Below are 144,179 nucleotides of genomic sequence, written 5' to 3'. Positions count from 1 at the left end.
CAGCCCCCATCATCATCATTCCCCCTCCTCACAGCCCCCATCATCATCATTCCCCCTCCTCACAGCCCCCATCATCATCATCATTCCCCCTCCACACAGCCCCATCATCATCATTCCCCCTCCTCACAGCCCCCATCATCATCATCATTCCTACTCCTCACAGCCTCCATCATCATAATTCTCCCTCCTCACAGCCCCATCATCATCATCACCATTCCCCCTCCTCAAAACCCCCATCATCATCATCATCATTCCCCCTCCTCACAGCCCCATCATCATCATCATTCCCCCTTCTCACTGCCCCCATCTTCATCATCTTCATTCCCCCCCTCACAGCCCCCCTCCTCACAGCCCCCATCATCATCATCATTCCCCCTCCTCACAGCCCCATCATCATCATTCCCGCTCCTCACAGCCCCCATTATCATCATCATTCCCCCTCCTCACAGCCCCCATCATCATCAACATTCCCCCTCCTCACAGCCCCATCATCATCATCATTCCCCCTCCTCACAGCCCCCATCATCATCATTCCCCCTCCTCACAGGCCCCATCATCATCATTCTCCCTCCTCACAGCCCCCATCATCATCATTCCCCCTCCTCACAGCCCCATCATCATCATCATTCCCCCTCCTCACAGCCCCCATCGTCATCATTTCACCTCCTCACAGCCCCCATCATCATCATCATTCCCCCTCCTCACAGCCCCCATCATCATTCCCCCTCGTCACAGCCCCCATCATCGTCATCATTCCCCCACCTCACAGCCCCCATCATCATCATCATCATTCCCCCTCCTCAAAGCCCGCATCATCATCATTCCCGTTCCTCACAGCCCCCATCATCATCATTCCCCCTCCTCACAGCCCCCATCATCATTCTCCCTCCACACAGCCCCCATCATCATCATCATTCTCCCTCCTCACAGCCCCATCATCATCCCCCCTCCTCACAGCCCCCATCATCATCATTCCCCCTCCTCACAGCCCCCATCTTCATCATTCCCCCTCCTCACAGCCCCCATCATCATCATTTCCCCTCCTCACAGCCCCCATTATCATCATCATTCCCCCTCCTCACAGCCCCTAACATCATCATTCCCCCTCCTCACAGCCCCAACATCATTCCCCCTCCTCACAGCCCACATCATCATCATCATTCCCCCTCCTCACAGCCCCATCATCATTCCCCCTCCTCACAGCCCCCATCATCATCATCATTCCCCCTCCTCACAGCCCCCATCATCATCATTCCCCCTCCTCACAGCCCCCATCATCATCATCATTCCCCCTCCTCACAGCCCCATCATCATTCCCCCTCCTCACAGCCCCCATCATCATCATCATCATTCCCCCTCCTCACAGCCCCATCATCATTCCCCCTTCTCACTGCCCCCATCTTCATCATCTTCATTCCCCCCTCACAGCCCCCCTCCTCACAGCCCCCATCTTCATCATCATTCCCGCTCCTCACAGCCCCCATCATCATCATTCCCGCTCCTCACAGCCCCCATTATCATCATCATTCCCCCTCCTCACAGCCCCCATCATCATCATCATTCCCCCTCCTCACAGCCCCATCATCATCATTCCCCCTCCTCACAGCCCCCATCATCATCATTCCCCCTCCTCACAGCCCCCATCATCATCATTCTCCCTCCTCACAGCCCCCATCATCATCATTCCCCCTCCTCACAGCCCCCATCATCATCATCATTCCCCCTCCTCACAGCCCCATCGTCATCATCATTTCCCCTCCTCACAGCCCCCATCATCATCATCATTCCCCCTCCTCACAGCCCCCATCATCATCATTCTCCCTCCTCACAGCCCCCATCATCATCATCATTCTCCCTCCTCACAGCCCCCATCATCATCATCATTCCCCTCCTCACAGCCCCCATCATCATCATTCCCCCTCCTCACAGCCCACATCATCATCATCATTCCCCCTCATCACAGCCCCCATCGTCATCATCATTTCCCCTCCTCACAGCCCCCATCGTCATCATCATTTCCCCTCCTCAAAGCCCCCATCATCATCATCATTCTCCCTCCTCACAGCCCCCATCATCATCATTCTCCCTCCTCACAGCCCCCATCATCATCATCATTCCCCCTCCTCACAGCCCCCATCATCATCATCATTCCCCCTCCTCACAGCCCCCATCTTCATCATCATTCCCCCTCCTCACAGCCCCCATCATCATCATCATTCCCCCTCATCACAGCCCCCATCATCATCATTCTCCCTCCTCACAGCTCCCATCATCATCATCATTCCCCCTCCTCAAAGCCCCCATCATCATCATCATCATTCCCATTCCTCACAGCCCCCATCATCATCATCATTCCCCCTCCTCACAGACCCCATCATCATTCTCCTTCCTCACAGCATCATCATCATCATTCTCCCTCCTCACAGCCCCCATCATCATCATCATTCCCCCTCCTCAAAGCCCCCATCATCATCATCATTCCCGTTCCTCACAGTCCCCATCATCATTCCCCCTCCTCACAGCCCCCATCATCATCATCATTCCCCCTCCTCACAGACCCCATCATCGTCATCATTCCCCCACCTCACAGCCCCCATCATCATCATCATCATTGCCCCGCCTCACAGCCCGCATCATCATCATCATTCCCGTTCCTCACAGCCACCATCATCATCATTCCCCCTCCTCACAGCCCCCTCATCATCATCATTCTCCCTCCTCACATCCCCCATCGTCATCATTCTCCCTCCTCACAGCTCCCATCATCATCATCATTCCCCCTCCTCAAAGCCCCCATCATCATCATCATCATTCCCGTTCCTCACAGCCCCCATCATCATCATCATTCCCCCTCCTCACAGACCCCATCATCATTCTCCCTCCTCACAGCATCATCATCATCATCATTCTCCCTCCTCACAGCCCCCATCATCATCATCATTCCCCCTCCTCAAAGCCCCCATCATCATCATCATTCCCGTTCCTCACAGCCCCCATCATCATCATTCCCCCTCCTCACAGCCCCCATCATAATCATCATCATTCCCCTCCTCACAGCCCCCATCATCATCATCATTCCCCCTTCTCAAAGCCCCCATCATCATCATCATCATTCCCGTTCCTCACAGCCCCCATCATCATCATCATTCCCCCTCCTCACAGACCCCATCATCATTCTCCCTCCTCACAGCATCATCATCATCATCATTCTCCCTCCTCACAGCCCCCATCATCATCATCATTCCCCCTCCTCAAAGCCCCCATCATCATCATCATTCCCGTTCCTCACAGCCCCCATCATCATCATTCCCCCTCCTCACAGCCCCCATCATAATCATCATCATTCCCCTCCTCACAGCCCCCATCATCATCATCATTCCCCCTTCTCACAGCCCCATCATCATCATCATTCCCCCTCCTCACAGCCCCCATCATCATCATCATTCCCCCTCCTCACAGCCCCCATCATCATCATCATTCCCCCTCCTCACAGCCCTCATCATCATCATCATCATTCCCCCTCCTCACAGTCCCCATCATCATCATTGCCCCTCTTCACAGCCCCCATCATCATTGTAATCATTCCCCCTCCTCACAGCCCCCATCATCATCATCATTCCCCCTCCTCATAGCCCCCATCATCGTCATCATTCCCCCACCTCACAGCCCCCATCATCATCATCATCATTTCCCCTCCTCAAAGCCCGCATCATAATCATTCCCGTTCCTCACAGCCCCCATCATCATCATTCCCCCTCCTCACAGCCCCCATCATCATTATTCTCCCTCCACACAGCCCCCATCATCATCATCATTCTCCCTCCTCACAGCCCCCATCATCATCATTCCCCCTCCTCACAGCCCCCATCTTCATCATTCCCTCTCCTCACAGCCCCCATCATCATCATTCCCCCTACTCACATCCCCCATTATCATCATCATTCCCCCTCCTCACAGCCCCTATCATCATCATTTCCCCTCCTCACAGCCCACATCATCATCATCATTCCCCCTCCTCACAGCCCCATCAACATTCCCCCTCCTCACAGGCCCCATCATCATCATCATCATTCCCCCTCCTCACAGCCCCCATCATCATCATTCCCCCTCACAGCCCCCATCATCATCATCATTCCCCCTCCTCACAGCCCCCATCATCATTCCCCCTCCTCACAGCCCCCATCATCATCATCATCATTCCCCCTCCTCACAGCCTCCATCATCATCATTCTCCCTCCTCACAGCCCCAATCATCATCATTCTCCCTCCTCACAGCCCCATCATCATCATCTTTCCCCCTTCTCACAGCCCCCATCATCATCATTCCACCTCCTCACAGCCCCCATCATCATTCCCCCTCCTCACAGCCCCCATCATCATCATTCCCCCTCCTCACAGCCCCCATCATCATCATCATTTACCCTCCACACAGCCCCATCATCATCATTCCCCCTCCTCACAGCCCCCATCATCATCATCATTCCTACTCCTCACAGCCTCCATCATCATAATTCTCCCTCCTCACAGCCCCATCATCATCATCACCATTCCCCCTCCTCACAGCCCCCATCATGATCATCATCATTCCCCCTCCTCACAGTCCCATCATCATCATCATTCCCCCTTCTCACTGCCCCATCTTCATCATCTTCATTCCCCCCCTCACAGCCCCCCTCCTCACAGCCCCCATCATCATCATCATTCCCCCTCCTCACAGCCCCCATCATCATCATTCCCGCTCCTCACAGCCCCCATTATCATCATCATTCCCCCTCCTCACAGCCCCCATCATCAACATTCCCCCTCCTCACAGCCCCATCATCATTCCCCCTCCTCACAGCCCCCATCATCATCATTCCCCCTCCTCACAGCCCCCATCATCATCATTCTCCCTTCTCACAGCCCCCATCATCATCATTCCCCCTCCTCACAGCCCCCATCATCATCATCATTCCCCCTCCTCACAGCCCCCATCGTCATCATCATTTCCCCTCCTCACAGCCCCCATCATCATCATCATTCCCCCTCCTCACAGCCCCCATCATCATCATCATTCCCCCTCCACACAGCCCCCATCATCATCATCATTCTCCCTCCTCACAGCCCCCATCATCATCATCATTCCCCCTCCTCACAGCCCCCATCATCATCATCATTCCCCCTCCTCACAGCCCCCATCATCATCATCATTCCTCCTCATCACAGCCCCCATCGTCATCATCATTTCCCCTCCTCACAGCCCCCATCGTCATCATCATTTCCCCTCCTCACAGCCCCCATCATCATCATCATTCCCCCTCCACACAGCCCCCATCATCATCATCATTCTCCCTCCTCACAGCCCCCATCATCATCATCATTCCCCCTCCTCACAGCCCCCATCATCATCATTCCCCCTCCTCACAGCCCCCATCATCATCATCATTCCCCCTCATCACAGCCCCCATCATCATCATTCTCCCTCCTCACAGCTCCCATCATCATCATCATTCCCCCTCATCAAAGCCCCCATCATCATCATCATCATTCCCGTTCCTCACAGCCCCATCATCATCATCATTCCCCCTCCTCACAGACCCCATCATCATTCTCCTTCCTCACAGCATCATCATCATCATTCTCCCTCCTCACAGGCCCCATCATCATCATCATTCCCGTTCCTCACCTCCCCATCATCATTCCCCCTCCTCACAGCCCCCATCATCATCATTCTCCCTCCTCACAGCCCCCATCATCATCCCCCCTCCTCACAGCCCCCATCATCATTATTCCCCCTCCTCACAGCCCCCATCTTCATCATTCCCCCTCCTCACAGCCCCCATCATCATCATTCCCCCTCCTCACAGCCCCCATTATCATCATCATTCCCCCTCCTCACAGCCCCTATCATCATCATTCCCCCTCCTCACAGCCCCATCATCATTCCCCCTCCTCACAGCCCCCATCATCATCATTCCCCCTCCTCACAGCCCCCATTATCATCATCATTCCCCCTCCTCACAGCCCCCATCATCATCATTCCCCCTCCTCACAGCCCCCATCTTCATCATCATTCCCCCTCCTCACAGCCCCCATCGTCATCATCATTTCCCCTCCTCACAGCCCCCATAATCATCATCATTCCCCCTCCTCACAGCCCCCATCATCATCATCATTCCCCCTCCTCACAGCCCCCATCATCATCATCATTCTCCCTCCTCACAGCCCCCATCATCATCATCATTCCCCCTCCTCACAGCCCCCATCATCATCATCATTCCCCCTCCTCACAGCCCCCATCATCATCATCATTCCCCCTATCACAGCCCCCATCGTCATCATCATTTCCCCTCCTCACAGCCCCCATCGTCATCATCATTTCCCCTCCTCACAGCCCCCATCATCATCATTCCCTCTCCTCACAGCCCCCATCATCATTCTCCCTCCTCACAGCCCCCATCATCATCATCATTCCCCCTCCTCACAGCCCCCATCATCATCATCATTCCCCCTCCTCACAGCCCCCATCATCATCATTCCCCCTCCACACAGCCCCCATCATCATCATCATTCCCCCTCATCACAGCCCCCATCATCATCATTCTCCCTCCTCACAGCTCCCATCATCATCATCATTCCCCCTCCTCAAAGCCCCCATCATCATCATCATCATTCCCATTCCTCACAGCCCTATCATCATCATCATTCCCCCTCCTCACAGACCCCATCATCATTCTCCTTCCTCACAGCATCATCATCATCATTCTCCCTCCTCACAGCCCCCATCATCATTCTCCCTCCTCACAGCCCCCATCATCATCTCCCCTCCTCACAGCCCCCATCATCATCATTCCCCCTCCTCACAGCCCCCATCTTCATCATTCCCCCTCCTCACAGCCCCCATCATCATCATTCCCCCTCCTCACAGCCCCCATCTTCATCATTCCCCCTCCTCACAGCCCCCATCATCATTCTCCCTCCTCACAGCCCCCATCATCATCATCATTCCCCCTCCTCACAGCCCCCATCATCATCATCATTCCCCCTCCTCACAGCCCCCATCATCATCATTCCCCCTCCTCACAGCCCCCATCATCATCATCATTCCCCCTCATCACAGCCCCCATCATCATCATTCTCCCTCCTCACAGCTCCCATCATCATCATCATTCCCCCTCCTCAAAGCCCCCATCTTCATCATCATCATTCCCATTCCTCACAGCCCTATCATCATCATCATTCCCCCTCCTCACAGACCCCATCATCATTCTCCTTCCTCACAGCATCATCATCATTCTCCCTCCTCACAGCCCCCATCATCATCATCATTCTCCCTCCTCACAGCCCCCATCATCATCCCCCCTCCTCACAGCCCCCATCATCATCATTCCCCCTCCTCACAGCCCCCATCTTCATCATTCCCCCTCCTCACAGCCCCCCTCATCATCATTCCCCCTCCTCACAGCCCCCATTATCATCATCATTCCCCCTCCTCACAGCCCCTATCATCATCATTCCCCCTCCTCACAGCCCCATCATCATTCCCCCTCCTCACAGCCTCCATCATCATTCCCCCTCCTCACAGCCCCCATCATCATCATCATTCTCCCTCCTCACAGCCCCCATCATCATCCCCCCTCCTCACAGCCCCCATCATCATCATTCCCCCTCCTCACAGCCCCCATCTTCATCATTCCCCCTCCTCACAGCCCCCATCATCATCATTCCCCCTCCTCACAGCCCCCATTATCATCATCATTCCCCCTCCTCACAGCCCCTATCATCATCATTCCCCCTCCTCACAGCCCCATCATCATTCGCCCTCCTCACAGCCTCCATCATCATCATCATTCCCCCTCCTCACAGCCCCATCATCATTCCCCCTCCTCACAGCCCCCATCATCATCATCATTCCCCCTCCTCACAGCCCCCATCATCATCATTCCCCCTCCTCACAGCCCCATCATCATCATCATTCCCCCTCCTCACAGCCCCATCATCATTCCCCCTCCTCACAGCCCCCATCATCATCATCATTCCCCCTCCTCACAGCCCCCATCATCATCATTCCCCCTCCTCACAGCCCCAATCATCATCATTCTCCCTCCTCACAGCCATATTATCATCATCTTTCCCCCTCCTCACAGCCCCCATCATCATCATTCCCCCTCCTCACAGCCCCCATCATCATCATTCCCCCTCCTCACAGCACCCATCATCATCATTTCCCCTCCTCACAGCCCCCATCATCATCATCATTCCCCCTCCACACAGCCCCATCATCATCATTCCCCCTCCTCACAGCCCCCATCATCATCATCATTCCTACTCCTCACAGCCTCCATCATCACCATTCCCCCTCCTCACAGCCCCATCATCATCATCACCATTCCCCCTCCTCACAGCCCCCATCATCATCATCATCATTCCCCCTCCTCACAGCCCCATCATCATCATTCCCCCTTCTCACTGCCCCCATCTTCATCATCTTCATTCCCCCCTCACAGCCCCCATCATCATCATCATTCCCCCTCCTCACAGCCCCCATCATCATCATTCCCGCTCCTCACAGCCCCCATTATCATCATCATTCCCCCTCCTCACAGCCCCCATCATCATCATCATTCCCCCTCCTCACAGCCCCATCATCATCATCATTCCCCCTCCTCACAGCCCCCATCATCATCATTCCCCCTCCTCACAGCCCCCATCATCATCATTCTCCCTCCTCACAGCCCCCATCATCATCATTCCCCCTCCTCACAGCCCCCATCATCATCATCATTCCCCCTCCTCACAGCCCCCATCGTCATCATCATTTCCCCTCCTCACAGCCCCCATCATCATCATCATTCCCCCTCCTCACAGCCCCCATCATCATCATCATTCTCCCTCCTCACAGCCCCCATCATCATCATCATTCCCCCTCCTCACAGCCCCCATCATCATCATCATTCCCCCTCCTCACAGCCCCCATCATCATCATCATTCCCCCTCATCACAGCCCCCATCATCATCATTCTCCCTCCTCACAGCTCCCATCATCATCATAATTCCCCCTCCTCAAAGCCCCCATCATCATCATCATCATTCCCGTTCCTCACAGCCCCATCATCATCATCATTCCCCCTCCTCACGCCCCCATCATCATCATTCTCCCTCCTCACAGCCCCCATCATCATCATTCTCCCTTCTCACAGCCCCCATCATCATCATTCCCACTCCTCACAGCCCCCATCATCATCATCATTCCCCCTCCTCACAGCCCCCATCGTCATCATCATTTCCCTTCCTCACAGCCCCCATCGTCATCATCATTTCCCCTCCTCACAGTCCCCATCATCATTCCTCCTCCTCACAGCCCCCATCATTATCATTCCCCCTCCTCACAGCCCTAATCATCATCATCATTCCCCCTCCTCACAGCCCCCATCATCATCATCATTCCCCCTCTTCACAGCCCCATCACCATTATAATCATTCCCCCTCCTCACAGCCCCCATCATCATCATCATCTTTCCCCCTCCTCACAGCCCCCATCATCGTCATCATTCCCCCACCTCACAGCCCCCATCATCATCATCATCATTCCCCCTCCTCAATGCCCGCATCATCATTCCCGTTACTCACAGCCCCCATCATCATCATTCCCTCTCCTCACAGCCCCCATCATCATCATTCTCCCTCCTCACAGCCCCCATCATCATCATCATTCTCCCTCCTCACAGCCGCTATCATCATCATCATCCCCTCTCCTCACAGCCCCCATCATCATCATCATCATTCCCCCTCCTCACAGCCCCCATCATAATCATTCCCCCTCCTCACAGCCCCCATCATCATCATCATCCCTCCTCACAGCCCCCATCATCATCATTCCCCCTCCTCACAGCCCCCATTATCATTATCATTTCTCTTCCTCACAGCCCCCATCATCATCCTTCCCCCTCCTCACAGCCCCATCATCATTCCCCCTCCTCACAGCCCCATCATCATCATTCCCCCTCCTCACAGCCCCATCATCATCATAATTCCCCCTCCTCACAGCCCCATCATCATCATAATTCCCCCTCCTCACAGCCCCCATCATCATCATCATTCCCTCTCCTCACAGCCCCCATCATCATCATCATCATCATTCCCCCTCCTCACAGCCCCCATCATAATCATCACCCCCCTCCTCACAGCCCCATCATCATCATCATTCCCCCTCCTCACAGCCCCCATCGTCATCATCATTTCCCCTCCTCACAGCCCCCATCATCATCATCATTCCCCCTCCTCACAGCCCCCATCATCATCATTCTCCCTCCTCACAGCCCCCATCATCATCATCATTCTCCCTCCTCACAGCCCCCATCATCATCATCATTCCCCTCCTCACAGCCCCCATCATCATCATTCCCCCTCCTCACAGCCCCCATCATCATCATTCCCCCTCATCACAGCCCCCATCGTCATCATCATTTCCCCTCCTCACAGCCCACATCGTCATCATCATTTCCCCTCCTCAAAGCCCCCATCATCATCATCATTCCCCCTCCTCACAGCCCCCATCATCATCATTCTCCCTCCTCACAGCCCCCATCATCATCATCATTCCCCCTCCTCACAGCCCCCATCATCATCATCATTCCCCCTCCTCACAGCCCCCATCTTCATCATCATTCCCCCTCCTCACAGCCCCCATCATCATCATCATTCCCCCTCATCACAGCCCCCATCATCATCATTCTCCCTCCTCACAGCTCCCATCATCATCATCATTCCCCCTCCTCAAAGCCCCAATCATCATCATCATCATTCCCATTCCTCACAGCCCCCATCATCATCATCATTCCCCCTCCTCACAGACCCCATCATCATTCTCCTTCCTCACAGCATCATCATCATCATTCTCCCTCCTCACAGCCCCCATCATCATCATCATCATTCCCCCTCCTCAAAGCCCCCATCATCATCATCATTCCCGTTCCTCACAGTCCCCATCATCATTCCCCCTCCTCACAGCCCCCATCATCATCATCATTCCCCCTCCTCACAGACCCCATCATCGTCATCATTCCCCCACCTCACAGCCCCCATCATCATCATCATCATTCCCCCTCCTCACAGCCCCCATCATCGTCATCATTCCCCCACCTCACAGCCCCCATCATCATCATCATCATTCCCCCTCCTCAATGCCTGCATCATCATTCCCGTTCCTCACAGCCCCCATCATCATCATTCCCTCTCCTCACAGCCCCCATCATCATCATTCTCCCTCCTCACAGCCCCCATCATCATCATCATTCTCCCTCCTCACAGCCGCCATCATCATCATCATCCCCTCTCCTCACAGCCCCCATCATCATCATCATCATTCCCCCTCCTCACAGCCCCCATCATCATCATTCCCCCTCCTCACAGCCCCCATCATCATCATCATTCCCCCTCTTCACAGCCCCATCATCATTACAATCATTCCCCCTCCTCACAGCCCCCATCATCATCATCATCATTCCCCCTCCTCACAGCCCCCATCATCGTCATCATTCCCCCACCTCACAGCCCCCATCATCATCATCATCATTCCCCCTCCTCAATGCCCGCATCATCATTCCCGTTCCTCACAGCCCCCATCATCATCATTCCCTCTCCTCACAGCCCCCATCATCATCATTCTCCCTCCTCACAGCCCCCATCATCATCATCATTCTCCCTCCTCACAGCCGCCATCATCATCATCATCCCCTCTCCTCACAGCCCCCATCATCATCATCATCATTCCCCCTCCTCACAGCCCCCATCATAATCATTCCCCCTCCTCACAGCCCCCATCATCATCATCATCCCTCCTCACAGCCCCCATCATCATCATTCCCCCTCCTCACAGCCCCCATTATCATTATCATTTCTCTTCCTCACAGCCCCCATCATCATCCTTCCCCCTCCTCACAGCCCCATCATCATTCCCCCTCCTCACAGCCCCATCATCATCATTCCCCCTCCTCACAGCCCCATCATCATCATAATTCCCCCTCCTCACAGCCCCATCATCATCATAATTCCCCCTCCTCACAGCCCCCATCATCATCATCATTCCCTCTCCTCACAGCCCCCATCATCATCATCATCCCCTCTCCTCACAGCCCCCATCATCATCATCATCATCATTCCCCCTCCTCACAGCCCCCATCATAATCATCACCCTCCTCCTCACAGCCCCATCATCATCATCATTCCCCCTCCTCACAGCCCCCATCGTCATCATCATTTCCCCTCCTCACAGCCCCCATCATCATCATCATTCCCCCTCCTCACAGCCCCCATCATCATCATTCTCCCTCCTCACAGCCCCCATCATCATCATCATTCTCCCTCCTCACAGCCCCCATCATCATCATCATTCCCCTCCTCACAGCCCCCATCATCATCATTCCCCCTCCTCACAGCCCCCATCATCATCATTCCCCCTCATCACAGCCCCCATCGTCATCATCATTTCCCCTCCTCACAGCCCCCATCGTCATCATCATTTCCCCTCCTCAAAGCCCCCATCATCATCATCATTCCCCCTCCTCACAGCCCCCATCATCATCATTCTCCCTTCTCACAGCCCCCATCATCATCATCATTCCCCCTCCTCACAGCCCCCATCATCATCATCATTCCCCCTCCTCACAGCCCCCATCTTCATCATCATTCCCCCTCCTCACAGCCCCCATCATCATCATCATTCCCCCTCATCACAGCCCCCATCATCATCATTCTACCTCCTCACAGCTCCCATCATCATCATCATTCCCCCTCCTCAAAGCCCCCATCATCATCATCATCATTCCCATTCCTCACAGCCCCCATCATCATCATCATTCCCCCACCTCACAGACCCCATCATCATCATCATCATTCCCCCTCCTCAAAGCCCCCATCATCATCATCATTCCCGTTCCTCACAGTCCCCATCATCATTCCCCCTCCTCACAGCCCCCATCATCATCATCATTCCCCCTCCTCACAGACCCCATCATGTCATCATTCCCCCACCTCACAGCCCCCATCATCATCATCATCATTGCCCCGCCTCACAGCCCGCATCATCATCATCATTCCCGTTCCTCACAGCCACCATCATCATCATTCCCCCTCCTCACAGCCCCCTCATCATCATCATTCTCCCTCCTCACGTCCCCCATCGTCATCATTCTCCCTCCTCACAGCTCCCATCATCATCATCATTCCCCCTCCTCAAAGCCCCCATCATCATCATCATCATTCCCGTTCCTCACAGCCCCCATCATCATCATCATTCCCCCTCCTCACAGACCCCATCATCATTCTCCCTCCTCACAGCATCATCATCATCATTATTCTCCCTCCTCACAGCCCCCATCATCATCATCATTCCCCCTCCTCAAAGCCCCCATCATCATCATCATTCCCGTTCCTCACAGCCCCCATCATCATCATTCCCCCTCCTCACAGCCCCCATCATAATCATCATCATTCCCCTCCTCACAGCCCCCATCATCATCATCATTCCCCCTTCTCACAGCCCCATCATCATCATCATTCCCCCTCCTCACAGCCCCCATCATCATCATCATTCCCCCTCCTCACAGCCCCCATCATCATCATCATTCCCCCTCCTCACAGCCCCCATCATCATTCCTCCTCCTCACAGCCACCATCATCCTCATTCCCCCTCCACACAGCCCTCATCATCATCATCATCATTCCCCCTCCTCACAGTCCCCATCATCATCATTGCCCCTCTTCACAGCCCCCATCATCATTGTAATCATTCCCCCTCCTCACAGCCCCCATCATCATCATCATTCCCCCACCTCATAGCCCCCATCATCGTCATCATTCCCCCACCTCACAGCCCCCATCATCATCATCATCATTTCCCCTCCTCAAAGCCCGCATCATCATCATTCCCGTTCCTCACAGCCCCCATCATCATCATTCCCCCTCCTCACAGCCCCCATCATCATCATTCTCCCTCCACACAGCCCCCATCATCATCATCATTCTCCCTCCTCACAGCCCCCATCATCATCCCCCCTCCTCACAGCCCCCATTATCATCATTCCCCCTCCTCACAGCCCCCATCTTCATCATTCCCTCTCCTCACAGCCCCCATCATCATCATTCCCCCTCCTCACATCCCCCATTATCATCATCATTCCCCCTCCTCACAGCCCCTATCATCATCATTCCCCCTCCTCACAGCCCACATCATCATCATCATTCCCCCTCCTCACAGCCCCATCAACATTCCCCCTCCTCACAGGCCCCATCATCATCATCATCAATCCCCCTCCTCACAGCCCCCATCATCATCATTCCCCCTCACAGCCCCCATCATCATCATCATTCCCCCTCCTCACAGCCCCCATCATCATTCCCCCTCCTCACAGCCCCCATCATCATCATCATCATTCCCCCTCCTCACAGCCTCCATCATCATCATTCTCCCTCCTCACAGCCCCAATCATCATCATTCTCCCTCCTCACAGCCCCATCATCATCATCATTCCCCCTCCTCACAGCCCCCATCATCATCATTCCCCCTCCTCACAGCCCCCATCATCATTCACCCTCCTCACAGCCCCCATCATCATCATTCCCCCTCCTCACAGCCCCCATCATCATCATCATTCCCCCTCCTCACAGCCCCCATCATCATCATCATCATTCCTACTCCTCACAGCCTCCATCATCATAATTCTCCCTCCTCACAGCCCCATCATCATCATCACCATTCCCCCTCCTCACAGCCCCCATCATGATCATCATCATTCCCCCTCCTCACAGCCCCATCATCATCATCATTCCCCCTTCTCACTGCCCCCATCTTCATCATCTTCATTCCCCACCTCACAGCCCCCCTCCTCACAGCCCCCATCATCATCATCATTCCCCCTCCTCACAGCCCCCATCATCATCATCATTCCCCCTCCTCACAGCCCCCATCGTCATCATCATTTCCCCTCCTCACAGCCCCCATCATCATCATCATTCCCCCTCCTCACAGCCCCCATCATCATCATCATTCCCCCTCCTCACAGCCCCCATCATCATCATCATTCCCCCTCCTCACAGCCCCCATCATCATCATCATTCCTCCTCCTCACAGCCCCCATCGTCATCATTATTTCCCCTCCTCACAGCCCCCATCATCATCATTCCCCCTCCTCACAGCCCCCATCATCATTCTCCCTCCTCACAGCCCCCATCATCGTCATCATTCCCCCTCCTCACAGCCCCCATCATCATCATCATTCCCCCTCCTCACAGCCCCCATCATCATCATTCCCCCTCCTCACAGCCCCCATCATCATCATCATTCCCCCTCATCACAGCCCCCATCATCATCATTCTCCCTCCTCACAGCTCCCATCATCATCATCATTCCCCCTCCTCAAAGCCCCCATCATCATCATCATCATTCCCATTCCTCACAGCCCTATCATCATCATCATTCCCCCTCCTCACAGACCCCATCATCATTCTCCTTCCTCACAGCATCATCATCATCATTCTCCCTCCTCACAGCCCCCATCATCATCATCATTCTCCCTCCTCACAGCCCCCATCATCATCCCCCCTCCTCACAGCCCCCATCATCATCATTCCCCCTCCTCACAGCCCCCATCTTCATCATTCCCCCTCCTCACAGCCCCCATCATCATCATTCCCCCTCCTCACAGCCCCCATCTTCATCATTCCCCCTCCTCACAACCCACATCATCATTCTCCCTCCTCACAGCCCCCATCATCATCATCATTCCCCCTCCTCACAGCCCCCATCATCATCATCATTCCCCCTCCTCACAGCCCCCATCATCATCATTCCCCCTCCTCACAGCCCCCATCATCATCATCATTCCCCCTCATCACAGCCCCCATCATCATCATTCTCCCTCCTCACAGCTCCCATCATCATCATCATTCCCCCTCCTCAAAGCCCCCATCATCATCATCATCATTCCCATTCCTCACAGCCCTATCATCATCATCATTCCCCCTCCTCACAGACCCCATCATCATTCTCCTTCCTCACAGCATCATCATCATCATTCTCCCTCCTCACAGCCCCCATCATCATCATCATTCTCCCTCCTCACAGCCCCCATCATCATCCCCCCTCCTCACAGCCCCCATCATCATCATTCCCCCTCCTCACAGCCCCCATCTTCATCATTCCCCCTCCTCACAGCCCCCATCATCATCATTCCCCCTCCTCACAGCCCCCATTATCATCATCATTCCCCCTCCTCACAGCCCCTATCATCATCATTCCCCCTCCTCACAGCCCCATCATCATTCCCCCTCCTCACAGCCTCCATCATCATTCCCCCTCCTCACAGCCCCCATCATCATCATCATTCTCCCTCCTCACAGCCCCCATCATCATCCCCCCTCCTCACAGCCCCCATCATCATCATTCCCCCTCCTCACAGCCCCCATCTTCATCATTCCCCCTCCTCACAGCCCCCATCATCATCATTCCCCCTCCTCACAGCCCCCATTATCATCATCATTCCCCCTCCTCACAGCCCCTATCATCATCATTCCCCCTCCTCACAGCCCCATCATCATTCCCCCTCCTCACAGCCTCCATCATCATCATCATTCCCCCTCCTCACAGCCCCATCATCATTCCCCCTCCTCACAGCCCCCATCATCATCATCATTCCCCCTCCTCACAGCCCCCATCATCATCATTCCCCCTCCTCACAGCCCCCATCATCATCATCATTCCCCCTCCTCACAGCCCCATCATCATTCCCCCTCCTCACAGCCCCCATCATCATCATCATTCCCCCTCCTCACAGCCCCCATCATCATTCCCCCTCCTCACAGCCCCAATCATCATCATTCTCCCTCCTCACAGCCCCATTATCATCATCTTTCCCCCTCCTCACAGCCCCCATCATCATCATTCCCCCTCCTCACAGCCCCCATCATCATCATTCCCCCTCCTCACAGCACCCATCATCATCATTCCCCCTCCTCACAGCCCCCATCATCATCATCATTCCCCCTCCACACAGCCCCATCATCATCATTCCCCCTCCTCACAGCCCCCATCATCATCATCATTCCTACTCCTCACAGCCTCCATCATCACCATTCCCCCTCCTCACAGCCCCATCATCATCATCACCATTCCCCCTCCTCACAGCCCCCATCATCATCATCATCATTCCCCCTCCTCACAGCCCCATCATCATCATTCCCCCTTCTCACTGCCCCCATCTTCATCATCTTCATTCCCCCCTCACAGCCCCCATCATCATCATCATTCCCCCTCCTCACAGCCCCCATCATCATCATTCCCGCTCCTCACAGCCCCCATTATCATCATCATTCCCCCTCCTCACAGCCCCCATCATCATCATCATTCCCCCTCCTCACAGCCCCATCATCATCATCATTCCCCCTCCTCACAGCCCCCATCATCATCATTCCCCCTCCTCACAGCCCCCATCATCATCATTCTCCCTCCTCACAGCCCCCATCATCATCATTCCCCCTCCTCACAGCCCCCATCATCATCATCATTCCCCCTCCTCACAGCCCCCATCGTCATCATCATTTCCCCTCCTCACAGCCCCCATCATCATCATCATTCCCCCTCCTCACAGCCCCCATCATCATCATCATTCTCCCTCCTCACAGCCCCCATCATCATCATCATTCCCCCTCCTCACAGCCCCCATCATCATCATCATTCCCCCTCCTCACAGCCCCCATCATCATCATCATTCCCCCTCATCACAGCCCCCATCATCATCATTCTCCCTCCTCACAGCTCCCATCATCATCATAATTCCCCCTCCTCAAAGCCCCCATCATCATCATCATTCCCGTTCCTCACAGCCCCATCATCATCATCATTCCCCCTCCTCACGCCCCCATCATCATCATTCTCCCTCCTCACAGCCCCCATCATCATCATTCTCCCTTCTCACAGCCCCCATCATCATCATTCCCCCTCCTCACAGCCCCCATCATCATCATCATTCCCCCTCCTCACAGCCCCCATCGTCATCATCATTTCCCCTCCTCACAGCCCCCATCGTCATCATCATTTCCCCTCCTCACAGCCCCCATCATCATTCCTCCTCCTCACAGCCCCCATCATTATCATTCCCCCTCCTCACAGCCCTAATCATCATCATCATTCCCCCTCCTCACAGCCCCCATCATCATCATCATTCCCCCTCTTCACAGCCCCATCATCATTATAATCATTCCCCCTCCTCACAGCCCCCATCATCATCATCATTCCCCCTCCTCACAGCCCCCATCATCGTCATCATTCCCCCACCTCACAGCCCCCATCATCCTCATCATCATTCCCCCTCCTCAATGCCCGCATCATCATTCCCGTTCCTCACAGCCCCCATCATCATCATTCCCTCTCCTCACAGCCCCCATCATCATCATTCTCCCTCCTCACAGCCCCCATCATCATCATCATTCTCCCTCCTCACAGCCGCCATCATCATCATCATCCCCTCTCCTCACAGCCCCCATCATCATCATCATCATTCCCCCTCCTCACAGCCCCCATCATAATCATTCCCCCTCCTCACATCCCCCATCATCATCATCATCCCTCCTCACAGCCCCCATCATCATCATTCCCCCTCCTCACAGCCCCCATTATCATTATCATTTCTCTTCCTCACAGCCCCCATCATCATCCTTCCCCCTCCTCACAGCCCCATCATCATTCCCCCTCCTCACAGCCCCATCATCATCATTCCCCCTCCTCACAGCCCCATCATCATCATAATTCCCCCTCCTCACAGCCCCATCATCATCATAATTCCCCCTCCTCACAGCCCCCATCATCATCATCATTCCCTCTCCTCACAGCCCCCATCATCATCATCATCATCATTCCCCCTCCTCACAGCCCCCATCATAATCATCACCCCCCTCCTCACAGCCCCATTATCTTCATCATTCCCCCTCATCACAGCCCCATCATCATCATTCCCCCTCCTCACAGCCCCCATCATCATCATTCCCCCTCCTCACAGCCCCCATCATCATCATCATTCCCTCTCCTCACAGCCCCCATCATCATCACCCCCTCCTCACAGCCCCATTATCATCATCATTCCCCCTCCTCACTGTCCCATCATCATTCCCCCTCCTTACAGCCCCCATCATCATCATTCCCCCTTCTCACAGCGCCCATCATCATCATCATCATTCGCCCTCCTCACAGCCCCCATCATCATCATCCTCATTCCCCCTCCTCACAGCCCTCATCATCTTCATCATTCCCCCTCCTCACAGCCCCATCATCATCATTCTCCCTCCCTTTCCCTGTGAAAGCCCCCCCCTCATAAGCTGCCTTATACAAGTTGAAGTGGCCATTTCCCTATACAACCCTCCATCATGCAGCCCCCATACAATACCATCATCCACACTTCTTTGCACCCAAAATTCATCCTCAGTCCACTCACACTGAGCCCTGTGTCCTCATTCCAACCTGCACACAGCTCCATCATGCAGCCTCTCTGTCCACTTCAGCAGCCACAGCTCCATGCTGCTTCCTGCTATCGGGTATTCACTGGATTGAAGGAAGCCCCGCCCCTTTCAGTGACATCATCCCCTCAAAAAATCAACTCCTTTCTAGACGCTACCGAGCAGCAGATGTCGGTGCACAAAGGATTATATGAGGGCAGTCTGGCTATGGGACCCCTGGAGCCCTGGGGCCCCGGGCGGTAGCCCAGATTGCCCTCATTATAATCCGCCTATGATTCCATTTGCACAACAGCATGTGAAATTGATTGTCAATCAGTGTTGCTTCCTAAGTGGACAGTTTGATTTCACAGAAGTTTGATTTACTTGGAGTTATATTCTGTTGTTTAAGTGTTCCCTTTATTTTTTTGAGCAGTGTATTTTATTTCAGTTAGTGCGAAGAATAAAAAATAAAGAAATAAAATACAGAAATATAATGAAAACAAAATACTAACTATATTTCCAGCGACTACTTAAATACCATATACTACAACATACAGTGTAGAAATATTAAAGTAAATCAACTGCATACACACATTTTAAAACAATTAATTTTAATTATTTTATTTTTTAATTATGAATTGTCATTTTGTGTGTTTCAAAATGTAAAACAGTAAAATGTTAATGTGTCATTTAATATTTCTATAGATATACATTTTTTTTTTAAAAAAAAGTAAAAAATTGTATGAATAAAACATCATGTTTTATTACCTAGTTATACAACAGGTCATAAAACATTAAATGATTGGGGCCCTTCCCTTGGGATCTCCATAAATTGAGGTTATTTTTAGACCTGTTGGCTGGAGTGAGATTATCAAGTAATTGGGTGTTTTTGTAGCTGTTTTTCACTTTGACTCATTGTCTTCTACAACGTCCATTCATTTCCATAGGGAGATACTTTGTATGCTCATATCTTTTTTTTCAGAAATGGGATCTTAGTTTAGACTATCCTTGGAACTGTAAGAATCCAATCAGTCGCACCCCATCATTGAAATCCATGTTTTGTGACTTAGCCTACTGATTCTTTGTAAAACATAAAAGTGCAACTTTTATTCCAAAAATATATGTGAAATAACAAAGCAGGTCTAGTTCTGATACAGTTTATAGTAAAATATGAGACTTTGGAAAATACAAATGCGTTTACACATGCATATAGGCTGCAGCAAACTACTTCCTTTCTACAAAAATAAATCCTAAAGCTCAACTCATAGCAAAAACTACATTAGAGGGTATCGTGGCTTGCCATGGCTGAGTGAGGACACACACTCCTAAGCTCCTCTGTTATCTAAACTAATAACACCAACAATCAGAAAGGTAAGGGCACATTCCTCATCTTACACTCCATCCTCCTGTGTGGACATCGAGACCTTCCTGCGCCCACAGAAGCTGTATCAGGGCCTGCCACGACAAGGGCATGCGAATCCCAGCACGATACAGAATTTGCCTCCTCCTGTACAGCCAGAAGACCCCTTTCAACATCTGCCGTAGCCTCCGATGGGACAAGAGGTAACCCACCTGACCTCAGATGCCCCATCCAATATGCAGGATCCTCCTGCACTGATCCCGGAGCCCGCCACAGCTCTGCTACTAGAGGTCCAACACCTCCTCTGTGATGGTGCATGTCTGCGCCACCAACAGTCTCTGTCTGATCCGGGAGGCTCTCTCTCCTCTGTTCTCACTACCTGCAGGGCTCATCGATCTCCTCCTGACCAGGGAGCTGCAGCTTCTTCTTTTTTATGTGAGGCCCTATAAAGCCCTCCATCATCGGCTCTGATGCATCTCCTGAGACAGGTTCATCAAACCTGATCTTTCCTGGACTAGTGTACTGACTCCCCCGTCTCAACTCCTTAAAGGGGACCGCACTCATGGTTTGTTCACCACTGGAACTATCAATAAGTCCTAGAGATGGAGGTACTCCTGGACCTCACACCTCAGCAGAAGCTAATTCAAATGTCAGATCAGAGTCCCACAGGCCCCAACTTCTCTCCAACATGGTACACTGTTTCTTCCTGGTTCATCTCTTCTCTGCATTACACCTCAAGGGGCCTGCCATTTACCGATCGACCTCATCTAGTCCATGCACAAGATAATCTGGGCACATCTATTTCTCCGCCTAGGCCTGTGTCCACAACCTCATCGGCCCTGGCCCCATCCATGGGAGATAAGTGTCGCTGCTCAAACTATTCATCAGCTGCTATATGGCCCCATACGGCAAAATCAACAGTCACTAGAGGCTTTCAGCCCTCAAGTCCATGGTTCCACACCATCTGCAGACGATAGTAGACCAACTTCCGTGGCTGACCTTCGTATGCTCCTGAAGTCTATTCCTACCAGAAATAACATTTTAGCACTTGCAAATCAAGTGGTCTCAGAATGTAAACAACAATTTGCCCTCTTTCGCTCCGAACTTTCCTCAGTTTCAGCCAGAGTTGACACTCTATCTCAATCTCAAGCCGTTGATGCTGCTACCATCCAAACTCTACAGGACACAGTTCGAATGCACTCAGCTCAACTCTTCTCGCTCTAGCAAAATGTAAATGACCTGTAAACAGGAGCAGACGCAATAATTTGAGTATCCGAGGGCTCCCAGAATCCATCTTCCCCCACCGACATCCCCTCTGCTCTCATGACCATCTTTAATGACCTGCTTGGTCGTTTCCCAGGACGCACAATCGAGCATTACAGAGCCCACAGAGCACTGCACCCGGTCGACCCAGATGACCCTTACCCCAGGGACATTATATGCCGAATGCACTTTGTCCTTAACACAGATGCAAGACATATGTCTTGTTCATAACAACTTGTTATTATCTTCCTCTAGTATGAAGCTATGCATAGCTATCCATCAGTCATGTTTATATGATTGTCGGTGTTAATTCATCTTCTCTTTTAACCTCTGGAGCTGTTCTCCTGCCATGAGTCCTACTCTCTTCCCCAAATACTTGGGAGCCTTTGTTGCATTCTTCAGCGACACCCAAGCTCCTAGGTTACAAGTATTTCTTTTTAGTTTATGATGCAGTGGCTATCCTTTTGTTTTTGTTTTATTGCTTTATCTGTTCTCTCTATTTGTTAACCTTTTTATTCTGTCCTTCATGTGATTATGGGGATCATTCGGATTTGACTCATCTTATTAAGGTGCACTCAGAAGAATTTCCTGCAACATTTTCATGACGGACCTAAACATTGCCTCCTTCAATGCGAAGCCCAGATCCTCCACTTGCTTTCAGGAAAATCACTTTGAAACCAACTATTCCCCAACAAATAAAAATAAACACTACACAAATTGTCACTTTGCCAATAATCCCACTTCACAAGCAAAAGAGGTTGCAACTGCGATTCACATATAACTGGCTCACCAAGCAATCGATTGTACTATCGACCCAATTGCCAGATATATAATTCTTACCCTCTCTATTGAGGGCCAAATCCTTACTATCATTAATGCCTACCCCTCGAACCAAGATCAAGCCTCCTTCTTATCCAACTTAATTGACTCTTCCATCTCTCTGGTGAAAGGCACCCAAGGTAGTGTTTTTGCGGTGACCTTAACACTACCTTGGGCCCGACTGTGACAACTACAAAGGCAAAATCCCACCTCTCTTACGCAGTTATTAAACGTATCAAAAAAGCCTTTTTGCATTTACAACTATATGACACTTGAGATTACAGCATCCCTAAGACAGAGACTACAGTTTTAACTCTACCCCTCCTGACTCATATGGTTGCCTAGCCTATATTTTACTTTACCATAGTGCTCTACCCTGGCTGGTATCCACCAGTATAAGAAACATTCTCTGGTCCGACCATGCACCAGTGTTTTGCTCACTTAAAATTCCCTCACTTACAAACACTGTGTGGCCCTGGCACCTTAACCCTAGAACGCATGACCATAAAAATCTACATTTTCACATACCAGGGTCCTTTTAGGCCCATGTGCAAATAACATGGAATAACTCAAACAAAAATGACAAACAACTATATACCTGAGGATTACCTAGAGTTTCAAAATTCTAACTAAAGTAATCTTGCAGAAAATAGAAAACAATTAACAAGTCGGGCCTGCGAGGCCCCAGGTATGCGTTCTAGGGTTAATGAATCTCTACTCTTGGATTCTCTCTGCAATGCAGACATCCAATCGACCATAGAAAACTTTATACTGGATCACTCCTCAGATGATACTCCCTATTAAATGGGAAATCTTAAAATGCATCCTGAGGGGGATTTTTATTAAATACGTTACTAGAATCAAAAAGGAAAGAGACCAAACCCTCAAAGATGCTCTCCAAAAGGTCACTAAAATTGAGCAGTTGTATAAGCATGCTTTGTCTACATCAACTCTCAGAGATCTCTTCAGAGCTAGAATGGAGGTCAAATATTTACTGGAGACCTCATATAACCGATTTTTACAAATAGGACATAGTAGGTTTTAAGAATATGCCAATAAGCCTGGGAGAATGCTTGCACGAGCCCTGAGAGCTAAAATAGCACAAAATCATATTCTCTGCATCAAGAACTCACATGGATCTCAGGTTAATACCACCTCAGAGATTGCTGGTGTTTTTAAGGCCTATTACTCCAAAGTATACAACCTCTATTCGACGAACTCAAACCCAATTTGCCCAATCCTCTCTTCCCCTTTTAAAAAATTGCCTGAAGAGGTTATAAAAGACTTAGAAGCACCGTTCAACCCCCAGGAACATTCACAAATAATAAAAGAACTCCCAGGGAATAAAAGCTCAGGTACCGATGGCCTTTACCTCCAAATTCTACAAATCCTTTACCACGATTGAAAAACTAGGAAGACTGGGAGTTATGATGGTATAAAAAGAATTTTATTACATATAAATACAAATAAAGTCAAAAAGATACGGTACAATACAGAAAGTAGGTAAAAATACAACGCCAGCAAACAATGAAAGGGCCCGCAGTCGAAAAAACACACATCCTACATCATTCCAACCACCAAAAGTGCACATTTGGTAGTTTGAATGATGTAGGATGTGTTTTTTTGACTGCGGGCCCTGTCACTGTATACTGACGTATTTTTATCTACTTTCTCTATTGTACCGTATCTTTTTGACTTTATTTCGATTTCGATTTCATAAAATTCTTTTTATACCAGCTTAACTCCCGGTCCTCCTAGTTTTTCAATCACTGTTAGAAGCTGGTAATATTCTGTGCACTACGGCACTATTTAGTACCAGGTCCACTTTTCTATGATCATGCTACTGGCCTATAATGTCTTGAAAATCCCTTACCACCCAGCTAGTTCCACTAATGCTTCAAGCAGTCAACCATATTTCTGATTTATCTCCTTTCCCTACCCAATCCATTTCTGCACGTTACTGTCATTCCCAAAGAGGGAAAGGACCCTCATTGATGCGCCAGTTATCGCCCAATCTGACTTTTAAATGTTGATATAAAATTGTACGCTAAAATAATCGCAAATAGATTGAATCCGTTCCTCCCAGATCAAGTAGGTTTTGTTCCAGGTAGGGAAGCCTGAGACAACACTATTAAAACTCAAGACATTGTTAACTTGGCCACCACCCATAAAATTCCACTTACAATCTTATCTCTTGACTCCAAAAAGGCTTTTAACAGGGTCTCGTGGAACTCCATTAGCCAAACTCTAGACTTCATTGGTTTGGGTCCAACCCTAAAATCCAAAATAGGAGCTCCTTATCAGTCCCCTTCTGCAAGACTTAAAATTAATTGCTCTCTCTCTGACTAGTTTTCAATTAATAACGGCAAGGGCCAGGGTTGTCTATTGTCACCACTTCTATATGTGTTGGTTATGGAGAGCCTTATGGACGCTATTGGGAAGAACCCTAACAACTGTGGTACAGTGGATACGGAAAGTATTCAGACTCCTTTAAATTTTTCACTCTTTGTTTCATTGCAGCCATTTGGTAAATTCTAAAAAGTTCATTTTTTTCTCATTAAAGTACACTCTGCACCCCATCTTGACTGGAGAAAAACAGAAATGTAGAAATTTTTGCAAATTTATTGAAAAATAAAAACTGAAATATCACATGGTCATAAGTATTCAGATTCTTTGCTCAGACACTCATATTTAAGTCACATGCTGTCCATTTCCATTTGATCCTCCTTCAGATGGTTCTACTCCTTCATTGGAGTCCAGCTGTGTTTAATTAAACTGATAGGACTTGATTTGGAAAGGCACACACCTGTCTATATAAGACCTCACACCTGTCTATATAAGACCTCACAGCTCACAGTGATTGTCAGACCAAATGAGAATCATGAGCTCAAAGGAACTGCCCAAGGAGCTCAGAGACAGAATTGTGGCAAGGCACAGATCTGGCCAAGGTTACAAAAGAATTTCTGCATTACTCAAGGTTCCTAAGAGCACAGTGGCCTCCATAATCTTTAAATGGAAGACGTTTGGGACCACCAGAAGTCTTCCTAGACCTGTCCTTCCAGCCAAACTGAGCAATCGTGGGAGAAGAGCCTTGGTGAGAGAGGTAAAGAAGAACCCCAAGATCACTGTGGCTGAGCTCCAGAGATGCAGTAGGGAGATGAGAGAAAGTTCCACAAAGTCAACTATCACTGCAGCCCTCCACCAGTTGGGCCTTTATGGCAGAGTGGCCCGATGGAAGCCTCTCCTCAGTGCAAGACATATGAAAGCCTGCATAGAGTTTGCTCAAAAACACATGAAGGACTCCCAGACTATGAGAAATAAGATTCTCTGGTCTGATGAGACGAAGATAGAATTTTTTGGTGATAATTCTAAGCAGTATGTGTGGAGAAAACTAGGCACTGCTCATCACCTGCCCAATACAATCCCAACAGTGAAACATGGTGGTGGCAGCATCATGCTATGGGGGTGTTTTTCAGCTGCAGGGACAGGACAACTGGTTGCAATTGAAGGAAACATGAATGCGGCAAGTACAGAGATATCCTGGATGAAAAAATCTTCCAGAGTGCTCTGGACCTCAGACTTGGCCGAAGGTTCACCTTCCAACAAGACAATGACCCTAAGCACACAGCTAAAATAACAAAGGAGTGGCTTCAGAACAACTCTGTGACCATTCTTGACTGGCCCAGACAGAACCCTGACCTAAACCCAATTGAGCATCTCTGGAGAGACCTGAAAATGGCTGTCCACCAATGTTCCCCATCCAACCTGACTGAACTGGAGAGGATCTGCAAGGAAGAATGGCAGAGCATCCCCAAATCCAGGTGTGAAAAACTTGTTGCATCATTCCCAAGAAGACTCATGGCTGTACTAGCTCAAAAGGGTGCTTCTACTCAATACTGAGCAAAGGGTCTGAATGCTTATGACCATGTGATTTTTCAGTTTTTCTTTTTTTAATAAATTTGCAAAAATTTCTACATTTCTGTTTTTTTTTCAGTCAAGATGGGGTGCAGAGTGTACTTTAATGAGAAAAAAATGAACTTTTTCGAATTTATCAAATGGAAGCAATGAAAAAAAGTTAAAAATTTAAAGGGGTCTGAATACTTTCCGTACCCACTGTATGGTGATTAAGGGTCAGGAATATGTGTTCTGCATTTGCAGATGATCTTTTGATATATCTCTCTAACCCACATATATCTCTCCCTTTGTTAATGATAGAATTGAGTAAATTTGGGAAATGGTCAAATTTTACAATAAATGCAGACAAATCCGAAGCCCTTAACATATCACAAGGAATTAAAACCCTGAAACGCAATTTCCCCTTTACATAGCCAGCAGACGATACCATCAGCTATTTAGGCATCTGCATTCCTTTGGATCTTTCTAGGTTATTTCCTATGAACTTTCAATCATTTTTGTCCAGATTAGAAGGGGAACTTACTTCATGGAACCGTTCTGAGTTCTCTCGGTTTGGTAGGATGAACATCATTAAAATGACAATCTTACCTAAGTTGCTCTACCTTTTCCAGTCCATCCCAATACATATTCCCTCACCTTTTTGGAACAAAATTCAACGCATTCTCAATTGTTTTGTGCGGTCCTCGGGTCATCCTAGGATCAGAACCAGCATATTAAATAGGCCTAAAGATGCTGGTGGTACAGGAATGCCTGACTGCCATAAATACTATCTGGCAGCTGCCCATTCTCGAATCTGGACTTAGTTGATGGTTTTCCCTGTAAGTTCTGGGTTAATATTGGACAGAACGTTTGCTCCTTCTCCATCTCCTCTCTACCATGGATCTGGCCCTCTATCCCTCAACATAAGAATGTCTCGTTGGCATTTAGTGTGTGCCACACTTTTAAAACCCTATACTCGACTAACCTCAAGGGTCCACTAATTAATCCTCAAGGTCCCCTATTCCATATCACAGATAATCCATGATTCCCTCCAGGCTCCTCCTCCACCTCATTCTTAAGTAGTTTAAAAAAATCTACCCTTCACTTATATCACATTGCCCCTCAGGGAATTCTTCTCCCCCTCGCAACCATCTTGCAATGTAAAACTCCCACGTTGAGTCAAAATTTTGAATATATCCAATTCAAACACTTTTATCGCTCATTTGTAAAGAGAGTTGAACTTGCACGTGCCCTATCAGCATTCAAAAAATAATGCTTGTCCCCATTGAATGTACAGCACACAATTTCGGTTTTATACAAATTACTTTCAATTCCTGAGCAGGAATCTCTTCCCCACTTTTGCAAACCCTGGGAAACTGAATTACATTTAAAATTCTCAGTCGACCAATGGAGTAGATTCTTCCATCTCTCCCAAAGAAACCTCATCGCAACTAAAGCCCAGGAGACAAGCAATAAAATTGTCTTCAGGTGGTACCGAATTGCCTGGGTTTTGCTCAAATGGTTCCAGATACCTCTAACTTATGCTGGCACTGTGGAGCTAAAGAAAGCACACTAGTCCACATCTGGTGGGCTTGTCCGGCCCTTGCGGCGTTTTGGGAGAGAGTTCTTAAAGTGATTTTGGAAGTCACTGGAATAGCAATCCCCAATAAATCTAAAGCAGCCTTATTATTCATGTTGGGATCTAGCTTTCAAATATCGCTTCTGAGACTCCTGCTCCATGCAACTAAAACAATCATTCCCCGTCACTGAAAATCCTCAGATGTTCCATACCTAGGTTTATGGAAGTTGCTATGATCCAACGTATGGAAATGCTGGTTACTCACTCACCTGGAGGAGAGGATCAACATTGCCAATAAATGGTTTCACTGGGACTCATTTTTATCTTCCCCTCTCTTCAGGTCCATCCGTAGGTAAAACATTTCCAGCCTAAGTCGCCTGAACCTTGCATCTCTCTTATCATTGGATCCCGTATCTGCCCGTTGATCTCTCCCACTCGTCTCATGTCTACTTTTGTCTCTTCCTCTATATGTATTCCCATTAATCTTATCTCCCCATCATCCTCTACTCTCTGCTTTCAACCTTCGCTCTCTATCTCGTGATCTTGCCCCCCCAGTCCTGTTGTGACCTTGTTGGGGTGGTATAATAATTGCTGGACTGTAAGAAGCGGATTTGTACATATGGTTTAGGTGGGGAGGATAGACAATTTCTGGTTTTAATCTGTTCTTTTGGCCTTGACCTTGTCTGTTGAATATTTCTTTGACTTTCCTTCCTGTATGTTAAATTTCCAATAAAAATTTAAAGTTGAAAAACTACATTAGAGGTTTAACACATTAGTTAAACCAGAACCCCTATAAATTGATAGCTGCCCTTTAAGAAGCCACAAAGAACATCATTAGTTTGTCTTCTATTCAAAGACTCAGCTATACGCCTCTTTCAGAAATCATTTCTTTTTCATATACGAGAAAAACGGACCGAGTTTCATCAGTGATTTTCATTAGTCTTTCATCAGTGATTTTCAAGAGTATCATCAGAGGTTCATCAGTTTTTTTCACTGATGAGAAAAAAAGTTTTTCCACCTCCTCTTATCAGTCTGTGAAAAAAGTACAGCACATCGATGGCATCTGATTTTTGTCCGATTTTTTAACGAACCCATAGACTTTCATTGCCGAATTTGACCAAACACTCGCATCAATATCGGAAAATGTCTTTGCAATTTTGCAACAACCACTCAGTCTGCAAAAAAATCACTGACATGTAAACAGCCCCATAGACTGTCATATGTACGAGTACTATCCGTGAAAAACACAGATAGCAGTCATATGTGAAAAACTAATGTGTGAATGAGCCTTTAGATTAAGAATCTACTCCTCAGTGCATACACTTTTTGCTTATTTATAATATGATCTTTCTGTCCATTTCTACATTTTGTTAGTTAATCCTTCAGTGTAGAGAACACCTACAACATATCAAAACAAAGTCTGGGCTCTCTTCTATGGCAGCTCCAGTCCGTAAGTCGTGCAGTAGTATATCTGGTTTTCCAGTTTCAGCATTGTAGTTCTCTGTCCTTGCTCTTTTTCTGAGGAGGCTTGACTGAGCTCTTCACTTTCATACAGCAGGTGATTGTAATAAAGTGACATGCCTATTACTCAACTCTCAGGAATCCTGCTAATTCAATTCTGATGTTTTAGCACTTTATATATTGTCACATGTGTCAGCCTCCAGTAATGTTAATTTCTCTTTTGACATTTTAATGTGTGTTACATTGGGTAGAGGTTACTTCAAAGACAAATCTAATCATAGAGCAGCAATTTCCTTCGTGGAAGCCTAGTTTTACATGGGCCTTGGCCCATGTATGGTGAAATAAGTTCAGAAGACACAGCCAATAAAGAAACTAAGCTGTTTCCAACCTCACCAAAGCTGTTTAGGTTGACAAAGCAGTCCATAAATCTCATACAGAACATACAGTTGACCCACAACAAGCTTGCTTGGAGTAGGTAATGAGCAGAGCAACTTTCGAAAGTTTAGCTAGTAGGATGGATAAAAGCAAACTAATGAAAACCACTACATTAGGACTGTATGATACAGTAATTTAATAATGTACCATAAAATGAATGACTAATAACCAATACCCCATACAGTCATTGAATAATATTGACTTGCAATAATAATTAGTGTTACACACTAGATCTAGACTAGATCACTGAGATGGTGAATACCAACAACCCTTGTAGCGTAGTGCAGTGAAGAAGTTATTGCAATCATGTTTGGTGGCTTAGGGTAGTGAAGATGTTAAAACTACCTTTTCTGGTAGTGTAGGACTGGGAAGATATTAAAGATAGTTTTCCTGGTGGTATAGGTTACTGGAGGGATTATTCTCATCTTCCCAGATGGTATATGCTAGTGAAGGAATTAATTCTCACTTTTTTGGTGGTCTAGGGTTGTAATACAGCTAATGACAACCTTCTTGGTTGTGAAGAGAAAGAGTAAGGCTATGTTCACACGCAGCGTTTTATTTCTGCAACCAAAACCTGCTCTCTTGACAGTAATAAAAACACGTTTTTCTGCATTTTTGTTGTTTTAGCTGCTTTTTTGTGTAGAATACTTGTGTGAATTGTCTACAGTACATGTTTAATAAAGTTATTTCACCAACAAAGTAGAAAAATGCTGCAAAACCTGCTTTTGCACTTTCACTTTCTATGGGTGAAGAAATGATGCGTGTGTACATAGCCTTAATGGTGGCAGAGGGTAAAGAGTAAATGTCATCTTTCTTGGTGGTCAAGGGCAGTGGAGGAGTCAAAAGGTTTCCCATCCTAGATATTTCAGGTTTAGAAGCCAGAAATGTACCACCACTGGGACTTGGACTTCTCTTCTGAATGGGGTTCCTGTCCCAAGAAGACCAATGTAAATGAAGAGGTGGCAGCACATGTGCACCCCTTTGCAATCACTTCCATGGGAGTTGCAAAACCAGCTGAGTGCCTCTATTCACAGTGGTGGGGTACCCCCATTCTGAATTTAGGTTCAGGTTTTAGAAACACTCCTTTCTTAACATATCTTGTTGAATACCCCTTTAATGGCTCCTTCCCTGGTAACCTGGGATTAATATCTGCTTCCTAGGTGGTCTGAGGTAACGAAAAGCTTAATATCTATTGTCCTGTTGTAAGATAATGGAGGTGTCATTTCTAGCTTTCATGGTGACTTCTGGAATTGGAAGATTTAAGGCTAGCTACCCGAGTGGTATATGGAGAGGTTTCTAGATTCATTGCGCAATGATATATTTTCCTCCTGGGCTCCATCACTGTCTCATCTGTCCTATGGTTGTTGATGGTGTAAGATTTGTTAAACAACCTCGTCTTTGCATTTGTGCCCTGGTCATACAAGCCTACAAATAATTCAAGCAGGGACTTCTCTGCCACACAGTTCTCTGATAAGAGAGAAAAAAATATAAATTTATGGCAGATCTACAAGAAAAGTCAGAGATTTTTTTATAGGGACACTTACTTTTTTGGGAATATAATCATTTAACAGGAGTATCCTGTGCATACTTTTCATAAACGCCAAACATGGGAATATCCCTTTTAGTGCTATTACTAAATGAATTCTGCTTCTGCGGTTGTATATACAGTATTTGAAAACAAATATAATGAGGATCACATAAAATTATTCCAAAAAAAGATTTAACATTACAGAGTGGCAAAAGTTAAACAATCAATTGCTAGCCTAGTTTTTCTGGCTTTGATTTGCACATAGCAGGTGTAACGTATCAGTACCAAGGTTACTAATAACGTTACTTATTAGAGCACTCAACGTGTAATTAGATTGCAGTAGTTTCTTTTTTTAAATATGAGTTTTCTTTCATTAAGGGCTTCCTATTCCTGGGCTCAGTGAAAAACAATCCCCACTTTAATGATAGATTGTAGATTGCAAATGTTACGTTCAACATCCAAGCAGTGTTTTCCAGTTTAGGAGTGTTATTTTTACATTTGATGAATAGACAATATTGGGTCCTGGTGCACAATTAAGGCAATATCAAGGTCCACTCAATTAGTAGGGAGTGCAGAGTTTGCAAAAGGCTGCAATATATAAGCTTACTCAATAGCCTATATCCATCTTTTTTTCTCTCTGGTCTTCGTAAGTATTGTCTGTTTGTTCATGTTGCATGTGAAGTAGTATGAATGCTTAAATATCTTTTTAATCTATAGGTTTGTAACAAGAATTGTGTAAATGTTTATAATGGGTAAAAAGAGACAGAAAACAGTGACAATTAATGTCTAAAGTTCTATCAGAAAGCATGAATTACGGAATTCAGAACCTTTCTAATGACTACAATGACTATTGATACTGTATATAGTTGGCCTAGACTAGAAATAAAGAAATAATAATCAGATGGGGCCAAATAAGGAAAATATGGAGAATGATCGACAATTTCAAAGCCGATTTTATTGAGTCGATTCTTCACCTTGACATGGTTAACTTTTCTTACAATTTCAAAATTACATAACCTTTTTGCTAAAACTTAGCACATGCATTTGTCAAGTTAACACTTGTTTCCAAAGCACTGGGATTTATTTTTGTCTGCTAGAAAAATTCAAGGACAACTATTTACCAATACTTCCTCGAATATGCAGTGTGCCCCTGGGTATGAGCAAGTCCCATATATTATATAAACATATCTGTATTTAATGAATTATCCAAAGTGTATTTGTAACTCCCTCAGAAGGTAATAAAGGTAATCGAGTGCGTTCTCGACCAGCTCTACTTCTGCTAGCCACCACTAGCCAAATTCAACTTCAGAACAGTAGTTCAGGGAAAATATATATCTTTGTACCGTGTTAGCCAGTAGATAGAAAAATATTTAGATTTGAGAGTCCTCACTGGTAGATACCTTTTAATGGCTAACTGAAAAGATGGTAACAAATTGCAAGCTTTTGAAACTACTCAGGTTTCTTCATCAGGCATAGTATAACACAAAATCTGAAGATTCACATATTTATACACAGCAAGACACAGAAATAATGCAATAGATGAGACAAGTGACGTAAAGCAGAAGTATTACTATAGGAGAAGGATAAACATTTGTGGCTGTAAATATTGGAATAGTTCATATATAAGGAGTGTGAAAGTTTTATTATCCTGTGATTGTGGTCTGGTCCAGGGTTGTGATGACCCCAAAAGTCTGAGGAGCACATTCCTTAGTTGATGTAGAATGACATAAATCCATGCGACACATTCATTCCTGCTCTGAAGGTTTCAAAAGTCGTCATGGGTTTATATTCCCAAACTTTTCTGTCTCTCTGAGATTTGAAATTACCTGAGTAGTCTCGAAAGTTTGCAATTTGTTACCATCTTTTCAGTTAGCCATTAAAAGGTATCAACCAATGAAGACACTCAAATCTAAATACTTTTAATACCAGTAATTTCATATCCGTGATTCTGTGATCAGGGAAACAAAAATGTTTGGCCACAGTTAGATCTATTCTTTTTTATTTTATTATGTGGCGATGAGAATTCATCCTTGTTCAAAGTTTTTGCCCTGTCTCCCCTACATACAGACCCCCAGCTGGACATTTGGAAGATATAATTAAGTACAAATTAAGTACACCACATTAGATGTGATGCAGCTGAAAGTACCTGGGATCTTGTAGTCCTGATGTGAGTTGGGTATCTTCATCTTGTCTGTGGTCATTATAAATGGGCAGGTTTTACATTTTTTCTGGTTGCAGGGAAAGGTTCCTGTAGCTGGTGGAGATGACAGGGAGCTTCTGACAATGATGCTTCTTAGATTTGAGGGCTGCTTGAAACACAAAAGTGGGCGATCTGGAAATATGGGTTGTAGTCGGGCATCTTTTTGTAGTAAAGGTGTCGTTTCCATGCAGTTCCCCTTAGCGCCTCCAGATTTGGATTGTAGGTAACTTGTAGAGGTACCCGGTTGCTTTCTTGTTTGGTTTTGTAATGTAGGAGGTGATTCCTTGATATTGTGGTGGCTCTTGTAATCTGGTTCTCAACTGTTCTTGGATGGTAGCCTAATTCAAAAAGGTCTTTCTGAGGCCATCAAGGTGTTTGTCTCTATCCATAGGGTTGGAACATATCTGATTATATCTGATGGCTTGGCTGTAGACAATAGAATTTTTTATGTGTTTTGGATGGAAACTGTCCCATTTAAGATATGTTGGACGGTCAATTGGCTTCTGGTACAGGGATGTCTCTATTTCATTTTTCTGTAGCTTAATGATGGTGTCCAAAAAGTTAATTTCAGTACAGGAGTAGTTGAGTGTAAGGTTGATGGTGGGATGAAATTGATTAAAGTGTTCATGGAACATCTTCAGCTCTTGCTCAGACTCTGTCCAGATGATTAAAATATCGTCAATGTAACGATAGTAGGCCAGAGGCCTGATGGGACATGAGGACAGAAAGTCACTTTCAAGCTTGGCCATGAACACATTTGCGTACTGTGGAGCCATTTTAATTCCCATCGCTGTACCAGTCTCCTGTAGAAATATGTTGTTATCAAATTCTAAGTAATTGTGGGTGAGGGTGAATTTTGTAAGTTTCACCACAGAATCAGCATTAATTCCTGTATGTTCCATGGAAATTTTGCAGTAGTTCACATTTCTCCCGATATGTGGGCATCACATACTAGCTGACATAAATGTCTATGGCTTGGATGTCCCTTTAGAGTTACTGATATGCTATTTCCTTTACTTTTTAGATAAATCAAAACACTTTCATCCTTCGTTGTGCTAAAAGGTAAGTGGCCACTGGAATAATTATGAATCCGTTCATGCTATCATTCATTAATTACATGTAAATGTAATACAAAATATAAAGTGGGTCAACTAAAAAACAAAATCAAAGTAATAAAATATATGAAATAATCCCTTTTCTGCACAAAGGTTAAAGCAGGCAGTAACATAAAAAACAATATTTTTTGAGGACAGGTAAAAAAAACTTTTTTAATTTTGTTCATAGTAACCATACTATATATACTTAATAAATAAGTTGTTAGTAATGTTGCCACCATTTTTATCATATATAGATTAATTTAAGTAAGCTATATTCTTGCAGAATCCAGCAAACATGGGTGACAGTGAAATGGCAGTCTTTGGTGATGCTGCCCAATACCTCCGTAAGAGTGACAAGGAGAGACTGGAAGCCCAAACCAGGCCTTTTGATGCCAAGAACACCTGCTTCATAGATGACCAAAAAGAACTCTATGTGAAAGCCTTAATCACATCTAGGAATGACGGAAAAGTCACTGTCAAAACCGTAGATGATAAGGTAATGATGGCAATAAATCGAATGAATCAAAAGACAAGTATACCATTTTTTTAAGTAAGAAATATTTATTTTTCTTCTCTTCAAGACTGTAACTGTAAATGATGATAAGGTTTATCCTCAAAATCCACCAAAGTTTGATAAAATTGAAGACATGGCCATGATGACTCACCTGAATGAGGCATCTGTGCTGTTTAACCTCAAAGAGCGTTATGCAGCTTGGATGATCTACGTAAGTCTGCACACTTAACTTAAAATGAAAAGCCTGTATCTTGAAAAACCTGAAAATTTGTAATCAAAACAAAAAATTAGGTAGTCTCAACTATTCTTATACAATTTTTTCCTTATAAATTACAGACCTACTCTGGGCTTTTCTGTGTCACTGTCAACCCCTACAAGTGGCTGCCGGTCTATGACCCAAAGGTGGTAGCCGGCTACAGAGGCAAGAAGCGTGTAGAAGCCCCACCACACATCTTCTCCATCTCTGATAACGCCTATCAGTTCATGTTAACAGGTAGAGAGTCTTCTTTTAAAACGAATCTTGATTGTGAGCTATATAGCATTGATTTGCTGTGAATATTTATTTTGATAGATCGTGAAAATCAGTCTGTCCTGATTACGTAAGTCAAACACCCTGTTCTTATTTATTAATTATATATTTTAATATTTTATAATTTCATAGCAATACTACTTGATTAAACTGTAAGCCAAATATCCATTCATAATGTTAAGATTCGTAGTGGGGTGGAAAGGTACAAAGGTATTATTACTCATAGCCTTTTTACTCTCAGTTCAGTGATAATTCTGCTTTATGTAATTAGGTTAATTTAATTTACAATTTATATTAGTTACATTTCATGTAATCATATCATAGTTTGTAGCGATATAATGAACCATGTTTCCTTCATTGTACTTTCACTGTTGTTGAAGATAATGCTTGTTCCCAATTATATATATTTCAGTGTAAATGCAGCTTAAACCTCTAAATATTAAAACTATTTCCTATGGAAGAGGAGGGCACTGCTTTCAATCTTTATATTCTTATCCACGGACTTCAGGGTGGTTTTAAATCAGGCATGTCCAAAGTCCGGCCCGCGGGCCATTTGCGGCCCGCGGTCCGGACTAATAAGGCCCCCAGGTATCCAGCAGCATGTACCTTGCGGCCGCTGCCGCTCTCGTCGCCACCGCCGCTCAGTACTCCGGCGCAGGGAGAAGAGCCGAAATCTCGGACATCGCGAGATTTCGGCTTTCCTTCTCCCTGCGCCGGAGTACTGAGCGGCGGCAACCGGCCAGCCAAGATCTCGCGACGTGCGAGATCTCCAGCCCCCAGGGGTTGTAAGACGTTCAGAGGTCAGATAGGCTGAAGACCTCAGCTTAGTTGTGTAAAATTATATAAATAATATATATATTAAGTTATATATAAGTCCCTGCGCCACCTTACACCTCCAGAAAGGTTAGGCCAGCAGGGCTCTCACACAAGCTTGTGGTAGAAAGCTGTCATACCCTTCATTAACCCCTGACTGCCTGTCACTGTGCTATAATTCCATTATCTGATGTGCGACTGTTGCACAGCTTGCTATTCTCTGCCTGTGTTATAAAGCATATAGCAGTATCTTATTTTTGCTGTTCCACCCTCTGCGCCTTTTAATCTCTCCCCTTCTGGCCAATTTTTATAATGGCAACTACAAATAAGAAACGAAAAGTTGACAGTGAGGGCCGCCGCTTCCAGGACAAGTGGAAAGTAGAATATTTTTTCACTGAAATAAAGAATCACTGTGTTTGTCTGATATGCCAAGAGACCGTTGCTGTTTATAAAGAATTTAATGTCAAGCGACACTATCAGACGAGACATAGCACATACGACAAGCTAACAGGGCACGACCGAAGTGAAAAGTATAAGCAACTTGAAGCTGTTTTATTGTCACAACAGCGATTTTTTACAAGAGCCCGTGAGTCAAATGAAAATGCCACAAAGGCGAGCTATGAGGTGGCAGCGTTAATTGCTAAAAATTGCAAATCTTTTGCAGAGGGTGACTTTATCAAAGAATGTGTTATGAAAATGGTAGAGAATGTCTGTCCCGAGAAGAAGCAAGAGTTTTCCAACATTTGCCTGGCTCGTAACACTGTAGCACGGAGAATTGAAGAAATTTCATCGGATATTAAGAGACAGTTAATGTCAAAAGGAGCTGATTTTGACTTCTTTTCAATAGCCTGTGATGAAAGCACGGACCTATCTGACACGGCTCAGTTGCTGATTTTTTTAAGAGGGGTGGACGATGAAATGAATGTGACTGAAGAGCTACTTGACCTCCAGAGCCTCAAGGATCAAACAAGAGGGAAAGATTTATTTGATTCTGTTAGTTCTGCCATAGATGACATGAAACTGCCTTGGAACAAAGTTACTGGGATTATTACTGATGGGGCACCTGCCATGACTGGTGAACGAAGTGGATTATCAACCCTAATCTGTAACAAGGTGAGCGAAGAAGGAGGCAAAGCTATTAAACTTCATTGCATCATTCATCAACAAGTTCTCTGTGCTAAACATCTCCAATATGATCATGTTATGAAACCGGTACTAAAGACCATTAATTTTATCCGCTCTAAAGCCCTGTGCCACCGCCAGTTTAAACAGTTTCTACTGGATATCCAGGCTGAATATGAAGATGTTTCATATCATAACGATGTAAGATGGCTCAGTCGGGGGTCTGCACTGCAACGTTTCTACTCTCTCAGAAAGGAAATAGGAGAATTCTTGGAAACAAAGGGACAAACGATGCGAGAACTATCTGATCCAATTTGGCTGGCTGATTTGGGGTTTCTAGTCGACCTAACAAAGCATCTGAATGTACTGAACATGAATCTTCAGGGCAAAGATGCAGCGGTGAACCAACTTTATTCACACCTCAAAGCCTTTGGAACAAAGCTGCAACTTTTCCTAAGGCAGTTGTCACAAACACCGCCCAATACCATCCATTTTTCAGCGCTACAGGAAATAATTAACAGTTTTCCACAGGATGATATCCATGCGCAAATAAGCAGGTATGCAGCAGACATCACATCTCTGGCTGGGGAGTTTCAACGGCGCTTTCAAGATTTTGCAGCTATTGAAAAGGAGATCAGCATTTTCTCCTCTCCATTCTCTGTTGACCCCGACAATGCTCCTGATCAGTTGCAGCTCGAGCTCATTGAGCTACATTGTGACAGCGAGTTACGCAGTCGTCATCAACAGCTCTCTCTTGTTAACTTTTACCGCCAACTGGATAAGAGCCGGTTTCAAGAGATTCGAACATTGGCTAAGAAAACCCTGAGCTTGTTTGGCTCAACATATTTGTGTGAGAAGACATTCTCTGTTATGAACTTTAACAAGAACCGCGTGAGGACAAGACTAAGTGACTCTCACCTGCGTGACATTTTGCGCATCAAAACCACGGCCATTGAACCAGACCTAGTCTATGTGCTGCAGTCCAGATCCCAGTTTCACCCTTCACATTAGTGCAGGCTAGTTTCTTTTTTTTAATTGAGATTAATATGTTGTAAAATCTCAATTAATGTCAGTTGGATAGACAGTTATATATTTGAACACATGTATACTTGCTGTTATGTTCCTGTTCACATTTTTTGAACTTATAAGTTGACAGACAACCTTACATTACTTTGTGTAATGTACTTTAAAATGTTCCTGAGATATCTCAGTTTCCTGTTTTTATTATATTAAAGGGGTTGTCCAAGTTCAGAACCCAGACATACCCCCTTTTTCACCCAGGCAGCCCCCCTGCCATGGGCATCAAAGCATCTCATGCTCCGATGTGCTCCCTTGCCCTGTGCTATTTACAATGACACACTGCCGGTAGGAGGCTTCACCGGCTCTAATGTGCAGGCTTTAGCGCTGCTCTAGCTGGTTTACTGGTGATAAAGCCCGCCCATCAGTGCCGGTGACGTCACTGGGCTTTCTGCCAGCCCCGTGGAGAGCCGGGTATGTCACTAGAACTCCAGAAAATGCCTTTCCTCTGCGCAATTTAGTGCAGGGCAAAAGTAGGACATTGGAGCATAAACTGCTTCGATGCTCAAGTCGGGGAGGGGCTTCCTGGGTGAGAATGGGGGTATGTCTGGGTTAACCCCTTTAAGGCAGATTGATTAAACACCTGTTTAGATTTGTCATCCAAGTCACAAAATAAAAAGTATGCCGTTTTCAATAAACTTTGCAAAAAAAGTTTATTTGCATTCATTTTAATGGTCCAAAGAATGTCAAGCAAAATGATCGGCCCTCGCACATGTTCACTTCATCAAATTTGGCACTCTTAGAAAAAAGTTTGGACACCCCTGTTTTAAATGAAGATGTGGGGTAATGTTAATTGTAAAATAATGGTAAATTAATTTTAATAAGACTGTCTAATTAAGGAAAGCATCTTATTAAATTATCACTTAACCGAGAGCAAAAAGGCTGAGAAAAATATGACTTTTGTGCATTTCTTCCAGTTAGGAACCTTAAAGCACCACTCCCGCTTTTTTTTCTATTTTACTGCTGAAGTGGTATCACTAATGCATCTTCCCTACCCCTAGAAATATGAGCCGCTGTCTTCTGCTGCTCATGGCACCACTCTGGTCGTTTTCCGCTGCTCGTGACCTGCAGGATCGCTGCAGTGTTTGCTGGGCGAGCCGGAGGTCACTTCTCAATGTAAGTCTATAAGAAAAAGAACGAGGCTCTCACAGACTTACATTGAGAGATTGTGACTGTTAGCTCCGACTTCCAGTCAGTCAGAAAATGTGGTCACAAGATGGTGGAACAGGACCAGAGTGGTGCCGGGAAGAGCAGAAGAAGGCGGCCGGTAAGTATATTACTGAATTAGTGATACCACTCCGGAGGTGAAATAAAAAAAAAAAATCTGGAGTGGCGCTTTAAAATACATGGATATTTGAAGAGGTGAAATTAAAAAATAACAAAACGTTTTATACCGCTCTGTACCTACAATTACACAGAGTGTCCAGCTGATTTACAGTATGAAATCTGGTAGCAGATCCAACTTAAATTGACATATGAAAGCAACTGCTATTAAATCTGAATAAAGTTTTGTAAAATGGCTGATCTAAAACTATTTTGCACTCTTAATATGTAGAACTATGAAGACTAGATTTTTTTGCATTATATATTTACAAAGTAACGTTTATTGTATAGTTTTCAATGTATTATACTTTAGCTCTTTCTTTCTAACTTGTATCTATATTTTATCTCCAGTGGAGAATCTGGTGCTGGAAAGACTGTGAACACCAAGCGAGTCATCCAATATTTTGCAACAATTGCAGCTATTGGTGATTCCGGAAAAAAAAAGGAATCTTCTAACAGCATGCAGGTAACTTCTTATACTGCGGTACATACACTGGTGCTTGAAAGTTTGTGAACCCTTCAGAATTGTCCATATTTCTGCATTAATTTGACATAAAACTACATCAGATTTTCACACAAGTCCTAAAAGAAGACGAAGAGAAACAAATCAAATAAATGAGTAAAAAATATGAGAGTCATATTTAAATGAGAAAAAATGATCCTATATCACATTTGTCTGACTGGAAAAAGCATGTGAATATTTGCTTTCAAGGTGTGACCCTCTTGTCCAGCAAAAACTACATCTAAAATTTTTCAGTAATTGTTGATTAGTCCTGCACATTGTTTTGAAGGTATTTTAGCAACCCTGTTATGTTGGTGGGATTTCCCCCATTAACTGCTCATTTTAGATTCTTCCACATTTATGTAGGATTAAGGTCTGGATTTTGACTTGGCCATTCCAAAACCTTAACTTTATTCTTCTTTAATCAATCTTCTGTAGGACAACATGTGTGCTTTAAATTAGCACAAAGTCACCAAATCGGTGTCACTCCAAACAATCATATTCTCCTGCTTATTTTTTATTTTGTTTGTTTTAATTATTAAAATAAAGTATTTACGATTTTAATATTTATTTTTTTTGTCTATACTCTTTTTTCTACCCGGGACTTTACATCAGTGGGTATTGTGCTATTAACATGTGTGCTTTGCAGGGCTGTAGAGTTGGAGTCGGTGTCCATTTTGCTGGAGTCAAAGTAGGTATTAAAATGGGTCGACTCTGAACATTTATAATAAATTGGATATAGTAGTTCAGTGCAGTTTGTTCTGTAAATGTTTTCATAAGAATTTGTGAAACTTATGAAATGTCCTATTCTGCTCTATTTCTGATCTAAGGCTCTAGGCTTTTAGTTGAGATAAATCTGTGCTGTACTTTATGTACAGTTGAAACCAGAAGTTTCCATACACTATATAAAAAGACACATATGTATGTTTTTCTCAATATCTGACATGAAATCAGAATAAACCTTTCCCGTTTTAGGTCAATTAGGATTACCATCATTTTCAATATTTGCCAAATGCCAGAATAATCAGAGAGAGAGAATGTTTTAAGGCATTTTTATTACTTACTGCCAAGTCAAAAGTTTACATACACTAAGATTACTATGCCTTTAAATAATCCTGGACTGCCCATATGATGATGTCATGTGTTTGGAAGCTTCTGATAGTTTATTTGGCAACATCTGAGTTAATTAGAGACACACCTGTGGATGTATTTTATTGCACACCTGAAACACACTGCTTCTTTGTGTAGCATCATGGGAAAGGCTAAAGAAATCAGCCAAGATATCAGAGATAGAATTGTGGACTTGCACAAGTCTGGCTCATCCTTGGGTACAATTTCAAGATACCTGAAGGCACCTCGTTCATCTGTACAAACAATTATACACAAGTACAAACAAGATGGGAATGTCCAGCCATCATACTGCTCAGGAAGGAGATGGGTTCTGTGTCCCAGTGATGAACGTGCTTTGGTCTGACATGTGCATATCAACCCAAGGACAAAAGCAAAAGACCTTGTGAAGATGATGACGGAAGCTGGTAAGATTGTGTCAATAACCACAGTGAAACGAGTACTGTATCAACATGGGCTGAAAGGCCACTCTGTCAGGAACAAGCCATTACTCCAAAAGAAACATAGAAAAATCAGTTTAATGCTTGCAAATGCACACAGGAACAAAGACCTTAATTTTTGTGAGACATGTCCTGTGGTCTGATGAAAATAAAATTGGACTTTTTGAGCATAATGACCATCGTTACGTTTGGAGGAAAAAGGGAGAAGCTTGGAAGCCTAATAACACCATCCCAACTGTGAAGCAAAGCACGGGGGTGGCAGCATCGGGTTGTTTTGCTGCAGGAGGGACTGGTGCACTTCACAAAATAGATGGCATCATGAGAAAAGAAGATTATGTGGCAAAACTGAAGCAAGATCTCAAGACATCAGCCAGGAAGTTAAAGCTTGGGTGGAAATGGGTCTTCCAAATGGACAATGACCCGAAGCATACTGCCAAAATGGTAACAAGTGGCTTAAGGATAACAAAGTCAAAGTTTTGGAGTAGCCATCACAAAGACCTGATCGCAATCCTATTGAAAATTTATGGGCAAAGCTGAAAAGGCTGCGAGCAAGGCGACCTACAAACCTGGATCAGTTACACCACTTTTGTCAGGAGGAATGGGCCCAAATTCAGAGCAACTATTGTGAGAAGCTTGTGGAAAGATATCACAAACGTTCGACCCATGTCATTCAGTTTAAGGGCAATGGTACCAAATACTAATGAAATGTATGTAAACTTTCAACTTTGGAGTAAGTAATAAAAATGCCTTAAAACATTCTCTCTCTCTCATTATTCTGGCATTTGGCGAATATTAAAAATGATGGTAATTCTAATTGACCGAAAACGGGAAAGGTTTATTCTGATTTCATGTCAGATATTGAGAAAAACATGCAGATGTGTCTTTTTATATAGTGTATGTAAACTTTTGGTTTCAATTGTACATGCTCAGTAGTGAGGCAGTGCTGTGGAGTCATGGAATCGGACAAAAGCGTTGGCACCCTTGAAATTGTTCCAGAAAATGAAGTATTTCTCCCAGAAAATTATTGCAATTACACATGTTTTGTTATACATATGGTTATTTTCTTTGTGTGTATTGGAACAACACAAACAAAAAAAGAGAAAAAGCAGGAAAATTGGACATCATTTCACACAAAACCCCAAAAATGGTCTGGACAAAATTGTTGGCACCCTTAACTTAATATTTGGTTGCACACCCTTGGGAATAAATAACTGCAATCAATCGCTTCCTAGAACCATTAACAAGCTTCTTACACCATCTAAACTGGAATTTTTGACCACTCTTATTTTGCAAACTGCTGCAGGTGTCTCATACAGTACAGACCAAAAGTTTGGACACACCTTCTCATTTAAAGATTTTTCTGTATTTTCATGACTATGAAAATTGTACATTCACACTGAAGGCATCAAAACTATAAATTAACACATGTAGAATTATATACTTAACAAAAAAGTGTGAAACAACTGAAAATATGTCTTATATTCTAGGTTCTTCAAAGTAGCCACTTTTTGCTTTGATGACTGCTTTGCACACTCTTGGCATTCTCTTGATGAGCTTCAAGAGGCAGTCACCGGAAATGGTTTTCACTTCACAGGTGTGCCCTGTCAGGTTTAATAACTGGGATTTCTTGCCTTATAAATGGGGTTGGGACCATCAGTTGTGTTGTGCAGAAGTCTGGTGGATACACAGCTGATAGTCCTACTGAATAGACTATTAGAATTTGTATTATGGCAAGAAAAAAGCAGCTAAGTAAAGAAAAAAGAGTGGCCATCATTACTTTAAGAAATGAAGGTCAGTCAGTCCGAAAAATTGGGAAAACTTTGAAAGTGTCCCCAAGTGCAGTTGCAAAAACCATCAAGCGCTACAAAGAAACTGGCTCACATGAGGACTGCCACAGGAAATGAAGACCAAGAGTCACCTCTGCTTCTGAGGATAAGTTTATCCGAGTCACCAGCCTCAGAAATCGCAGGTTAACAGCAGCTCAGATTAGAGACCAGGTCAATGCCACACAGAGTTCTAGCAGCAGACACATCTCTTCAACAACTGTTAAGAGGAGACTTTGTGCAGCAGGCCTTCATGGTAAAATAGCTGCTAATAAACCACTGCTAAGGACAGGCAACAAGCAGAAGAGACTTGTTTGGGCTAAAGAACACAAGGAATGGACATTAGACCAGTGGAAATCTGTGCTTTGGTCTGATGAGTCCAAATTTGAGATCTTTGGTTCCAACCACCGTGTCTTTGTGCGACCGAGAAAAGGTGAACGGATGGACTCTACATGCCTGATTCCCACCGTGAAGCATGGAGGAGGAGGTATGATGGTGTGGGGGTGCTTTGCTGGTGACACTGTTCGGGATTTATTCACAATTGAAGGCATACTGAACCAGCATGGCTACCACAGCATCTTGCAGCGGCATGCTATTCCATCCGGTTTGCGTTTAGTTGGACCATCATTTATTTTTCAACAGGACAATGACCCCAAACACACCTCCAGGTTGTGTAAGGGCTATTTGACCAAGAAGGAGAGTGATGGGGTGCTACGCCAGATGACCTGGCCTCCACAGTCACCAGACCTGAACCCAATCGAGATGGTTTGGGGTGAGCTGGACCGCAGAGTGAAGGCAAAAGGGTCAACAAGTGCTAAGCATCTCTGGGAACTCCTTCAAGATTGTTGGAAGACCATTTCCGGTGACTACCTCTTGAAGCTCATCAAGAGAATGCCAAGAGTGTGCAAAGCAGTCATCAAAGCAAAAGGTGGCTCCTTTGAAGAACCTAGAATATAAGACATATTTTCAGTTGTTTCACACTTTTTTGTTAAGTATATAATTCCACATGTGTTAATTCATAGTTTTGATGCCTTCAGTGTGAATGTACAATTTTCATAGTCATGAAAATACAGAAAAATCTTTAAATGAGAAGGTGTGTCCAAACTTTTGGTCTGTACTGTATATTAAGGGTGCCTTTTCCCAACAGCAATTTTAAAATCTATCCACAGATGTTCAATGAGATTTAAATCCAGACTCATTGCTGGCCACTTCAGAACTCTCCAGAGCTTTATTTCCACTCATTTCTTGGGTGCTTCTTGAAGTATGTTTGGGGTCATTGTCTTGCTGGAAGACCCATGACCTAGGACACACACCCAGCTTTCTGATTCTGGGCACTACTTTGCGACCTAAAATTCATCGGTAATCTTCAGATTTCATGATGCCTTGCACACAGTCAAGGTACCCAGTGCCAGAGACAGCAAATCAACGCCAAAACATATTTGAACCTCCACCATATTTGACTGTAGGTACTGTGCTCTTTTCTTTGCAGGCCTCATTCTGTTTTTGGCAAACAGAATAATGTGCATTACCAAACAGCTGTATCTTGGTCTCATCTGTCCACAAGACGCTTTCCCAGAAGGATTTTGGCTTACTCAAGTACATTTTGGCAAACTGCAGTCTAGCTCTTTTATATGTGTGTCAGCAGTAGGGTGCTCCTGGTTCTCCTGCCATAGCTTCTCATTTCATTCAAATGTTGACGGATAGTTCGCGCTGACACTGATGCACCCTGAGCCGGTAGGACACCTTTAATTTCTTTGAAATTTGATTGGTGCTGAGAATCCACCACCCGGACTTACCTGCATTGCAACCTTTCATCAATTTTTCTCTGCTGTCCACTTCCAGTGAGATTAGCTACAGTACCATGGGATGTAAGCTTCTTGATTATGTTAAGCACCGTAGACAAAGAAACATCAAGATCTCTGGAGATGGATTTGTAACCTTGAGTTTGATTTTGTTCAACAATTTTCGTTCTCAAGTCCTCAGACAGATCTCTTTTCTTTCTGTTCTCCATGAACAGTGGGGCTCAACCAGACACACAATGCAAAGATTGAGTCAAGCTCTCCCCTTTTTATCTGGTTTCAGGTGTGATTTTCATATTACCCACACCTGTTACTTACCACAGAAAAGTTTCAACGTGCATCACATACTTGAAACAAAGTTGATTACTCACAATTTTGGAACGATGCTAACAATTTTGTCAGGCCCATTTTGGGGGTTTTGTGTGAGATGATGTTTTTTTTTTTTTCAAATTTAAATTTTATTTAGCCAAACAATGGCAAATTTTTAACACAATACAATAACAAGATAACAACTACAACATATGCCCGCAGGTTCATTAAAAATAAACAGATACACTGTAAGTAATCCGACAAAAGAGGTTGGACCAAGTAGGTCACAAAAATTGACCATGTTTGAGCTGTGAGCTTGAGGACAAGGGGAAGCATAGCAAGGTGAACCCAAGGAGGGTGGAAGGATATATAAGGGAAGGTCGCAATGCGGAATGCCAGGTATGGGGGGGGGGGTGCCCCATATGCGAGCGGTGTATTGGAGATACTAATAGTTGCAAGATGCCAGGGAAAGATTAGCCTTAGAGGATGAATTTCCAATAGATCTATATAGGGACGAGGTCAGGAAAGAGTCCCAGTAGAACCATTTAGTGGCAATTTTGTTCCTTTCCTCCCGGGTATATGTAATCAAGAATTCCATGTGTTTAATTCTTGCAATTTCTGTGAACCACTCTTCAAGTGACGGGGCGTCTGTGGACTTCTAGTGACGTGGGATGATTGTTTTAGCAGCTTGAAGTAAATGTTTCATGAGAGATTTTTTAAACCTTGGACCTGAGAGGGGATACATAAAAAGGAGGACGGCTTCCGGATTGTTGGGAATGTGTATATCAGTGACATGTTGGATTACTTTAGGTACATTTTTCCAGAACGTCTCTAAAGTCTCACAGGACCACCAAATATGGACCAAGTTGCCTTCATCTTTACCACAGCGCCAGCATAGATTAGAGGTCCCTGGAAACCATTTATGCAAGATCGATGGGACCCGGTACCACCTGGAGACGATTTTATAGTTTGTCTCTTGTGCTTTGGTTGTAACAGGTGATTTATGTGAAAGGTGGAAGCACCTGAGCCACTGGTCATTTGAGAACTTCTGCTGTAGTTCTGATTCCCAAGCCTCACAAAAGTGAGGTAGAGATTCTTGGTCAGGGGAAGAAAGTAACTTATATATGGTCGATATCGCGTGTGTCTTTCTCATAGGTGAAATACATAATATTTCTAAATTAGATAGGGGTCGCATCAGATCTGTCTTATTGGGTAAAGAGTGGAAAAAGTGCTGCAATTGCGAGTACTGAAAGCCAAGACGTGGCAGCGGGAGAATTCCATGGAGGATGGAATTTAGTGGTAGAAGGGAGCCCTGGGGGGCAATTTGGTAGAGACGTAAGGGTTTCTTTTTCAAACTGTTTAGAAATGGGCCAGAGGATGTTCCTGGTGGAAAACCAGGGTTGTCTGTGATAGGTAACATAGGACCAGAGGGGTCTACCAGGGAAACTCGAGGGTGTGGCATATGTATGGTTTTAAGGGTATGTCTTGTACTAAAAGATAGAGGGACATCTTTATGACGGGGGACATATGGCCAAATCCATGGAAGTGCGGGCACTGATAGGGGGCAAGAGTCCTGGGCGATAGTAACCCAGCTCTTACAAGGGAAGCCCTGGACCAGATCCAGGATCCGCGAGTAGGCGGCGGCTAAGAAATATTTGCGGAAGTCAGGAAGGCCAGTGCCTCCCAAGTTTTTTGATCTAAATAGGATTGTGGATCTGATCCTAGGGCAAACCGAGGACCACACGAACCAGTTAAGTAGACGTTGTAATCTTTTCCAGAAGGGAAAGGGGATATACGTCGAGATGGTCTGAAAGAGATATAGCAGTCTTGGTAGGATTGTCATTTTTATACTGTTGATCCTCCCGAACCAAGAAAATTCGACTTGATTCCATAAAGCCAATTCCCCCTCTAATCTGGACAGGAAGGGTTGGAAATTCAAAGCATACAAACTAGTGAGGTTGGAGAGGACGTTAATTCCCAAGTAGGTAATAGAATTGCCAGAGGGCCATTTAAAGGGGAAGTTACTCTTCAGGGATTGGAAATATATACTAAAAGATCATCTGCAAATGCAGAGCATTTATATTCTTGGTTTTTGATAGTAATCCCTTTTACATTGGGGTTACTTCGAATGGTGTGCATTAGGCTTTCCATCACCAGAACATATAGTAAGGGCGATAGAGGGCATCCCTGGCAAGTGCCATTGCGTATTGAAAACTGGTCAGAGAGGGAGCCACTGATTTTAATTTTGGCAGATGGGGATTTATATAGGGCCAATATTTTGGATTTTAGAACCGGGCCTAGGCCTAGGTGAAGTAGTGTTTGCTCAATAGAATGCCATGAGATTCTATCGAATGCCTTCTCGGCGTCTAGTGATAGGACCATTAGTGGACATGTGTGTGTCACGGCGAAGTCAATGATATCGAGGGTTTTAAGGGTATTATCTCGTGCCTCTCTTCTGGAGACAAAGCCAACTTGGTCAGGGTGGATGAGTTTTGGGAGAAGCGGGTTCAATCTATTTACTATTAATTTGGTATATATTTTAATGTCCACATTTAGTAGGGAAATTGGGCGGTAACTAGCACATAAGAGGGGGTCTTTTCTGGGTTTAAGAATAACTGTTATGTTGGCTGAAGTGGATTGCGCGGGGAAAAGGGAGGTATCTGAGATGTGGTTAAATGTTTGAAGCATTAAAGGGGTTAACTGGGATGGGAAGGTTTTATAAATATTAGTGGTGAGGCCGTCTGGGCCTGGACTTTTGTTTCCTGGGAAGTCTTTTATTATGAGTGAGATTTCTTGGGATTTTAAGGGAGTTTCGAGGTTTTCGCGAACGTCTACAGGTAGCTTATTGAAGGGGGATGAGGGAGTCACTGATTGGATAGGGCTCGGATTTGTTTCATTAAGATTACAGAGCTTTGAGTAGTATGTTTGGAATATTTTAGAGATTTCTGAGGATGTATAGACTTTAGTGCCCTGTGCGTTCTTCATAGTGGGAATATAATTTTCAGCAAGTTTAGCCTTCAGTGCCCGTACTAGCATCTTGCCTGGCTTGTTCCCGTATTCATAGAATTTGCTTTGGCCTACCTGCAGGAGATGGGAAAAGGAACTTTCTAGTAAGCGCTTAACCTCCAACCTTGCCTGGAGAAGGTCCCTGAGAACTGCTGTGGAGAGCTTAAGTCTATGTAGTTGCTCTAGTCTTGAGACCCTATGCAGGGCTTCCCTAAGGGCCTGTGACTTTTCCTTTTTGATTCTTGCGCAGTGTTTAATAAATGTACCTCTTTAAACACATTTCAGGGTTTCCCACTTAATGGGTGGGGCAGTGTTGTCAGGGGAGTGGTTTACTTCAAAGTCTTCTATGCTTGTCTGTATGTCTGATATGCAGAGTGGATCTAGGAGTAAGGACTCATTCAGCCGCCAGGACCATCCTGTCCGTACCGGGTCAGAAGGAATTTTTAATGAGCAATATACTGGGACGTGATCTGACCATAGGATGTTTCCTATTTCTGTAGAGATCAACCATGGTAGTGCCCCTTGTTGTATTAGTATATAGTCAAGGCGGCTGTACGAGTCTTGTGGGGGCGAGTAGAAGCTGTAGTCCCTATCAGAGGGGTGTTGAATTCTCCAGGCATCAAATAGTTGCAGCTGAGAGAGTGTTTATTTAATTTTATTGCTGTATATGGGAGATGGGACTTGCCCTTAGAATTATCCAAAGTTGAGTCTAATGTTATGTTAATGTCTCCACAGAGTATTACGGAACCTTTTATTAGGGGGATGGAATGATCAGTTAGGTTAGATAAAAAGATTACTTGATCCTGATTCGGGGAGCAGGCATTGATGATGGTTAGGACCTGGCCCTCTATTAAGGTTGTAAGAATTACATATCTGGCATTGGGGACAACAGAGCAATGGATTATTTGATGTGGGAGGGATTGGTGAATTGCTATGGTAACTTCTTTTGAACGTGAGGTGGGATTATTGGCATAGTGCCAGCTTGTGTAGTGCTTATTTTTGATTTTGGGGGCATTATTTAATTTGAAGTGTGTTTCCTGGAAGCAGATTATGTGTATCTTACGTTTGTGACAATGGTACAGGATCTGGGCTCTTTTTTCAGGGGTGTTTAGACCCTTCATGTTGAAGGATGCGATGTTCAGTTCCGTCATTGGGAGGGTTTAGGGTTTTTCTTGGCGTTTTCCTCTGGAAGCATCTTGATGATGAGTATCCGCTCATGGGGGGCCACCCTATTGCACTGCGATCGAGAGGAAAGAAAGAGGAAGAAAGGGAGACAGGCGTTAGGACAATAACAAGAAGGCAGTAGTACAGCCACTGCAGCATTAACTGGGAGAACAAGAGTTTCACTTAGGAGCTTAGAAGTCGTCAACATGTGCGACTTGGGCTCCCGACCTATTGGGGGGAGAAAAATGGATACCATGGTGGAGATACAGCTCCGCTAGATAAAAAGAAGAAGCATTAAGTACAAATGATACAACAAAATCAGCATGGTGCACAGGAATCAATGTAATTCGCTCATAGTCCAAGAGAGGTGCAGATGGTTAGACTATTCGTGCTAGGACATGAAGTTTATCTCCGTAGACATGGTGTCAGTCAGGCAGGGTATCGCCTAAGTTTTAGGAAGTGACCATGTCGATGAAAGTCAGGGTATCACTTTCAGCACAAATTGTGCGCATCCCATAAGGTCCGTCAATCCACATCACGGGGCCTCTGTGGCTGAGGTTGGTTCCTTTTCCGGTTGCCACGAGGAGTGTCTCGTGGCGGAAGGGCATCCTGGGTCTTCACAGCCCCCATGGAGGACGATGGTTTTGGTCTCCCATCAGAGCCAGAGGGGCCAAAGGATATGACTGGCCAGGTGGAAAGGGAAATTTTAGGTAGGTCCAGTGCCTTTAAAAATGACAAAAATTCTCCAGGTGAGTGTAGAGTGTGGGTTCTGCATCCTCTTTGTACATTAAAGTAAAATGGATAACCCCATCGGAAAGGAATGTCCTTAGATTTTAACACATCCAGGATTGGCTTCAGAGCTGCTCTTTACGCCAAAGTGTGACGAGAAAGGTCTTGCAGTATGTGGATCGGGGTATTGTTGTATTTGATCAGTCGTTTTTTCCGAGCTGCTTGGAGGATGAGGTGTGATGGAGTAAAAGTGAACTCTGCATTTTAAGTTTCTAGGTCTTGGGTCCCCTGGGTCTATGGAGCATAGTGCCCTGTGGGCCCTGTCGAGTTCTATGGCTTGTCCTGGGGGACGGTTGAGTAGGTCATTAAATATTGATGTGAGGATCGAAGGGAAGTCAGCGGGGGAGATGGACTTTGGGAGACCTCGGACACGCAGGTTGTTACGTCTGTTTCTGTTCTCTAGGTCTTCCAAGAATTGTTAGAGTGAAAAAAGCTGCAATGACTGTTTCTGAACAGTTTTTTGGAGCTTCTGAATGGCTACGGCATCAGCAGATTGGGCTTGGGTTAGGGAGTCAACCCTGGTTGAAACCGAGGACAGCTCTGTACAGAAAATGGAGAATTCTTGTTTGCACTCAGAGATCACTTGGTTGGCGAGCGCTAGTATGTTGTTTCTTGTTGGGATGGTCTGCAGGAGTGCACGGAGTTCTGCTACAGAAGCTGGTCTGTTGTCGTCTGATGGTGGCAGGGAGCCCATAGCCTCCACGCCAGTGTATCCAGGCTGTTGTTGAATTTGAAAGAAGGGCCCACAGGACACTTGTCTGAATTGGATGACATCCCCACCTTCCTTTGACATGGATAGAGCAGGAGCTGTCATAAGCCGCAGGTGAGGCGACCCCCATTCCCTCAGGTGTGGAGTGTCAACATGGTCATGGACATCATGAAGCGCGCCCCTCAGGGAGTGAGGTGGGGACACCACACTCCACGAAGAACCCATGGACCACGTTGGGAAATTGGTGTAGCCCATGGGGACCAGCACAGGGGACTGGTTAGATGGAACATCCCAGGAGTGAGATCTGGCCAGGATCAAAATTTTGTGGGTTTTAGGAGCACTTTGCATGTGTGCACTCTCACCTAGGGTAAATGTGGCAGAGTTCTGAGGGATGCTGACCCCTCCAAGACATTGGGGGGACAATGGGGTTTCCATGATGTGGGCTCTTATGTTGCAGCAGGACTGCTCCTACTCTGTCATCGCGGCCATCTTGGTTAACCCTCTCCGAGGAGGCATGCAGGCCGTCTTGGCCAGGGGTGCAAGGGAGTTCGTCCAGGCATCTGGGGACCAAGTAAGATATCTCTGGCGGTGCGGGGGAAATCCGCCAAGTGTCAAAGCCTCTGTATCCCACAGGGGGACCGTCCTGTTGCGGGCAACGGCCGCAGCGAGGCTGCTTTGCGGAGTGCTCTGGCGAGGGGCAGTCCCGTGTCTCCGTCTTGTCATCTGAAGACCGGAGGGTTACCTTCGCTGCAGTAGCAGTTTGCCAGACCGGAGGGCTCCCTCCACTCTCCTCCGTGGCGTCAAGGCAGGGGGTTCATCCGAGCGCATTAACCACGCGGCCATCTTGAGTTTCCTCGTGGTCCACACATCTCTGAGGTGACGGCTCTTGTTGCGGTCCTTGGGGCTTTAGGAAGCTTTCCATGACCCAACGGAGGGCTGGGGTGCAGGACGGAGACCTCATCTTCATCTTTTTACATGTCTTGCCCATCTTGGAGAGCTGTTAGAGGGTGATCTTGTGGTTTGTGTAGCAGAACTCAGCTTCACTTAGCTCAATTAGCCATGACTAGCCACGCCCCCCATGATTTTTTTTTGTGGTGTTCCAATACACACAAAGGAAATAAATATACAAAACGTGTACTTGCAATTATTTTCTGGGAGAAAAATTTCATTTTCTGGGCCAATTTCAAGGGTGCCAAAAGTTTTGCCCATCACTGTATAAACTCCGGCATGGACACTGCCACACTTCCTAATAACCCATGAAAAAAACTAGTTGCCACCACCAATCATTTATACAGGCAGATTGGACACCTGTCAGGAAGCGTATGGCTTCAGGGGTGCTGTTACATTTTATATATTTAATCAAGAAAAGTAGGCAGTGTTTATAAAAAATATACAAAGATTTTGCAAAATGGGAACAAAACAGTACAGTATACAATCACAAAATAAAAGGCATAACAAAACAAAGTACAAAACCTGTGTCACAGAAATGGCTCAGCTTAGCGGACGGTAGCACTACTTAGAGAAACCGACATAACCATAGAGCACTGTGTCTTCCAGGGCTGACAAATGACAAAAACCCAAACTCAGATTTATATTAGATCAAGGTTACGCCCACATACCTCTTCTTAGTGAGCTCATGTGGGGTGGGGGGGGGGTGGTCGTGGGATGTGCTAGGTCTTTAGAAGATTATGAGATCCCCAACTTTCCGGATATCTTTGCCCCTGGAGGTCCCAGGCGAGAGCTATTGTTGTCATGTTTTCTATCACATTATTACCTTTCTATAGAGATGAAACATGGCATGGATAGCATCATCCATCTGTCGATATTAAGTTGAAGGTGTTAGGCCGGCCTTCTGGTGATGTGAATGAATGTGTTATGTTCATCATTTCGCCACAACAGCGAAAATATATCTCCCATAAATATCGGATAGATGCAAACCCCAATATTCATCACTGACCACTGGCTCCAGATTGTCTGAGATAATTCCTTTGAACAGAGGAAGCCCCTTGTGACAATACAGCCTAAAATCTTATCAGCCAGACGTTTAGGTTTATTAATCCAAGAGAAATACACTATTATCTTTGTGTTGACTTCTATTGGTCTGTGGAACAATGAATGTTTGATAATTATGTTGATTAACCTTTGTGGACCCTGTGGCTTATTGACTCACAAGACAGGAGGACAAACTAAGCAAATTCATTAAATGCTGGAACAATGAGACCTGAGTGCTGTCCTTTCCTCCAACCTGTGGATGTGGACTTAAAGAGAAGAATGCTTCTGGAGCAGTCAGAATTCAGAGAATCAAGGAGAAGGAAAAGATGAGACTCTGTCACACCATCAGCTTGGAAGCATGGCTTTACATAAAGAGACAGATTTGGATTCTACATGATTCCAGTCTAAGGGTACGAGACCCTGACTGGAAATATTCGGATCTGCTCCATTGACCATCAGAAAGACAGATACATTTGGGGAGACCAGGTTGGGATGATGAAGTCACCTAGCCCCATAGGTATTTGGTTTGGGGTTGCCAGGTGGGACCCTCCAGTCGCCAGGAACCCATGGAGACATTCGGAGAAGCCAGACTGGGACCACCCGGTCATCTGTCCCCATGGAAACTCTCAGAGAGGCCAGGGTGGGACCCTCGGGTCTCCTGGCCTTGTATCTCGATTGACTGCTAGCTTCCTAAGCTTGCTGCTATCTTCTTTCTGTGGGGGCCCGCCAGAAGCGGGGGGCCGCTGGTTGAGGTAGTTGGCCCTGGAAGTCCCCAAAGTCGCAGCTGTTCTATCCCAGGTGGGCGGAGCGGAAGGGTGAGACTGTGTAATGTGGTACCATCTTGGGTATTTTCTGGGACTGTTCCATGTGTTTATTGTCCATTTTGTGGTTCAATAAAGTATTGCCACACTGTTTTACCCTCACCCTATGAAGTAGTATTACGCCCACGGAAGACCCCGTGTCTTCACACCCCTACCTTGGTAAGTGTACTTCTCTGCCTCTGAGTATGCGAATCCGAGACTTGGTGGCTGGCTCTCAGCAGATCCCCTACTGTAATTGCATGTTCATGGCAGGAGGTCCTACTTCAATGGAGGTTGAGGTGTCAGCTCTCTCACTTCCCCAGTTATAATCCCATATGTTCAATGTGAGGGTGAAAATGTCCCCTCTTTGGAGATATCTTTCTGGATTTTACAATTTTTCTTTACATTTTTGTTCACTCTTCTTGGCTTGTCCTCCCCAGGTGTTTTATATCTTCCTGTTTTGGTCTGCTCTATCACATTCTGGGTTGGATTTTATATGTTCACCCTTCACTGAACTTCCTTGCTGGCTATACATTGAGTTGGACTTGAGTTTAGGAGTTCCAGCCGTTCAGCTAGGGCTTTACTTTGCATGTAACAAAGGCAGTTGATCCAGCACTTCCAATAAAACGTATATTTTTATTTAGAACAATTCATCTATAAAAGGTATATAGTTCCATAAAAAATCCACATAAATTAATGGAAAAGTATATCATCTGAGGAAATAGTCCCAAGGGAGATGCATCTTGAATGCATCTCCCTTGGGACTATTTCCTCAGATGATATACTTTTCCATTCATTTATGTGGATTTTTTATGGAACTATATACCCTTTATGGGTGAATTTTTCTAAATAAAAATATGCGTTTTATGGAAGTGCTGGATCAACTGCCTTTGTTATATTGACTGTTTCCTTTGGAATTTGGATCCGTGCACACCTGCATCTGAGAATAGGTGAGCTGATCGTCTATATTTTTTCTTTGCTTTACCTTGAATGGTAAACACCAGCTGAATTCCTGCAGTGAGTCTGTTTGTTTTCCTTCCCAGTTCCTCTTCCTTTCACCTTTTTAGGTTTCTGGGATGTTATACTTGTTGTTTAATTTTGGCTCTCCTTAGCTTTCCCTCTACCCTATATGAACGTGTTTTAATTTTCTCACCCTGGGTTTTTGTATCTTTCGGCACACTTTCCTTTCCTCTTATTGGAAGTGTGTTGCAGCCTCCCCTCTGGTTCCTCACGGGGTAAGAGAAACCACTCGATGGTCTTTTAGGGAGCCAGGTCCGAGGTGGTGTTTTTGAGTTGTGCGGCTAGGATTTTTCTAATTTGTACAGGGACCAGTGGGGTGTGTGTGTGGCATCTTCCTGTAGTAGGTCTTCCTTTTTAAAAAAAAAAACTGAAGGGACACCTGGTCCTCAAGACATAATTTAAGTGGATTTGGAAAGAGATTGGGAGTATTAGGTAGAGCAAGTTCTTGGTTCCAGGCGGGTCAGGTGCCCTCTGCAGTATCTTGTAAAGTGGAAAGGTTATGGCCCTGAAGATAACTCCTGGTTTCATTCGGAGGATCTTCATGCAGATCGCCTGGTGAGGGAGTTCCATCAGCGACATCAGATAGTCGGGACTTTGTAGAAGGGGGGGGCGACTGACATGGATTGGTTTTATGCTGCTGCGTGGGGTCAGATCCTCTGTCTGCTGAGCTATTGCCTTTTTTTCCCTGTCTAAATTGCTGATGGTTTCAATTGTCTTTGTTCCCCCTTCTTGGTTTTACTCCGCTCCAAGTGTTTTCCATATTCCCATTTGGTCTGCCCTATCACATTTCGGGTTTGGTTTTATATGTTCACTCTTCACTGCACTTCCTTGCTGGCTATACCTCTAGGTGGACTTGGGTTTAGGAGTTTGAACCTTTCAGCTAGGGGTTTACCTTGCATGGTAAACACCAGTTGAATTCCTGCAGTGAGACTTTGTTTAACTTCCTAGTTCTTCCTTTCACCTCTCTAGGTTTCTGGGAGGGTCTACTTGTTCTGTTTAATTTTGGCTGTCCTTAGCTTACCCTCTCTACTCTATATGAGTGTGTTTTAATTTTCTCACCCTGGGTTTTCGTATCTTCCAGCACACTTTCATCTGCTCTTGCTGGCAGTGTTTACGGCCTCCCCTCTGGTTCCTCAGGAGGTACCAGAAACACCTTAATGGTCTTTTACGGAGCCAGGTACGAGGTGGTGTTTATGAGTTGTGTGGCTAGGGTCTTTCTAGTCTGTACAGGGACCAGTGGCGTGTGGGTACAGCGTATCCCTGTAGTAGGTCTTTCCTTTCTTCCTTTACCCGTGTGTTTTACATTCATAACAGTGATAATGGTCTTGAATTTCTTCCATTTCTACAAAATCTGTCTAACTGTGGATTGGTGGATTCCAAACTCTTTAGAGATGGTTGTGCAACCATTTCCAGCCTGATGAGCATCAACAACTCTTATTCTGAGGTCCTCAGAAATCTCCAATGTCATTATTAATGTCAGACTTTAATAGATCCAGTTTTTTAAATAAAACACATCGCCCACTCCCACTTGATTGTCATCCCACTGATTGAAAACACCAGATTCTAATTTCACATTATCATTATCTGCTAAGCCGAAAGAGTTACTGGTACATGCTTTTGCAACTCACAGACATGTGATATTGGATCATATTCCTAATTTAAAAAATGTTAAAATCTAATATTTTTGATTCATATGTTTGATTTCATTCTCTTTTATTTATGCTTAGGATTTGTGTGAAAATCTGATATAGTTTTATGTCAAAATTATGCACAAAATACTGAAAATTTGAAATGGTTCACAAACTGTAAAGTACAATTGTAAGATCTGTTTAAATGTTAGTTAGCATGCTACATACCAACTGCTCAGACTTTGTAGGTGAGGATATGTAACTGAGGTAGTAGCATTTACTTATAAAAGAAAAATGCCTTCTTTGCATTCTGAGACCATGCTCCAGAAGCTTATGATAATTAAGACAGCTATGTAACTTAGAAGGTACATTGAGTGCCGATGTCAAGCTCAAGATTCCAGGGATGTGGATTTATGAGCCTCATGTTAAAAACAGATCCTGACACTATGCTATACAAACTATTCCTGCTACTGAATCCAGAGTACAAAAAGCAATAAAAAGAAAATATGAGTAAAGATGTAAATGAGAACAGAATCAGTATTGAAGTTGTCCTATTCTTATACCATGCATTCAACTCACTTCTACCATTGTTTTTCTATTGCATCTTAACTAAAGAAAATAGAGAATAACATGATTAATGATTATTTTTTATAGTTTACAACAGTATATACTGCACAACTGAATGTACACTTACACTGGGAAACACTAGGAACGTTATCAGCCGGTCTATGCAAGCAGTCAATCACCTGACGTACAAGTAAACTGCTCACTCATTTCGTAAAATTATTTTTAATCTAGCTTGAAAATCATAATTTCTCACAGAACTTCATCCTGTGTAAACAGGATGTGTGCTGCAGAGAACAATGACATTTTATGCAAATGAACAATCATATAAATGAATATTCTTTGCGCATGGAAGTAAAGTCGTCCTGTTTAAACTATTAAACGATCATTAATCGGCTTACATGTAAGGCTATCAATGATCTTCTCACATGTACAGCGCCTTGGAATAAATGGCGCTATGATAAATATTAATAATGGCCGAGGTTTACCAGTGTAAATGCAGCCTAAAGCAATTTACCATTTAAGACAAACCTTTTATTGTCCCAAGTATGATTATGACAAATAACAAAGAACCAAGGTCCTTTTTTGTTGTAATTGTGCAGATAAGGACACTTACATGGTTACACTTAGAAATGATGCTAGAAGCTGGTGTTTGTCTATGTATCACATTTGCAGTGGTCCATAACAGCCATAAGTGCTCTACTAAGGATTAAAGATGCTTGTCATGCAGGGAATGAATAACTCTGATACTGCAGTAGTCATTAAAAGTGGCATTTTATGTAGAATTTGGAGAAACCACTTGCTACATTAGCTGTGTTGAACTATTTACATGTTTTTTTGTTTGATTGCTTAATGGCAAAAAGCAGAAAGTTTGTACACTTTTGCTAATAAATCTAATTTTAATGGGGGTTGAATAATTTTGATTGCAACTATATAATGCCCAATGCTTAGCCTGAGGGCTAAGAGAAAGTATAAAAAGGATTCAAAGAACATCATAGAAAGACCACTCATCTTATTCACTACTATCTCAAAATGCAGCATATGAGTTTATTAATTTTGTCTTAAGTGTTCCATTAATTTAATACTCCTTCTATTGTAGGGTACTCTGGAGGATCAAATCATTCAGGCTAACCCTCTGCTGGAAGCCTTCGGCAACGCCAAGACGCTGAGAAATGATAATTCGTCTCGTTTTGTAAATATTAAAATCAGACAAGAGTTATTTCTATTTTCATATAGAAATACATATTACTTATAGAAATACAATCATTATTTACTTTTTTCTATGTTTTTTTTTAGGGAAAATTCATCAGAATTCACTTTGGTACCACTGGAAAACTTTCTTCTGCTGATATTGAAACTTGTAAGGATGAGTGTGAAGATAATACAAGACTTTAGACAGTTATACTTGGTGATAGTCAGTAGTTTTACATTTACATTATATTTTCAGAAATGTAAAAAATGTGTGAGTCAAGGGGTTTTCAATCATGAAGCTTTTTCACTCAAATAGGCATGTCGAACACTGATAATAAGCTTGCAGTATAAAATCCCATGGTTACTTTACAATCTGACGAAACCTTGTCCATACTGGCGCCTCACACTTCAGGGTTTGCTCTGTCTTACAGGACTTTTTTTATGAACATTTAATTGCCCATGATCTTGAGTGAACACTCTGCATCCTCCTCTGCCACAATTTCTTGGCACGGTTTTACGGCACATTCTTAACTTTTTATTGATTTGATATTTTTTGGTAGCTCATGCACAGTAACAAGCAGGGCGATACTTGGTGACAGCAGTCAAAACAGACATTAGTAGCATGCGTATATCACAGCAGAGAGCAGCTGTAAAAATAAAAGTGTAGCGTAGACTCCGTCATCTAGGATCAGAAGCAGGATGTAATACGGAGTATTCGAGAACTTCCTGAAGAGTAGACTTGGGCTACTTGTATGTTTCTATTACTGAATAAGTGACATGTTTTTAAATGAAGGAATTCAATAGCAGTTTTATTTATTTAAAAGCACACTTTGGCTATAGGAAAACCTCTTCAATTCCTCGTGTTTTTGATATTTTTTCAATATGTAACTACAGATCTGCTGGAAAAGTCCAGAGTAACATTCCAGCTTTCAGCTGAGAGAAGCTACCACATCTTCTACCAGATCTTGACCAACAAGAAACCAGAAATTGTTGGTAATTTCCCTGTTTATATTCTAAAAACTAAATTCACTGTGAAGCATCAATATTCTGCCATATAGGGCCTCCATGAAAACCATAATCGGGATATATAGATAGTAATATATTAATTCTGCTTCCCTCTTCCTGTTGCCAGCAAAATGTTCTGAAGATTACATGACTTATAAATTCTTGCATCCAAAACAACATTGTAGCTAGTATTTGTTTCATCTCCAGCATGTTATCACTATTGGTTTTGTTGTTTTAGAGATGCTCCTTCTCACGACCAACCCTTATGACTATCCTTGGATCAGCCAGGGCGAAATAGCTGTGAAGAGTATTAATGACGAAGATGAACTTATAGCCACTGATGTCAGTAACAGCTTTAATGTGAGGCATAAATGTCAAAATAACAAAGATGTTGTTGGCTACTTACAGTATATTGTTTATTTCTTTATAGATTGCTATTGATATTCTTGGGTTCAATCCAGATGAGAAGAATGGCATCTACAAAATGACTGGAGCTGTCATGCACCATGGTAATATGAAGTTCAAGCAGAAGCAGCGGGAAGAGCAGGCTGAGCCAGATGGCAATGAAGGTTGGTGTCTTTGGTCCTTGAGTTAAATAGTCATGAACATTATTCGTACCAGCAAGGAATAATATTGTGCTTGTGGTCCACATCTAGTTGCTGACAAAATTGGTTATTTAATGGGTCTCAACTCTGCCGACTTGCTCAAAGCCTTGTGCTACCCAAGAGTAAAAGTGGGCAATGAGTTTGTCACCAAGGGACAGACCGTGCCACAGGTATCTAAGATAAATAGCAAAATACACACAATAAGTTACCATATGTTACTTAAACTGTTTTCCACTTCAGGTGTACAACGCTGTCGGTGCCCTCAGCAAGTCTGTATTTGAAAAACTGTTCTTATGGATGGTTACTCGTATCAACCAACAGCTGGACACCAAGCAGCCCAGACAATTCTTCATAGGTGTGCTGGATATTGCTGGATTTGAAATATTTGATGTAAGGAGTTAATCTGTTCTAGTTTTACAAGTCCACTTGGTCAACCACCTGGAATCTTCTCATCTGCTTTCTATCAATTTCAGTTCAACAGCTTGGAGCAGCTCTGTATTAACTTCACCAATGAGAAGCTCCAGCAGTTCTTCAACCACCACATGTTCGTCCTGGAACAGGAGGAATACAAGAAGGAAGGTATCGACTGGGAGTTCATTGACTTTGGTATGGACTTGGCTGCCTGCATTGAGCTCATTGAGAAGGTAAATTTGTTTTAATAGATCAGTCTACTGAAAATATCTACATGTTTGTCTGGAACTCAAAAACATTTTATTTATTATTTGCTTTTAAGCCCATGGGTATTTTCTCCATTCTTGAAGAGGAGTGCATGTTTCCCAAGGCCACCGACACATCCTTCAAGAACAAGTTGTATGAACAGCATCTTGGCAAGTGCAAGAACTTTCAGAAGCCCAAGCCAACCAAAGGGAGGGCTGAAGCTCACTTCTCTCTGGTGCATTATGCTGGTACTGTGGATTACAACATCTCTGGCTGGCTTGATAAAAATAAGGATCCACTAAATGAATCTGTTATCCAGCTCTACCAGAAGTCTTCTGTCAAGCTATTGTCCTTCCTGTATTCCAGCTATAACAGTGCTGAAGGTAAGTTGTGTGTCTTTGTCCTTCATATTTTATAAGTTTAAATGGTTGAAGTAGTACTGAAACCAGACATCTTTATCATAGCTGATGCTGGTGGTAGTGGTAAAGGAGGAAAGAAGAAGAAGGGATCCTCTTTCCAGACTGTGTCTGCTCTTTTCAGGGTTAGTGTTCATATGCATACAACTATTAATTAATCTCAAATAATTTATAAGGTTTATTAAATGCACTTGATAATAGTAGTGAAATTAATTTAAACTAGCATTCATTTAACTTAATTAGTGCCAGATTATTAAATCGTCTAAACTGTTGACACTTAAAGACACTTATTTACTTTGGCAGACTGCAGCCGTTAAAAGACTGCCAATCGGATATATGCAAGCTGATTGGTGGGAGTTTAATAGCCTGTTTAGAAAGGCCAACCACATATAAATATAAAATATTAACATAGAATAATCAATTTTTATTCATATTATCCAGGATTTTTTTTTTATCAGAGAAATCGCCAAATTAAATCTGCTCACTCTTTTTCTGGCCTTATAAACTTGTAGAAATCTTGCTTGGTCACACCTCTTTGTAGTTTTGCCATGGAAACAAGTGCTGGAGTCAAACTGACAGTATTCCTGAATGACAGATTAAAGGATATTTATTGTTTTCATGTTGTATGTAATATATTTTTTTTGCTATAGGAAAACTTGAGCAAACTCATGACCAATCTGAGAAGCACCCATCCCCACTTTGTACGTTGTCTGATTCCCAATGAGACTAAAACTCCAGGTATATTTGTTTTACCTTAGCAATGAAGTTTGAATAAATGTATAAGCTCTGTTACAGCTATTTTTCTCTACCTAGGTATCATGGACAACCACTTGATTATCCACCAGCTGAGATGTAATGGTGTCCTGGAAGGTATCAGAATTTGCAGGAAAGGATTTCCAAGCAGAATACTCTATGCTGACTTTAAGCAGCGGTAATTAGATATAAAAAAAAATGTTTTACATACTGATGTTCTCTATTCTTGTAAAACAGGGGTGGGGAATCTTTTTTTCTACCAGGGGCCAATTGGATATTTGTACCATCCTTCAGGGGCCACACAAAATTATCAACTTGAAAATTGCCCTGCTATATTTGGTCAATCAATTTTCTCCCCCTAATGTGATGGCTGGAACTGCTTCTATTTGGTGAGGCTGTGATGTTAGGTGGGATTGATCATGTTGCTTCTTGTAACTGGCATTCCAGATTTGTTTTGGTCTGGAGTGCAGTCAACTCTTTGGCATGATAAGTTTTGTAAAGAACTTGCAGCAGTAAGTTGTTCTTACACCGATGTATATTACATTGCGTGTCTCTTCAAAAGGGGAAATTTATTACTGCTCACATTACATTTATAGAACGCAAGAAGTGGGAGATCTGCAATATATACAGTACAGACCAAAGTTTGGACACACCTTCTCATTTAAAGATTTTTCTGTATTTTCATGACTTTGAAAATTGTACATTCACACTGAAGGCATCAAAACTATGAATTAACACATGTGGAATTATATACTTAACAAATAAGTGTGAAACAACTGAAAATATGTCTTATATTCTAGGTTCTTCAAAGGAGCCACCTTTTGCTTTGATGACTGCTTTGCACACTCTTGGCATTCTCTTGATGAGCTTCAAGAGGTAGTCACCGGAAATGGTCTTCACTTCACAGGTGTGCCCTGTCAGGTTTAATAAGTGGGATTTCTTGCCTTATAAATGGGGTTGGGACCATCAGTTGTGTTGTGCAGAAGTCAGGTGGATACACAGCTGATAGTCCTACTGAATAGACTGTTAGAATTTGTATTATGGCAAGAGAAAAACAGCTAAGTAAAGAAAAACGAGTGGCCATCATTACTTTAAGAAATGAAGATCAGTCAGTCCAAAAAATTGGGCAAACTTTGAATGTGTCCCCAAGTGCAGTTGCAAAAACCATCAAGCGCTACAGAGAAACTGGCTCACATGAGGACCGCCCCAGGAAAGGAAGACCAAGAGTCACCTCTGCTTCTGAGGATAAGTTTATCTGAGTCACCAGCCTCAGAAATCGCAGGTTAACAGCAGCTCAGATTAGAGACCAGGTCAATGCCACACAGAGTTCTAGCAGCAGACACATCTCTTCAACAACTGTTAAGAGGAGACTTTGTGCAGCAGGCCTTCATGGTAAAATAGCTGCTAGGAAACCACTGCTAAGGACAGGCAACAAGCAGAAGAGACTTGTTTGGGCTAAAGAACACAAGGAATGGACATTAGACCAGTGGAAATCTGTGCTTTGGTCTGATGAGTCCAAATTTGAGATCTTTGGTTCCAACCACCATGTCTTTGTGCGACGCAGAAAAGGTGAACGGATGGACTCTACATGCCTGGTTCCCACCGTGAAGCATGGAGGAGGAGGAGTGATGGTGTGGGGGTGCTTTGCTGGTGACACTGTTGGGGATTTATTCAAAATTGAAGGCATACTGAACCAGCATGGCTACCACAGCATCTTGCAGCGGCATGCTATTCCATCCGGTTTGCGTTTAGTTGGACCATCATTTATTTTTCAACAGGACAATGACCCCAAACACACCTCCAGGCTGTGTAAGGGCTATTTGACCAAGAAGGAGAGTGATGGGGTGCTACGCCAGATGTCCTGGCCTCCACAGTCACCAGACCTGAACCCAATCGAGATGGTTTGGGGTGAGCTGGACCGCAGAGTGAAGGCAAAAAGGCCAACAAGTGCTAAGCATCTCTGGGAACTCCTTCAAGATTGTTGGAAGACCATTTCCGGTGACTACCTCTTGAAGCTCATCAAGAGAATGCCAAGAGTGTGCAAAGCAGTCATCAAAGCAAAAGGTGGCTACTTTGAAGAACCTAGAATATAAGACATATTTTCAGTTGTTTCACACTTTTTTGTTACGTATATAATTCCACATGTGTTAATTCATAGTTTTGATGCCTTCAGTGTGAATGTACAATTTTCACAGTCATGAAATTACAGAAAAATCTTTAAATGAGAAGGTGTGTCCAAACTTTTGGTCTGTACTGTATATTGTATAGGAGACAGAAACCGCTGCATATACATCACATAAGACACACTGGGGCTGGAACATATACATCACATAGGAGACACTGGAACATATAAATCGAATAAGAGACACTGGGGCTGAAGCATATGCATCACATAAGAGACGCTGGGGCTGGAGAATATACATTACATAAGAGAAGCTGGGGTAGGAGTATATACATCACATACAAGACACTGAGGCTGATGAATATAGATCACACAGGAGACGCTGGAGAATATGCATCACTTAGGAGACGCTGGGGCTGCAGCATATACATCACATTGGAGAACCTGGGGCTGCAGAATATACATGACATGGGAGACAATGGGGCTGAAGCATACACATCACGTATGAGACGCTGGGGCTGCAGCATATACATCACATAGGAAACACTAGGGCTGCAGGATATACATCACATAGGACATGCTGAGGCTGAAGCATATACATCACATAGGAGACACTTGGACTGCTGTATATACAGTGAAGGAAATAATTATTTGATCCCTTGCTGTTTTTGTAAGTTTGCCCACTAACAAAGACATGAACAGTGTATAATTTTAAGGGTAGGTTAATTTTAACATTGAGAGATAGAATATCCAAAAAAAATCAAGAAAATCACATTGTATAAATTAGATAAATTTATTCGCATTTTGCAGTGAGAAATAAGTATTTGATTCCTCTGGCAAACAACACTTAATACTTGGTGGCAAAACCCTTGTTGGCAAGCACAGCAGTCAGACGTTTTTTGTAGTTGATGAGGGTTGCGCACATGTCAGGAGGAATTTTGGTACACTCCTCTTTCCAGATCATCTCTAAATCATTCAGATTTTGAGGCTGTAGCTTGGCAACTTGGAGCTTCAACTTCCTCCATAAGTTTTCTATGGGATTAAGGTCTGGAGACTGGCTAGGCCACTCCATGACCTTAATGTGCTTTTTTTTGAGCCACTCCTTTGTTGCCTTGGCTGTATGTTTTTGGGTCATTGTCTTGCTGGAAGACCCAGCCATAACCCATTTTTAATGTCCTGGCGAAGGGAAGGAGGTTGTCACTCAGGATTTTACGGTACATGGCTCCATCTATTCTCCCCATTGATGCAGTGAAGTAGTCCTGTGCCCTTAGCAGAGAAACACCCCCAAAACATAATGTTTCCACCTCCTGCTTGTCAGTGGGGACGTTGTTCTTTGCGTCATAGGCAGCATTTCTCTTCCTCCAAACACGGTGAGTTGAGTTAATGCCAAAGAGCTCAATTTTTGTCTCATCTGACCACAGCACCTTCTCCCAATAACTCACAGAATCATCCAGGTATTCATTGGAAAACTTCAGATGGACCTGCACATGTGCCTTCTTGAGCAGGAGCACCTTGCGGGCACGGCAGGATTTTAAACCTTTAAGGCGTAATGTGTTACCAATGGTTTTCTTGGTGACTGTGGTCCCAGCGGCCTTGAGATCATTAACAAGTTCCCCAAGTCTAGTTTTAGGCTGATCTCTTACCTTCCTCATGATCAAGGATACCCCACAAGGTGAGATTTTGCATGGTGGCGCAGATCGATGTCGATTGACAGTCATTTTGTATTTCTTCCATTTTCTTACTATTGCACCAACAGTTGTCTCCTTCTCACCCAGCATCTTATACAATGTGATTTTCTTGATGTTTTATGGGATATTCTATCTCTCAATGTTAAAATTAACCTACCCTTAAAATCAGGCCCGGCATCAGCACCCGGCGCACCGGGGCAAGTGCCGGGGCCCTGAGCAGGCGGGGGGGGCCCACTCACAGTCGGGCACCCTGCCGCGCTATGTGACCCGTAAGCGGAGGAGAGCAGTGTCAGCGCCCGCTCCCTCCCGCTTGCTCAGGGCCCCGACACAATACTTACCTCTCCCCGTGCCTCCGCAGCAGCTCCGGTGTCTTTCGCAGCTGCTGCACTGTGACGTCTTAGGTCAGAGGGTGCGGTGACGTCTTTATACCGCGCCCTTTCCTGAGCCGTCACAGTGCAGAGTGGGAAGACGCCGGTGACGCGGCTGAGGAGTCCAGAGCAGCGGCAGCAGGTGAGAAGTGAGGTGAGTATTTGATTTTTTTTTTATATATATGTATGGAGGCATGGGGCATTATATGGGGGGGTGATGACATTCTGCATGGTGCATTATATGGGGGGGGGTGATGACATCCTGCATGGGGCATTATATGGGGGGGTGATGACATCCTGCATGGGGCATTATATGGAGGAAAGTGACATCCTGCATGGGGCATTATATGGGAGGGAGAGGTGACATCCTGCATGGGGCATTATAAGGGGGGGGGTGACATCCTGCATAGGGCATTATATGGGGGGAGAGGTGACATCCTGCATGGGGCATTATATGGGGGGGGAAGTGACATCCTGCATGGGGCATTATATGGGAGGGAGAGGTGACATCCTGCATGGGGCATTATATGGGGGGGGGGGGGGAGTGTCATCCTGCATGGGGCATTATGTGGGGGCCAGTATTCTGTATGGAGCGTTATAAGGGGGCCAGTATCCTCTATGGAGCGTGATATGGGGGCCAGTATCCTGCATGGAGCGTTATATGGGGACAAGTATTCTGCATGGAGCGTTATATGGGGCCCATAATACTGTATGGAGGACTATGTGGTGCCCATAATACTGTATGGAGGATTATGTGGGGTCATTATTCTGTATGGAGCAATATATGGGGCCCATAATACTGTATGGAGGACTATGTGGTGCACTTAATACTGTACGGAGGACTATGTGGGGTCATTATTCTGTATGGAGCAATATATTGGGCCCATAATACTGTATGGAGACTATACTGTCCGGTCTGCACTGTGCGCTACGAGGATTCGTCGGTTTCTGAGCTATTGTAGCATTTACAATAGATATCGCTCATGTAATGTAAGGCTATGTGCCCACGATGCAGAAATGAAGCAGAAAATTTCTGCAGCATTTCTGCATCTCCCTGGCAGAAAAAAACGCATGCAGATTGTGCATGCGTTTTTCCTGCAGAATACATGCGGATCCACATGCGGGTTCACATGCGTTTCCGCATGCAGATTGACAAGCACTTTCCAGGCGATAGCATCACTTGGAAAGTGCTTGACAACTAGGTCACACTGTATAAATCCATGCAAACAGCATGGATTTATACAGTGTGAACAGTAAAAATTAAAACAAATAAAGCTATACTCACCCCCGAGGCCCCGGCGTGGCTGCAGCGCTGCTTCCTGGCTGGTTCCCGGCTGCCGGCATATCGCGAGACAGAGCGGTGAAGGGCCTGCGGTCACATGACTGTGACGTCACCGAAGGTCCTTCAGCGCTGCTGGCATTCAGAGAGAAGACGCCGGACAGGTGAGTATAAACTTTATTTGTTATTTTATTCTTTTTTTACAGGTACAATGGTACCCAGGTCTGGATGAGAGTCTCCTCTCCTCCAGAACTGGGTACCATCCGCACATAGAGACGCATAGAAGCCGCTTGTAAAAATGTACAGTCGCGGTTTCTATGCGTCTCGATGCAAGTCAATGGCGGGAGTTCCGCTGCACTTCCGCAAAATTAAATGACATGCTGCGGATTTTTGTACGCAGCATAAACGCTGCGGAAAAATCCGCAGCATGTGCATAGAACATGCGGAATCCCCTTGGGGACCATGGGGTGCGGATTACCTAGCGTTTTACAAGCGTTTCCGCTGCGGAAATTCCGCAGCATAAACGCTTGGAAAACGCTACGTGGGCACACAGCCTAAGAAGTGAAATCTTTGGCACTGTACTATATCTATATTTCTCTGCGGTATCTGTGCATCATGAATCGTGGTATGTTTTAAAGGGGCCCACTGAGACTCTTTCGCCCAGGGCCCACAAATACCTGTAGCCGGCCCTGCTTAAAATTATAGACTGTTCATGTCTTGGTCAGTGAGCAAACTTACAAAAACAGCAAGGGATCAAATAATTATTTCCTTCACTGCACATCACATAGAAGACGCTGAGGCAGAAGCATATGCATCACATAGGAGACACTGGGGATGGAGTACATACAATAGGAGATATTGGGGCTGGAATATATACATCACAGAGAGACAGTGGGGCTGGAACATGTACATCACAGGAGACATGGGTGCGGCTGCTGTCTTCATTCGCTGCACAGGAGTGCATCGCATGCAAACTCCGCCCACAAAATATGTCCAGATGCTGGCAATGTCCAGTGTCAGGACTTAGCCCTTCAATGCATGTGCTGTACCCTGGTAAGATCACTGCCAACTTCACAATAACAAAAAGTAACCACTAGTTGCCACCCGCAATCCTTTATCCAGGCCGATTGGACACCCGTTGCAGTTAGCGTATAGCTTCAGGGGTGCAGCTTACAGAGCAAAAGGAGCATAGCTATTACATGTTACATATTTAATCCAGAAAGGTAGGCACTGTTTATAAAAAATATACAAAAATGATACAAAATGGGAAGAAAACAATACTGTATATACAATTACATGTAATAAAAGGGAATAACGAAAGAAGTACGGTACTATACCGGATGTTGCAGGAACGGCTCTTATCTTTATGGAGGTAAGCACTCAGATTAGGAAAATGAGACACTCTCACAGTGAGTTACAGTGGTGGCCAAAAGTATTGGCACCCCTGCAATTCTGTCAGATAATACTCAGTTTCTTCCTGAAAATGATTGCAATCATAAATTCTTTGGTATTATTATCTTCATTTAATTTGTCTTCAATGAAAAAACACAAAAAGAATTGTCCTAAAGCCAAATTGGATATAATTCTACACCAAACCTAAAAAAGGGGGTGGACAAAAGTATTGGCACTGTTTGAAAAATCATGTGATGCTTCTCTAATTCGTGTAATTAACAGCACCTGTAACTTACCTGTGGCACCTAACAGGTGTTGGCAATAACTAAATCACACTTGCAGCCAGTTAACATGGATTAAAGTTGACTCAACCTCTGTCCTGTGTCCTTGTGTGTACCACATTGAGCATGGAGAAAAGAAAGAAGACCAAAGAACTGTCTGAGGACTTGAGAAACCAAATTGTGAGGAAGCATGAGCAATCTCAAGGCTACAAGTCCATCTCCAAAGACCTGAATGTTCCTGTGTCTTCCGTGCGCAGTGTCATCAAGAAGTTTAAAGCCCATGGCACTGTGGCTAACCTCCCTAGATGTGGACGGAAAAGAAAAATTGATGAGAGATTTCAACGCAAGATTGTGCGGATGGTGGATAAAGAACCTCGACTAACATCCAAACAAGTTCAAGCTGACCTGCAGTCCGAGGGTACAACAGTGTCAACCCGTACTATCCGTCGACGTCTGAATGAAAAGGGACTGTATGGTAGGATACCCAGGAAGACCCCACTTCTTACCCCGAGACATAAAAAAGCCAGGCTGGAGTTTGCCAAAACTTACCTGAGAAAGCCTAAAACGTTTTGGAAGAATGCTCTCTGGTCAGATGAGACAAAAGTAGAGCTTTTTGGCAAAAAGTATCAACATAGAGTGTACAGGGAAAAAAAAGAGGCATTCAAAGAAAAGAACACGGTCCCTACAGTCAAACATGGCGGAGGTTCCCTGATGTTTTGGGGTTGCTTTGCTGCCTCTGGCACTGGACTGCTTGACCGTGTGCATGGCATTATGAAGTCTGAAGACTACCAACAAATTTTGCAGCATAATGTAGGGCCCAGTGTGAGAAAGCTGAGTCTCCCTCAGAGGTCATGGGTCTTCCAGCAGGACAATGACCCAAAACACACTTCCAAAAGCACTATAAAATGGTTTGAGAGAAAGCACTGGAGACTTCTAAGATGGCCAGCAAGGAGTCCAGACCTGAATCCCATAGAACACCCGTGGAGAGATCTCAAAATGGCAGTTTGGAGAAGGCATCCTTCAAATATCAGGGACCTGGACCAGTTTGCCAAAGAAGAATGGTCTACAATTCCAGCAGAGCATTGTAAGAAACTCATTGATGGTTACCGGAAGCGGTTGTTCGCAGTTATTTTGGCTAAAGGTTGTGCAACCAAGTATTAGGCTGAGGGTGCCAATACTTTTGTCTGGCCCATTTTTGGAGCTTTGTGTGAAATGATCAATGATTTGATTTTTGCTTCATTCTCTTTTGTGTTTTTCCTTGCAAGCAAATTAAATGAAGATAATAAGACCAAAGAATTTGTGATTGCAATCATTTTCAGGAAGAAACGGAGTATTATCTGACAGAATTGCAGGGGTGCCAATACTTTTGGCCACCACTGTATGTCTTCCAGGAATGAACAAAAAACAAAAAAAAAGCCAACAAGAAAAAAACTCTTCTGAATACGAAAATGCAAAAGAATAAATCTTTATTACATATATGCATACAACTATTAAAAACTCATAAAAAGAGGTACAATGCAGAGATAGCTAAACTGGTGGTCTCCAAATGTTACAATGTACTCAGTACATGTTTAAACTCTATAGCTAAATATGACAAATCATATATAACTCAAAAAATCTGTGTATATGACAATATGAATCGATATGTGACCCACATGGAGAAATGCATGAGTAGACAAATAAATAATTACCAATCCAATGGTGATATAAGATCAACATACATTTGCTTCAAAAACATAAATATGAATATATAAAGTCTCTGTGAAGACACGGGGTCTTCCGTGGGCTTAATACTACTCAGACAACACAGGGTGAGGGTAAAACAGTGTGGCAATATTTTATTGAACCACCAAACAGACAACACACACGTAGAACAGTCCCAGCAAATACCCAAGCTGGTGCAAAATTACACAGTCTCACCCTTCTGCTGACCCGCCGGGAATAGATCAGCTGTGACTTTGGGACTTCCAGGGCCAACTACCTCAACCAGTGGCCCCTTGCTTTTGGCGGGCCCCCACAGAGAGAAGGTAGCGTCAAGCTTAGGAAGCTGACAGTCCATCGAGGTACAAGGCCAGGAGACCAGAGGGGCCCACCCTGGCTTCTCCGAGAGTTTCCATGGGGCCAGATGACCGGCTGGTCCCAATATGACTTCTCCGAACATCTCCATGGGTTCCAGGCGACAGGAGGGTCCCACCTGGCAACCCCAAACAACATATCCATGGGGCCAGGTGACCTCATTGTCCCAACCTGGTTTCCCCAAATGTATCAATGGGTTCTCTGGTCAATGCAGCAGATCTGTATCTTTTCATTCAGGGCCGTGTACCCTTAGGCTGGAATCCTGTAGAATCCAATTCTGTGCCTCTCTGGATGGAGCCATGCTACCAAACTACTGCCCTGAATAGTCTCTCTGATCTTCTGATTCTCTCATTCTCCTTGCAGCTTGATAGAAATCCCTTTTTATATTTATCTGTGGCTCGGGCCATCATTCACAGGTCAGGGGGGAAAGGTGCAGGGCTCAGGTCTCATGGTTTGAGAATTTAATCAATTTACATAGTTGGCATCCCCCTGCTCTTGTAAATCAACAACTAACTGGCTTAGTACAATATGTCATTAGCATATTAACAAACACTATTGTTTCCAGACCAAGAGAAGTCAACATTCAAGTTTATACAAATACTAGTATGTCCTTCTTGACCAGCCAAAGAAAAACATATACATTCAAAAGTCAACACAAACGCAATAGTGTATTTCTCTTGGCTTAACAAATCTAGAAGTCTGGCTAATTAAGATTAGAAGCTTTATCGTCAAGGTCTCCCCCTAGTGGGGACCCTGCCAAGGGGAGACCTTATATTGATATTTATGTATTTGGAGCACACGTATATGTTGATCTTATATCACCATTGGATCAGTAATTATTTGTCTACTCATACATTCCCCATGTGGGTCACATATCGGTTTATATTGTCATATACAAAGATTTTCTGAGTTATATATGATTTATGTCATATTTAACCATAGCGTTTAAACTTGTACTGAGTAACATTATTTGGAGACCACCAATTTATCTATCTCTGCATTATACCTCTTTTTTATGTGTTTTTAATAATTGTTATGCATATATTTAATGAAGATTTTTTTCTTTTGCATTTTCGTATTCAAAGGTGTTTTTTATTATTAGCTTTTTTCTGTTGCTTAAACTCCTAAACTATGACCTCATTTTTGGGAATTCAGGAATGAACAATGACAGACTACCAAACTCTGCTTTTTATTAGATCAAGGTTGCACCCACATACCTCTCTTTGGTGATCTCATATGAGGGCTGGTTGTGGGATGTGAAAGGTCTTTTAGCAGATTTTGAGATCCCCAACTTTCAGGATATCTTCGCCTCTGGAGGTCCCAGGCAGAAGGCATTGTTGTCATGTTACCTATTGCGATTTACCGTTCTATATAGATGAAACATGGCATGGACAGCATCATCCATAAGAGCAATATTAAGTTGGAGGGGTTAGCATGGCCTTACAGTGATGTAAGTGAATGCGATATGTTCGTCTCTTTGCTACGACGCCGACAATATATCTCCATAAATATCGGATTAATGCAAACCCCAATATTCATCACTGGCCACTTGCTCCAAAAAGTCTGGGGACCAGTGGTTTGAACAGAGGAAGCTCTAGCCTTGGAAGTCTACTTCTTTGCCTCTGAGTAAATAAATCCCAAGCTATGTGTCTAGCTCTCAGAGCAGAGGTCATGTTGTAATTACCTGGTCACTGCAAGAGGTTTCTACTTCAATGGAGGCTGAAATATCAGCTCCTTAACACTACCCCTGTTATAATTAGGTTCTCACTTCCCCAGTTATAATTAATCCGCTATGTTCAATGTGAGGAGATATGTCTCTGGAGATGTCTTTATGGATTTTAATTTTTCTCTATGACACACGGGCTGGGGATAACTTTCAGATTGCCATGGATCCGACCGCAGTGGCTCCCACTGATCTATCGGCTGAATGGAGCAGAGGTTGATCATGCGCACTACTGCTCCCTTAATTCTTAATGGAAGGGCAAGAAGTTGTCGAGCGAATCAGTCAGAGCATCTTCACATCCATTAGAATGAATGCATAGGCAGTGCGCATCGACCTCTGCTCCACTCAGCCCGAGATCTTCAGAATTTCTGGTTTGTGAGGTGTGGTAGTACACTGCATGCTCTCAAAAGAGAAACAGATATGGAAAGGCACTGAGGGGACACTGATCTAAGGATAAATTACATATGGCATATCCCGTGTATTATGCCTTAAGTGTCCGAGATGGCACTACCCCTTTAAAAAAAGTCTAAGTATTTTTTCCACCAAAAAATTATTCTAATTATATATATATAATGTAGTGAAAGTATATTAAAATACTTACCAATCGTCATCTTCCCCAGTTTCCAGTGCCATGCCAGTCTTTTTTTTGGTCCACATGACCTGAAAACAGACGAGCCGAATCACACAGAATTTATCTGTGAAGCAGAAAGTCGATTTATTAGAGTAAGTCTATGAAGCCTTGTTTTGGTTCTCATAAACGTACATTGGTGAAGAAACATGGCCCTAAACAGTGTGGGCCAGAAAAGCTGAACAGCGGTAACATGGGCCAAAATGAAGCATAGCAGCATTAGAAACCGGGGATGAAGGCGGTATTATAACGTACTTGCACTACGATACATACTTCATTAGGTTGGTTTATGGAAAAAAAAATTACTGAGACATATTTTTTAAGGAGAAATAAAAATAGAACAAGTTTGCATTTAGAAGTCTTCAGAACGAAATCACACTTCTTTCTTTTCTTAGTTACAAAGTGCTGAATGCAAGTGCAATTCCTGAAGGACAGTTTATTGACAGTAAGAAGGCGGCTGAGAAACTCTTGGGTTCAATTGATATTGACCACACACAGTACAAATTTGGACACACTAAGGTATATAAACAGTACCTATATGTCTTCTTGTTTTATTCATGAGTCTTCTCTGGCCTTAAAATTTTTCTTGTGTGTGTCTTTAGGTGTTTTTTAAAGCTGGTCTCCTAGGTGTACTGGAAGAGATGAGAGATGAAAAGTTGGCACAACTGATCACTCATACTCAAGCACTTTGCAGGGGTTTCTTAATGAGAGATGAGTTTAAGAAAATGATAGATAGAAGGTAACATTTATTTTGCTGAACAAATTTACGCACAAAAATTTAATTTACACCTTTTAAAAATACGTTAATATATTAAATTTCTCAAAAAGGGAAGCTCTGTTTGTCATCCAGTACAACCTCCGATCCTTCATGAATGTCAAACACTGGCCATGGATGAAGCTGTACTTCAAGATTAAGCCTCTTCTTAGGAGTGCCGAGTCGGAAAAAGAAATGGCAAACATTAAAGAAGATTTTGAGAAGGCAAAAGAAGCTCTGGCTAAGTTAGAGGTTAAGAGGAAAGAATTAGAAGAGAAATTGGTTGCCCTTGTGACAGAAAAAAACGAATTGCTTCTCCAAGTCCAGACGGTAAGAGCTTTAGTAAATATCTTTACTTTTTTGTGACCAGAAACAAAAATGGGTGACCATTATACCTGAAAATCTACAGGAATCTGAGACCTTAGCTGATGCTGAGGAGAGATGTGATGGTCTCATCAAGAGCAAGATCCAACTGGAATCTAAAATTAAGGAGCTTAGTGAGAGACTTGAAGATGAGGAAGAAAGTAATGCCGAGTTGACAGCCAAAAAGAGAAAATTGGAAGATGAATGCTCTGAACTGAAGAAAGATATTGATGATTTAGAACTTACTCTGGCTAAAGTAGAAAAGGAAAAACATGCCACAGAAAACAAGGTAGAGTTAACCCCTTTCAGCTGCATGACATACTATTACGTCATGGACCGTGTGCGAACATATGGAGAGAGCTCAGGATGGGACGTTGATCCAGGGAATTAGTTTGACTACCGTATGTGGAGTAGGGAATTAATTTTTCCCCTAATATGGAGCTATGAAATTATGAGCTGACACAGCCAGCACCTGCCTCTATCAGCAGTTATCAGAGTTGGCTTTGATTGCTACTGTCATTCTCAGACATTCGAACACCCATTTCACTCGCATGACATACAGTAATTGCGGGCTGCCAATGAATTACTATTCCTTCCATCGCCACCCTCTTTGTACTCCAGTGAAGACCAACAACAGTCTGGGCTTCATAGGAGACTGTGATTTTTACTATATACTGTAATACTAAAATATTTAAAGTATGTAGTTCCATTGATCTAAGGTTCAAATCCCCAGGAGGACTGAAAAATAAAGTGAACTGTATTAAAAATAAGTTTCTAAAAAATATATAAAAAAATGTTTAACAAAAACCCCTCTTTTCTCCATCTAAAAATAAGGAAATTAAAAGAAAAATCTTTAGTATTACTGCATATTCAATATTGCCACTTATCGAATTGTATGATCTATAAATCTTAAGTAATTTAACCAGAAAGGTAAACGCTGTAAAACAAAAACAATGGAATGCCAAAACTGCAATTTTTCTCTCACCACACATCCCCCAAAAAATGCAATAAAAAGTTATCAAAACAGTGTAATCCAAAATGGTAACAATACAAACTATAGCTCAGAATTGTCAAATTTTTTTTTAAACGTTCACAATTTTTAAGTCACTAAAATAATGAAAAACTATATGTTTGATATAGCCGTAATCCTGCTGACCTAGAGAATCATTTTGTCAAGTTGATTTTATGGGATGATGAACGGCATAAAAATTTAGCCCCCAAAATAATGGCAGAGTTGTTTTTTTCCCCAATTTTACCTCACTTCAAACTTTTCCCCGTTTTTCAGTGTATTATGTGGCAAAAAAAAATTGTGTCATTCAAAATTACAACTTGTCCTGCAAACAAACAATCATACGGTTATGTTGATAGAAGTATAAAAAGTTATGGCTCTAGACATAGAAATTTTTTTTCTAAAAACGGTTAAGTACCTTATAAATGAAAAAACTTTTCTTACCAATCATCCACTGCTCTAGTATTGAATGGATTCTATACTTCTGATCACAATTCATGTTGTCGACTGCTGAAACCAATCACTGGTTGGCTGTAGTAGTCAAGGTGCTGGCGGACTGGCACGTGAAATCTCTGTTCATTCCTGCAGCCAGTGATTGCCTGCAGCAGTTAGGTAGCTAGATGGCACATGATCAGTTACCAAAAAGTATACAGAACAGCAGAAAAATGGGAAGCCAGAACCCAGAGAGATGGAAATTGGTAAGGTGAGTATGATCTCTCTTTTAAAATTAGAACTTTCTCATCTTTTTTAAGTTTTTTTTTTTTATGGTTGGGCAACACTTTTCAGATTATCTTTCTTCATAGGTTAAAAACCTCACTGAAGAATTGGCCACTGTAGATGAAAATGTATCCAAGATCACCAAGGAAAAGAAGGCTCTTCAAGAAGCTCATCAACAAACTCTTGATGATCTGCAGGCTGAGGAAGACAAAGTCAGTACTTTGACAAAAGCCAAGACAAAACTAGAGCAGCAAGTAGATGATGTATGTATATATAAAAAATAATAATATGTTTTGAATATTTTACCCATGTTAAGACTCTACCAATAAAGAAATTACATTTCTTAATCTTCCAGTTAGAAGGTTCCTTGGAACAAGAGAAGAAACTTCGTCTTGATCTGGAAAGGACCACAAGAAAGCTTGAAGGTGACCTCAAACTTTCTCAAGAAACAGTCATGGATCTTGAAAATGATAAGCAACAAAATGAGGAAAAATTGAAAAAGTTAGTATTTTTTTGTACACAATTTTTTTTTCATTTAGCTTATATAAAAAAATATAAATTCTCCTCCACAGAAAAGACTTTGACATTTCCCAGCTCCAAGGAAAGATAGAGGATGAGCAGTCCCTGAGTTTACAACTGCACAAGAAGATCAAGGAACTGCAGGTATTTCGACATGGAACAAAACCGTGTAATAATCTTTATCATCACATCATTTCACCGTTGATCTGGTAAATATAAGAGATGAGCAGGGGCTTAACAACTACGGTAGCAAAGGAAGCGACTGGGCCTGACGCCAGCACAGACTTCAACTGGATGAGCATCCTCGGCAATACACACTGCTGGCCAATCAGTATGGGGGATATATACCAGGATGGGGTACATATTCCATGGTGGAGGATATACAGTATATATACCAGGATGGGGGATACATATATATATAATACCAGGATGGGGGATATATATACCAGGATGGGGCCCAGGATAAGGGACATTTTTATCAGGATGGGGGATATATATACCAGGATGGGGTCCAGGATAAGGAACATATATATCAGGATGGGGGATATATATACCAGAATGGGGCCAGGATGAGGGACATATATACGAGGATGGGGGGAGCTGGTACAAATCTTGCACTGGGGACCATCGGACTCTAGTTACGCAACTAGAGATGAGCAAATTGATTTGCAGGACCTTGGTCCAGAGGCTACATCTGCAGTCCATGGTCAACAGACAGGATCCCTGAGAACCGTCTCCTATCTGTTGCAGGCAGATGACCAGATGATGTTGTGTCAGGCCTACTAATCAGAAGAAGCACAGGTAGAAGGTCCACAGGGCTCCTATCTGGTGGCCATGGAGTACTGACTAGGGACGGTGAGTCAATATGCTCATCTCTAATAATTAACCATTATTATGTAGGCTCGTATTGAAGAACTTGAAGAAGAAATTGAGTCTGAAAGGGCAGCTCGAGGCAATGTTGAAAAGCAAAGAGCTGAGCTCTCTAGAGAACTGGAGGAAATCAGTGAAAGACTTGAAGAGGCTGGAGGTGCAACATCTGCCCAGGTTGAGTTGAATAAGAAGCGTGAAGTGGAGTTCCAGAAGCTCAGACATGATTTGGAAGAAGCAACCCTTCAGCATGAAGCTACAGCTGCCACTTTACGCAAAAAACATGCTAATAGTGTAACCGAGCTTGGGGAACAGCTTGATAACCTGCAGCGTGTGAAACAAAAGCTAGAGAAAGAAAAGGGTGAACTGAAAATGGAAGTTGATGATCTTTCCAGCAACCTGGAGAGCGTCTCCAAAACTAAGGTAATGCAATTCTGTGTTTTTCTTCAGTCATTACACTACTAGCCCAAACTACTACAAACATGAATGTTTATTTTTTTTTCAAAAGGCCAATTTAGAAAAAATGAACCGTGTAGTTGATGATCAGCTCAACGAAATGAAGGCCAAAGAAGAAGAGCACATGCGCTCGATTAATGACCTTACTGTGCTAAGATCTCGTTTTCAGTCTGACAATGGTAAACCAAAATATAATATAGTAATTTCCATAAATCTTAAGTTTTGGAAAGCAATGCACAATATAAGAGAAAATATAGTAATTCGTCATTAAAACTTTGTTTCTTATTTGTAATTAAAGGGGCTGTCCACCTTGAAAAATAAATATCTTTATATGTGTTTAAAATGTAAATATATACTACGCACTTACTGTATGTGCATTTGCTAAAAGAGTGCCCCAATCAATCCCAAGATATTGCTGCTGGTCCCAGTAACTCCACTTTGGGGTTGGTTTAGATACAGGAGAGCTTCCGGTTTCATTAAGTGATCATTGTATGCTAAAACAGCACTCCCAGCAAACTTTTTTTCCATAAACCTTCCTAAATATATATGCAGTGAAGATGGATTAAAATATTTATCGATTGCCATGATCTCTGTTTATTACTGATGTATTACTTTTGATTCTTCTTCAATAATCAAGAGCCACTCAAATCCAACTCACACAGAGGTATATTTGGGAACCGGAAGTCAGTTTAACAATGTAAGCCTATGGAGCTTAGTTCTGATGTGTATTAGGCTTACATTGTAAAAATGACTTGTGGTTCACACATAAACCCCTGTATGATCTGTTGAGACTGCGATCAGTATCTATTTTAATGCATGTACTTCACTACACACACAGGTTTATTGAATAACCGTTTTTTTGGAGTGCTTCTTTAATCCCTCTACACCCGAGGGTGGTTTGCATGTTAATGACCAGGCCAATTTTTACAATTCTGACCACTGTCACTTTATGAGGCAATAACTCTGGAACGCTTCAACGGATCCTCCTGATTCTGAGATTGTTTTTTCGTTACGTATTGTACTTCATGATTGTGGTAACATTTCTTCGATATGACTGGAGTTTATTTGTGAAAACATCTAAATGTCTACTTTACATCAGCACAATTTTGGAACAAATTTTTTTTCGTTAGGAAGTTAGGGGTTAAAAGTTGACCAGCGATTTTTCATTTTTCCTAAAAAATTTACATAACCATTTTTTTGGGGACCACATCACATTTGAAGAGACTTTGAGGGGCCTTTATGACAGAAAAGTGACACCATTCTAAAAACTGCACCCCTCAAGGAGCTCAAAACCACATTCAAGAAGTTGATTAACCCTTCAAGTGCTTCACAGGAATTTTTGGAATGTGGAAGAAAAAAACATTTTTTTTCACAAAAATGTTACTTTAGACCCCAATTTTTTTTATTTTCGCAAGGGTATCAGGAAAAAATGGACCACAAAATTTGTTGTGCAATTCCTCCTGAGCACACAGATACCCCATATGTGGGGGAAAACCACTGTTTAAGCGCACGGCAGGGCTCGCAAGGGAAGGAGCGCCATTTGACTTTTTAAATGTAAAACTTGCTTCAATAATTATAGAACGCCATGTTGCATTTGGGGAGCCCCTGATTTGTCTAAACAGTGGAAACCCCCAAGTGACACCATTTTGGAAACTAGACCTGTCAGGGACTTTATCTAGATGTGTGGTGAGCACCCTGAACCCCAGGGTGCTTCACAGTAGTTTATAACATTGAGCCATATAGGCCCAGGGCACAAGGACGTACTATTACCACATATGTCAGAAAGGGGTTAAGGTTGCTAGCGGACCTGCTCAATAGCCAAGCTAGCACTCTTCTCTGTCTGTGGATTGATTGTGGCTAAGAAGGACCACACAAGTGGAACCCACTGTTAAAGGAAGTTTCCCCTATGTCAAACTCAAGCTGGAAATAGTGCTGGCATTTTGAGATCTGGGCACCTTTGTTTTTACAGGCAAGTATGTTGTATATCTTTATATTTTAAAAATATCTAAAAATTTATTTTTTAAGTGGACAATTCTGAAAAATCTTGTAGTTTTTATTTGAGCATAGTCTAAAATTTAACAGTCTTGAAAAATTCTAGATTATCAAACAGGTCTATTTAGGTGGAATATTGGCAGCAAAGTAGTGGATTACTGCTGTTTTTCCTATATTTACGTAAAATTAACTTTTTAATATTAGAGACTAAACTTTTTAAATGTTCACCTGTATTTACATTTTAGGTGAGCTTTCTCGTCAACTTGAGGAAAAAGAGGCGCTAATATCTCAGCTCTCCAGAGGAAAGCAGGGATTCACCCAGCAGGTGGAGGAGCTCAAGAGACAACTTGAAGAAGAAACAAAAGTAATATATCAGTGCTGATCTGAACAAATACGGTCTAGGTGCAAATCTCCATAAATATTTATAATATTTTATGTTTATTTTAGGCCAAAAATGCCCTGGCCCATGCTCTACAGGCTGCCCGTCATGACAATGACTTGCTTCTTGAGCAATATGAGGAGGAACAGGAAGCTAAGGCTGAACTCCGTCGTGCTTTGTCCAAAGCTAACGGTGAAGTTGCTCAGTGGAGGACCAAATATGAAACTGATGCCATTCAACGCACAGAGGAGCTGGAAGAGGCCAAGTAACTAATTTAAACCTGAGAAGCACAAAATGCTAAATATGTAAAACAAATATGCTAATAATTAATTTTCTTAACGCTTTTATAGAAAGAAGTTGGCTCAGCGTTTACAAGATGCTGAAGAGCAGGTAGAAGTTGTAAACTGTAAATGTGCTTCATTGGAGAAGACCATACAAAGGCTGCATGCAGAGGTGGAAGATCTAATGGTTGATATGGAGAGAGCGAATAATACAGCAGTGGCTCTGGATAAGAAACAAAGAAATTTTGATAAGGTAGATTTTTAATTAACTGTACAGTACTGTAACAAGTCTAAGGCTGTGTGCCCACGATGCGTTTTTTAAGCGTTTCCGCAGCGGCAAGGCCTGCCATGTTCCCCAATGATAATCCGCATGTGCGGAAATTTCCGCTGCGGGTTATCATTGCAGAAAAAAACACAGCACTACCAATTATTTTGCGGAAGCGCTGCGTTTTCGCCGCCATTGAGTTGCATTGGAACACATGGAATCCGCATCACTGCATTTGTACATGCGGAATCCAAGCGTCCAGGTCGCAGCTGTGGGAGGAGATCGCAGCCATCTTTGTGGAGCCCGCAGTGTATGCTGCGAGCTGCACATTCTCCCTGTCATCACACGCATGGCATAACATGAGTCTGCACTGGGAGGAAGTGCAAAGGTGCGGAGGTCCGGGGTGAGAATCTGCGGCTGCGGGGAATGGTGATCTCAGCCTGCCAGCTGTGATCACTGCTCACAGCCAACATCTTCAGAGCACACAGAAGACACAGCGCTGCGTGGGAGCGTGTGGAAAAAGAGTAGAAGCGTTCATAGTTTTTTTTCTTTGTATTGAATCTATGGGGGGCATATACCAGGGTGGGGCCATATACCAGGATGGGGACATATACCAGGATGGGGCAATTTACAGGGATGGGGCCATATACCAAGATGAAGGCATATACCTGGCTGAAGGGCCATATACCAGGATGGGGGCATATACCAGGATGGAGGGCCCCATACAAAGATGGAGGGCCCCATACAAGGATGGAGGGCATATACCAAGAAGGAGGGCAATATACCAGGATGGAGGGCCATATACCAGGATGGTGAGCATATAATAGGATGAGGGAGCATATAACAGGATGGGGGAGCATATAACAGGATGGGGCAGCCATATACCAGGATGCACTATATTGGGGCCATTATATTGTGGGGCACTATATGGGCCATTATAACAGAGGACCTGGTGACTTTGATAGCGGTGTAGTTACGTCACTGCTCATCACAGGCGCCACATCTCGTGGAGCGCTACTGCTACAACCTATGTTGCGTCGTTCTCTGAACAAGGCTCCATAGCCTTTGGATGGCAGATTCGGGGATCATTGTGGGATTGCCATGGACTAAGGCGGACCTGTATGTTTTTTTTTTTTCAAAAATAAATTGGTGAACCAGGGAAAGTGTCAGGGAGTCTTTATTCAAATAAAATTTATTTTTCTGTGTGTATTTTTATATTCATTAGTGGTTTAGTAATGGGGGTGTCTGATAGACGCCTCTCCATGACTAACCACAGAGCTTGATGCCAGATGTGATTTTTGACAATTCACAGCTATCATCAACCCCAACTATCATTACCCCGATTGTCACTGCACCAAGGCAATCGGGAAGAGGTCAGCAAAGTGTCAGAATTGGCGTACCTATTGTGATGCGCCAATTCTGGTGTGGCTGTGAGCTGGTATTTTTAGGTTGGAAAGGGCCCAAAAACCAGGGACCTGTTCAGCCTGATAATATCAGCAAAGAGTTGTCTGCTTCACCTTACCTGGTTACCAAAAATAGGGGGAACCCCACGTCGTTTTTTTTCATTTATTAGAGAAAACACCCTTTAGTGCCACTTGAAAGGCACTAAAGGGTGCAAGTTTATTATATATAGGGGGCTTGTGAAATTATATATCTACAGAACGTTTATTCTATTACACCACTTCTCACACAGAAGTGGACAGAGCAGGGTTACACCATCCACTTCTATGGGAGCAGTGGTGTAATGTGTGACTCCCGCTCCATCCACTTCTATGGGAGCGGTGGTGTAATGTGTGATCCCGCTCCATCCACTTCTATGGGAGCAGTGGTGTAAGTGTGACCCCGCTATGTCCACTTCTATAGAAGCAGTGGTGTAATGTGAACCCGCACCATCCACCTCTATGGGAGTAGTGGTATAATGTGTGACCCCCACTCCATCCACTTCTATGGGAGCAGTGGTGTAATGTGTGACCCCGCTCCATCCACTTCTATAGGAGCAGTGGTATAATGGGTGACCTTGCTGCGTCCATTTCTATGGGAGGAGTGGTGTAATGAGTGACCCTGCTCTGTGCTTCTATGGGAGCAGTGGTGTAATGTGTAAAACCTCGCTGTCTACTTCTATGGGAGTAGTAATGTAGTGGGCGGAGCTGGGTCACACATTACATCACTGCTCCCACAGAATTGGATGGAGCGGGGTCACACATTCCATGTATTAGATACTGTGCATGTAATCCCATCCTGTGTGATACACTCCGCTGAGCCTAATATCTAATCCTATCATGTGATAAACTACACTTAGCCCTGTATCTAATCCCAGCGTGTGTTACTCTAAGCGTATCTAATCGTGCATGTGATACATTCCATGTATCTAACCCCAGCTTATGATACAGCAAGCAGCACCAACTAATAGAATCAGTGCTGTCGGCCGTCCTCGGTGACACTGTACTTGTCAATATCATGGGCAGTCACCAACAAAATGGCTCCACACTGTGATCCTAAACTTCATCCTTTCTTATCTTTTTGCAAACACCCATAAGAGGAGGAGAGGAGTGAGGTCACACACATGTGAGCAGATCCTGCCCCTTATTTACTGCAGTCGTAATGTGAGCTAGTTGTACACTAGGTTTTCAGCAAATTTCAGCAGCTGCTCTCCTTAGTGTTTAAAATACCAAACCTTTTAAAATTATTTTTCATATTTTAGTTCATTAAAAATAAACATTTTTTAAAAAATGTAAAACATTAATACTTTACATTTTTTCAATTGTTGAAAACAAACACTTTTTGATGGCACCTTCCCTTTAAACTATTGCCGATCAGCAGTCGTAACCATGCCACTGGTCCGTCTATGTAAACTGTAAATGGACTTAAACGCCCAGTGGAACAGATTTTAGTTAAAGGGAACCTGTCATGTTAAAAAAATGCTATTAACCTGCAGATATAGGGTTAATGTGCAGGTTAATAGCATTCTGAACCTGCCCAGCGCCCGCATATAGAGGAAATTAACTTTATTTTCCCCAGCAGCATTCGGCGTTCAGTCACTGGGGCGGTGACGATACGGCTTTAGTCACTGTTCTGCATATAGAGAGCGGTGGCTGTAAGTGTGCCCCCTGTACTGACTGACTGCTGACCCTAATGATGAGTTTGATATCAGTCAGTGCCGGGGGGCGCAGTTACAGCCACCGCTGACTATACACAGGGCAGTGATTTAAAACGGGCCGGGGCCGGCGCCGCCTCTGTGACTGAAAACTGAATGCTGCTGGGGGTGGGGGAGATAAAGTTAATTTCATCCTGGCAGCGGGGCTCTAAGTGCGGGCGCCAAGCAGGTTCAAAACGCTATTAGCCTGCAGATTAACACCATATCTGCAGGTTAATAGCATTTTTTTTCACGAGACAGGTTCCCTTTAACAAGCAAGATTCCTATTGGAAGCAAAGGTCTTGAAAATTATGGACATTTAGGTGGATTTGCGGAACTAAACATTTTATTTTCAATCATCTAGACAAGCAAAAAGAAAGCACATTTAATTTACGTACAATCCTAAAACTTCACCAGTTTCCAGATACAGCCACGGGTTATGTGATAACGCCTCTTTGCTTTTACTGGCTTCTGTAGAGCAGGGCTGTGGAGTCAGTAAGCCAAACCTCCGACTCCTCAATTTCCATGACACCGACTCCCTCATACACGGCTCATGTTTAAGTGATACATTTATTGTAGCACAGATTCATCTCAGCTAAAAGTCTGGACACTTAGATAAGGAAAAAGACAGACATTTATAGGACATTTCATAACTTTCCCCAATTCTTATGAAAAAATATTCCCCCACAAACTGCATTGAACGACTGTACCCAATTTATAATATATTTTAGGAGTCAGAGTTGGTCCATTTTATACCGACTCCAACTCCACCAAAATGGGCTCCGACTCCACAGCGCTGCTGTAGACGCCACATCTTTTCCACTCGTTCACAATAGACGTCATAGCTTTTGTCATAAACAAGTGGTGTCGGAAATGTTAATGTTAAATGATTTGTCCATTTATAGGTTCTTGTAGAATGGAAACAGAAGTATGAAGAGAGTCAGGCTGAACTGGAGGCTTCTCAGAAAGAGGCTCGCACCTTGAGCACTGAGATCTTTAAGATGAAGAATGCTTATGAAGAAGCATTGGAACAAACTGAGACCTTGAGACGTGAAAACAAGAACTTACAACGTATGTCTATTTCTCAAACCTGCTGACCTGATCATGCATTTCCATTAGTTACATTCTTAAATGTGTAATACAATATTAAAATCTACCATAAATGTTAGCTACATAAGAATGCTCTCCATTGCGGTGTCCACTCTTTAGGGTTTTCTATTTCTAAAGAGAGGAAATGACCTCAGTTCTACTTAAAGGTCTGGTCAAAGGTGATTTGGTTGGTATTTTAACTTATCAGTAGAGTTGCCTGTTTACTTTCTACACAAAACACCTATTCTCTTTTTTTTTTCAGAGGAAATCTCAGATCTGACAGAGCAGATTGGTGACACTGCAAAATCGATCAATGAACTAGAAAAGGCTAGAAAGCAGATTGAACAGGAAAGGAATGATCTTCAGGCTGCTCTGGAAGAAACTGAGGTTTGAACCAATTAATTTTCCTTCTATGTTATAATATATTTTATTTCTGCAGTCACGATTCTTTAAAGCTAAGGGTTATTCCCAACATTGAAAGTTATCACCGATCCCCAGGGTAAAGGATAACTTTCTGATCAGTGATAGTCAGATATCTCTGCCAAATAAATGAAGCCGTGGCACGCATGCCTGGCCCTGGCGTAATTCCGATGGGGCCTTTCACAGCCTTATTCTTGGGATTGTGAGAGTGTCAGTGGTAGTGTTCATAGGTGATAACTTTCAATGTTGGAAATAATTATTTAATACCCATTTTAATTTGCTATACAATGCATTGACATGTCTCATTTTTTATTTCTGATTTCATTTTTAAAGTGTACCTGTCATTTCAGGTCACTAGCTTTCTGCTATGCAGACTCCATCTTTAAGGTTCAGTTGTCTCTGAGCTAGCAGGTAGACGCCAGCTGCTACAATGTCCCTAATACACTGCACACACAGAGAAGACCTTGCTCTTGCTCCCTTATCTCTATGTAGCACATTCTCAAATGCATGACATTATACAGCAAGACAGATCAGTGCATAATCACTTCTGTTTCTCTTCAGCAGCTCTTTCCTCCTCATCCTATCTCCATAAACGTCAATGGGCTGTATGTAACCTGACACCACAATGTTTGAGGGTGAATGATCAGATAAATGAGGAAAACACCACTTAAGGGTCAGTTCTGCTCTGCTCCCTTATGCAACTTATCCACTACCATAGTCCCACTCAAGTGAATAAAGGGTAGGTCACTCATGGTAGTGTGCAATCATGATTACCACTCCTATAGACAGTATAGGACCGGTAACCATGATTACACATTACCGCTAGCATAGACCCACTCAAGTGAATAAAGTGTAGGTCACTCACGCGCCAACTGCTATATTCATGCAGGACTTTATTTTCAGGACCGGTGGGGATCACAGAGGTCGGACCTCCAAGGATCATACATTTATCAAATATATTGTATATAGGTGATAAATATTATTTTCTGTAAAGCCCTTTAAAAGGCAGACACTGGATGATTTTCTCCATAGACTTTATCTAGTTGGTGGATCTACTGAAATGTATTGCTTACTGTTCCTTTTTTAATTACATCTTCAAAGGGTTCATTGGAACACGAAGAATCGAAGATCTTGCGTGTCCACCTTGAGCTCAACCAGCTGAAATCAGAAATAGAGAGAAAGACTGCAGAGAAGGATGAGGAAATTGAGCAGCTTAAGAAGAATGGACAAAGAGCTATCGAAACCATGCAGAGCACTTTGGATTCTGAAATCAGAAGTAGAAATGAAGCTCTGAGGGTTAAGAAGAAGATGGAAGGAGACCTGAATGAAATGGAGATCCACCTAGGCCATGCCAATCGACAGGCTGCAGAGGCACAGAAGCAGCTAAAAATTGTCCAAGGGCAACTGAAGGTCATTTATCATTTAAATGCTATCCAATTCAAGCTGTATTTGGTAGATCTCATATCTATCAATTTAACATTCTTTTTTCTTCCTGACAGGATGCTCAGCTACTATTTGATGATACCTTGAGAGGACAGGAAGATTTGAAAGAACAGCTTTCTATGATTGAACGTAGAAACAATTTGCAACAGGCTGAAATTGAGGAGTTCAGAGCCTCTCTAGAACAGACAGAGAGATCACGCAAACTGGCAGAACAGGAACTTCAGGATGCCAGTGAACGTCTTCAGCTTCTCCACTCACAGGTGTGATCTTCAGCTGATGATCACTGAAAATGTCTAGAGCCAAGCATAATTATTTGTTGTGTGAATGGCCAGTGAATTTATCGAAATCATGAAAAATATTAGATAACGACCTATCTTCTTTAGAACACCAGCCTTATTAATACCAAGAAGAAGCTTGAAAGTGACATCGGTCAGCTCCAGAATGAGATTGAAGAGGCTGTTCAGGAATCTAGAAATGCCGATGAAAAAGCTAAGAAGGCCATCATAGATGTAATGCTACTATTTCATTCTATCACTAAGCATCAAGCTCTTTGATGATTGACCAGATATATCTTTTATTAATTTGTTTCAAGGCTGCTCTCATGGCGGAGGAGCTGAAGAAGGAGCAGGACACTAGTGCTCATCTGGAAAGAATGAAGAAGAACCTGGAACAGACAGTGAAGGATCTCCAGCACCGTCTGGATGAAGCTGAACAGCTGGCACTGAAGGGAGGCAAGAAGCAGCTCCAGAAACTGGAAGCTAGGGTGAATACACTGCATACAGTATTTGGTATGATGTTGATTTCATAATTGTGAGCGTTAGAGTAAGGTCAGTTTCAAACATCTGAGATTTATTGTCAGAGTATGGACCAAGACTGAATGTGTGCCTCCTGACCCAAATTCAACAGCATCATAGGCATGTATGAGTTGAGTTCGGGCCAGGAGACCTGCGTTTGGTTCAGAGATTGCTGTCTGAATGGACCATGAATGTGGGACATGTGAAACCAGTTCAACACTTGTAATTTCAGGTCCGTGAATTGGAAAATGAGTTGGAGAATGAACAGAAACGAGGTATTGAGGCTTTCAAAGGTGTTCGGAAATATGAGATGAGAGTGAAGGAATTGATCTACCAGGTAAGGTACCCTGTTTTTCAGATTACTCAAGTATTTGATCCATGTTAATGAATTAACCTATTAATCTATCTGAATATGACTTATACCCATTTCTATTTTTCACCTAGACTGAGGAAGACAGGAAGAATAATCTGAGACTACAAGACCTGGTTGACAAGTTACAGTTAAAAGTTAAAGCCTATAAGAGACAGGTTGAAGAATCTGTAAGTTGAAATGCTTGTAAATATATTTGTCCTTGTAAATGAAAGTTGAGTGATTGAATGTGATTGGAAAGAGAAGGAAATACTATAGTCATTAGCTTATGCAAAAGTATTCCTTTCAGCTTTGATTTCAGCACTTTCGGGTAGGCCTCTACTATATATTTTGATCTCCACATTACAGTTTTTGCCAAACAACTAAGTTATCCCCAGCGATTCAATGGTTTTGGAACCCCGAGATTGGGGCTCTGCATCTCAGTCTTGAATGGAGCCCATGCTCTCCTTCATCATCAATGAGACAGCTAAAAAAAAACAAATATATTGCGTGTTTTCTCTGGCAGTCCTATAGACAATGAATGGACTGGATGTTGAGCATGTGCACCTTCATTAATGATAATGTACAGCCGCCCCATTCTTGGTGTTCCAGAGTTCCAATCTTGTGATGGCTGGCGTTCCCAGCAGTCATATGTCCAGTGATCAAATTATCCCCATTCTATAATTTTTAAAGAAATTCAGCAGTCCCACACTGCCTCTAATGTATGACTAGTTCATACTCTTTCACGTTATTCATAAAACTGCTGGTTTGTATGCAATTTACAGTATATTCCTCTATAGGGATTAATATCCCTAACGGCAAAATTCTACTTAAGATCATGTTCATATATGTTCAGAATATGATGTGGATACACCACAAATAAACAGCTGTTTACAGTACCACATACTTACAGCAGATATTCTAACCCGAATCATGCTCATTTTGGTGCAGATTTTTGCCCCATATAATTCTTTTTAATCTATCAGGGTGAAATGAGTAAATAACACATGAAGATTTGTTTTGCGGATTTGGCATTTATTGCAACTTGTGGACAAAGCCTAAGGGGTCATTAGAACGACTTATTGTCAATGTTTTTCTTCAGGAAGAACAAGCAAATTCCCTTCTGAGTCGCTTTAGAAAGGCTCAACATGAGCTTGAAGAGGCGGAAGAAAGAGTCGACATTGCCGAGTCCCAAGTGAATAAGCTAAGGGCCAAGAGCCGTGATGTTGGAGGAAAGGTAACGCAATGACAATATCGTTTTAATTGTATATCGTTATATTGTATATTTTTTTATACGGATAGCATCTTTCAGATTGGTTCTAGTTCCCATGGGGGTGCTCACAATATAAGTTGCCTATCTCAGACATGCACACACTACAGCCAATTAACCTACCAAAGTTTAGGAGTATAGGAGCATAGCATACAAACCCTGGGCAACTATCCTCGGTCAGAATGGCAACAACACTGTATTTATAGTTTTTGTAACTTTTTTTTCCTTTACAGAAAGAGAACAAAGAGTGAACACCGTAATACAAATATTGGAATCTCTCAATACTGCAACGTATTATCCCCCAATACTCATTTGAAAATAAAATATTACAATTCTTTACTGGTCTCAAGTTGCATTTTTAATAAGTTTATGTCTATTTCCTTTTGGTTTAGCTCAATAGTTTATGGTAGAAAAAAAGGATGTAGTGGGCACCACAAAAATATATACATCAAATGAAAAAAAATGTACTATAAGGACTGTGCAAAAAAGCTCTTTCTTGAGCTGCACAGAAAAGAAGTGCACACCCAAACATGGGTCTGACCAGGCACATTTTCAGTTTTTTTTTCATACATTCAGTTTAAAGAGCTTTAAAAAATTTTCTTGTTCAGGTATTTAAATAATTTTTGCATCTTTTTCTCATCACACATGCAGCACCATTTTCATGTTATTTTGATATTCTCTTATTTTTCTGCCAATATCAGGCAATACCGGTTGGAAAATATAGTCTTTCACATTTTTTTTTATAACCACAAAGGACTAATGAAATACAAATTTTGTTTCCCTTTCCATTACTGTTATTTTTATGTATCAGACAGGTTTTATTTATTTAGTTTTTTACAGGGGCTAGTAACCGTGGTGTCGCTTGGCAGCGACATATTTTCAACTGCTTTTTATTATTATTATCTTTTTACCTTGTTTTTCCTTATAACTGGGACTGGTATGTTAGCCCCAGTTACAGAAGAAATGCAGCCTCCTGGCAGTGCCTGTTGCCGCTTGGCCGAGGCAGTGCTGCAGTGCTTCCAGCTTCCAACTGATGTAGTCATTTCAGAGATGGAGGCTGAAGATGAGGAGGAGGTGCAGGAGCTGTAGAAAGTGGGGGCAACCCTGATTGACCCAGGGCCCGCAATCCTCGGCGTCAGGAGGACGTGTTCCGTCCCAGGGTCTGACTGGGTCCCGGCTTCCACTATGTTAAGTGTGCCGTCAACGAGATGTACCGTCCCTGCCCACAAGCACCTGTCCACGTGTCCGTGGTTAGGTGGACCTTCTCAGTAACTTTGTTGTTGAGGGCACGGATAATGTTCTGGGATACGTGCTTGTGTAATGCAGGGATGGCACACCAGGAGAAATAGTGGCGGCTGGGGACCGAGTACCGAGGGACGGCCGCTGCCATCAGGTTGTGGAAAGATTAAGTCTCCACGAGCCTAAAAGGCAAAATTTCAAGTGCAAGCATTCACAAAATGTGAGACTTTAGTAGTGTAGCCTGTGGGGCGTTGGTTGCGTATTTGCACTTGCGTTCAAAGTACTGGGGTAGGGACGAATTAACGCTGGCTGGGACAGGGACGCTGATGCTAGCAAGTGTGCAACGACAAGTGCAGGGTGGGAGGCATCTTCGCCTGCGCCATGGACAGAGGATTGGCGTGCACGCACAACAGTGGAACAGGCAGTGGTGTCACCCGCAGACACTATTTCTGGACCCTGGCATTCGGCCCAACTAGTCGGTGCTTCGCTGTCATGTGCCTGAGCATACTGGTGGTGGTCAGGCTGATAGTTTTGCTGCCCCTGCTGATGCTGGCATAACAGGGGGTGCAAATGGCCTTTTTGGGGTTATTTGGACAGTCTTTAAAAAAAGGCAGACTCTGGAAGACCTAACAGTTGTACTGATAACTTCCCTAGTGTTGGTGTTCCTGGAAGCAGTTACCTGCCTTGTGTCTGTGGCCACCCCATTGCTTGTTCCTGCCTATTGTGGTGCTACGCCTTCCTCACACCTTGTGCTGCTGTCCTCGCTATGCATGTCACCTTGCCAGGTTGGGTCAGTGACTTCATCGTCCACCACCTCGTCTTCCACTTACGCACCCTGGGCCTCCTCCTGACTTGGTGACAATTGTGTCACATCATCATCATCCACCTCTTGCGACAGTTTCCCACCGCTGCCTTCATGTTACCGTGGCTGCTCAAATATTTGGGCATCGCTACATGCGATCTCCTCTTGTCCAGCTTGAAGCGGGAGGGGCGAGAGGCCCGAATCTATAAATGGATAAGTGAACAGCTCTTCGGAGTGTCCAAATGTGGGATCAGTTGTCTCCGGGCACTCGGCATGGTGGGAAGGAAGGAGGATCAGGGTGAGGAATATGTGGCGCAGACTCACAGCTACTGAGACTTGACCGTGTGGAAGACAGGGTGGTGGTGCTGGCAAACTGACTGGAAGCATTATCTGCTATTCAACCAACAACCTTTTCACACCACTCTGGCTTCAAGAGTGGTGTTCCGCGGCCCTCTAGTAATTGGGACAGGGAGGTAGTTCGACATGATGTGGGTGTTTGTTGTGCTCCCTCAGCAGGCACAGTTTCTTGCCCACGGCCTCGCACTCTGCGTGCAGCATCACCATTACGTCCACTTCCCCGTCCCTTGCCATGCGCCTTGACCATTTTAAATGGAGTGTACTATTTGGCCTGCTCCACAAAATATCTGTATTTTTACCGCAGTAATATGGGATCAAGTGTGATGACCACGGTTTTAGGAAGTGACCTTATAAATGTGGTATTGGTTAGTGACCAAGTGTGAATAGGTTCAACAAAACACAGCTGTCTGACTTTAGATGGAGGGTAATATTTGGCACGCTCCAAAAAATATCTGTATCGTTACAGCAGTAATATGGGATCACATGTGATGACCACGGTTTTAGGAAGTGGCCTTATAGATGTGGTATTGGTCAGCGACCAAGTGTGAATAGGTTCAACAAAACACAGCTGGCTGACTTTAAATGGAGGGTAATATTTGGCACGCTCCGCAAAATGACTATTATTACCGCAGTAATATGGGATCACGTCTGATGATGGAAAAGTTTCTCTGCTTCCACAATACAGCAATGCGAATAAAATCAAAAAACTCTGGCTGTATTCTGTTAACAAGCAAATAGAGCAGTAAAATGGTGAACTGTATTGCTTTTTAAGCAAATAATCAGGATTAAGAGCAAAAAAAAAATAGCCCTGATATGTAGGGCTATGGATATCTGTAACAGCAACAGCAGACAGAACGTGCAATGAACCCTATTGTGCTGTATAAACTGTCCACAAACCCTGCCTGCCTAACTCATGCTATCACCAGTAATATATGCAGCTGGATTAGTCCTCTGAAGGACTGTTAGTTCAGATGGATATATACCTTGCTGTGGAATACCTATATCTAACTATTAAACCGCCAATTCTGTCCCTCACTCAGCAGCACTCTGCCTGTCTGAAGGGTAGACTGTGACGAGCATAGGGCCACCAGGTCTTATATAGAGCCGATGACTCTATGCGGCAAGCCAATCACTGTAATGCTACAACCAACATGGCTACAGCATTACAGTGAGTGGCAGGCAATCCCTGCATGTTAACTGGCTGTCTAAAGAGCGCCAAACATGCGGGGCGGGGACCCGAGCTCCTGCCCGAGCATCCCGGAAATACTCGCCGAGCATCTCGAGCAGTGAGATGCTTGGGCGAGCTCGCTCATCACTAGTTTTCATGACAAATTTCAGCAGTTGCTCCATCTAGTGTTCAAAAGTGGAAAATATCAAAACGCTTTAAATTATTTTTCATATTTTATACCTACCAGTAAAAAAAAATAATATTTTTTTTATTAAAACATTAATACTTTACATTTATTCATTGTTGAATTTTTTTTTTGATGGCACATTCCCTTTAAGACAGTGGTTCTCAACTCCAGTCCTCACGACCCATCAACAAAGCATGTTTTCAGGATTTTCTTAGTATTGCACAGGTGATGGAATTATTACCTGTGCAATACTAATGAAATGCTGAAAACATGATCTGTTCGTGGGTCTTGAGGACCGGAGTTTAGTACCACTGTTTTAAGACTTTTCAATCGTTAGGTGCCCAGTAGTGATGAGCAAGCACTAAAATGCTCGGGTACTCGTTGCTCGGGTCCAGCAAATTGGACAGCTCGAGTGTTTGGTCCGAATAACGAGCCCAATGAAGTCTATGGGAAACTCGAGCATTTTCCCGGCAGCTCCCCCCGGCGGTCTGCAGAGGGCCTAAAAATTGCCCAAATCGATGGGAACAGTGCTCAAATGACATGGGAACAGCATGGGGAAGATCCCTGGAAGCATTTCTGATTCCCAGGTCAATGCTGTCAACAATGTTGTCAGAGGTATTACGCCACTTTTACGGACTCACAATAAAACATACACAAACTATACCAAAATGGATTTTCCTGGGAAATATGTTAAGGAACATGCTTTCCAGGGTAATGACTTGTATATAAGGCAAAATAAATAGCCAAAAACAAAAATACTCCTCCACACGTAGTGTTTTTCATAAGTTTTTTGCACTTTTGCATTGCTTTCAACGGTGAAAAATACATTTACCAGTAAATGTCATTTTAGCATTTTACAACTTTATCTGGCCATGTGGTGTGTGACACATCATCAGACACATCCTGTTTCATTCATGAAGGAGGGATTGTGAAAGTCACAAACACTATTTTTACAGCCTTACTATTCTTAAAGAGCCAGCAGTCGGCTATGCTTTGTTGTTCCCATTATTAAAGAGTGGGTCTCCTATACTGTTATTGCATATGCAGTGACTGCAAGGGCTGCCAAAAATTTGGACGCAACCCAATACCCCGTTGAAGAGGCATAGAGGAGGGTCTCAGTAAAAAAAATGTTCCCATTATAAAGGAGTGGGTCTCCTATAATGATAATGCCCATGCTGTGACTGCAAGGGCTGCCAAAATTTGGGGAAAAACCCCACTAACAATTTAAACACACATAGAGCTGGGCCACAGTAACGACATGTTCCCATTAGAAAGGAGAGGGTCTGCTATACAGTTATAGAGTATGCAGTGGGTCTAACGGCTGCCAAAATTTAGGAAAAACCCCACTAACAATTAAAAGACACATAGAGCTTGTCCACAGTAATGACATGTTCCCATTAAAAAGGAGAGGGTCTGCTATCCAGTTATAAGGTATGCAGTGAGTGTCAAAATTTAGGAGAAACCCTACTAACCCTACCCTACTAACAATTTAAAGAAACATGAAGCTTGGCTACAGTAATGAGTACGACATGTTCCCATTAAAAAGGAGTGGGTCTCCCATACTGTTTGCCTATGGAGTGAATGCAACGGCTGCCAAAAATGTGGAGGAACTCCAATGCCCCTTGCAAGAGACGTAAAGGTCGGAGGGCCTCCTGAAAACAATGTTCCCAATATTAGGAAGTGGGTCTCCCATACTGTTTGCCTATGCAGTGAATGCAATGGCAGCCAAACATTTGGAGGAACTCCAATGCCCCTTGCAAGAGACGTAGATATGGTGATATGGTAGATATGGTGGTGATATGGATTAGGATGAGGAGAAGGAGGCGGACAAGAGCAAATAGACGTAATCAGGAAGCTTATACCCATGTCTGGGTGTGAAGACAGAGGTGCATGGGAATAGAGTTAGACCTCTCCAAAAAAAGACAGTGTATTTGAGTTTATGTTACGCTGCTATCATTCGGTCGTGTTGAGAAGTCTGGCCCAATCCAGCCCTTGTTCATTTTTATAAGATTCAGCCTGTCAGCATTTTCAGTTGACAGGCGGATGTGCCTATCTGATATAATTCCACTGGCGGCACTAAAAACCCGCTCTGATAAAATGCTAGCGGCAGGGAACGCCAGGACCTCCAAGGCATAGAGAGCCAGTTCATGCCACATGTCCAGCTTGAATACCCAATAATTATAAGGCACAGAGGAATCACGGAGGACGTTGGTACGGTCAGCAAGGTACTCCCTCAGCATCTTCCGAAACTTTTCCCTTCTTGGAAAAGTACCCCGCACCTCAGGACCTGTGTGATGGGAGGGTCAGAGAAAACTGTCCCAGAAATTTGACAGTGTTCCCCTGCCTCTGCTGGATTGCATTTGTGTGTCTCTCGACTGTGCTCCTTGGTTGTCCAACGAACTGTGACCTCTGCCGCCAAAGTTTTCAAATGGGAATTTTTAAATTAATTCCGCAACAAGGGCCTTCTCACACTGCACCATTTTATCAGGCCTGTCCTGCAAGGGAATAAGAGACAGAAAGTTCTCCTTGTAGCGTGGGTCAAGAAGTGTCACCAACCAGTAATGACTGTCACCCAAAATTTGGACAAAGCGAGGGTCACGGGAAAGGCAGCATAACTTAAACTTAGCCATGTGTGCCAGACTGCTAACAGGCAAGACTTCCGTGTCCTCACCAAGAGGACGACTGACCATGCTCTCCTCATCCTCCTCCTCCTCTCTGTCCTCAGGCCATCCACGCTGAACAGACGGTATGACAGTTGTGCAGGTAGTACTGTCTATAGCACAGGAAACTAGCTCCTGTTCTTCCTCCTCCTTTTCCTCATTGTCACCCAATCCACGTTGGGATGGGATGAGATGAGGCTGGGCTGTGTGGAATCACCCTGTATGGTTCCTTGCTCCATTGCATCGTTCTCTGCCTGCAATGCATCCTCTAATTATGAGCAGAGAGCGTTTCAGAATACAGAGAAGCGGGATGGTGACGCTAATTATGGCGTCATCGCCGCTCACCATCTTGGTGGAGTCCTCAAAGTTTTGAAGGATGGTACATACACTACCGTTCAAAAGTTTGGGGTCATTTAGAAATTTCATTATTTTTGAAAGAAAAGCACATTTTTTTTCAATGAAGCTAACATTAAATGAATCAGAAATACACTCTGTACATTGTTAATGTGGTAAATGACTATTCTAGCTGCAAACGTCTTGTTTTTATTGCAATATCTACATAGGTGTATAGAGGCCCATATCCAACAACCACTACTCCAGTGTTTTAATGTTACATTGTGTTCGCTAACTGTGTAAGAAGGCTAATGGATGTTTAGAAAACCCTAGAAAACCCTTGCACAAGTATGTTAGCCCAGCTGAAAACGGTTTGGCTGATTTGAGAAGCTGTAAAATTAACCTTCCTTTGAGCTAGTTGAGAATCTGGAGCATTACATTTGTTTGTTCTATGAAACTCTCAAAATGGCCAGAAAGAGAGAACTTTCATGTGAAACTCGACAGTCTATTCTTGTTCTTAGAAATGAAGGCTATTCCATGTGAGAAATTGCCAAGAAACTGAAGATTTCCTACAACGGTGTGTACTACTCCCTTCAGAGGAGAGCACAAACAGGCTCTAACCAGAGTAGAAAGAGAAGTGGGAGACCTCGCTGCACAACTGAGCAACAAGTACATTAGAGTCTCTAGTGTGAGAAATCGACGCCTCACAGCTCCTCAACTCGCAGCTTCATTAAATAGTACACGCAAAACGCCAGTGTCAATGTCTACAGTGAAGAGGCGACTCGGAGATGCTGGCCATCAGGGCAAAATGGCAAAGAAAAAGCCATATCTGAGACTGGCTAATAAAGGAAAAGATTAATATGGGCAAAAGAACACAGTCATTGGACAGAGGAAGATAGGAAAAAAAGTTTTATGGACAGATGAATCAAAGTTTGAGGTGTTTGGATCACGCAGAAGAACATTTGTGAGACGCAGAACAACTGAAAAGATGCTGGAAGAGTGCCTGACGACATCTGTCAAGCATGGTGGAGGTAATGTGATGGTCTGGGGTTGCTTTGGTGCTGGTAAAGTGGGAGATTTGTACAAGGTAAATGGGATTTGAAAATAAGGAAGGCTATCACTCCATTTTGCAACGACAAGCCATACCCTGTGGACAGCGCTTGATTGGAGCCAATTTCATCCTACAACAGGACAATGACCCAAAGCACACCTCCAAATTATGCATGAACTATTTAGGGAAGAAGCAGGCAGCTGGTATTCTATCTGTAATGGAGTGGCCAGCGCAGTCACCAGATCTCAACCCCATTGAGCTGTTGTGGGAGCAGCTTGACCGTATGGTATGCAAAAAGTGCCCATCAAGCCAATCCAACTTGTGGGAGGGGCTTCAGGAAGCATGGGGTGAAATTTCTCAAGATTACCTCAGTAAATTAACAGCTAGAATGCCAAAGGTCTGCAATGCTGTAATTGCTGCAGAGGGAGAATTCTTTGACGAAAGCAAAGTTTGAAGGAGAAAATTATTCTTTCAAATAAAAATCATCATTTCTAACCTTGTCAATGTCTGGACTGTACTTTCTATTCATTTTGTAACTCATTTGATAAATAAAAGTGTGAGTTTTTATGGTAAACACAAAATTGTCTTGGTGACCCCAAACTTTTGAACGGTAGTGTATGTCTGACATCCATGTCCACTCCTGAGGTCTTATGTGTGGAGTCTGACCTGAATACCGACAGCCTTGTTGATGCTGGTAGTCAACAACTGCCCTCTTCTGCTCACAAATCCTTCCCAACATCTGCAATGTAGAGTTCCAACGTGTGGGGACATCGCAGATCAGTCGGTGAGTTGGAAGCTGCAAACGCTGCTGAAGCACAGCAAGGCAGCGGAGGCTGTAGCTGACTTTCTAAAATGGGCACACAGGCGGCGTACTTTGATAAGCAGATCCGGGTAGGTTTTGAGAAACCGCTGAACCACGAGGTTAAGCACATGGGCCAGGCATGGTACGTGTGTGAGCTTGCCTCGCCTCAGAGCCGCCATCAGGTTCAGGCCATTGTCACACATGACCATGCCTGGCTGTAGGATCAGCGGTGTCGGCCACAGAATTGCCTGCTGTTTCAGAGCTGTCCACAACTCTTCAGGGTTGTGCGGTTTGTCACTTAGGCATGTTAGCTTCGGCACAGCCTGTTGCAGCTTGGCCGAGGCAGTGCTGCAGTGCTTCCAACTGATGGAGATAACATTTTGGAGATGGATGCTGAAGAGGAGGTGCAGGTGGTGTAGAATGTGGGGGCAACCCTGATTGACCAAGGGCCCACAATCCTCGGTGTCAGGAGGACGTGTTCCGCCCCAAGGTCTGATTATGTCCCAGATTCCACTATGTTATCCGAGTGTGCCGTCAGCGAGATGTACCGTCCCTGCCCACAAGCACTTGTCCACGTGTCCATGGTTAGGTAGACTTTCCAAGTAACAGGGTTGTTGAGGGCACGGCAAATGTTGTGGGACACGTGCTTGTGTAATGCGGGGACGGTACACTGGGAGAAATAGTGGCGGTTGGGGACCGAGTACCGAGGGATGGCCGCCGCCATAAGGTTGCGAAAAGCTTCTGTCTCCACGAGCCTAAATGGCAACATTTCGAGCGCAAGTAGTCATGAAACGTGTGAATTTAGTAGTGTGGCCTGTGGGGCATTGGCTGTGTATTTGCGCTTGCGTTCCAAGGACTGGTGTAGGGACAACTGAACGCTGCGCTGGGACAAGGACAAGCTTGCTGATGGGGCTAGTTGAGAGTGTGCAACGACACGTGCAAGGCAGGAGGCATCTTGGCATGCGCCATGGACAGAGGATTGGCGCGCACGCACAACAGCGAAAGAAGCAGTGGTGTCACCCGCAGACACTGTTTCAGGATCCACTTAGTCGGGTGCTTTGCTGCCATGTGCCTAATCATGGTGGTGGTGGTCAGGCTGCTATTATTGCTACCCCAGCTGATGCTGGCCTGGCAGGTGGTGCAAATGGCCTATTTGGGGTCATCTGCAGAGTCTTTAAAAAACAACCAGACTCCGGAAGACCTAACAGTTGTACTGGCAACTTCCGTTGTGTTGGCGTTACGAGGAACGCTTTCCCGCCTTGTGTCTGCGGCCACCACACTGCTTCTTCCTGTTGTGGTGCTACGCCTCCCTCCCCCGTGTGCTGCTGTCCTCAATCTGTATGTCCCCTGCCAGGTTGGGTCAGTTACTATATCATCCACCACCTATTCTTCCACTTTGGCACCCTGGTCCTCCTCCTGACTTTCTGGCAATCGTGTCTCATCATCACCATCATCCACTTTTTGCAACAGTAATTGCACTTTCCCACTGTTGCATTTGTGTGACCGTGACTGCTCCAATATTTGGCATCGCTACACCCGTTCTCCTCCTGAACAGCTCTTCTGAGTGTCCAAGTGTGGGATCAGTTGTCTCCGGGCACTCAGCATGCTAGGAGGAAGGAGGACCAGGGTGAGGAATATGCGGTCCAGACTCATGGCTACTGAGGCTTGACGGTGTGGAAGACAGGGTGGTGGTGGCAAAGTGACTGGAAACATTATCTGCTATCCAACCAACAACCTTTTGACACTGCTCTGGGTTCAATAGTGGTGTACTGCTGTCCCCTTGTAGTTGGGACAGGAAGGTCGAGCGACAAGATGTGGGTGTTTGTTGTGGCACAATTTCAGCTTGCCCACGGCCAGTGTGAATAGCTTGGCCGACACACTGCAACGAAATGAAAATGGAAGAAATAGCTGATTTTGGAACACTGTTATAGGTGATAAGTCTGACAGAGAACCACGGTTTTAAATAGCAGGCCTGTAATCAGGGCTGTGGAGTCGGTAAGCCAAACCTTCGACTTCTCAATTTCCATGACACCGACTCCCTCATACATGGCTCATGATTAAGTAATAAATTTACTGTAGCACAGATTAATCTCAGCTAAAAGTCTAGACCCTTAGATCAGGAACAGCACACACATTTATAGGACATTTCATAACTTTCCCAAATTCTTATGAAAAAAATATTCCCCACAAAATGCATTGAACGAATGTACCCAAATTATTATATATTTTAGGAATCGGAATTGTTACATTTTATACCGACTCCACCAAAATGGGCTCCGACTCCACAGCCCTGCCTGTAATTTACTAATACTATTCTTCACAGACACCTAGTGTGAATAGCTTGACCGACACACTGCAAGAGAATGGAAAAGGAGGCCAATATTTTCCACGTTCAATTCAAATTTCTGGAGTTTTATCGCTGAAATATGGAACAGATCTGGCTGTATTCTGCAGTGCTAACAAGCAAATGGAGCAGAAAAATTGTGTACTCTGGATTGCTTTTTAAGCAATTAACCAAGATTAAGCTAAAAAAAAATTTGCCCTGGCCCCTGATATCTGTGGGTATGTCTACAAATATCTGTAATTATTACAGCAGCAGCAGACAGGACGTTCAATGGACCCTCTTGCGTTATATGCACTGTAGTCTGCCACATACACTGCCTGCCTACCTCCTGCCTAGCATTGATTATATGCAACTGGATTAGTCCTCAGAAGGACTGTTAGTTCAGATGTATATAATATATATATATATATATATATATATATATATATATATATATTGCTCAAAAAAATAAAGGGAACACTTAAACAACAGAATATAACTCCAAGTAAATCAAACTTCTGTGAAATCAAACTGTCCACTTAGGAAGCAACACTGATTGACAATCAATTTCACATGCTGTTGTGCAAATGGAATAGACAATAGATGGAAATTATTGGCAATTATCAAGACACACTCAGTAAAGGAGTGGTTCTGCAGGTGGGGACCACAGACCACATCTCAGTACCAATGCTTTCTGGCTGATGTTTTGGTCACTTTTGAATGTTGGTTGTGCTTTCACACTCGTGGTAGCATGAGACGGACTCTACAACTCACAGAAGTTGCTCAGGTAGTGCAGCTCATCCAGGATGGCACATCAATGCGAGCTGTGGTAAGAAGGTTTGCTGTCAGCGTAGTGTCCAGTGGCCGGAGGCGCTACCAGGAGACAGGCCAGTACACCAGGAGACGAGGAGGGGGCCGTAGAATGGCAAAAACCCAGCAGCAGGACCACTACCTCCGCCATTGTGCAAAGAGGAACAGGAGGAGCACTGCCAAAATGACCTCCAGCAGGCCACAATTGTGCATTTGTCTGCACAAAAGGTTAGAACCCGACTCCATGAGGGTGGCATGAGGGCCCGATGTCCACAGATGGGGGTTGTGCTCACAGCCCAACACCGTGCAAGACGCTTGGCATTTGCCACAGAACACCAGGATTGGCAAAGTCGCCACTGGCACCCTGTGCTCTTCACAGATGAAACTGAGCACATGTGACAGACGTGACAGAGTCTGGAGACGTTGTGGAGAGCGATCTGCTGCCTGCAACATCCTTCAGCATGACTGGTTTGGCAGTGGGTCAGTAATGGTGTGGGGTGGCGTTTCTTTGGAGGGCCGCACAGCCCTCCATGTGCTCGCCAGAGGTAGCCTGACTGCCATTAGGGACCGAGAAGAGATCCTCAGACCCCTTGTGAGACCATATGCTGGTGCGGTTGGCCCTGGGTTCCTCCTAATGCAGGACAATGCCAGACCTCATGTGGCTGGAGTGTGTCAGCAGTCCCTGCAAAATTAAGGCATTGAAGCTATGGACTGGCCCGCCCGTTCCCCAGACGTGAATCCGATTGAGCACATCAGCAACATCATGTCTCGCTCCATCCGCCAACGTCACGTTGCACCACAGACTGTCCAGGAGTTGGCGGATGCTTTAGTCCAGGTCTGGGAGGAGATCCCACAGGAGACCATCCGCAACCTCATCAGGAGCATGCCCAGGCGTTGTAGGGAGGTCATACAGGCACGTGGAGGCCACACACAATACTCAGCCTCATCAGGAGCATGCCCAGGCGTTGTAGGGAGGTCATACAGGCACGTGGAGGCCACACACAATACTGAGACTCATTTTGACTTGTTTTAAGGACATTACATCAAAGTTGGATCAGCCAGTAGTGTGTTTTTCCACTTTAATTTTGGGGGTGACTCCAAATCCAGGCCTCCATTGGTTAATAAATTTGATTTCCATTGATGATTTTTGTGTGATTTTGTTATCAGCACATTCAACTTTGTACAGAACAAAGTATTCAATGAGAATATTTCATTCATTCAGATCTAGGATGTGTTATTTGAGTGTTCCCTTCATTTTTTTGAGCAGTATATATATATACAGTGGCATGTAAAAGTTTGGACACCCCTGGTCAAAATTACTGTTACTGGGAACAGTTAAGCAATTTGAAAATGAAATGATCTCTAAAAGGCCTAAAGTTAAAGATGACACATTTCCTGTGTATTGTAGGCAAAAAAATCTGTATATTTCTATCTTTTACATTTTATAAATTACAAAAAGGAAAATAGGCCGAATCAAAAGTTTGGGTACCTTGCATGGTTAGTACCTAGTAGCACCCCTTTTGCAAGTATCACAGCTTATAAACGCTTTTTGTAGCCAGCCAAGAGTCTTTCAATTTTTGTTTGAGGGATTTTCATCCATTCTTCCTTGGAAAATTCTTCCAGTTCTGTGAGATTACTGGGTCGCCTGGACTGCTATTTTGAGGTTGAGCCACAGATTTTCAGTGCTGTTTAGATCAGAGGACTGTGAGGGCCATTGTAAAACCTTCAACTTGCACCTTTTGAGGTCGCCTATTGTGGATTTTGACGTGTGTTTAGGATCATTATCCATTTGTAGAAGCCATCTTCTTTTAAACTTCAGCTTTTTACAGATGGTGTTATGTTTGCATCAAGAACTTGTGGAAATTTAATTGAATCTATTCTTCCCTCTACCCGTGAAATGTTCCAAGTGCCATTGGTTGCAACACAACCCAAAAGAATTATTGATCCACCCCCATGCTTAATGGTTGGATACATGTTCTTTCCTGAAATTCTGTGCCCTTTTTCTCCACATATACCATTGATCATTATGGCCAAAGAGTTCTATTTTAATCTCATTGGTCCACAAGACTTGTTTCCAAAATGCATCAGACTTGTTTCGATGTTCTTTTGCAAACTTCTGATGCTCAATTTTATTGTGAGGAAGCAGGAGAGGTTTTCTTCGGATAACTCTTCCATCAAGGCCATATTTGTGCAGGTGTCTCTGAACAGTAGAACAATGTACCACAACTCCAGAGTCTGCTAAATCTTTCTGAAGGTCTTTTGCAGTCAAGCGGAGGTTATGATTTGTCTCTCTAGTAATCCTACGAGCAGCCCTCACTGACATTTTTCCTGGTCTTCAAGACCTTATCTTGACCTCCACTGTTCCTGTTAACTGCCATTTCTAAATTACATTTAGAACTGAGGAAAGGGCAACTTGAAAACGCTTTGCTATCTTCTTATAGCCTTCTCCTGCTTTGAGGGCCTCCACCATTTTCATTTTCAGAGTGCAAGCCAACAGCTTAGAAGAACCTATGGCTTCTATGGCTTCTGTTCTTTGGCACAAGGTTAGAGGAGGCTGGGTTTTTTGCATCACCTGGCCTTTCCTAACGATGATATTGATAGTGATGAAGTCATAAACCTAAAAGGCTAATTAAGGTCTGTAACCTTGGTCAAAGTTATCTGAGCACATAAATCTGCAAGGGAGCCCAAACTTTTGCATTGGCCAATTTACCTTTTCGTAATTTATAAAATGTAAAAAATGACAGTATAAATATATTTTTGCCTAAAATACAAAGGAAATGTGTCATATTTAATTTTAGGCCTTTTAGAGATCACTTAATCTAAAACTTGCTTAACTGTTCACAATAACAGTAATTTTGACCAGGGGTGCCCAAACTTTTACATGCCTATATATATATATATATATATATATATATATATATATATATATATATATATATATATATACATACATACATACACACACATATATACAGTGGGTACGGAAAGTACTCAGACCCCTTTACATTTTTCACTCTTTGTTTCATTGCAACCATTTGGTAAATTCTAAAAAGTTCATTTTTTTTCTCATTAAAGTACACTCTGCGCCCCATCTTGACTAAAAAATACCAGAAATATAGAAATTTTTGCAAATTTCTTAAAAAGAAAAACTGAAACATCACATGGTCATAAGTATTCAGACCCTTTGCTCAGTATTGAGTAGAAGCCCCCTTTTGAGCTAGTACAGCCATGAGTCTTCTTAGGAATGAGTTTTTCACACCTGGATTTGGGGATCCTCTGCCATTCTTCCTTGCAGATCCTCTCCAGTTCCGTCAGGTTGGATGGTGAACGTTGGTGGACAGCCATTTTCAGGTCTCTCCAGAGATGCTCAATTGGGTTTAGGTCAGGGCTATGGCTGGGCCAGTCAAGAATGGTCACAGAGTTGTTCTGAAGCCACTCCTTTGTTATTTTAGCTGTGTGCTTAGGGTCATTGTCTTGTTGGAAGGTCAACCTTCGGCCAAATCTTGAGGTCCAGAGCACTCTGGAAGAGGTTTTCATCCAGGATATCTCTGTACTTGGCTGCATTCATGTTTCCTTCAATTGCAACCAGTCGTCCTGTTCCTGCAGCGGAAAAACACCCCCATAGCATGATGCTGCCACCACCATGTTTCACTGTTGGGTTTGTATTGCGCAGGTGATGAGTAGTGTCTGGTTTTCACCACACATACCACTTAGAATTATCACCAAAAAGTTCTATATTCATCTCATCAGAGCAGAGAATCTTATTTCTCATAGTCTGGGAGTCCTTCATGTGTTTTTAAGCAAATTCTATGCGGGCTATCATGTGTCTTGCGCTGAGGAGAGGCTTCCGTCGGGCTACTCTGCCATAAAGGCCCGACTGGTGGAGGGCTGCAGTGATAGTTGACTTTGTGGAACTTTCTCCCATCTCCCTACTGCATCTCTGGAGCTCAGCCACAGTGATCTTGGGGTTCTTCTTTACCTCTCTCACCAAGGCTCTTCTCCCACAATTGCTCAGTTTGGTTGGATGGCCAGGTCTAGGAAGACTTCTGGTGGTCCCAAACTTCTTCCATTTAAGGATTATGGAGGCCACTTTGCTCTTAGGAACCTTCAGTAATGCATAAATTCTTTTGAACCTTGGCCAGATCTGTGCCTTGCCACAGTTCTGTCTCTGAGCTCCTTGAGCAGTTCCTTTGAGCTCATGATTCTCATTTGGTCTGACATGCACTGTGAGCTGTGAGGTCTTATATAGACAGGTGTGTGCCTTTCCAAATCAAGTCCCATCAGTTTAATTAAACACAGCTGGACTCCAATGAAGGAGTAGAACCATCTCAAGGAGGATCACAAGGAAATGGACAGCATGTGACTTAAATATGAGTGTCTGAGCAAAGGGTCTGAATACTTATGACCATGTGATATTTCAGTTTTTCTTTTTTAATAAATTTGAAAAAATGTCTACATTTCTGTTTTTTTCAGTCAAGATGGGGTGCAGAGTGTACTTTAATCCCTTTACAGCCTGTGGCGTATTAGTACGCACCAGGTTGTCACCCCCTGTTCAGCGCGGGCTCCGGCGCTGAGCCCACACTGAACCAGGCACATGTCAGCTGATTATTACAGCTGACATGTGCCCGCAACAGCCGCGGGTGGAATCACGATCCACCCGGAGTTGTGAACATGTTAAATGCCGCTGTCAATCTCTGACAGCGGCATTTAACATCGCCGCGCCGGAAGCGCATCACTTACCCCGCCCATCGGTGACCCCGTCACGTGATCGCGGATCACTGATGGGTGGGCATGACAACCCTGGGTCTGCAGCAGACCCCAGTGGTTGTCATGTGCTGATCGCTATGAGTGCCACCTAGTGGTCGGCACTCATAGCACAGGAGCATTTCTGCTACATAGAGGTGATCTGCTCATCACCTCTATGTAACAGAGGCGATCAGACAAGTGCTGAACTCTAGTCTCCTATGGAGACTATAGAAGCATGCAAAAAGTGAAAAAAAATGTTGTTAAAAATATAAAAGTTTAAATCACCCCTTTCGTCCCATTCAAAATAAAATAATAAAAAAATAACCCACATACACATATTTGGTATCGCCGGGTTCAGAATCGCCCAATCAATCAATATAAAAAAAGAATTAATCCGATAGGTTAAACGGAGTAACGAGAAAAAAATTCTCAACGTCAGAATTATGCTTTTTGGTCGCTGCAACATTGCAATAAAATGTAATAACAGGCGATCAAAACATCGGATGTACCCCAATATGGTATCAATAAAAACTTCAGCTCGGCGCGCAAAAAATAAGCCAATACCCGGCCCCAGATCCCGAAAAATGGAGACACTACGGGTCTTGGAAAATGGCGCCATTTTTGTTTTTTTATAGCAAACTTTGGAATTTTTTTTCACCACTTAAATAAAAAAGAATCTATACATGTTTGGTGTCTACGAACTCGTAATGACCCGGAGAATAATAATGGCAGGTCAGTTTTAGCATTCAGTGAACATGGTAAAAAAAACAAAACAAAAAAAAACAACCATCTGTGGTATTGAACTTTTTTGCAATTTCACCGCACTTGGATTTTTTTTCCCGTTTTCCCGTACATGATATGGTAAAACCAGTAATGTCATTCAAAAGTACAACTCATCCCGCAAAAAATAAGCCCTCACACGGCCATATTGACCAAAAAATAAAAAGGCTATGGCTCTGGGAACAAGGGGAGCAAAAAACGAAAATGCAAAAACAGAAAATCCCAGGGTTGCGAAGGGGTTAATGAGAAAAAAAAAAGAACTGTTTAAAATTTACCAAATGGCTGCAATGAAACAAAGAGTGAAATATTTAAAGGGGTCTGAATAGTTTCTGTACCCACTGTATATGTTGTGGAATACCTATACTAACTATAAACAAGCAAATCTTTCCCTGACTCAGCAGCACCTCTCCCTACTCTGCCTGTTTCCAGGGTAGACTGTGACGAGCATAGCGGCGCCAGGTCTTATATAGACCTGATGACGCTGTGCGGCCAGCCAATCACTGTAATGCCACAACCAACATGGCTACGGCATTACAGTGCGTGGCAGGCAATCCCTGCATGTTCATTGGCTCTCTAAAGAGCCCCAAACATGCAGGGAGGGGACCCGAGTTCCCGTCTGAGCAACCCGGAAATACTCACCGATCTTGTCGAGCACCGTGATGCTCGGGCGAGTATCGAGCAGTGGCGAGCACATTCGCTCATCACTAGTGCCTAGGAGACCGACCAACACCATCCAGCTTGTAAACACTGTGCTACAGCGGGCCAGTAATAGAAGGTAACTGCATGCCGCTCCAGTGATCTTTGCCAGCTTCAAAACAATGCTTAGAATGTCTCAAAAATCCAAGGAGATCTGAGGCACCAGAAAACTTCTCAAAGGGATAAAATATAACTTTTATCCCTATGAGAGGTTTCCTGGTGCTTGGATTTTCTTGGATTTTTAAACTGATTTGGACCTTGTGTGGGGTTAGTCCAAGTCTGCACAGAGTGGCCTTTGGTGCATGAGAAACATTCACTGGACTCAATGCTTAGAATGTCAATAGAAAAGAGCTTGTAGGTTCTAGGCCTGTTCTGCTGTCTAGGAGCGGTGGTCGGTCTCCAAAGCAACAAGCTGTATACAAAAGAAAAGTGTTACTATCTTAAGAACGTCTTAAAATTGTAATAATGTGTCAGCAGGTTTTTGCGATTTCATCGGAGAACAACATGATGTAGGGGCTGAGATCCTGATTTCACAGATGTGTCACTTGCTCAGCTGTCTGCTGTAGATTTAATGCAATCAGTGTTTTATCACCAGGAGATTATCACTGCTGGACTAGGTGTCTCCTGCCAGGTAGTCAGGGTAATCCGAGTTACCCACCCCCGCCTCTGATTGGTAGCTTGCTGACAAATGTTCTGTGTACACTTGAAGCTGACAATCAGGGTTGTGGGCGGGGTTACACACAGCTCCACATTCAGACCACCGCTACATCTACAGCACAGAGGGATTTTTATCAAAACTTCACCAAGCAGTCCAGTAAATGACATATCGCTGGAACAGGGCCTCAGCCACTACGTCATGCTGCTCTCAGATTCACAGCAAAAACCTGCTGACAGATTCATTAATAAATAAGCAGTAAATTACTTGTATTTACAAGTATTATCTGACAATATCCATCTAATACATGGGTCTCAAACATGCGCCAGGCTAGGCCGAGTGGCAGCTAACGGATGGGCCGGCACTGTGTCTTTAATTGTACCGGGTGCCGTCATGGCCATGTCACATAATAGCAGATGTGGTCACATAGCTTGCTGCGTGTGTGCGTCCTCATCTGCTGAATAACGTAACAGTGCGCCTGACACTGACTGTACCCGTCAGAGAGGATCTCCAAGCAACACAGCCGGGCGGGAGACAAGGTGCACGACAGGAGGTAAGCGTTATAGATGGCATTATACTTTATATAGGAGGCTGTAGGGCCATTGTACTTTATCACAACAAAGTAACAATGAAAAATAGGACCTCATAAGTAATAGGGGGCATACAACTAAATATTAGGTAAGCAAGAGAGGGACCATAAGTGTTTCAAAAACCCCAGAATAAAGCGTAGTTAGAACACAATATGTTGACTAAAAAAGGTGAATACTTTATTTGAATATTAAAAAAGACACATATAGTATAAATTGCATGTGTAATCCACCAATGGATTATGTTTCACCCACCAGGGTAGACCCAAAACAATTGGTGTGGGAAGATCATCCAGGACATAGCAAGGGATTATCTCACAATGAACCGACCCCACCCTCAGTCTTACATTATGTACAATATGAGTTAGAGCTTTCTGTGCAAGTGGCGCTGAGTCGATTGGAAAGATGGGAATAGGCTTAGCTAAAGTACAGCAAGCAAGACCATGAGTTCTCACAAACTCAGCATCAACCATGCTGAGTCCAGCTTCACTGTCAACAAACACAGAAATTTTGTTTTGCTCTCTAGCACCATCTCTGCTGTCAGGACAAACCGGGAACTGCAGGCTTATGATAAATGAACCCCTTGCTTATCCAACTCCAGACTACCAAGGGTTAACAGTTTCCTTTTGCTTAAGCATCAAAGGACAGGCCCCAATAAATGGCCCTTTTTTCCACAAAAAAACACATGCCCTTGTTTTTTGAGTATCTCTGGGGAAATGTACGATGCAGCGCCCCCCCCCTAACTGCATGGGTTCCTCCACCTCCCCCAGTACTGGTTTACTGCCAAACCGCTCCCCTGGCAAAGGGGCATTGCTCCGAAAAGAGGGCCCTGGAGAAGGTGGTCTTACTCACCTATCCCAAAGGCGTCTATAAACACATATAGCCAACAACATGGCAGCTCCAAGGACTCAGGGGTTTCATATACTGCCAAAGCATCTTTCCACTTTTCAGTAAGGCCCTGACAAAATTGGCTTCTAAGAGCCGAGTCGTTCCATTTTGTATCTGTTGCCCATCTACAGAACTGAGAACTGTACGTCTCCACTGAATGATTCCCCTGCTGGAGGCGACGTAGCCTAGACTCAGCCAAGGCGACTCGGTCAGGGTCATCATAGATGAGGGCCAGGGCCCCCGAATAACCCCTCCACAGAGAAAGCCCAGGATTGAGGATCTCCTTGCAGCAGTGAGATCACAATTCCAACTCATTGCTCCTCATTTCCGGAGGAGTAAGGACGAAGTTTAAAATACAGTTTGCAAGCTTCCTTGAACACAAAAAAGTTGTCTCTTATACTTGTACAATATACTGTATGTAGGCGTCTGGGGCTATTATACTGTATGTTGGGAGGCTGTATGGCCATCATACTGTATGTAGGGGGACTGTGGGAATATCATACTATATACAGGGGATTTTGGGGGCATCGTACTGTATGTCGGAGGCTGTATGGACATCATACTGTATTGTGGGGGACATCAGGCTGTATATAGACCTATTGGGACCATCATACTGTATATAGAGGACCTATGGGACAATCATACTGTATATATGAAGCTGTGGGAACATCATACTACATATAGGAAGCTATGGGGACATTATACTGTATATAGGAGCTGTGATGCCATCATACTGTATATTGGAGAGCTGTTGGCGCCATCATACTGCATATAGGGACTTATTGGGCCATCGTACTGCATATAGATGGATGTGGGGCCACCGTTCTGTACATAGGGGGCTGTGGGGAATCATTATAAATAGTGAGCTGTGGGGACATTATACTGTACGCAGAGGGTGGGGCCATTATACTGTATGTAGACAGGCTGTGTGGCCATCATATTGTATATAGGGAATATTATACTGTATATAGGGAATATTATACTGTATATAGGGGATTGTGAGGCCATCACACTGTATGTAAAAGGCTGTGGGGTCATCATACTGTATGTAAGGAGATGTGGGGGATATCATACTTTATTTAGAAGACCTATGGGGCTATGATACTGTATATAGAGGGCCTATGGGCCATCATATTGTATATATGAAACTGTGGGGACATCATACTGTATATAGGAAGCTGTGGGAATATTATATTGTGTATTGGGGATTGTGGGTCCTTCATACTGTATGTAGGAGGCTGAGACATCATCCTGTATATAGGAGCTGAGGGGGATATCATACCGTACAAAGGGGGCACCATACTGTATATAAGGGGGCTGTGGGGACCACCATACTGTATATAGGGAGCTGTGGGGATATCATACTGTATATAGGTCTATGGGGCCATCATACTGTACAACGGAGAGCTGTTGAGACATCATATTGTATATAGGGGAGCTAATTGGGACATTATACTATAGAGGCTGTGGTGACATTTTACTGTATATACAGGAGTTGTGGGGACCATCATATTGTATATAATGAGCTGTGGGGACATCATACTGTATATAAGTCTATGGGGCCATCATACTGTACATCAGAGAGCTGTTGGGACATCCTACTGTACATAGGGGAGTTGTTGGGGACATCATTCTGTATATAAGGAACTGTGGGAAACATACTGTATATAGAAGACCTATGGGGCTATCATACTGCACATCAGAGAACTGTTGGGACATCATATTGTATATAGGAGCTCTAGGGACATCATACTGTACATAGGGGAGTTGTTGGGGACATCATTCTGTATATAAAGGACTGTGGGGATCATCAAACTCTGTACAGGGAGCTGTGGGGATATCATACTGTATATAGAAGACCTATGGGGTCATTGTACTGTACATTGGAGAGCTGTTGGAACATCATACTGTATATAGGGGAGTGGTTGAGGACATCCTACTGTATATAGGGGAGTGGTTGAGGACATCATACTGTGTATAAGGGGAGTGGTTGAGAACATCATACTGTATATAGGGGAGTGGTTGAGGATATACTGTATATAGGGGAGTGGTTAAGGACATACTGTATATAGGGGAGTGGTTGGGGACATCATACTGTATATAGGGGAGTGGTTGAGGACATCATACTGTATATAGGGGAGTGGTTGAGGATATACTGTATATAGGGGAGTGGTTAAGGACATACTGTATATAGGGGAGTTGTTGGGGACATCATTCTGTATATAAAGGACTGTGAGGATCATCAAACTCTGTACAGGGAGCTGTGGGGATATCATACTGTATATAGAAGACCTATGGGGTCATTGTACTGTACATTGGAGAGCTGTTGGAACATCATACTGTATATAGGGGAGTGGTTGAGGACATCCTACTGTATATAGGGGAGTGGTTGAGGACATCATACTGTGTATAAGGGGAGTGGTTGAGAACATCATACTGTATATAGGGGAGTGGTTGAGGACATCATACTGTATATAGGGGAGTGGTTGAGGATATACTGTATATAGGGGAGTGGTTAAGGACATACTGTATATAGGGGAGTGGTTGAGGACATACTGTATATAGGGGAGTGGCTGATGGCATCATACTGTATATAAGGGAGTGGTTGAAGACATCATACTGTATATAGGGGAGTGGTTGAGGAAATCATACTGTATATAGGGGAGTGGTTGAGGACATCATACTTTATATAGGGGAGTGGCTGAGGACATCATACTGTATATAGGGGAGTGGTTGAGGACATCATACTGTATATAGGGGAGTGGTTCAGGACATCATACTGTATATAGGGGAGTGGTTCAGGACATCGTACTGTATATAGGGGAGTGGTTCAGGACATCATACTGTAAATCAGGGTGTGTAGAGTTGCGACACTGGGCAGCGCGACACCATTTACATCTATGGCACTGCGACGTTGGATCTTTTCCTCAGACTCCAGCTTAGTTCGAGACCCCTGACCTATAAATATTTGGTTACGCACCCCACGGCCCTGGATTAGTTACGAGCCCCGCAGGTGTAATCTGTAGCCATAGGCCCAGCAGAGGCCTCCTGAGCGCTGAGTCATAAAAAATGGCGCCAAAGTTCAAACTGTACAAGTCCAGTGTCGCTGTAATGGCGCTGACCCGGAGATTCATACTTTCAGGTACTTTTTACCTCACGACCAACGCTGTGAAAACTAAACATGAAAAACAATGGCGGTCTAGTGTTTTTTTTTCACCATTTTACCTCACCTGCTTTCATGTTCCTGCTCCTCTGTACATTACATGGTAAGGTGGAGCACTACTCCTCCTTATAGCACTTTTCTGGTGAAATTCGTGTCAGAAAATATGTCCTCTGCAGACAATGTGCGGGTTATCTATGGGGCAGCTGCTATCGAGGCTTTTCCCGCCTTATTTCCTGTACACTCTCAGCAGAGGTGACCTGCGACCAGCACAACACACAAGTGCCCACGTAGTGAGTGATAAGTAGCGTACCGACCAGCTGGCAAAAAAAAAAACACCCCACAACTCCTTGTACAAAAACAGCCAATCAGCGTCCGGAACTCTATGTGGGCGGACACAAAAAAAAAAAAAATTGACTGACAGAGCGGCCGACCAATCAGACATCGCCTTCGCGTCAACGTAGGGCGAAACCATTGGGCGGGAGAAGCTTTTCAAAAGCAAACGGTGTAAGTTAGTGATTGAGGTACCGGAAACAGGCGGAGAGAGGCAGGCAGCGGTCCGCACATCCCCGAGCGCTGCACACCGACCAACGGCTGCCTAGTTCGTCCGATGGCCGTGTAACACACGACACGAAGTAAGTGGTGTGAGGACCGTGTGCATTTATCTGTTGCTTTCTTGAGTTTTGTTTCTTGCGCCCTCCCGTTCGGTTATTTCTCCTTGTCCTAAGCATCACGTGACCTGAGGCAGTGTCCTGTGGCTGCAGGTCTTGTGTTGTGGAACTACCACTCCCAGCAAGTGTTGGCCAAATGCATGAGGGGAGTTGTTTTTTTTACACTACTCTTATCTGCTCTCCTGCAGTGACCAGAGGAAATGTTATAAAGAGGTGTGCACTGTGCCCACAAAGGGTTAAAGTCAGCAAATGAGTCTTTAAAGGGGGTTCACCACTTTTGTGGACTCTAATTTTATTTTACTTTTTTATACATGTTGCATTTTGGGCAGAAAATATTTTTTTGCAATTGGGTTTCATTACAAAATTTGCACTGTTTGCCTCCTATAGACCTTACTTTGCACTGCATAATGGATGAGGTAACTGAGAATCTATCAGTGAGCTCATATTTACTAGCACAAGCATAACATTGACAATTAAATTTTATTCTGAACAATAATACGAAAGCCCTTAAATTTTATCAGCGCAGGGGCTCAAACTGTTTTCCATTACAATTTGCACAGCTTTGAAGTCGCCTCTTACGCTTCCACAAACTTTTTTGCACAAGTCTCTTTGGGTATTAATTTCTTGAAATGCATCTCTTATGTAATTTTTCAAATCACTGACACTTTTTGGTTTTCGACTATAAACTTTGTCCTTGAGTAGAAAAAATCCATTGGGGTCAGGTCTGGTGAACGTGCCGGCCAATCACGTGGGCCTCTTCGGCCAATCCATTTATTAGGAAATGTTTCATCAAGATACTCGCGGACCACTCTTGAATAATGTGGAGGGGCCCCATCTTGTTGGAAATAAAGGTCATTTGAATTAGGCTGTTGCTGTAACTGGGGAACAACTTGATTCATTAAAATTTCGATATATTTATCTGCTGTGACTGTTCCATCAAAAAATACTGGTCCTAAAACACCAAAACTTGAAATACCACCCCAAACATTGACACCAGGCTCATTTAGTTGTTGCTCTAATGCTAAATGCATGTTCTCATTATACCAGTAAATACAATTATGTCTGTTAATATGGCCGGAGAATATGAAAGAAGCTTCATCACTCCACATAATGTTATCTAAAATTACTGGATTTTCTTCAATTTCTTTAAGCATAATCTCACTAAATTGCAGCCACCTGTCTGGATCATCCTCCAATAAACCATGAATTATACTTGGATGATAAGCTTTCCACCTAATAGATTTCAGGATTTGCATGATAGAAGCTCGTGAAATTCCCAATTCCAGAGAGGATCTTCTGGTGACTTTTTTGGACTCTGAACAAATGTTTCAGCAACAAGTTGTTTCTTATCTTCTGTACAGACTGTTTGTTTTGGGTCGAGCAGTTTTTGGAGCATTAAGGATTGAGCCAGTGGCATTGAATTTGTCACGAATGCGGTAAATGGTTTGTCTCTTTGGGGCTTGAGTACCAAATGTTTCAACCCAATTTGCTCTAACGGTTTCAGCATTTTGAGATTTCCATTACTCTGTTAAAATCCATTTTCTTTGATCTGTATTTAAATTATTTGCCATTATATGTTATCTGAATTATCTGAAAAGAAAACTGATTTGGTGGAGATCTATCTGTCAAAACTAGATCTGTGAAACTGGCTCAGTTGCCCTTAGCAACCAATCAGATTCCACCTTTCATTTTCCAAAGAGTCTGTGAGGAATGAAAAGTGGAATCTGATTGGTTGCTAAGGGCAACTGAGCCAGTTTCACTTTACACCATGTTTGATAAATCTCCCCCTTCATAACCTTATTACACTTTCTGTCCACCTACTTTTGGACCACCCTGTGTATATGTATGTATGTCCAACACTGACTCTCCTCTGCTGTTCCAGGGGTCTGTTATTGTCTGCAGCGCTAATATCATGTCGAAGCCAATAAATGAGCTCAATGGCTTTGCCTAAGTTGATTGCACGACCCTTTCGGAGCTTGCTGATTGGCTGCAGTGCTGTAGCTGTGACGTTGGCGCTGCAAACAGACACCAGGAAGAGCAGCTCAGACTCTGTGCTGGACCTGGGGAGGGTAAATAAAATGTTTGTGTGCGCACACAGTCTCTCTGAAACTGGAGAATCCCGTTAGGACAGTCTCCTGGTGCCTGCAGGGTCTTCTCCATTGATACCATAGGTTATGATGTTCATGTCTCTTGAGTTCATGCACCTGCGTTATACGGCGAGCTGCTCAGAAGTGCAGCGTTATACTGTGTTCACTGTGGGGGTGTCGCTGTGGCCTTTGCCTTTAGATCGGGGCTGTCTGTAGACTGTGGTTATGGGGAAGTTGATGGTTTCCTGTGTGACTGGCAGAGGCGTGTAAAGAGCACAACATCACCACAAGCCTTGTGATTCGAGAAATGGGCTGTTTTTTGTTGAGGTCGTGATGAGAAATATGATGTTTCGCCTGTCCACACCTGCTGTCAGATCGGGCCGGACCCTGGCATTTGAAAGCATGCAGGCACGGGATCTCTATTACAGATCAAGGTTTACTGCAAGACATATGGCAACAAGATCAAATAATACAACCACATAGTGACCTAATAATGCCACCATCCTGATCATTACCAATAAAGCAATAGAGGAGCCAAATAATACCACCAAACCAAAAACACATATTGCTAACATTTATGGTAGTGGTAACTAACCAAAACTACTGTAGAAAGCGAGTGTTCACAATCATTGGCCCTATTGGATTGTTTATGCAGGCCATTAAATTATCTTTTTTGCCAGCACAGCACCCCATGTAAACGGGATGTGCTGCCGACAGAGCGCATGCTACGTGGGCCATGTAAAAGCAGTGGTATATAAGAGCTGTGTATGCCCATGGCACATTTTGTGCACCGTGTCACAGATCTGTAATATTGTTGTGTGTTTTAGGCCTAAACCTGCCATAAGGCTAAGTGCCCACGATGCAGAAATGCTGCATATTTTTTCCACTTCTCACTGACAAGAGAAATTCATGCGGATTTTACATGCGTTTTCCTGCCAGGTAGAAGCGTTTGTGAAGCGGTTTTGCATGCATTTCTACATGCGGGTTATCAAGCGCTTTCCAAGCGATTTTAGCATCACTTGGAAAGTGCTTGACAACTTGGTTACACTATATAAATCCATGCAACCGGCATATATAGTGTGACCAAGTAATAGTTTTTTAAAAAAAAGAATAAGAATGGTAAAAAATAAAGATTATACTCGCCTTCCGATGGCCCCCGGTGTTTTCTCTGCTACGTCCAGTCTGTTGTGTGGGTCGCGGTAGTGTGAAAGGACCTTCCATGACATCGTTTAGTCATGTGACCGCTGACCTCTTCTCCAGACCCGGGTACCATCCCCGCATGATATCCTCTTGTGCACATGTAGTCATGCGGATATTATGCGATTCAATGATGGCAATTACGCTGCTTGTCCGCAAAATTAATGTGCATGCTGCGTATTTTTCCGCATTGATAATCCGCAGCGGAAATTTCCGCAGCATGTGCACAGCACATGCGGATTATCATTGGGGACCATGGCACACGTATTGCCTAGCGTTTTTTAAGCGTTTTCGCTGAGGAAATTCCGCGGTGAAAAACAGTGCACACGCAGCTTAAACTATGCCCTTTAGCTTGCTGCCTTCCGTTTCTGGGGTTTTCAATATGTTCCTTGTATAAACTGAATAAAACAAACCTTTAGGCTATGTGCACACTATGCTTATTTGGTGCGTTTTTTTTTTTTTTTTTTTTTTTCCGTGCAGAAACGCATTGCACATCTTCTCATGACTTCCTATGATATTTTGTAAGTTCTGTGCACATGGTCAGGATTTTTTCTGTGCAGATCTTTAGGTGCGGAAAAAACGCAGCATGACCATTTCTTGTGCTTTTTTTTTTTTTTTTTTCTGCCAAGGACATGCAGAAATGCTCCGGAAAATTTCTGCATCGTGGGCGCATAACTGTCTCCTGTCCGACTGTAAGGCTAAGGTGAATGATTAGTGTGGTAGGGATTTATGGGGCCTTGTTCTCGGAGGGGTGGCCATATAGTCAGTGATGGACAGATCTCGAGAGCGGAGGGGCAGCAGGGCTGATTCACGCTAGGGCTACACAGCAACATTGGATATGATGATTTCCTATGGCGTCACGTTGCCACAGTCGTAGATGCTTTGGATCTTCTTTCGCTGGTCACAATCGACACTCGCCATAGACTTCAATGCAATTTGCACTTGAATTGTCTGCAGCTTGGCGGTTTTATTTGCAGCTCTAAAATGGTTGCATGACAGCAAGTCACACAGATGTTGTTGCCATGCGGCTTCTGAGACGTGTAGCCCTCACCTTATAGCGTAGTCTTTCTGCACAGCTGCTCTTTTGAAGCCTCCATAGGGCCCCATACACATAACGGAGATCAAAAGAGTCCTCCAGGTAGGCTGAAGACATTGTAGATCCGTTTGAGCGTCCATCGGGTGAAGTTTATCATCGTGAAGGGGAATCTGCTTGGCAGATAACTAGGTCATGGGATTACTGTTCTGCGGAGATTTGTTTAAGTTAAACTTTTTTTTTTTTTTCTCTCCCCCTCCTCAGCAGGATTACTTGGCAGAGAATGCAGCTCGCTTTCCCCTCCCACTGTTCAGTTTCCCTCCTAGAAAGTAATGTCGTCTGCTCGGCTAACGGGACGTCTGTGTTTCCTACAGGTTGATCTGCAGGTTTTCCTTGTCTGGAAGTAGCACAATGAACGGAGAAGACATTGCAGCGCTGCGGGCAGAGCTGGATCGTGTGTCCGCCGAGCTGCAGGAGACGACGGAGGAGAAATTCCAGGCGGCTCAGTACGGCTTGGCCGTGTTAGAGGAGAATGCAGAGTTAAAGCAGAAGTATTGTGACCTAGAATCTGACTGCGATGCGCTGAAGCTGGAGCTAAAGCAGATGAAGGAGGTACGTGAGGGCCGCCACACAGGCCTCTTTTATATAGCCATGTTCGGGGTGTCTGCATAGGATGCAAAAAAAAAAAAAAAAAAGTGCTGCAGATGCAATTCTGCATACGGACCCGAGTGCACACTGACCTCAGTGCTAAAAGCGGATAGGAACAGAGCTCAGTGAAATATGGCCTGTATGTGTAAGTGTGACAGATTGTCCATCCGTTCCCGACTGCCTGAACCCTCACCTTTCTCAGAACGAAAGGGTCTCGGACACTTTCTCCATTAAACTGCATGATAGCGTAGACTCGCAGCCTGGAGATTATACCCGCTCGAGGAAAGTCTTCTCTCTTGAGAAAGGTGATTAATGTGTAATTGCTGGGGGTCCGACAGCTGGGACCTCAACAGATCGTGAGATCAGGGGGTCTGATGTTCCCTGTGTGACTGGAGAGGGAGTGCACACCCGCGACCACTATTCCATACTAACATGCAGTCTACCAACACTATAAACTCTTGGTAGTGAAGGTAGCCGTTGTCTACTATTCAGATAGGTGATGAATATTGTTAGTGGGATTACCCCTTTTAATGATGGCGCAGAGTGCTGCTGAAGCGCTCTGCACGATCCTAGGCAGAACATTGCAGTCATTCGGTCTTTGCTGTTTACCTGCATTATTTTCAGTGGCTGTTTATTTTCTTGCTACAAACCATGGAGTCAGTGACAGGTCTGTGTGGTGGATGAGACATAAGGAGCTGTCTGGGCTCGATGGTGGTGACCTGTGTGTGGGGGTAGGGAGGGCAGACTCGTGCACTTTGTGGTCATAGTGTGAGTGGAGTTTTATAAGGAGCCAGTGTTTTACTGCAGTGGCCCCTTTAAGTTTTGCAAGGCAATTAGGCCTTGTAAATGTTCAGTGACTTGTATGTGGATTGTTTACAAACTGCTGACAGTTTTACAAGTTTATCAAAGTTCTAAAAGTAAACTTAAGTGGTGTGAAGTTGTCATGTAGGATGGCACGGTGTCCTGGCCTGTGTATGGGGAAGCTTACCTGCCCTAATGTGTATTTTTCAGGCACTAGCAGAAGCACACAGCAACCAGAAGAGAACAGCTGCTGACGGGGAAAGTAGAGAAGAAAGTCTGCTGAAGGAGACCGCGTCCAGAGAAGCAAAGCTGACGGGGAAAATAGACGAGCTGCAGAATGAAGTCCGGCAGATGAAATCTTTCATCACCAATACCTCAGCGGAAAACGAGCGGCTCGCCCTTGTCATACAGGGCTTTAAGAAGGTGCGGTGATGTACCAGAATACAGAACTGCTAAAAAAGGGGAAATGAGACAAAAAAAATTAACTTTTTTACAGGGTCTTTCTACTTTCAAACTTTATTTATTTTATTAATAGGCCGTGGTAAATGATCAAATCAACCAGTACTTGTCCGTCTCTGCCGCTGCCCCAGTGATTGTGTACAGGCTGCAGCGATTGTGTTATGTTGACAGTACTACAGAAAAGAAAACAGCCTTGCCAACAGCAGGTTAGATTCCTAGCAGGATGCAGCAGACCTCCATGATGAAGGCTGGGGCCAGCACAGCTGCAAAATACTGATGCAACAGCCACTCACAAATTGTGGCATCTATCTTGTGGGTGTGCACGTATATAGTGCCAGGCAGCCCGCTTGATTTAAAATTATGGGTGTCATTAATAGGCTGTAAGCCAGACACTGTGCATCACACATTCTGTGTAACTGGCGTCCTATGCAAGCCCCATCTGTGTGCGTTTAATACTACAAAGCCTCCTCACTCCATGAATTGTTAGGTTTGTGAGTGGCTGTTGCATCAGTATTTTGCACCTGTGCTGCCTCCGCCTTTATCATGGAGGTTGTCTGCATCCTACTGGTGCCTTTGTAATCTGACCTGGTGTTGGTAAGGCTGTTTTCTGCAATGTTTTTTGAATTTATGTTCTTTTCTGTGAGCTATGTTGACAGCACTCTGGTACATTAGCATGTGCCGTCTACTGCCGAGAAATCTGGGTGCAAAAAAAGACGCCTCTCAGGCGCAACACACCTCAAAATATTTAAAGAATTGAAAGAGACAGCACTCCATAGTCCCTTCAGTGTTGATTTGTTGACCCATAATGTCAGGGCAACGTTTTGTTCCACACTAGGGAACTTGGCTTGAGAGTTTCTGCCCAGATTATTTGGGGGGAAAAAAATAAATAAATAGAAAACTATATATATCTATATCGGAATTATCCCTATTAATAAAACATTAAGCCATAAGCGGCAGTAGTTAAACATAAATTACTCTGTGGATCCAGGGCCAGATCTTTGCTGTTACCCCAGTACCCGTTGTTTGTCTGCAGCGCTGTTGTCACGTCAGCAGCGCTATCGCTGATCTCAGCCGCCCTACCCATTTACATGGTACAAGTCAATGGACTTAGTGATTGGCTGCAGTGTTACGTTAGCAGCACATACAAACTGACTGTAGAAAGAATTGACGTTTGATCTAAGCAGGGTAATTAATGTCTTTTGTGTTTTTAATTTCATGCAACTGTAGACTTGCATTGTCAATTCTGTTCCACCCCTTGAATCGAAATCGGACATGTCTACGATATTGCGCTAACCTGTCGGTCTGCAAAAAATCACAGGCGGTGAGCGGCCCCATAGCACTCGTACACGTGATAGTCTATCCTTGAAAATTAAACGTGCGAATGAGCCCTAAAGCTGAGCTGTAATAATGCACAACCTGTGGACGGGTCTGGGGTTGATCTTGGGATTATTGCTGACCTCTTTAGGTTGGGACACCTTTTTAAATTGCAGTATGTATTTGTTACACACAGAAGAATTTCTCTTCTCGCGCACAACCCCTTTAACTGCTAGTTTTGCAGATTGTAGAGGTTTAATGTAGCAGTCTCCTACAATCCATGTATAGATCTCTGGCGTCCAGCTATAAAGGATTGCTATGCTTCGTGCCAACCAGAGACCTCTTGGCTGCGCCTAACACGATCTGCTTTCTCTTCTGGAAGCACAAGCTGCTTATTGTTCTGTACACACTGGACAGTCTTTGTGCTGTTTCAGATTTCTGCATTTAGGGAATAAGTGATTGCAAAGAAAAGTAATCATTTTAATTCTAAAGTGCTTTTGATTTCAAGGGGTCCCTTCGGACTAGTGATTGGTGGGAGGTCCAGCTCCAGAGCCCCTCCACTGTATGTGTGGTATTGTGCCACATTTGCTTGGTATCTGCTGCAATATCATTTAAAAAAAAAAAAAGTTGCAAATCACATATATCTTATCAGTTAAAGTCCTAATATATTTTTCTAGTCTGTTTTGTTTTTTTTTTTTTTTTTACAAGATTGAAGTAGACATCTTGCCAGGGCTTTTGATCAGCGCAGCATTTTGAGCTGTGCTTTACTGCAGCACCCCCATGAACCATAGACTGGATTAACTTTAATCCATATTAATGCATCGACGCTCCCTTAATGTATTTCCAGCCATAATTTGCATATTGGAAAATGCACTGACCTCCTATAGAAAATCTGTGAGCAAAGGTCATTGTGAAGGGAGTGGGAGGAGGTGAGCTGCGACAAACTATTGTAAATAGTAGATCATGTGTAAGAGGGGTGTCTTTTTTTTTTTTTTTTTTTACTGGTTTATTTATTAAAAAAAAAAAAAATATATATATATATATATATATATATATTAATTGGTACAACTAATCTCCAGAATTTTTTGCTACTTATAAGTGCTCTCTTTAGAGTTTGCTCTTGATGTACAGGGCTGCAGAGATCAGTCTCCCAGCAGACACCCCCCGTAGAGCTTCATGCCTACGATGGGTGCAGGCCTCTGGGGCTTCTTTCTTCCCTCTTGGCTATTCTGAGTTTGTTTGCTAGGAGTCTGTAATGATTGAATTGCTGGGGAAATGTAATATAAAGGCTGTGACAAAAAAAGATATTTTATGCAGCACCTAACATTTTCTACAGCACTTTACCATTCAGGGAGTACATGTACAAACAAACGCACACATTTACTTATTTTTGTACATCTTATAATCATTGTAACATATAGCATGTTCGTTTGCTCCACAACTATAGGAAAGCCGGGACACCGATAAGGAGAGAGTGCAACTGCGAGAGGAAATAAAACAGTGCAAAATCAGGGAAATGCGACACTTCCAAGACTTCTCTGAACTGGAAGAGGAAAATATCTCTCTGCTGAAACAAGTGTCTGTATTAAAGGAAAACCAGGTTATTGTTTTTATTATACATTTTTTATATTTATAATTTTGTTTCTATTATACCTACATACCACACTTTTTATTAAGTTACATGCTACAAATCACTTTGTGCCCTGCGTCATCTGTGGCAGCTGGTCCCTATCATCTGCTTTTGATTGTCACCTGTTGCCTTCTGCACAGGACAACCATCAAGAGAAGGAAGAAAAGTGTTTCTGCTGATAATTCGGGACTCTTCCTACATGACTGAACATCCAGGGAACACTTAGTTGCTCATTCTCTTGCAAGGCGTTAAGTTTTTTTTTTTTTTTTTTTGTTTTTTTTTACTAGGTATGCTTCATTTAGGATGCCAAGTGCCCATATAACTAATGCCCCTTTTAAATGTCAGACTACCGCCTAGCAATGGGTAATGCTATGTGGAGCTAACGCACTGCTAGAAGGTTTTAGGAGGTTTTCTTGTAGCCAGTCTACAATTTGAGAGTTGTTGGTTAATAACTTACATTTCCTTCTCAGGTGGATTATGAAGGCATAAAGCATGAACTGAAAAGAAAAGATGAAGAAATTGACATTTTGAACGGCCAGGTAGACGAGCTGGTGCGGCTGAAGGATATCGCTGAGCGTCAGCTTGAGGAGGCCTTGGAGTCATTAAAGAGCGAAAGGGAACAAAAAAACGAACTCCGGAGAGAGTTATCCAGTTACCTCAGCTACGACTCCATAGGAAACATCCAGACGAACTTTGAAGACCACAACGAAGAGGAGTTTGACAGCGGCTACAACTCCGGTGGCCTAAACAAGTCAAGTGGAGAAATTCTGATGTCCACACCCCGCAACAGTGACATCTTCCATCCCGGCCCTAAACTGGCATCCGACCTCTTCACTGAACTCAGCCTGACGGAAATTCAGAAACTCAAGCAGCAATTATTGCAGGTATTTCTCCTTCTCTCCTCCCTTGTCAAATGCACCGTGCGTCGTGTTTATAAGCGGATAAAGGCTTTGTAGACTCCCAAGCATCAGTCATGTTTTATTTGTGTGCTACATGCATTCATGGTTTTTATAACTTTTTGCAATAAAGCATTTTTTTTTTTTTTTTTTTGCCAGTGCAAATGTTAAGGTTCTGTGGTCGACTCTGATTAGGACGGATGAATGTGCTGCCTCTAGGACCGAAAACGGTCACATGTTAGTCATGAGGGCTCCTTGTGCTTGAGGGCATCCTGTCATGTAATACACACGCTTTTTCCATGCAGAAACTTTTAATAAATGTAAGGACGCACTGAGAATATAAAGTTAGGTCCTCCCCCACTTCAGTAGTTCCATTCCCCTAGTGACCATGGCACGGCTTCACCCGCACAGTGGGACCGTAGCAAGACTTCCATTTTCGCACACGTACTTGCTACATGTTCCTTCTGCTGCCAGAAAACTATAGCCAGCAATATATCTCACAAATATAGCAGCTATATAAAATATAACAGATTTGGTAGCTCAATGGAGGGCTAACAAACCTGCCAAGGCTATGAACAGTATATAATTAGTATGCCCACATAACCATTAGGGAATGTACTGCAATAGATAACGTATAGATCAGGCTAGAGTATAGTAGGCAAACTTGCATAGTAATAATGTGTAGACCTGCAGAAGACTCGTTTCACGCAGCTTTGTCAGGGGTATCGTGACATGCACCCTGATGAAGCTGGGTGAAACGCACGTTGGGGCGCAGGGCTCCACATTATTACTATGCAAGTTTGCCTACTATACTCTAGCCTGATCTATACGTTAACCATTAGGGAATGTACTGCAATAGATATGTGGGCATACTAATTATATACGGCTTATTGCCTTGGCAGGTTTATTAATGTCCTAAGGGACACTAGTTTCCCCAATAATCACCCAAAACATTAAGTGAAAATAATTTTAAACTTAATCATCGTCCTCGGCAGCACATCATTTTGTGTAAACGAGCATAGTACTGCTGAGAACAATGGCAGTCTATGTGCTCAGAATTATTACTGGTTGGCTTGTCTAAACAGGCCGCTGAACGACCACCGATGGACAAACCTGTAGCTGATCAGCGGTTGTTCACCTTAGCACATCGGGATGTAGTTCTGACGGAAAAAAAAAAAAGAAAGATGCTACAAATCGGCACCTCTCAATACACCCTGAAAGGGCATCTCTTAGCAAATGTTTGCTCTAAAATCAGATAACAGCATGGTGTAGGGGCTGAGGGCCTGATTCCAGGTATGGGTCACACGAGGCTGTGTCATCAGCAGGAGTTCTGTACAGCACTAGGCGTCTCATAGAGACACCCAAAGATCATACTGAGCTTTCTAACAAGGCTTTTACCTCAGCTCAGAGATGATGACCTAGCTCATCTGCAAAGGGAAAACTGGTGAAAATGCAGCAATATAATGGCCAGGCAGTGTTATTCCTCATGTGTACACACAGGACAGCTTATTCTGAAAAGTATAATCGCCCTTTAAGCTCCATTTACATGGGCTGACTGTCGATTTCTGCCATCATCGACAGGTGTAAACATGGAGCTGATCAGGAGAGCATAACTATCCTTTGACTATGGATGCAGTACGATCTCTCTTGCCTTCTTTCCTGTAGTAAATATTTCATCATATGACCAGAAACTGTTGAGCAACTTTCACATTGCTTTATATGGGGGAAGGGAGTGCAGCTGCCAAATCCCTGCTTATACAACACTGATTATCTTTGGAATATAGAAATCGCTGCACACAACACCCCGACATGACACAACTGGGACGAGGACTGTTCTGTCTCCGCATTGTCCTATTACGATCAGTGTTTGCACAGCCGCCGTCATTCCGCTTAAAGTGCAATTATCTCAGTGTAAATATTGCTCGTCTCAGTTTCCGCCTGCAAATAAGTAGTGACGGAAACCATAATGTCAGCATGCACATGGCCGCGTCCAGGAGACATAAGGTATAGACCCTCCCCAAGCAACTGTATGCGAGGCTGTGCACACAGCCAGCCAATGCCGCCATATATGCAGGACGAGACGGGTGTAATCCCTGTAGTATTTGCTGATCACCAGAAGGGATTTATAGCTCACAGTGAACCCACGCTGCTTAGTGCAAAGCCTTAGATGGCCTACAGCTTACACAGGGATTAGACTGCAGGCCAAAGGGTGACAGTGGTCAAGGGACCAAAAAAGGGTAATGGGGTCATACAGCTAGTCAGTGATAACCAAACTACAGTCCTTTAAGGCCCCAAACAGATCATGTTTCAGGATTTCCTTAGTATTGTACAGCAATCCTTTTTTCCTTTTATAGCGGGATATCCAGACGTGTGTTTTGTTTTTGTTTTTTAAGGATCAGCCAGGGTCAGACAACTGGCAACCCCCGCTGATCAGCTGTTATCAGTGGTGGCCGCCGGCAAGCAGTACTTGTGGAGCTGGCCGTCTACTTGTAGTGGATGCCGCAGGGTACTACACATCCACCTCCTATTAAAATCAATAGGAGGCGGATGTGCAGTACCCTGCGGCAGCCCCAAGTAGACGGCCAGCTCCGCAAGTAGGTACTTACAGCCAGCCTCCGCCGATAACAGCTAATCGGCGGGGGTGTTGGACCCCAGCCGATCCGACGTTGATGACCTATCCTAAGGATAGGTCATCATTGCTAAAGAAGTGGACAACCACTTTAAAGCTAGTTTCTGAAAATCCCTTTGATTTGGCCACGTACCAATAGGGTAGTATTTGAGGATCCCACCAACTATCTAAGTCTGTGGTGCCCTCCTATATCAGATGTCTGGGAAAACTTGGATCAGACATGTTGATGCCCAATCTTTTGTGCCAGGATATGGATTATAGAGTTTATAAGGGTCTTCCTATTTATGAAAATATAGAAACCAGTTTCCCTTTCTTCCTTCCTACCTGTGATAATGCAGGAAATTTTTTTTAAAGAGGTTGTTTAATTGCAGCTCCTCCGCCGTGCCCAACCATCCATCTCTTTGCCATTTTTTTTTTTTTTTTTTAATTGGACAACCTCTTTAAGAAAGTTCGCAAAAATAATCCATATCAAAATTTATTGGCAATAAGTGACAATTTTTGCACGTTTCTGCAGAGGGAGAAGGGATGGTGGCGAACCACAACTTTTGGGCCTATACTGGGTGCCACTTGCATCTGAATGTTTCCATGATTGGCTTCAGAAGTATAGTTTGGAGGCTTTTGGTTAACTATGATGGCCATAAAATGGATTTTTTTTTTTTTTTTTTTAGTTGTACCCGATCCTAAATGTCCTCTTTGCTGTTCTGCAGGTTGATCGGGAGAAGGCCAACATGGACCTTAACATGCAAGAAGTCAGGAGGAACCTGGATGAGATGAGCAAGGACTTGTGTAACGAGCAACAGAGAAACGCTGAACTGGTTGAAGAAATGAAAACTCTCCAGAAAAGCGCTAATCCCAGGCACCAGCTGGATAGAGGAGATATTTCAATATGTACGTGTGGACAAGAAGGGGCAGAAGTGTTACAACTTGAGAAAGAGCTGAAGGAAGTCAAGCAAAGATACGAGTTGTGCGAGAAAAGGTACCAGGAAGAGAAACAAGAGTGGGAGATGGGCAAGCGGGTGGTGGCCGAGGAGCTCCACACTTCTGTGATATCGGAGAGCAATGATCAAGGACTCATGTCTGTTCTTCAGGAAGAGTTAAGGGTGGCAAGGAGATTGTACTGTGACTTTCAAAGCAAGCTGAACCTGGCGCAGGATGAGCTGCTATCCTTCATAGAAGAGCTGGCCCATCTCTATAATCACGTTTGTATGCGCAATAACCTGACGCCCAACCGCGTCATGCTCGATTACTTCCGGGATGGGAAAGGAACAAAGCTACATTTTAGAAAGCGAAAATCTTCAGACTTTTTCGGTAAACTTCTGGTGAATCCCGACTTGGAGATAACAACCGATCTTCACAGCGGCGAGCGCTCTCCTCTGAGTAGCCCTGACTCCTCTGTCGGTTCAGATTTTGGTGACTCTGCTAGAGAACCTCTCAGCATCACCCACCTCATCGCCATCGTTAAAGACCAGATCAAACATTTGCAGGGCGCTCTTTCCGTGGCTTGGCACCACACATCACTCGAAACGATAACCTCCGAAATGGATAAGGAGAAGGAGGTTTTGGTGGAAGAAATCATGAAACTGAAAGCCTTGCTGAGCACTAAGCGAGAGCAGATAGCCACCCTGAGGACTGTTCTGAAGGCTAATAAGCAGGTACATTTTGTCTTAATCAGGGCTCCCGGTTATATAGTATTTATTTTTTAGTCTGCTCCTTATTTGTTGTGTCATTATTAGTGTTTTGTATGTTTTTTTTTATACTTTTTTGCTAATTTAATAAATTAAGTTAGTTCCTTTTTTTAAAAAAATTGTCTTTTTTTTTTATTCCCAACCTATCCTTGGGTGTGTTTTGGGTGTGGATGGAGCCTGATTTAATGTGCTTTTGTAGTCCTGTTGCATGATTTTTTTTATATTTTTTTTTTTTTAAGTCCCATCTACAGTATATCCATCTCTGCATGTTGCCCTAAAGCTGATGCTACGTGCATACATTGACTTTTTTTTTAGCTCAGCTGTGTGTGTGTGTGTGTGTGTGTGTGGACCCTATAACTACTGTATACCTCCACCCTAGCGTCAGAAGGTCTGGCAGTCTCTGTAAACTATTCTTCAGTACCTCCCATTTACTTCAATGGGGCTGTGCTGCAGTACCTGAGAATGGCCACTACATGGTGTACGGAGCTGTGCTGTTCCAGCTCTGTACATGCACCCACTGCAGGACCTGATGACCTCTGATACATAGGGGTTCCTGGTGTCTGACCCTTACTGATGACCTATCCTAATAAATCGATATCCTTGCCCTGAACCCTTTTATCCAAGGTTGTCCTCTTACTGTGAAGTCTTTAACATTTTAATTATATTCAGATAAACTTGGTTTGCTAATGAAATAGGTCATGTTGGGAGGTAACCGGGAGCCTTTTAGAATAAGATAAGTACAGTAATTTCACATTTTCAGTAATTACATCTTGGTTATTTAAAGCATTATTAAACATGCTCTAAATTTCTGATTTTTATATATACTGTGTATTGCAGTCCATGAGGACATTTTCTAGGGGACTGTCTGCAAGCAGAATTAGCATTGCTTAGAGGACCTGTCACCAAATTTTTCTAGTTTAACTGAACACAATGTAATGGGCGCTTTAACAGTCAACTATTTTTGGGGGCGTTTACTTCTTCCTCTCACTGACACTGACCAATCATAAGCAGGCAGCAACACACTGGGAAAAGTAGAACACGCCCCCCACTAACATTGAGAAATATCCTGCTCTCCCCACTGCATAGTGATGACAGGTGCTGGAGCGGAGTGTGAATAACCAGCAGATTTCTGCTCTCATTGCCTGCAGTCAGTGTGGGGGAAGGGGCAGTGGTTCACAAGTTCAGTCTCATTACTAACACTTCTTGTTTATGCAGGAAATTAGCTCCCCCTTTCCCTATAATAAACATGTGGCTGAACTGAAGGCACCTGTTTATGGTGGCGTCGGGAGTGACAGGATTGTCAGCTGAACGGTTGTCATGTATGGTCATCCGAGGGGCAATTGCATTGTATCTAGTCTAGACCATTTCACTTTTACAGGTTTTGTTTCTCTGCATACTGTTGGGTGCCAAATGGTTGTCTACTATTGGGGATTTTTAAATAATAAAAACAAACATGCACGCATGTTTAAAAAAAAAAAAAAAAAAAAAACTAAAACATTTTTGCAATTGGGTTTGATTCCCCATTTTGCACAGTTTGCTTTCTGTAGCCTCTGTTTAGCACTGTCTATTGCTGGCTGTAGAAGGAGTTTACTGAGAATCTCTCAGTGAGCTCATTCTGACATTTGAATCAGCGTTTCCAGCTCTTATGTCTTTTCCTGATCTCTCTGCTGACTTATGACCACAGACCAAATTGCAGTGGAACAAAGACTGTAAAAGCCAAACTGCATTTTTTTGTCATTTGTAGCCTCTAGTACATGCATTTTAGTTACAAACTGGGGATTTTTTTTTTTTTTTTTTTTTTTTTTTTTTTTTTTTTTAAACTGTTGAACTAACTCCACCCCATGCAAAAAATGCTGTTTGTCTACATAATTGGACTTGCCTGCTGACTTCAACATTACCGTCCTGAGCATCTAATGGGAGTATTTGAATGCCCAATCCTTTTGTTCTCTGAAACAAGACCCATGGGCCGTGCCAGCAGCTTATCCACTCTCCCCATTTGAATGTTTGGCTGATCACTAGTGTGGGGGGAGGGGGGGTGGGAGCCGGCTCGCTTGACCCCGCAGTTATGAATGATGTATGTGCAGCTTAGTTATATTGGTACTTGTGTCCCTCAAGCATCTTGTGGTTCCTTGCACATGAGCAATTCACCGGCTTCCTCCTGTAACTGCATAACCATGAATATCTGACCCGTGCCCAAAATAAGTTTGAAGCCACCTTTGCACCCTTGTGCTGTCTTACTTCGGGTGCATCAGGCAGTACCGTAGCTCACTGCTCCTATAAATCCAAGAGTCTCTAATACCCAAATACATTAGAGCTTCCTGACAAGTTTTTACAACATTTTGCAGAGTATCAAAAAGGCCCAATTCATCAAATCTCCTAATCTGGGTCAGACATAACCAACAAAACATACAAATGCTAGATCCAAGTGCTGTTATGCAGGAAGCAAGGTGCGATTCCTGCTGAAGGTCTCTCCACCATATAAAGTCCCAGTCCGGCCAAAATACGTAGGTATCATGCCATCTACAGTCATGGCTGAAAGTGTCGGCACCCTTGAATTTGTTCCAGAAAATGAAGTATTTCTCCCAGGAAATTATGCGATTACACTTCTTTTGTTACACACCAAATGAAATAAACATGTTAATTAGAACAATACAGGAAAAAAAGGCAAATTAGACCTTTCGTACAACTCCAACAATGGGCCGGACAAAATTGTAGGTAAACCACTTTGTTTCAAGCGTGTGATGCTCGTTCACACTCACCTGTGGCAAGTAACAGGTGTGTGCAATATGAAAATCACACCTGAAACCAGATAAAAAGGGGAGAAGCTGACTCAATCTTTGCATTGTGTCACACTAAGTATGGAGATCAGAAAGAGAACTGTCTGCTAACTTGTAACCTTGAGATTGTTGATCTTTTTTAACAATTTTGGTTTTCAAATCCATCTCCAGAGATCTTGATGTTCCTTTATGTTGAGCACCGTGGACAATTTAAGAAGTTTACAACCCATGGCAATGTAGCTAATCTGCCTGAACGTGGACGACAGAGAAAAATTGATGAAGGGTTGCAGGGCAGGATAGGGTCCGGATGGTGGATAAGCAGCCCCAATTAAGGTTCAAAGAAATTCAAGCTGTCCTGCAGGCTTGGGGTGCATCAATGTCTGCACGAACTATCCATCGACATTTGAATGAAATAAAACGCTATGGCAGGAGACCCAGGAGGACCCCACTGCTGCTATAGACATAAAGCTAGACTGCAGTTTGCTAAAATATATGTGAGCCAAAATTCTTCTGGGAAAGAGTCTTGTGGACTGAGACCAAGATGGAGCTTTTTGGTAAAGCACATCATTCTACTGTTTACCAAAAAGTGAATGAGGCCTACAAAGAAAAGGCAGTACCTACAGTAAGATATGGTGGAGGGTCGAAGCTGTTTTGGGCTTGTTTTGTTGCCTCCGGCACTGGGTGCCTTGACTGTGTGCAAGGCATCATGAAATCTGAAGACTACCAAAGTATTTTGGGTCACAATGTAGTGCCCGGTGTCAGAAAGCCGGGATTGCATCCTAGGTCATGGGTCTTCCAGCAGGACAATGACCCCAAACATACTTCAAAAAGCTCCCATAAATGGATGGAAACAAAGCGCTGGAGAGTTCTGAAGTGGCAGCAATGAGTCCAGATCTAAATCCCATTGATCTGTGGAGAGATCTTACAATTGCTGTTGGGAGAAGACGCCTTCACATATGAGAGACCAGGAGCAGATTGCAAAAGAAGAGTCCAAGATCCCAGCTGAGAGCTGTAAGAAGCTGATGGTTGTAGGAAGCAATTGCACACCCTTTGGGATAAATAACTGCAATCAGATATGAGGGTGCCAACAAATTTTTATTTTTTTTTTGTCTGGCCAATTTTTGGGTGTTTTGTGTGAAATTATGTCCAATTTGACTGTATTTAATCGGCTCACAAGTCTACAAGTTGTATGTAGCTTGGACCAGAATGGGAAATGTTCTCCTTGGCTACCATCCCAAAACCCGAAGATTTGGATTACGTGAATGCCGACAAGAACCATATGTAACATTCCCCCTCTTTCTAATATCTTCAGTGATGGCTGATCTGTGCGTCTCGTAGACCGCTGTATATCATATCCTCTAATGTGACCTCAACTCCTCATTTTTAGACAGCTGAGGTAGCCATGTCAAACCTGAAGAGCAAGTATGAGAACGAGAAGGCGCTCGTATCGGACATGATGCTAAAGCTGAGGCAAGAGTTGAAGGCCCTGAAGGAGGACGCCGCTACTTTTTCATCCATGCGCTCTGTGTTTGCGAGCAGGTACCGTGTGTGTGTTGATGAGAACTTGTCATTGCAACTTTTGGAGAGTTTGTAGAAAATAATACTTTTTATGGGGTGTAAATTACTGTGCCATTTTATGGGTCTATCCAAGAGTGTAGGGACTAGCAGACCTAGGAGATATGGGTGGTGTGGATGGGCACCAACTTATGAGGACACTTGCATTGGAGGAAAACTCAACTAGGGGGAAATTTTATAGTTGCATAATATATGGTATGCTTCCAGGGTAGGGAACAAGCATTACGTCCCCAGTAGTGAGAACTGCAGGTCCATAATGAGATGATATACAAGGTGTATGACACCGAAGGGTTTCCCCTCTCTCATAACACCGTAATAGCGGCTTCCTACAACCACCGTGACCAGCTGATAACGTTGTGATTCCTATATATTTTTATTTTTTTTTTTAGGTGTGACCAGTATGTTAACCAGTTGGAGGACATGCAGCGCCAGCTCGTTCATGCCGAGGACGAAAAGAAGACCTTAAATGCCTTGCTGCGGATGGCTATCCAACAAAAACTGGCTCTAACAGAACGACTAGAGGTCCGAGAAGCCGCTCAAGAGGCCTCCAAATCAAGCAGAACAAAATCTGCGGCCAAGACGAAAACTCGATCTTCCAAATCAAAAATGAACTGGTACGTAATGACCGAAATGCCAACTCTACGATAAGACGGATTGTTTACCCGGGTCAATTACATCCCAAAAATTTTTGTCTGTGACGGGCTCGCTGTGCGCTCGTCCCGCATCAGTTACCCTTTCTGAATGTTCTGTAGCAGGAATTACAACCCTCTCATGCTAAATTATTTGTTTTATTTTCACAGAAAGTATAAATGCGTCCCCCTTATCCTGGACTAAACGCCCGCGACCACCAGCCTCAAATACATTCCCACTTCGAAGGACTCTTAAGGAAGTCACGCACAACAATTCCTCAACAACTTCTAGCAGACGACCAATCTAGAAGTTAGAAGAAAAAATTAAGATGTCTTATCTTTTTATTTTAATTTAAAAAAAAAAAAAAACTTGAAATATTTTCACTTTAAAAAAAAAAATGTAGATAAAGTTTTTATTCTGAAAAGTGCCTTAATTGTTAAATGTCAACTAACTTATTTTAAAGTCTTAACACAAAAAAAATCATTAATACGGTTTCAATCTCAATATGCATATTTCTTTTTTTCTTTGCTAGAATAAGACCTGTTGTGTTTTTTTTTATTTCATTTTTTTTTTTTTTTTTTTTCTTAACATGTGGAGAAATGAGACATGTACAAACTGTATGAAAAATGTATTTTGGTTTTCCTACATGTGGATGGATGATGAGGCTAATTAGTAATGGTAAAATGTAAAACTTTGAATCCACTGTAAAAAATAGAATTATTTTCTAACAAATATTCCGAAAATCCGAATCTCTTTATTACTTATAACAAAGCTTGTCAGGTAGGGCTGGGTTCATACATAGTCTGTGTTTTTTTTGTATCCACTCCTTGCTGAAAAACGAAGAATACTTTCACATGGATCAGATACACAGTGAATTTTCCTGTACGTATCCACTGCATTTCCAGCATTTTGTATACGTTTTCATTAAATCTCATCCACCCGTTGCATTCTGCTGAAAACCACCGTTTACACCCAACGATTGTAGGACCCTGGTCCACCAGCCACGTCTGTAGTCCGTGGCCACCAGACCAAAGCATTACGAACCTCCCCTCACCCCAGTGCCTTCAATTAATTAACCCCCCCCCCCCCCTCCACAACCTTGTGTGCATTGAGTCGAAACATACTGACAACATGGCGCTTACTAATCCTAAGAACCGCTGCGGACGTCTTGGGTAGGAGGAGGTTTGCCGGACTCTGATCTGGTGGCCACAAACTATCGACATTGCAAAAAAAAAAAGTTTTTCTTGCTCAACTCTACATTTCCAGAATAGAATACACCCAAATTTGTTTCTTCAGTATATTTGGTGTCGTGTCTTTGATTTTTTTTTTATTTTTTTTTTTTTTTTATAAAGGTTTTGGTGTTTTCCAAACACAATGATAAAAAAAAAATTGTACAAAAATGAGCTGTGCTTTACTTGCCCTCTCCAGGTCCAACGCTGTCTCTGTTGATCGGCTGTAGCGGTGATGTCGTGTTGACAGCGCTAAATCCTATTGTGAGCTCAGTGGCTCATGCCGTGAAGACTTATTGAGCAGCTGAGCTCAGTGATTGGCTGCAGCGCTATCAACGTGATGCGGTTGCAGCGGCGGAAAGGCGCACACTGTAATTGGTTATTTTCTGTAGGGGCCAGCATTCAATCTAAAATCAACCAGTGTATTTTCTCAGTTTCCATCATCAGAGAATTGCATTGTAGGTGATTTCCTACTATATCCGAATAACTCCATTACTAAGTGAGTAATCGGCGCTGACTCCGCACGGTCCTGTGAGGTGTAGCCGCCCCACTGAGGCTTTTATAATGCCACTCTGCTTGTAAAGTGAGTGATTCCAATATATTGGGTCATGACTAATGACGCCTCATTTATTATTTAAAGTGAATCTATGTTTATATGGGAACATTTTGTATAGACTGTCTGTAATAGTCCCATATACTGCCTCCCCCCTATAGCTTCCACCGTCACCTAACTTGATGCTAAAACACCATTGTGAGTAGATCCATGAATAATCCAAACTATAGCCGGCACTCGCATCACCTTATTGATCCAGTAGTATAAAAGGCACACAAAATGGTTCAACAGCACAAAACGGAAAAAAAAAATTGCTGCGCTCCCAGGCAACATGTTTCAGACCTACCTGGTCCTTTGTCAAGCACACAGCATTTACAGGAGTTTTTGGAGCAGAAACTGAGACAAAACTTCTCAAATCCTCCTTAAACTTTTGAGGTTCTACTCAATATCCTCAAAAGACTCCATGCAGTGAATCTGAGGGGGAGCGGCTGATTGCTCGGGACTGTCGAGTTTCCAGCTTCACTTAACACCTGAATCACAAGCTCAATAAAATATTGCTATTTTTCAGACTGTTGTGTCACTTGCTTTTATTCTGATGTGAAAAACTTTCAAAATATTTGTCATGCATTTTTAGAGCTGCTGGTTTTGTTATACCATTATGATCATGGGGCTTAATCCCCGGCCGCTTTGGCCCCTTTTTATTCTTAATCACTGGAAGACCATGTAATTTTTATGCTCTGTGGAAGGACTTAGCAGCATTTCTCCATTTAAAGGGGTTGTCCCATTAACAAGCTGCGTTGCCTGTCCACAAAGATTGGTGATAAATGTGTGATTACTTGAAGTCTGACCACTGGGAGCCCCTATGATTCTTAGATTGGGGGGTCTGAATGTTAAGTGGAGTGGTAGTGACTATGCGACCGTTGCCCCCCGTCATTGCCTATAGGGGTGGTGGTCGCACACGCTCATTTAATGCACCATTCACATGGGACATTTGGACTTCATTTCTCATAATTCGTGGGGGTCCTAGCAGACAAATGTTCAGTGATTGTATGTTTATTCTGTGGATGGGTGCTAAATTGTTTATGGGGCATTGTGGCAGCTATCCTTTACTTGGGTAACTAATACTGCTGTCCCAATTTTAGGAAGGGTATGGGCCCCAGTATGCAAGGGTAACCTAAATTGGATGGGGTGGGATAGAGTGAAGACCCTGCAGTCCGAGGCTGCAAGGGGGTGGCCAAAACAATAGTGGTTCCTTCTCTCTATTGGATCATAAGTAAGGGTCTAATTTCTGGAGAACCATTAATAAGGTCATGAATGGCGCCCACCCTACAGTAGGAAATCACGGAGTACATATCCTACTCATGCACAGATGTTTTAATCGGGTAATCTCCTTGTTAGACATGCTACATCTACCGCCAAATTAGGGATTGGCACTCAAGCGCCCCATATATTCATGCACAGGAGCCCTCTGTAATTGGTGTCGGCTCCAAACCTCCATTGAGCTATTGGAGATTGTCAGCACAAAATGACTGTTCAAAACAAGCACATGTACTCGGTGCACCCTTGGTGTGGCCAAACAATTCTGTGCACCTACTTGTTTTCCTTTTATATTTGCTCTGCCTTTATAGGGCCCAGAGAAGGGAAGAGATAGATGCGGGGAGGGTGAAGAGATGGGGTAAGGTGCGCTGAACGCCTGTGCTTGGTTTGATCAGTCATTTTCTGCTGACAGACTCCCTCTTAACCAATTTTTTTTTATAAACGTGCTTTTATGTCCAGATCTACCAACTGCTTATGTCCCTTCATTAAAATACCATATATATTTTTCCACATTCAACATTGTGGTGGGGGAGGGCTGCGATTTCATAGAGCCTCTTATAGTGCCTTTCATGAGCTCTGGTTAAACACATGGTTAAAAAATAAGAAATGCTTTCTGAGTATAGACGGGTATAGTAGCTGATCGCTGGTTCTCAAAGTTGGGCCCTGGTGTTCATACTTTAATGGCATTTAGGATTTGTTTTGCTTTAGCTGAAATTAGACGTAATAATAATCACCGTTCCAGAAGATAAGGCTATAATGCAGCCATGTGAAGAAATGTAAGTTTCCTTTCCAGATCACCATCTCCTGCCCTTCCTTGCCTTTCCCCTGTCTTTTTTTTCAACACCCCCTTTCCCCTTTCCTTTTTTTCAACACCCCCTTTCCCCTTTCCTTTTTTTCAACACCCCCTTTCCTTTTTTCACCCCCCCATTCCTTTCCCCTTTCCTTTTTTTCAACACCCCCTTTCCTTTTTTCACACCCCCATCTTTCTTTTCCCCTTTCCTTTTTTTTCACACCCCCCCATTCCTTTCCCCTTTCCTTTTTTCAACACCCCCTTTCCTTTTTTTTTTTTTCACACCCCCATCTTTCCTTTCCCCTTTACTTTTTCACACCCCCATTTTTCCTTACCTTTTTTTTTTTCACACCCCCTCTCATTTCCCCTTTCCTTTTTTTTCACCCCCCCATTCCTTTCCCCTTTCCTTTTTTTCAACACCCCCTTTCCTTTTTTCACACCCCCATCTTTCTTTTCCCCTTTCCTTTTTTTTCACACCCCCCTTTTTCCTTTCCTTTTTCACCCCCCCATTCCTTTCCCCTTTCCTTTTTTCACACCACTATCTTTCCTTTTTTCTTTTCCCCCTTTCTTTTCCCCCATTAATAGTCCTGCTGCAGCCAATCACCAGACTCTGGTCTGGTACCATCTTCATCAGTGGCCCCACACAGCATAGTGATCGGCTGCAGCAGTCAGGTGTTGCCACTATTGCAACGGGAAATGTAATTTTAATGGTTGTATCTCAATGACTCCTGAAATCACCGCCACCTGCAGAGTATTGCAGTTTCAATGATGACTTGACCAAAATGTTGTTCTACACACAATGCGGTGAATCAATGAACAACAAATAACGACAAAAGAGATAACAGATGATTAGAAAAATGTTTCCAATCCATAAAAGGAACAATATTTCTGGTGGAAGCCAATCTGCTCTTCCAGTCTGTGTATACATCAGCTGTCAGACTTGTGTTCTGCAGTATATAGAGCCTTGTATACACCCCCCTCTAGTGGCCAGATTATAAATGACAACTTTTATTACAATATATGTGCATTGTTAAAAATGAAACATTTAGGTTTTATGCTTTGATATATTGTTTTGAATTCTTTAGCAGGTGTCAGTGCAGGATTACGATGGTGACCTTTTTCTAAATTCTCTATATTACAAAGTTTATTCTTGGTCCACACAAGAAAGCTGTAAGGAAACAGTCAAAGAAGTCTCTAAGTAAAGCCTCTTATACACAATGGGTAGCTGTTTGCCAAATGATGGTTCGGCCGGTAGATGTCTCGCCCGACTCTCCCATACACAGGAGCGCTCGCTCTATGAGACCGCTCTGGCATCTCTTCGAGAACAAAAGGATTGACACTCTGAAATCTGACACACCAGATCCTTTCCTCCCTCAAAAATCCTCTGTTGGGGTGCCCCCATGCACATTAAACTGTTAGCGGAACCTGCCGATAAGAGTGGGTTTGGACATCCTTAGTCTAATGTGTATGGGGGCTAATACTCGTAGCATGTTGCTACCTTTCATAATGGCATAGAGCGCCATCAGATTGGCCGACTTTCATCTGGTTTAGGAGGATCCATACAACGTGCTACAACTAAGGGCCTGTCCCCTAAAGTTCATCAGCGGTTCTTATGTTCTCTGAATGCTAAGCTGTGATTGGCTGCTTTCTGTGTACACTGTGCATAGGCAGAAAGCTGCCAATCAGTGGTGGGGGCAGGGTTATACAAAGCTCATGAATATGGAGGACTGCATGGCAGCAGGTTTACTAGTCTTCTAGTGATAATCTCTTGCTAATGAAAACTGATTTTATCAAAACTACAGCGAGCAGCCCAGTAAGTGACGCATCGCTGGAATCAGCTGCTCTCAGATTAGGTGGCAAAAACTTGGTGACAGATTCCCTTTAATGCAGAATGCTGCAGTTCTTCTATGACAAATATCCATAGTAAGTTTTCCAGCCTCATAGCGGAATCTGCTCATTTTGATGGGTTCGGTTGACCATCTAATGTGTGAGGTGTGTCCCAACTTTTCCTTGATGGGGGGGGGGGGGGGGACAGGCTGTTGAGATAAGCTGTCAAGGGTGTTGGGCAGCGACTAAAGGCCCCGTCACACTAAGCGATGCAGCAGCGATCCCGACAACGATACGACCTGTCAGGGATCGTTGCTGCATCGCTAATACATCGCTGGTGAGCTGTCAAACAGGCAGGCTCACCAGCGATCAGGGGAGCAGCGATACTGTGGAAAGAATCGTTCCACGATGTCCTGCTCCCGTTACCAGCCTGCTTAAGCAGGAGCAGGCTGGTAACTATGGTAAATATCGGGTTACTAAGTGCGCGCGTGCCCCTAGTAACCCGATGTTTACCATGGATACCACTCTGCTACGGTGCGCTGGAGCCTCCGCTCACCGTAGCAGAGTGGTATCTATGGTAAACAGCGGGTTACTAAGTGCGCGCGTGCCCCTAGTAACCCGATGTTTACCATAGTTACCAGCCAGATCGTTGGTCCCGCTGGTCACACACAGCGATGTGTGCTGGCCAGCGGGAGGCCAACGACCAAAAAATGGTCCAGGACACTTTGCAGCGATCAGCGACCTCACAGCAGGGGCCTGATCGTTGCAAAGTGTCACACATAGCGACATCGCTGGTGAGGTCGCTGGTGAGTCACCAAAACCGTGACACAGCAGCGATCTCGCTAGCGATATCGCTTAGTGTGACGGGGCCTTTACTCCCCAATCCTTTTTGAGAACACATGCACTCTCGGCTGAACGTACATACAACTGCTTCTCACTAAATTAGAATATCATCAAAAATTTAATTTATTTCAGTTCTTCAAGACAAAAAGTGAAACTCATTATATAGAGTCATTACAGACAAGAGTGATCTATTTCACGTGTTTATTTCTGTTAATGTTGATGATTATGGCTTACAGCCAATGAAAACACAAAAGTCATTATTTCAGTAAATTAGAATACTTTATAACAACAGCTTGAAAAATGATTTTAAAATCCGAAATGTCCTACTGAAATGTCTGTTCAGTAAATGCCCTCAATACTTGGTCGGGCTCCTTTTGCATCAATTACTGCATCAATGCGGCAATTTGGCATGGAGGGATCAGCCTGTGGCCCTGCTGAGGGGTTATGGAAGCCCAGGTGGCTTTGATAGCAGCCTTCAGCTCGTCTGCATTGTTGGGTCTGGTGTCTCATCTTCCTATTGACAATACCCCATAGATTCTCTATAATAGATTCTCTATGGGGTTAAGGTCAGGCGAGTTTGCGGCCAATCAAGCACAGTGATACTGTTGTGTGTAAACCAGGTATTGGTACTTTTGGCCGTGTGGACAGGGGCCAAGTCCTGCTGGAGAATGACATTTCCATCTCCAAAAAGCTTGTCGGCAGAGGGAAGCATGAAGTGCTGTAAAATGTCCTGGTAGACGGCTGCGCTGACTTTGGTCTTGATAAAACACAGTGGACCTCCACCAGCAGATGACGTGGCTCCCCAAACCATCACTGATTGTGGAAACTTCACACTAGACCTCCAGTAGCTTGGATTGTGGCCTCTCCACTCTTCCTCCAGACTCCGGGACCTTGATTTCCAAATGAAATGCAAAATTTACTTTCATCTGAAAACAACACCTTGGAGCACTGAGAACAGTCCAGGTCTTTTTCTCCTTGGTCCAGGTAAGACGCTTCTGGCGTTGTCTATTGGTCATGAGTGGCTTGACACAAGGAATGCGACACTTGTAGCCCATGTCCTGGATACGTCTGTGTGTGGTGGCTCTTGAAGCAATGACTCCAGCCGCCGTCCACTCCTTGTGAATCTCCCCAAATGTTTGAATGGCCTTTTCTTAACAATCCTTTCTAGGCTGCGGTTATCCCGGTTGCTTGTGCACCTTTTCCTACCACACTTTATCCTTCCACTCAATTTTCCATTAATATGCTTGGATACAGCACTCTGAACAGCCAGCTTCTTTAGCAATGACATTTTGTGGCTTACCCTCCGTGTGGAGTGTGTCAGTGACTGCCTTCTGGACATCTGTCAAGTCAGCAGTCTTCCCCATGATTGTGGAGCCTACTGAAACTAAGGGACTTTTTAAATGCTTAGGAAGCCTTTGCAGGTGTTTTTTGTTAATTATTCTAATTTACTGAGATAATGACTTTTGTGCTTTCATTGGCTGTAAGCCATAATCATCGACATTAACAGAAATAAACACTTGAAATAGATCACTCTGTGTGTAATGACTCTATATAATATAGGAGTTTCACTTTTTGTATTGAAGAACTGAAATAAATTAACTTTTTGGTGATATTCTAATTTAGTGAGATGCACCTGTACCTCTGTGTGAGGAGCGTCTGACATCAATTCCCTGTAGATGCGCGCTGCTTTTTTTGTCAGGGCTGGGTAGGAAGTGCAGGGCTTGTGAGCTCGCTCATTTGTCAGCTCGCTCGCTGTTTACAGCGCCTCGCACATGTCACTTCTTTTATTTCTTGGAATGAACAAGTTAAAAAAAGCTACAAAAAAATTGACAGATTTAAGCAAATCTGCCTGAAACAAATTTTAGGAGATTCGCTCATCTCAGACTGCAGTGCAAAGACTGGCCGCAGCTCTCCCTACCCAAGCGTGACAGCTTCATAGAAATACATGAAGCTATCACGCTCGGGTCAGGAGACCCGCAGTCAGTCCTGGCATTGTGGTCTGACACCAGACTGATTTGCACGGGCGTCTGAATGAGCCCTTAGGGCAGGGCAGACTGTGGATTGTCTTAGATGCTGTACTGGTAAATCAAGTGCCTAAATATGTCACTCTATGTGACTGCAGACTTGTAAGACCTCATAGTGCACAATGCCAGGAGCGGGCAGACATGTGACCACCAGTATGCGATTTGCATACATGCAATTACGTCTCGACTAGACATGTACATGAATTGAATGAGAACGGACAAGTCTAGTTGGAATGTGGCTGGGAGTATGCAAATTGCATATTTACAGTGACATAACCGCCTGCTCCCGGGACCGAAGATTCCTGACAGCGCACACTGTGAGGATTCACAAGTCTGCAGTCACATAGAGTGACTGCAGACTTGAGCCCGAGCCTGGACAACTCCTTTAATGCTGGTAGCTGTTTCCATTGAATACTCATCTCGGGCCATACATTATTAATGAAAGGCATTTGTTAGTAAACAGAATTATTTGCCCTGATGAGGCTGGTGCACTTACTATGAAAATCCATGATGGAACGGCTGTATATTTCTGATATTAAAATGAGCATTTTATGAGTCCAGTTAAAGAGTTGAGAGAACTCATGAGTCCAAATTTATTTACTCTCTACCCACCCAGCTTGACTGACAGCAGCAGCTTGTAGTGAGAAGCGTGAATTATCAACAGCAACAGGGAGGAAGGACACTGAAGAGCTGTCAATCAAACTAGCTGGGCGGAGATTCAGCAAAGAGAAGGAGGTACACTGAGAAGCTGTCAATCAGGCTAGGTGGGCAGTAATGGATTTTAAACTTTCAAAAGGGATTATACAGTGATTATGATGTAAATTTTCACAGCAAGTACACCAGCCTCATCAGGTCTAAGAGATTAATTCAGTAGTGTATGCAGTTGATATGGTGAAATCCTGCATCACTTCCGCTTTAAACAGCTTAACGATCAAAAACATATTCATAGTCAAAATACCGTAGATGTCGGTAATGGACATGGACTATTTTTTTTTTGCCAACACTATGGAAATCTACATGTTTGTAAAAATTATTTGTGGGTGTGAAATTGTTTCTAATTTAGTTTATAACGTCGGCCTTGCCATACACGGTGAAAAAATGAGGTGTTTTTTTTCCATATAGCACTTTTTCCTTTTTTTTTTTCTGATGAAAAGATTACAAAAAGTTTTATGGAAATCAAAAAGTTTTCATGAAAAATTATTTTGATTTTGGCATATAATGAAAATGAGAGGGAAGTTCATTCCTGTTGTAAAGAAGTAGCTGAAGTCATACTTATAGTGATTTGTTTCATACACTTCAACATCTAAGACATTTGTACAGTCTGAACATGTCAGAGCAAGTCCCAAAAAATGTCATGATCAATAAACGACCGTCCTCAAAATCACCAGCGTTTGGGTTACAGGTATGATGGTCGTGGCTGAAATTCCAAACGTAGTCCAGTTCCTCGGTGATGTAAACTATGGGGGAACATACTGACCGCACTACAGGTGTGTTGTTTCTGGTGTGGCTGTTGAGAGGTTAATCTGTGGAAATATGCAAGTGATCTGAAGTATGAGAAGTATACGCCGTATACACAGTACCTGCCAGAGAGTGCCCCAGTCAATACTCCCCTGCTCTTCATTGAGAGAAAAAGATCCTGCCCTGAAGATGCAGATACAAATTTAGATAGTTCTGCTTAATAATGCACCCCTCTTCATGGCAGATGCGCCCATTTAGGCTGCCAATTTCAGTCCTTTAAATGAGGGTCATCAACTATATCAAAGTCATCTGACGCTTGTTTCCCGGCCTCTTTACACCGGCTGAGGAAGAATGATGGGGTAGGAACAATCACTAATAGATCAGTCTGTCCCCATACATATCATGTTATCAGCAGCACATCTCCTGT

The 144,179-nt window shown here is 43.9% G+C and overlaps 2 protein-coding genes and 1 long non-coding RNA gene across 4 annotated transcripts; 2 read left to right on the top strand and 1 right to left on the bottom strand.

Moving 5' to 3' along the window:
• Positions 1 to 35,395: 35,395 nt before the first annotated feature.
• On the top strand, positions 35,396 to 90,686 carry LOC141154237 (myosin-4-like). The gene is made up of 39 exons (XM_073639836.1): positions 35,396 to 35,596; positions 35,682 to 35,825; positions 35,951 to 36,107; positions 36,186 to 36,213; positions 40,830 to 40,944; positions 59,251 to 59,343; positions 59,448 to 59,511; positions 60,237 to 60,335; positions 60,586 to 60,689; positions 60,778 to 60,916; positions 61,004 to 61,122; positions 61,193 to 61,342; positions 61,426 to 61,596; positions 61,686 to 61,992; positions 62,074 to 62,150; positions 62,676 to 62,763; positions 62,839 to 62,956; positions 74,731 to 74,854; positions 74,938 to 75,074; positions 75,164 to 75,419; positions 75,499 to 75,741; positions 77,265 to 77,441; positions 77,534 to 77,679; positions 77,751 to 77,841; positions 78,598 to 78,987; positions 79,073 to 79,199; positions 81,258 to 81,376; positions 81,460 to 81,656; positions 81,742 to 81,925; positions 85,976 to 86,141; positions 86,422 to 86,546; positions 87,681 to 87,989; positions 88,079 to 88,282; positions 88,406 to 88,531; positions 88,615 to 88,785; positions 89,049 to 89,153; positions 89,261 to 89,356; positions 90,268 to 90,402; positions 90,669 to 90,686. Exons 1-39 carry the CDS (start codon positions 35,396 to 35,398, stop codon positions 90,684 to 90,686), a joined length of 5,820 nt encoding a protein of 1,939 aa, XP_073495937.1.
• On the bottom strand, positions 74,305 to 114,070 carry LOC141154239 (uncharacterized). Its single transcript, XR_012247415.1, has 3 exons — positions 113,750 to 114,070; positions 74,870 to 74,967; positions 74,305 to 74,402 (listed from the first exon to the last, which is right to left on the bottom strand). It is a non-coding gene; the product is annotated as an uncharacterized lncRNA (long non-coding RNA).
• Positions 114,071 to 114,156: 86 nt separating this feature from the next.
• Positions 114,157 to 135,966, top strand: LOC141154238 (protein bicaudal D homolog 2-like). 2 transcript variants are annotated; one of them, XM_073639837.1, is made up of 9 exons: positions 114,157 to 114,314; positions 119,042 to 119,279; positions 120,327 to 120,539; positions 123,337 to 123,489; positions 123,990 to 124,403; positions 127,752 to 128,696; positions 132,894 to 133,045; positions 133,471 to 133,695; positions 133,882 to 135,962. In XM_073639837.1, coding segments are annotated over exons 2-9 (2,304 nt in total). In that variant the 5' UTR covers positions 114,157 to 114,314; positions 119,042 to 119,078; the 3' UTR covers positions 133,883 to 135,962. The 2 variants fall into 2 exon arrangements, with proteins under 2 accessions (XP_073495938.1, XP_073495939.1); XM_073639838.1 differs by lacking the exon at positions 114,157 to 114,314 and adding an exon at positions 116,333 to 116,419 and having other exon boundaries at positions 133,882 to 135,966.
• Positions 135,967 to 144,179: the final 8,213 nt, after the last annotated feature.

The sequence above is a fragment of the Phyllobates terribilis genome, unplaced genomic scaffold (assembly GCF_046119375.1).
Source record: "Phyllobates terribilis strain yellow unplaced genomic scaffold, ASM4611937v1 Scaffold_7__3_contigs__length_470593459, whole genome shotgun sequence".
Taxonomy (NCBI): domain Eukaryota; kingdom Metazoa; phylum Chordata; class Amphibia; order Anura; family Dendrobatidae; genus Phyllobates; species Phyllobates terribilis.
The sequence above is the reverse complement of the archived record's forward strand: the minus strand, read 5'-3'. Positions and strand labels throughout refer to the sequence as shown.

What these genes read in the sequence shown, in the direction of transcription:
- LOC141154237 (XM_073639836.1), top strand. Translation starts at nt 35,396, where the DNA reads ATGGGTGACAGTGAAATGGCAGTCTTTGGTGATGCTGCCCAATACCTC. An exon ending in AGGGACAGACCGTGCCACAG is followed by an intron (nt 61,123 to 61,192) that starts GTATCTAAGATA and finishes TTTCCACTTCAG; the next exon opens with GTGTACAACGCTGTCGGTGC. An exon ending in CAGCTATAACAGTGCTGAAG is followed by an intron (nt 61,993 to 62,073) that starts GTAAGTTGTGTG and finishes TCTTTATCATAG; the next exon opens with CTGATGCTGGTGGTAGTGGT.
- LOC141154238 (XM_073639838.1), top strand. Translation starts at nt 119,079, where the DNA reads ATGAACGGAGAAGACATTGCAGCGCTGCGGGCAGAGCTGGATCGTGTG. An exon ending in AGCTAAAGCAGATGAAGGAG is followed by an intron (nt 119,280 to 120,326) that starts GTACGTGAGGGC and finishes TGTATTTTTCAG; the next exon opens with GCACTAGCAGAAGCACACAG. An exon ending in TTCTGAAGGCTAATAAGCAG is followed by an intron (nt 128,697 to 132,893) that starts GTACATTTTGTC and finishes CCTCATTTTTAG; the next exon opens with ACAGCTGAGGTAGCCATGTC.